The 120,761-nt window shown below is 42.6% G+C and overlaps 1 protein-coding gene across 1 annotated transcript; it reads left to right on the forward strand.

The window, feature by feature from the left end:
- Positions 1-47,813: 47,813 nt before the first annotated feature.
- ABHD17C (abhydrolase domain containing 17C, depalmitoylase) lies at positions 47,814-107,983 on the forward strand. The gene is made up of 3 exons (XM_009250098.4): positions 47,814-48,638; positions 101,864-102,043; positions 106,507-107,983. The coding sequence occupies exons 1-3, from the start codon at positions 48,049-48,051 to the stop codon at positions 106,724-106,726; spliced, it is 990 nt and encodes a 329-aa protein (XP_009248373.2). The 5' UTR covers positions 47,814-48,048; the 3' UTR covers positions 106,727-107,983.
- The last annotated feature ends 12,778 nt before the right edge of the window (positions 107,984-120,761 follow it).

Consider the following 120,761-nt stretch of genomic DNA (forward strand, 5'->3'; position numbering starts at 1 on the left):
TTCACTGTGACATCAACTGGCACATCTCCTAAAGTAGCCTTTTGTCTACTGACTGCCCTTCAGGGGGATATATTTATATTTATGTCCCATTTATTCTCCTCCTCTGTGGATTGTGGTTTTCCGGGAGAGAAGTAAACTCCACTTTAGGGGAACATGGAAAATCCAATTGTTTAATAGACGATACATCACATTTCCTGTCTCTTTTTTCAAAAGATGAGCTGTTAAGAATCACATGTTAGGAATGGTTGTCATGCTAGAAATACATGGCTCCCAATGTTTACACCTTGTGAGTTTCTGGGGTATTGGCTGCCATTTTTACCCATTTTTTATTTTATTTATGTTAATACTCTGTGCCATTTGGTCCACTACACCTGAACATGAATTTATGTCCATCTGCATTCATTGATCACTCAGCTCTTTACAAACAGGCCCCTGTTCATGCAGTCACTTTCCACCCTCATGCATTCTGCTTCAGAGGTACTGGATCACTTACCACTGTCCAGGTGCTCTGGGCTCTCTCCCCTACTATGTCTTTGCCATGCCATCACCATTGCAAAAAAGAAGAAGAAAAAAGCCTTCCCACTTATTATCTGCCTTGATCATGCCTATAAATCTATTTGGCACCAGTTCAGCCCTGCCCCTTTCTCCTGGAGACCTTCACAAGCCTCTCGTCTGGTTATAGCACCCTCCATTCCCCTCACGATCATGCTATCATGATCGTGCTTGTGTGGGATCCCCTTGAAGGCAAAGACCTGACTTTGTGTCTTATTCATTCTTATATCCAGGGCCATTGCATTGCATAGTGTGTGGCATGACATAATTTCTCAATAAATCCATATTAAGTAAAAACAAAACAAATATCTCTGTAGGAAAGGATTCAATTCACTATGCTACCTTCTCCATGAAGACTTCTTTGATCCTTCCAACCTGGAAGACATTTCTACCTGTGGGCTCCTGTTCACTCCACCTGTGCCTCCCTTTGAACCTGATACCTTTCTGATTTTCCATTCTACCAGCAAACTGCCTGGCACGCAGGAAGCGCTAAGTGGTCGCCAAATGAAAGTTAGTTGAAAACGGAACTGAATTTGCTCACAGTCATACCGAAATAATCATTCTGGAATACTCTTGCATCCATGCAGTTTTTCCCTCACATTGTGAAAACAACATTCCTAGGAATCCAGAGAAGAACTTCAATCCTGAAACAGAATATTCTGTGTGGGTAGTATCTCCATCTTTCCCTGATTGTAGAGGTACATGGAATTTATTGTTGTTGTTGTTGTCTTGAGGTTCTCAGAATTTTAAAGGTCTACAGTTGGGCTTTAAGGAACTTGAAAGGTCACCTAGCCCTTTAAAGCCACTTTATCTTCAGGGTTTAAAAACCGTTGTCTAGAAAGACAGATCATTCATCAAGGTAAGTCAATGGCTAATAGAGTGGGTCCCCTCTATACTAACTCTCTCTGTGTAGACATAGTGAGGGCTGATCAAGCTGTGATACAGAGTAGGGCTTGATTGCTGAGCCTGATATGCAGGAAACAAGTAACTTAATAAACCCTCCTGACTGAGTCTAGAAGGGGAGCATTATTCTCCCTCTTATTGATGAGCTGCAAAGCTTACAACCCTCAGAGAGTCTAAAGCAGCCCAGGATACTGGGTCAGTGCTCTGAAGAGAGGAATCAGAAGCCCCGAAAGATACTTGGCCTGACTGTGGCCTTGGTCTCTTTCTGATATTCTCCCTCATCATGTCTAGGGCTGACTTAGGGAAGAATCCTCAAGTGCTGAGGGAATAGTGAGAATTTAGGAAAGACCATTCAGAACATATGTACTGAGTTCAGCAAGCCACTATCATAGTCACCAGGTCAGGGGTCCATGAGAGTAGTGAACTTACACTACTTGCCCACAATACTTGGCACAAGGCCTGGCACCTAGCAAAGACTGCCCAATCCACATTTGTTGGGTTGAAATCGAGTGTTTGTCAAAACTGGAGTGATGCAGAGAAGATGGCAAGGTTCCTGTGCTAGGATGCATGCAAATCCATAAAGGGATATAAACATACACAGGAATGCCGGGCACAGTGGCTCACAGTAATCCCAGCACTTTGGGAAGCCAAGGCAGACGGATCACTTGAGGTCAGGGGTTGGGGACCAGCCTGGCCAATATGGTGAAACCCCCTGATCTCTACTAAAAATACAAAAATTAGCTGGGCATGTTTGTGCACACCTGTAATTCCAGCTACTCAGGAGGCTGAGGAAGGAGAATCACTTGAACCCAGGAGGTAGAGGTTGCAGTGAGCCGAGATCATGCCACTGCACTCTAGCCTAGGCAAGAGAATGAGACTCTATCTCAAAAAAAAAAAAAAAAAAAAAAAAAAAACATACACAGGAAAATAGTATCAAAACCCCAAAAGGAAGAATATTGACCAATCCCAGAGGAGTGACTGCCACAGGGACCAGCACTGGGTGGGGTTCAAAGGAAACTTGATATGTGTCTATTATGTACTATGTTTTATTTCTTCTCTTTTCTTCTTTTCTTTCTTTTTTTTTTTTTTTTTTTGAGATAGGATATCACTCCGTCACCCAGGCTGGAGGGCAGTGGTGCCATCATGGCTCACTGCAGCCTTGACCTCCTGGGCTTAAGCAACTCTCCCACCTCAGCCTCCTGTCTAGCTGCTGGGATTACTGGCATGCACAACCACACCCCACTAATTTTTTTTTATTTTTTTGTAGAGATGAGGTCTCACTATGTTGCCTAGGCTGGTCTCAAACTCCTAGGCTCAAGTGATCCTCCCACCTCTGCCTCCCAATGTTTTATTTCTTAACCAAAAAAAGAAAATAAAGGAGGAACTGAAACAAATATGATAAAATGTATTTATTCATTGTAGGCAACAGATACATTGGTATTATATTAACTTCTGTAATTTTCTGAAGGTTTGAGTTTTTAAAAATAATATTGCAGCAGTATGCTACAAAAGTCATTATTTTTGTTTCCGTTTTGACTCCAGCGTGGAGGATTCCCAAGACTACTCTCAAGTTCAATGATTTGGTAGAAACTTGTAGAACTCAGAAAAGCTGTGATACTTACGGCCTCAGTTTATTAGAGTGAAAGAATACTGATGAAAATGGCAAAGGAGGCCAGGCTCGGTTGCTCATGCCTGTAATCCCAGCACTTTGGGAGGCCGAGACGGGCAGATCATGAGGTCAGGAGTTCAAGACCAGCCTGGCCAACATAGTGAAACTCCATCTCTACTAAAATACAGAAGAATTAGCCATGGTGGTGGGCACCTGTGATCCCAGCTACTCAGGAGGCTGAGGCAGGAGAATCGCTTGAACCTGGGAGGCAGAGGTTGTAGTGAGCCGAGATTGTGCCATTGCAGTCCAGCCTGGGTGACAGGGTGAGACTCTGTCTCAAAAAAAAAAAAAAAAAAAAGAAAGAAAGAAAGAGAGAGAAAGGAAGGAAGGAAGGAAAAGGCAAAGGAAAACAGTGCCTTAGGCAGAGTCCAGGACAGACCAGGTATGAGCTTCCCACTGTCCTCTCCTAGAGGAGTTGTACAGAGAGTACTTAATTCTCCCAGGAACAACGTGTGGTGGTACACACAAAGTATGGCTAACCACAGAAGCTCATCAGAGGTTTGGTGTCCAGGTTTTGTTATTCAGTCTCTGGCCTCCCCTGAGGTCAAACACAGTGCAGCCTAAGACCCGCATCATAAATCACATTACTAACATTAAGTCATCTGATGTCGTCCAAGACTTCAGGTATACAAAAGCTGGTCCTTTCTTTGGAACGTGCAGGGGTTGAACATCATAAGCCTGTGAGTTAACCCTTTATTACACAGTCCCCAAACAAGCCAAAGTGAGATGCAAGACCTCTGCCTGGATTTGCAAAAGATTTTGTGACCCTCAGCCAACCACCTACCTCAAGCCTACGGAACATTTGGAGAGATGGCGGTGGCTGGAGAGCCTCCAGTTTTTTTAAGCTCCTCACCTCAAGCCTAAGAAAATGGCCTCCAGTCAGACCACTGGAAATCACAGCATGTGTCTCCTGAGCTTTCAGAAACCAACAGACTGGTGACTGATTTGCACCTGAGATATCTAGTTTAGGAAAGAGTGTCTTGTTGCTCTGGGAACAGACTTTGGGGTTTGACTGCCCTCCCAGGTTTTGATGAGACTAAGAATAGGTGTGTATTTCTAGTGGAGGGAGGAAGAACAAATCAGTTCAGGACCTTCTTGGAAGCTGTGGGGCTGGACCACAAGATTCTTAGGGGCTAAGGAAGGCGCCGTAAGCAGCCAGCCAGAGGAAAAGGTATCAGCCCCAAAACAGGAAGTGGAGGAGTTTTCGAAGAACCTTTTAAAGTCCCATGGGAGAGAAAGAGTTAACGTTCAACACTGCCAAGTCCAGGGAACACAAGCCAACTCACTATAGTAGTCAACTTTAAAAGTTCCTGGCCCCGCACAATGATGCACACCTGTAGTCCCAGCTACTCGGGAGGCTGAAGTGGGAGGATGTCTTGAAGTCAGGAGATTGAGACTGTAGTGAGCTACAATTGTACCACTGCACTCCAGCCTGGGCACAGAGCAAGACCCTGCCTAAAAAAGAAAGAAAGAAATTTCTGTCCACTTTCTCCTCTACATTCTGCCCTGTTCTAACTTCGGAGAGTCAGAAACTGGTTAGTAGGGTGCACGAGAAGAACTAGGTGAAGAAAAAGAAAGAATTTTCTTTTGACTACAGGCCTACATAGTTCAAAGCTAGGGAAGTAAAAACATTCAACTTTGAATGAAGTGCAAAATTCTAATTATTAATGAGACTGGAGATTTTAATTAATAAACTGGTACTATTTGGGAAACAGAGTGACAAGAGAAACTTTTTCACTATTTTCCCCTCTCTGTGCTTCAGTTCTAGTAATTTCCTTGACTTGTCTCCAAGTATACTAATCTTATTTCCTGCTATGTCCCATCTGCTGATAAGTCATTCTAATAAATTTCTAATTTCAGATATTGCTTTCTATTTCTAAAGTGTCTACTTGGTTTTTGAAGAATATATTTTAGTTTTCTATTGAAATGTTTATTCTTTTTACCTATTTCATTCTTTTTTCCTCTATTTTCTAAAAAATATTAATCAAAAGAAGTTCTTGTGTGCTAACTCCAATACCAGGGTCATCTCTGAGTTTGCTTCTATTGACTGTTTAATTCCTTGGTAATTGGTCTCTTTTTTCCCGCCTCTTTGTGTATCTAATAATTTTATCATATGCCAAATGTTGTGGATGGTACTTTGCAGAGGCTCTGGATTATGTAATACTCCTTAAGAGAGTGTTAAATTTTGTTCTTGCACAAAGTAAAATTACCAAATGATCACTTTGATCATGTTGAGACTTGAGGATTTGTTTTAGGCTTATTTAGGGCAAGTCTTTTATAGTTTTGCCCTAGTTTCTAAAGGGTAGCCCTTACTTCTAATAAATGGTTCTTATTCCTATGGTACAATCTTTCTAGAGTCTCAACTGAAAGCTCACATGTTAACCAAGTACGTCTACTCTGGGCACTCCTGAACTTCAAAATCTCCCCAGCACCGTCCAATACTGAAATCTTTGCTTTGCTCTCTAGCCTTCTGGTCACCCGGAATCTCAGCCTACCCATGCATCTTTTACGATTCAGTCAAAGATATGATGGAATTTGTGTGTGTGTGTGCAGATTTTTTTCACTCCTCTTCTGAGGCTTTCTTCTTACAAGTACACTGACTCCAGCAGCCTACGCAGCCATGAACTCTAATCTCTATTTCTTCCACCCAGCATGATTCCTGCTGTCTGCTTGGGTTCTGTTTCCCTGCACCATGGCTTGGAGATAATTTCAGAGTTTCAGTCCAATCCTCAAATGTTCCCTCTGTCTAACTCCATATAAAGGCTGCAGAAAGGAGAGAAATTGGGGAGGGGAACTGCATAGTTATCCCAGAAAGGCAATAACCCAGATAGAAAGAGGAAGACCACTGGGAATTAAATATAATGAGAGCAGTTTTCATGTGTTGTGGTATATCCAGATACTGAAAGATTTTAGCTCTAGTGTAGAGAACATAACACCAAGGTAAGAAAAGAACAAAGAAAAACCTGGAAAGATATTCCAATTGAATTTGTGTTAGACTTCTCAAATTGACTTAGGAATTGTGCATTTAAATGTTACTTTCAGGTTTAAATCTGAGAGGGTAAAGTTTCTGGCACCCAATAAGGACAGAGAAGGTATAAGTATCCACCCACCTCCTCCATCCTCTGAAACAGAAGATAACAAAGAGTTTGAAAAGAATAGGAAGACATTTTGGCTTAGTCCAAGATTTGGCAACCAACTCGGGAATGTAAGGACAAAAATGACCAAAACAGCAAGTCATGGGAAACAGCAAAAGAAGAGACTGCAGTTGTTTATTAAAGCCATTACAGTAATTTTTTATGTTTAAGATTATGCAAATGAATTTTGATCTTTTCTAATAGGAATATGAACAGAAGGAATAAATAGGATATTTAATTTAAAAAAATACAAATGGCAAAAATCATAAGAAGAAAAGTTTAAATAAAAGCCGAATAAAACAACTAGTTACCATTTTTTAAAACTATAAGCATAGCATAGAAATTAAGCATGGAATAATTTAAATAACCAGCAATTCAAACAAATGTCCCCAAATGGGTAGATTGCTTAAATAAGTTATGATGAATTAAAGAGCTGTATGGATATGATCTTAATCTTGGCAGAAATAGAATTATTTGAACATATATGCGTATATATATATATATATATACACGTGTGTGATCTAAATAATATATGTTAATGTGTTAGTGAGAGTTAACATTACAAAGTGGGATTATGAGTTTTCTTTTTGTTCTTTTGCTTGTCTGTATTTACATATTATAATGAAGATATAATGTTTTTGTAACAAGAACTCCTCTCCCATCAACACCAAAAAGTCTGGTATTTTTTGTGCATGAAAAGTTTTTTCTTAAAATTATCAATTTATTTTACACTAATTATACCTGCTTTGCTTATTTGGCTTTGTTTCCACTTTGTGGACAGGGGTAAAGAGATGTCACTGTTTTAACATCTGTAAGATGGGGATAATACATATCTCAGAGGGTTACTGCCTATGTCTAGCAATAAACTCTTTGCTGTTTAAATCAAACCCCACTGTTGAATTTAGATTGTTTTGGCTGATGAGGGCCAGGAGAAGAGATCAAGATACCTTCTTTGATCTCCATTGTCCCCTCCAAGCCACTCCAGCTTTCCTCTTTCCCTCACAACACTCAGATGCTTCCAACTCATTCCTTCCAGCTATCTGACCTGGCACCTACCCCCTGCAGTCACCAGCTGATTTCCTGGTCACTCCTGTATTCATGAAGGAATTGAATTGGCCTCCTGGCTTGCTGTCTTTCTCTCTAACCTCACGTGGGCTTTAATTCTTGATGATTTCAGTCTCTAACTCTTAACTCCCTTAGCCCTTCAATTCCTTAACCTCCTTCCCTCTACCCTAGCACAATCCCCTCTTCCCATTGCCATACTCTAGACCAAGTACCCCTGGTAAATTCACCTTTTCTGAAATCTTCCTTTCAAACATCTTTCTCTCTTCTGAGCTTACTTTCTCTAATGCCCCACTTCAACAATTATTAGACTAAATCCATTGATTTCCCCTCCTTCTTTTCCATATTAAATTTTCAATATCCCATTACCTCCCTCGTGTCTTCATTTCTCATCATTACAATCAGTTCCTTAAAATGCCTTCATCTCCCCTGTGCCTTTTTCCCCTTATCATATTTGCCTGGTAGAACTCCAACCCTGGTTCAATGCAACTTTTAGATTTCTTTGTACTTGCTTCCAATTATCTGACTGTCACCAGAGAAAAGGTACAGAACCTGGGTGACTGGTTCAGCTTAGACTTCATAACCACAAATGAAACAGGTAGCCAACACCACGTGGCAAGCCCGTTCCGTTTCCTTAGTATATTTTCTTTTCTTTTCTCTCCGTATCAAGTTGATGACCAGGTGCACCTTCAGAAGCTCTGTCCACTGAAAGGCTATCTATTCCCTTATGGCTGTTTTCAGGGCCACTCCTGAGTGGGACAATAGTGGCAGCAGTCCATCTTTGGCTTGAACCAACATATTGAGCTGACTGATTCATGATCCAGTTTTGGATTTTTCCCTCCTCTATCAGTGGTTGTGGGGAACCTTCCCCAGGAGGTCATGGTGTGAGCAATTACCTTGGTGCAACAGAAGTAAATACCTTAGTTAAAGCCATTATAGTAATTTTTGATTTTTAAGATTATGCAGATTAGTTTTGATCTTTTCTAATAGAAATATGAACAGAAGGAATAAACAGGATATTTAATTAAAAAATACAATTGGCAAAAATCATAAGAAAAGTTTAAATAAAGGCAGAATAAAACAACTAGTTACCATTTTTTAAACCTATAAGCATACAATAGAAATTAAGCATGGAATAATTTAAATAACCAGCAATTCAAACAAGACAAATGTCCCCAAATGGGCAGATTGCTTAAATAAATTATGATGAATTAAAGAGCTGTATGGATATATATATACATATATCTGTACAGGTTCTCACTCTGTTACTCAGGCTGGAGTACAGTGGCACGATCACAGCCCACTGCAGCTTTGAACTCCTGGGCTCAAGTGATCCTCTCACCTCAGTTTCCCAAGTAGCTGGGATTACAGGTGCACACCACCACACCTGGCTAATTTTTTTATTTTTATTTTTTGTAGAGATGAAATCTCACTATGTTGCCCAGGCTGGCTCTGAACTCCTGGCCTCAAGCAATCCTCTTGCCTCAGCCTCCTAAAGTGCTAGGATTACAAGTGTGAGCCACCACGCTTGGCCTAGTAGATGTTCTGTTTATAGAACTTACTTGTGCCCTCCAGACCCGTCCAGGCCAGATCGCAAATGAACTATTTTCATTGTGCACTGCTGTTGTGCCCGTCCTACCTAATGACTTGGAGGGTGTGCCAGTGTCCAAACCCTGACACATGGTCTCAAATGGGACCCTGTAGCACACAGCATCTGCTTCTCAAATGGTGACGAATTCTCTGCTGCAAATGGCATGGCCTTGCTCCAGAACCCTGGGGCACTGTGCTGGACCCCCCTACCTCATAAAATGTCCTTACCTACTATGAAATCCTCTGGTACCATGGATTAATTACAGCAGTGATATGGTTTGGCTGTGTCCCCACCCAAATCTCATCTTGAATTGTAGCTCCCATAATTCCCACGTGTTGTAGGAGGCACCCAGTGGGAGATCACTGAATCATGGGGGCAGTGCTCTTACGCTCTTGTGGTAGTGAATAAGTCTCATGAGATCTGATGGTTTTATAAGGGGAAACCCTTTTCACTTGGCTCTCATTCTCTTCTCTTGTCTGCCACGATGTGAGACGTGCTTTCACCTTCTACCATGATTGTGAGGCCTCCCCAGCCATGTGGAACTGTGAGTCCATTAAACCTCTTTCTTTTGTAAAATTGCCCTAGTCTTGGGTATGTCTTTATCAGCAGCATGAAAATGCACTAACACAAGCAGTCACATGCTGCAAGTGGCAAGGCTGGTTGTGTCACATCCTGAATCTAGATCAGAATTCTCTACTGCTCTGGGCTCTGGCCAAGAAGTCCCAGCCATTGGAATTCAATCTCTCTTATGGGACTGTGATAAGGCCCAGGAGGCACATGGGCAAGAAAATGAGAGGTGGAGACATTAGTTCCTGATTGCTCTTTTTTTGCCATTTCCCCCCCAAAACTAATATGGTTTTTTTTTCCGTACAATATCTGTTTCAGTGATGGCCCATCTCTTTTCTCCTTTGTAAACAGAGTGTACCTTTCCTTTGAGCTCTACCTCCAGGTATGTAATATTATGTGTATCCCACCTTGATACTAAGAATGTTTCCGTTTAATGACTGACAGCACGTTGAAATAGCTCATTCATCTAGGATATTCTTTTCAACATTTATTTGTATTGGATTTAGGAGGAACTTAGAATTCCTGTGTTAGCAGTTGGGAATGCAAAGTTAATTTTTTTGCCATCTGCCATTTATTTAAAAAGTCTAGGCCAGCACTGTTGAATAGAAACACAAGGTGAGCCACATATATAAGTTTACATTTGCTAATAGCCACATTGCAAAAAGAAAGAAACAAAGAAAGAAACAAACAAACAGGTGGAAGCCAGGGAGCCAGGTGTTGGGGCATGTGTCTGTAGTCCCAGCTACTCATAAGGCTAGGGTAGGAGTATCACTTAAGCCCAGGAAATTGAGGCTGCAGTGAGCCAATATCACACCACTGCACTCCAGCCTGGGTGACAGAGCAAGGCCCTGTCTCTTAAACAAACAAACAAACAAACAAACAAAAACTTATGGAAGGAGCAGGATTGAAAAAAACTAAGTAAATAGGGAGAGGGAGAGAGGTAAAGTCAATTTTAATTTTTTTTTTTTTTTTTTTTTTTCTGAGAAGGAGTCTCACTCTGTCACCCAGGCTGGAGTGCAGTAGTGCAGTCTTGGTTCACTGCAGCCTCCACCTCCCAGGTTCAAGGGATTCCCCAGCCTCAGCCTCCCTAGTAGCTGAGACTACAGGTGTGCACCACCGCATCCTACTAATTTTTGTATTTTTAGTAAAGACGGAGTTTTACCATGTTGGCCAGGCTGGTCTCGAACTCCTGACCTCGGGTGATCTACCCACCTTGGCCTCCCAAAGTGCTGGGATTACAGGTGTGAGCCACCGTGCCCGGCCAATTTTAATATATTTAATCCAAGATATCTAAAATGTTTTCTTTTTTCCCCTTTATTTTTAAATTTGTTTAGAAACAGGAGTCTTGCTCTGCCTCCCAGGCTGGCGTGCTGTGGGGCAGTCATTGCTCACTGCAGCCTTGAACTCCTGGATTCAAGAGAACCTCCCATCTTAGCCTGAGTAGCTGGGACTACAGACATAAGCCACCACGCCTGGCTTAAATATTTTCCACATTTAATCCTAGCCACCTTTCAAGAGCTTAATAGTTGAATGTGGCTAGCGGCTATCATATTGGAGAGTTCTGATCCAGACTCATTCCCAGTAATTCTTCATATCAATGCAGAACTTTAGAGGCTACAAAAATCTCCCTACACCTTCTCTAGTTTGTTTCTTGAAAATGTGATCAACGGATTTATGACCTCCCTGTTGGAGATCAGAAACTGAAGATCAGAGATATGAACTGATTTTCCCAAGATAACCCAGCCAGTCTGAAAGTAGCAGAGGTGGAGCCTGGATCTGGCCATTCGGAGTCTAATTCTGTAATGAACAGAGCAGTAATTTCCAAACTTGTCCGTATATTCAAATCACTTGGAGATCTCTAAAAATTTCCAAAGTCTAGCCACACCCTAGATGAATTAAATCACAAGATCTGGGGTGGGACACAGGTGTCATTAGTTTCTGAAACTCCCTGATGGCTTCACTGGGCAGCCACTTTTGGGAATCACTGGTATACATTCTTGTTCCTCAAAGTGTGGCCCATGGACTCATAGCATCAGCGTCACTGGGGAGCTCGCCTTGTCAGAAAGCCATCTTCTCAAACCCACCTCAGACCTACTGAATCAGAACCTACCTTTTAACAGGGTCTTCCAGATGATACCAGTGCATGATAAAGTTTGAGAACTCTAAAGCATAGCATAGTTCTTTTAGATGAAATAAAATATAGTTCAGTACATTTTCATTATGGAGTTTATTGAAAAAGGCAGTAAGCATGGTTTCATATTGGTAGCCATTATGTTTTCATTAAATTAATATTATATAATTAGGGTGCTGCTTTCTTGGTTTTATTATGACTGTATTTCTGAATGATTATTATACACTCCCTTTCTATTGCACAGAATTGATGTAAGAAGACTAGAGAAACTGCCCTGAGTCTCTTTACATGCATTTCTCTCAACCTTTAAATGCACCTTTATTTAACCACAAAAGTTCAACTTTTTTCCCCTCATTCAATCAGCAGACTTTTACCAAGAACTTATACTGTATATGATGTTGAGAGGTGAGATGAGAAATAAAAAAAAAACTGCTTTAAGTCTTTTTGTATATTTTCAAGAGGCTTACAGTTTGTAGCAAAAAGCTAGCACATGCACCCAAATGGCTCTAAAATAAGAGAATATGAGGCATACCATGAGGGTGTGTAGACAAGGTGCCCTGTGATTCAGGAATAGGAGAGGCCACTTCCTGCTACTAGGATTAGGGAAATTGCCATGAAGGAGGTGGCCTTTGTGTTAAAGGATTTGGACATTCAGTGGGGAGGGAAGCTGTTTTTACAAAAGAGAACAACCTCCCAGGATGGCTTCAATCATTAGGTGAATACTGATATGTATTAGTCAGAATGCCTGCTAGTAAGGGACTGATATCCTACTCAATCTGGTTAAAGCTGGAAGGAAGATTTTGGGCTCAGAGAATCTACAGATGGAACAATCAAACTGTGGAGAGGACTCTGGAATACTGGGAACCACAGACTCAAAAGCTTCCAGGAGTCTTTCTTCCTATTTTTTTCTTTATGTCAGTTTCATCTTTTCTTCCTTTAGAATGGCTTGTTCAACATGAGAGAAGCATGGCTACCAACCACTCCTGTCTATTTACATCCTACACCTTCCAATACCAGAGAGTGAAATCCCAGATATTTGGTATCTGCTTCAAAATAATATGACGAGGGAAGAAAAAGATGGACGTATGGCCAAACCAAGATAGGCCAATGAATCATTTTTGAAGCTGGGTATTACACAGATGGGAGTTTGTTATGCTATTCTGCTTGTTTTTGTTTGTTTTTTTAAGACCCAGGACAACACACTGAATGTCATGCTATTCTGTAGACTTTTGTACATGTTGGATGTTTAAATTTTAAAAACATCCCCATGAAGGAATCATACTTAGCTTCTCTTGAGTCAGACACCTGCCTCTGGATCAGGCAACAGTGCCCAGGGGATGTGGTGATGGAGGAACTTGGCAGCTCCAAAGAGAGCCTCATGGTGGGGACTGTGGGGTAGGATAGAGGAGCTGTTCCTGGAATAAAGGAGGCTCTATTTCCAGAGGAAAGGAGGGGAGGCATCCAGGGCAGAGATGATTGATTTACAATGACTCCAACTTATTATTACCAGCCTCCATTTCTCTCTCCTGGGCTCTAGGCCCATATTTCTGAGAATCATCAGATTGTCCCAACTGGATGTCCCTAGGCACCTCTAAATTGACACGTTTAAAATCAGACTGTTCATCATCTCGTGTTCCTGCAATGTTTTCATCTTCCACTCAGTACTCTAATCAGAAATTTCTGAGTCATGTTCAACTGATCCTGCTTCCTCACAATCCCCATATTTCAGTTTTGTCATATCTACTTCTGAATTATTGACTCCATCCCTTCCTCCGTATTTCCAGCTTCGCTACAACAGGTCAGAAGTCTCCTAACCTCAAGGGCTCCGAGGTTAGGAGCCACACCACCTCATACAAGACATACAAGACATCACAACTTTCTACAACACCTGTTTAATCTTTTCATCCCTGGGCTTCAAGTCTTCAAGAATTTCTTGTGGTCTCATAACAAACATAAGGCATCATGACCTTAAGCTCTTATAAGGTTGTTAAAAATCGGGTCTTAGACTACTTTTAAAGTTTTAAAGCTTCTCACCTCCCAATATCATATACAGTATAAGTGCTCAGTAAAAGTCTGCTGATTGAATCAGGGGAAATGAAAGTTTAACTTTTGTTGGAAAGCAAAGGTGCAGTGCCATTTAAAGCCATTTATATACATTGGGCTACACACAACATGCACATCTAATTCTCCTGTACTTTTGCTTATGACTCTTCTTTCTATTAATTTATTAGTTATAATTAACAAATAATTGTGTATTTTTGTGGAGTACAATGTAATGTTTTGATCTCCAATGTATGCATTGTAGAGATTAATCTAGCTCATTAACATATCTATCACTTTACCAACTTATCACTTTTTTGTGATGAGAATATTAAACATCTATACTTTTAGCAGTTTTGAAATATACATTATTATTTCTTTTTTAATAATTTTTTTATTTTATTTGACTTTTTTTTTCTTTTTTGACATGAGGTCTCACTCTGACACCCAGACTGGAGTGCAGTGGTACGATCTCAGCTCACTGCAGCCTTGGTCTCCCAGGCTTAAGCGATCCTCTCACCTCAGCCTCCCAAGTAGCTGGGACCAAAGGCATGTGCCACCATACCTGGCTAATTTGTAGTATATTTGGTAGAGATGGAGTTTCACCATGTTGTCCAGGCTGGTCTTGAACTCCTGAGCTCAAGCGATCCACCCACGTTGGCCTCTCAAAGTGCTGGGATTACAGGTATGAGCCACTGTGCCTGGTCCTGAAATATATGTTGTTATTAACTGTAGTCACCATGCAGTTCAGTAGATCACTATGTTATTTCTTATCTCTAGTCTAAATGAAAGTTTGTACCCTTTGACTAACATCTCCCTTTTCTCTATCCCTCCTTCTCTGTGAAGCCTCTGGTACCCACCCTTCTTTCTACTCTCCATTTGCATGTGATTGAACTTTTTTAGATTCCACATATAAGTGAGATGATACATTATTTGTTTTTCTGTGCCAGGCTCATTTCACTTAACATGATGTCCTCTGATTCCATTTGTGTTTTCTCAAATGACAGACATTCCTTGTTTTTTAAAGGTTGTATATAGTATTCCATTGCGTGTGTATATACCACATTTTCTTTATTCATTCATCCTCTGCTAAACAGTTAGGTTGCTTCCTATCTTGGCTGTTGTGAATAATGCTGAAATAAACGGAGGTGTGCAGATCTCTTAGATGTTCCAATTCCAATTCCTTTGGATATATACCCAGAAAGAGAGTTGCTGAGTCATATGGTAATTCTATTTTTGGTTTTTTGAGGAACCTCCACATTATTTTCCAAAATGACTGTACTTGTTCCTTCTTGATTATGAACACATTGGCTGAATTCTACAAGATTGGGCTTAAAACTCACCTCCTTCGTGAAAAGCCTCTGACTTCTTCAGTAGTCACTTCCTCTTTTGTGCTCTTAGACGCCCTTTTAGTATGGCACTTCTAATGCCATGCAGTAATTATCCTTTTTTTTTTTTTTTTTTTTTTTTTTTTGCCTTCTTATCCTCCTCCCTGGCAAAAGCCCAGTTTTAATCATCATGATGTATCTCTTATACATAATGCAACGAGAAAACATTTAAAAATAAATTTGAAAGCTACAACACAGAATAATAGGCCCTCTTGGTTACAAGGGATCCCAGCATTCTAGTTCAGCCACCTGTGACAGATTAGACTTTGACATAATCAGCTCTAGTGAAGGGAACTCTCTCCTGAGGGAGCCCATTCTATTTTTGGAGAACTCTTATAAGGTTCCTCCTTGTACTGACCCTTGAATCCTTCTCTCTGCAGTTCTTGCCAATTAGTCCAAGTTCCATTTCTTGGAACCTCCTGAATGACTGTTGGACTTCAGAAATCAGCTCTCCTGTTCTTCAAACTAAACATCGAACATTCTTTCAAGAACTGCTCACAAGGCACAGGTTGAATTTCTAAGCTTCTGCACACGCTTCAGCTTGTCTCAATCTCTCTGGATATGTGGCTCCAGAATTGTGTATGATACCAGGTGTGGTCTGATTGGGAACAGGACATCAACAAGGAAGACTCATGAGTAAGAAGACTCGTGAGCAATATTGAAGGTACGGCTGATGTTGTGCAATGAGATACCAATTTCCATAGCCAAGCACAGCAGCCCATCATGAAGAACAAAGGAGACAGGTGTTTGTGTTTTTATTTATTTTGAGACAGGGTATTGCTCTGTTACCCAGGCTGAAGTGCAGTGGTATAATCACGGCTCACTGCAACGTCAACCTCCTAGGCTCAGGTGATCCTCCTCCCATCTCAGCCTTCCAAGTAGCTGGGACCACAGGTGTACGCCACCACGCCCAGCTAATTTTTTTGATTAATATTTTTTGTAGAGACAGGGGTTTTACATGTTGTTCACACTGGTCTGGAACTCCTGGGCTCAAGTGATCCTCCCACTTCCTCATTCCTAAGTGTTGGGAGGGATTACAGGCGTGAGCCACTGCATCTGGCCTGTTTGTGTTTATTCAGGGCTACAGATTGGCAAGGTAAGAATAGTGAAGGATCACAGAAAAGGAACCTCTCTGGAATTCCATTTCATCCATTTATATCATCTTCTTCACACTGTCATCTTGAGAGCAGTCCCCTCATTCTTCAAAGACTTTGTCATCTAAAGTGAATTTGTTCAGACTTTCCTCTAAGTTTTCAGAAGGTATTGATTTTTTAAAAATATATCCCTTCTTCTTATTTGATGTGGCAAAGAGAAAGACACTTTTTGCATTATTTTCCTAATAATATGTTGCTTAAAATTTGATAAATTAGTAATTCCTTTGAAATTACACAAGGAAACAAAATAAACCTTATCTCATTAGGTTTAAAAAAAAATAAAATAGTGCTCGCTTCAGCAGCACATATACAAAAATTGGAATGATACAGAGAAGATTTGAGTATGACACACAAATTTGTGAAAAATAAAAACAAAAACATGAAATGGAGTGTCCAAGTCACTGATGATTGGTGCTGTTCTGTAAACATGGGAGAATCAGACTCCAGGGCCGGGTGCCATGAAAGAAGGAATGGGCTTCATGGATCTCTACTCTTCGCTGTAAGATTATGGGGGGTGGGAGGTGGGGATCAGGGAGATGTGTGGAACTCTCCCTTCCTAGAGTGCCCATTTCAAAATTAAAGCAAGAGCAATTTGTTAGACATAAAGAAGAAATTTCTGACTATTGGAGTCTCCAAATATTGCAACACTTCAACAACGCGAAACATCAACATTCTGTGAAACAGCAAACTGACACATGACTAGGGAAGGAATGTCCCTCAAGAGGGTCGAGATTAATATTCGTGTCCTGGAGATGTGGCGTCCAGATCAGAAGGGCTTTAGATTGAAATTAGAAGAGGAGACAAACACCTAGATAGACTTGCGAAACCAGTTGCTATGGAAGACAGGTGTGACTTCTACAGGAAGAGCCTTATTTTGTAAATGATACATGCAACCTCCACTGCCTTCATAATGACGCGTATTTCACTGGTAATAATGTGGACGTGAGATATAATATAGTATAGTACAAACAATCTTAGGAGGATAAGTTTACTTGGTCTGATAGGAATTCAAGACAGGAGTATGGGAATTAAAATACATCTTTAGGTCAGGCAAGGTGGCTCATGCCTGTAATCCCAGCACTTTGGGAGGCTGAGGCAGGCATGGTGGTGGGCACCTGTAGCCCCACCTACTCAGGAGGCTGAGGTGGGAGTATCACTTGAGCCCGGGAAGTTGAGGCTGCAGTGAACCAAGATTTCCACCACTGTACTCCAGTCTGGGTGACAGAGTGAGACCCTGTGGCCAAAAAAAAAAGCTTACAAATACATCTTTAAGCCAGGAGAGGTGGCTCATGCCTGTAATCCCAGTGCTTTGGGAGGCCATGGCGGGAGGATATCATGAAGAGGCCAGGAGTTCGAGATTAGCCTGGGCAACATAGCAAGACCCCATCTCTACACACACACACACACACACACACACGCACGCACGCACACACATACACACACACACACACACACATATAGCAGGGCATAGTGACAAGCTCCTGTAGTCCCAGCTACTTGAGAGGCTGACGCAGGAGGATCGCTTGAGCCCAGGAGTCTGAGGCTGCAGTGAGCTATGATCATGCCACTGCACTTTAGCCTGGGCAACAAAGCAAGATGCTATTTTATTTTATTCTATTTTTATAAAATAAAAGTACATTTTTTATAATGACCAGTTAGAAGGGAAACTGCAATGCACCAAAGACCCACAGACCATGGCCATATGTCAAGGGCCAGATGCTGCATTGGGCCCTAGGAATGTGATGATAATCGAGGCAACTATCCTTCCTGTCCTTGTGGAGTCTAATGGGGGTAAGGGAAGAGAGTATGGCCTGTTTAAGGGATTGAGAGAAGGTTCTGACTAGGTGGGAAATGGCTAGAGATAAAGTTAGAGAGACAAGAAAGGACTCAGAGGCCATATAATGGAATTTAGAACTTATCTTAATGTCAAGGGCATGTCATTAAAGGATCTGAAGCAGGAACAGGACATGAACACATTTTATGGGAAACGAGAATTGAGGCAGAGCCTAGAAGCTAAGGCAGCAATCTATGCAAGAAAGAATTGTGGCTTGAGACTGGGCAGGTGGCTCTCGCCTGTAATCCCAGCACTATGGGAGGGTGAGGCAGGCAGATTGCTTGAGTCCAGGAGTTCAAGACCAGCCTGGACAACATGGAAACCCCATCTCTACTAAAAATACAAAAAATTAGCCAGCCGTGGTGGTGCTTGCTTGTAGTCCCAGCTACTCAGGAGGCTGGGGTGGGAGGATCACCTGAGCCCAGGATGTTCAAGCTTCAGTGAGCCACAATCACACCACTGCTCTCCAGCCTGGGCAACAGAGTGAAACCCTATCTCAAATAAATAAATAAATAAATAAATAAAATAAAAAAGAATTGTAGCTTGGATTAAGGTAGAGATGGATTCAATTATAGTCAGGATTAAAATTAACAAGACCCAGACCAACTGGAAATAGAGGGTGAAAAAGAAGAAGGAATCAAAGATAACACCAACATATCTAGCTCTGGCTTTCTGGGGAGTGCCATTCGCTGAGCTGGGAGCATGGGAGGAGGGCTCCGGTAGATGGGGTGGGGGTTTGAGCTGAGCTCCATTTCAGCCATAATGAGTAGAAGGGGCCTGCCGTTCACTGGAGTAGAGATGCCTAGGAGGCAGGTGGAATTGTAGACTGAAGACGTGGGAAAAGAGGTGGGTAGGTTCAAGATTTAGAAGTTGAGATTATGCAAGGAGAGGCCCAAGAATGAAATCATTCATCTATACATAAATCTGTGAAAGGCCAGGTGTGGTGGCTCACACCTGTAATCCCAGCACTTTGGGAGGGTGAGGCATGCTGATTGCTTGAGCCCAAGAGTTTGAGACCAGCCTGGGCAACATAGCAAGGCCCTGTCTCTACAAAAATAGAAAAAATTAGCTGGGTGTGGTGTATGTGCCTGTAGTCCCAGCTACTCAGGAGGCTGAGGTGGGGGGATCACTTGAGTCCGAGAGGTTGAGACTGCAGTGAGCCAAGATTGCGCCACTATGCTCCAGCCTGGGTGATGGAGTGAGACCCTGTCTCAAAAAGCAAACAAAACAAAACAAACAAATAAAAAACCACAACAAATCTGTGAAAAGGTACAGAAGGAAACTTCAGAGTACACACATATTTTTACATCAATCTCTTCTGTACTCATTCCACAGCAACATTTTAAAAATAAATTTATAATCTGGAAGTTTTAAATAAATAAATCTGTAATCGCCGGGCGCGGTGGCTCAAGCCTGTAATCCTAGCACTTTGGAAGGCCGAGGCGGGCAGATCACAAGGTCAGGAGATCGATATCATCCTGGTTAACACTTAAAAATACAAAAAAATTAGTCTAGCATGGTGGCGTGCGCCAGTAGTCCCAGCTGCTGGGGAGGCTGAGGCAGGAGAATGGCGTGAACCCGGGAGGCGGAGCTTGCAGTGAGCCGAGATCACACCACTGCCCTCCAGCCAGGGCGACAGATTGAGACTCTGTCTCAAAAAAAATTAAAATAAAATAATAAATCTGTGATCTGGAGGTTTAATCTGTCAAATTAAAAACATAATAGTCTTATTATGGGGGATTATTTAGGAATGTGACTAACATCAAGATATGAAAGAAGAATGGAGATATCTACTTTTTTAAAATTTTAATTATTTTTTTAAAGGCAGGATACCACTATGTCATCCAGGCTGGTCACAAACTCCTGGGCTCAAACAATCCTCCTGCCTCTGCCTTTTACAAAGTGCTGAGATTACAGGCATGAGCCACTGCATCTGGCCTCTGTTAACATTTCAAGAAAAGGTAATGTCCCTGTAATCCCAGCAGGTAGATCTACCCAGCGGGTAGATCTCCTGAGGTCAGGAGTTCAAGACCAGCCTGACCAACTGGTGAAACCCCATCTCTGCTAAAAATACAAAAAAAAAAAAAAAAAAAAAAAAAAAATTAGGTATGGTGGCGGGTGCCTGTAATCCCAGCTATGTGGGAGGCTGAGGATTCCCAGAGGAGAATCGCTTGAACCTGGGAGGCAGAGGTTGCAGTAAATGGAGATCACGCCATCGCACTCCAGTCTGGGCAGCAAGAGAGAAACTCCGTCTTGAAAAAAAAAAAAAAAGAAAAGAAAAGAAAAAGAAAAAAGAAAAGGTAATGTCAGTATTGTAAACACTGGAGTCCTGGTTATTGACTTAGGAATTGTTGACCTTGAGAGTGTAATCCTCATCCCTGATTTTTCATATTTTTTTCTCATCTATTCAGGTCAGAGAAAAACTTTTCTAGTTATTTCACACTCAAATGGATTTGCCAAGAGCCTGAGGTACAATGGAGGACCCATTCTCTTTTAGAACTGCCAGCTGGTGACTGGGGTCACATGCCATAAAGACAAACAGTTGGTGCCTAAGTCAAGACATTCTCTTTACTTATCAAACTCTTAAGAATGCTTAGCATTATTTCCTAGGTTAAAGTTGTATCTTAGACATTAATGGGATTCAAAATTATTTGAATTGTCTCTTTGCATAAAAGACCTTTGCCATGCTTCAGGGCATACCAGACACAATCACCCCATAATTATAGGATAGTTCTTGGGACTGGCTTCAATTAACCAAGCTGCTTCTCAGTTACTACTATATTATCCATATTTATAGCATTTGACATTTTCACAGTGCTCCTTAATCAGATTGTATATAGGCTGACTTAATCTAAATCTCTCACATACTTGGGATACCAGATGTTCCTGTTTTCTGGACCTTCGAGATGGAGAAACAAGGCATGAATCAGTTGTCTGATGATGGCACCTGGGAGTTACAGTCCCAAGTCACTTGGGCAGGTCAGGGGTCATTGAGCATTCATACTAAAGCAAAGACCTGCTTGGTAAGGTTGGTTAGGTCAATGGAACACCAAGAAACTGTGCTAAAGGTAAAAAGACACTGTCTTGAGTTCAAAGGTCCAAGGACTGGACTAGCCCAGCTAGTTCAATGGAACCTCAGGAGCCTAAAGTCCTTGCAACCACCAGGCTAACAAGGCAATGAGATGGAGCAAGGATGCCTCTTAGGGGCCTGCCAGACAGCCTCTCACAAGCATGGAAGTCAAGGAAAATCTTGAGTTCTTTCTAGAGAAATTCCAGGCATCTAGCTCGCCCTGAGAAGTAAGTGAGCAACTTGATAAGCAAGAAAGTGGTAGTAGCTTAAAACTATAGCCAAGGAAGTTAGAATCACGAGATGTTTGGTTCCACATAGAAACTAAAGATAACATCTTACCATATCTCTCTGAGTTGTTTCAGAAACTTAAACCCCCAACAAATGGAACTGCTGGCACATACACCTCAGATAAAGAGGAACTGAGGAATGAACTCCAACAAGAGTTCTTTGTTCTAAATTTCTTCCTGAAGGGCCTGGAGGAGGTCATGCCCACAAGTCAGAATTTACATTCTTTTCTGCAGATCCCAACTTTTTATATAAAGCTCTGCCTCCTGAACCAACTGCAAATCAGAAAATCTTTGAATCCACCTATGACCCATGCCCTCCCTGACCCAGACGTCCTGCCTTTCTAGGTCAAACCAATATATAGTTGCCATGTGTTGATTTATGACTTTGGCTGTAACCTCTGCCTCCCTACCTTTAAAAACTCTTACCTGTAATCCATCAGGGACTTCAGGTCTTACGCATGAGCTGCCTGATTCTCCTTGCTGGGTGCCCTGCAATAAATGCCCCATTTTCTCTGGCTGCAATCCCAATGCCAGTGTTTGGTTTTGCTGCACCAGGTGAGCAGACCCCAGTTTGGTTTGGTAACAGCAAGAGCTGTGAGTGGACTTCTGCTATTACCTTTTATAGTCAGCTAACTTTGGCTTCCCTGTTCTTTATCCCCTGGGTCTAACAGTTTTCTGGGCTCTGCTGGGAGTTCTATCTCTTGTGACTGACCAGTGGTGATTAGGACCCAAAATGGAAAGTTGTTTGAATCTGAAATAGTGAAAATGGGATGCCATCAACTTATTCCTGCTCATCACCCACAAGGGTTGGGCATGGACCCTGATCACAAAGATTCTGACAAAGCTTTATATCTATTTATGAGTGGTTAATTTTACCATTCTGATTGATAGCAGCCCCAAAGAAATACTAATGCAAATCACAATAGCCAGCACTTTCAGTTACATCCCATGTGATTGAAAAGATAGCTATGCATATATGCTATCCCACAGGTGCATAGCTACATATGTAGATACATGACTTTTGTTGTCTTGCTATCCTGGAAATCTACAGCAGAATCCATATGGAAATGATAACCCTCTGTCATTCTATATCTGATTCACTGAGAACACATATGCCCCTCCTAGCCCTCCAGATTTTTTCTTTCATTATAAACCTTAAATCCTGTCCCCAAGTTTGTAGAGCTGGAAATCATTTGAATTTGCGGGCTGGATTTGTTAGCAATTTTTTTTTTTGCAGTAAATGTGAAATGAGATGAATGTGAAATTGTGCAGTGTTTTTTTCTTCTTCTGATTTAATGGTGACTATTATGCTTAGGTCTTGCTTTCTTTCATTAGATGAGTCATTTTAAAGAAGAATGACCTGTCCTGAGATTCTCTTCTAAAGTTCTCTATTTGACCAAGCACAGCTGGCTGGTTTTGTAAATGTCATTACTAAGCAAAGTTCTTTTTCAATGAGTGGCTTTCTGGTAACTCAGCTAGGTCCTCGGTGCTGCTCCACACATGGTCACACATTGTCACATACTCCAAGGCAATTCTTCAAACCTCAGTGTTCCTTGTTAACCCATCCAATGTTTTCTATTTTCACTTATTCTCAGTAAATAACTGCCCACACGGTTCAGTGACCAGGTGAAAACTTCCTTAACTTCCCTGCTTACAGCCTCATACTCTTTATGTCTTCACGACTGACCTTACAGGTGAAACATTGTTTTTGGTCAAGCCTGGTCCTCTATTTGTACTTTTGTTTCTCTACTGCCCTCCTTCTCTTCTGGGCATATCAGGCATTCCCTCCCGAATTTTCCATTTCTTCTCATTGTCTCCTTCCCCCTGCCTGCAAAACCACAAAGTCTCTTCTATCTTATCAAAGAAATACCCTTCCCTAAAAACAAAACATAGTCATGTTTCTCTTCCACCCTTCGCCACCAAGTTCCTCTAAAACATTCTACACCCATGTAGTGGGTCGAATAGTGTCCCAACAAAATTCATGTCCACCCAGCGATACAGAAGGAGACAGGGAAATACTGGGTAGAAGAAGGCGGTTCCCCGGCAAAGGCCCCACCCTGAAGCCTGAAGACTCATGGCCCTACATGAGGACAGGCGTTTCTGTTTTCACGCCCAAAAAGTTGCCTTTTGGCTCACCATGCTCCCTATTCTGCCCCCATATAAACCCCGAATCCCAAACTCCAGACGAGACCCACAGGTGAGGAGACAAGGAGGCAAGTAGACCAGCAGACCAGCGATAGCAGAATGACATGGCAGAGAAAGAGAGAAGAGGAGGGATGTCTGGACACCGAGGGGAGTTCGGCTGGGGGTGGTCGGAGAAGAGTCCGGACACTGGGTTGACTAACTCCTGAGGAAGATCACCTTCCTGCTCCATCACCCTTCTGGCTCCCCATCCATCTCTCTGAGAGCCATCTTCACCAGTCAATAAAACCTTGCACTCATCCTTCGAGCCTGTGTGTGATCTAATTCTTTCAGGATACTGGGTAAGAGCTTGGGATACAGAGGGCTGTCACACTGGCCCCCTCCCTGCCCTTGCAATAAGGCAGAGGGTCCATTGAGCTGATTAACACACAAGCCATCTGCAGATGGCAAAGCTAAAGGAGCACACTGTAACACATGCCCACTTGGGCTTTGGGAGTCACAGACACCCATCCCTAGATGCAACTACGGGGCCAAGAGCCCAAAGCACTCTCCCCAGCCTCTCTGTACCTACCTGTCTGCATGCTCCCCCTAGGGGTTTGAGCTCAAGGTGACCAAACAGGCAAGCCACACCCTTGTTTGGTTCCCACACCCAAGTCAGGGAACTCTCTCATTTCACTAGAGCCTCAGAATGTGAGCTTATTTGGAAATAGAGTCTTTGCAGAATTAATTGCTTAAGAATCATTAGATTTAAATAATCACAGATCTATGGTGGGCTCTAAATCCAATGACTGGTGTCTTTATAAAGAAAGGAGAGAGATATTTTGATATACTGAGAGACACAGAGAAGGCCATGTGAAGACAGAGGCAAAGATTAGAGCAATGCAGCCACAAGCCAAGGAATGTCTAGAGCTCCCAGAAGCTGGAACAATCAAGGAAAGAGCCTTCCTTGAGAAAGTATGGCCTAATACTGTTATTTCAGGCTGCCAGCAGTACAAGAGAATGAATCTCTGATACTTTAAGCCACCTAGGTTTTGGCAATTTGTTATGGCAGCCCTAGGAAATTAATAAAATCCTCCTTCCTCCTGCTTACCAGATATATGAGCAAGAATCATAACTGAAATTTTATTGAGCACCTAATATATTCCTATTTCCAAGTTTATTTTCTGTTTTCTTTTTTATTATTGTTTGATTTTAAATAGAGACAGAGTCTTACTCTGCTACCCAGGCTGGAGTATGATGGTGCAATGGTAGCTCACTGTAATCTCAAATTTCTGGACTCAAGTGATCTTCCCACCTCAGCCTCTCCAGTAGCTGGGACTGCAGGCACACATCACCATGCTCGGCTAACTTTTTAAATTTCTGTAGTGACATGATCTCACTTTGTTGCCCAGGCTGGTCTTGAATTCCTGAGCTCAAGCGATACTCCTGCCTCAGCCCCCCAAAGTCCTGGGACTGCAGGCATGAGCCATCATGCCCAGCCTATTCCAACTTCTTTATACATATATCTCATTTGATCTTTAGTCTCTTAGAGGTAGGGGCCATTATTATCCAAATTTATATAGATGAAGTAACTGAAGCTTAGAGTGCTTACAAGATCACACAGCTAAAGGGGAGAGTTAGGGTTCTGGCCAAGTCTAGCAGATTCCATAGTCCAAACTGTCAATCATCATCACAACTGTCCACTACATGACCCTCAATTTCTTGCAATTTGGGTTCCACTCAAAATATGACAATGGTTCCTTAATAACTAATGGTAGTGTTTTTCTGGTCCACTGTATAACATTTCATATTTAGTCCTGTTGACCTAAAAAGAAGAGACTGAGGCACAAAATATAATTTATTTATTTACACTTAGAGACAAGGTCTTGCTCTGTTACCCAGGTTGGAGTGCAGTGGTGGGATAATGGCTCGCTGCAGCTTTGAACGCCTCGGCTCAAGGGATCCTTCCACCTTAGCCTCCCAAGTAGTTGAGACAAGAGTGGGCCAGTGCTTCCAGCACAAAATATAATTTAAAGAATGTACTTCCGCCAAAGTGAGGACAGCTTCCAGGAAGACTCAGACTCAGTTAACCTTGGATGTGAGCTCTGTTTGGCCTTTGTTACAAGCAGGTTTTGTTTTTGTTTTGTTTTTGGATGGGGTCTCACATTGTTGCCCAGGGTGGAGTACAGTGGCACAATCATGGCTCACTTCAGCCTGAAACTCCTTGGCTCAAGTGACCCTCCCACCTCAGCCTTGTAAGTAGCTGGGACTACAGGTGTGCGTCACCATGCCTGGATAATTTTTTAATATTTTGTAGAGGTGGGAATCTTGCTATGTTTCCCACGCTGGTCTCGAACTCCTGGCCTTAAGGGATCCTCCTGCGTCTGCCTCCCAAAGCACTGGGATCACAAGCATGGCGTGAGTCACTGCACTGGGCCACAAGCAGATTTATTTATTTATTTATTTATTTATTTATTTATTTTTGAGATGGAGTCTCGCTCTGTCACCCAGGCTGGAGTCCAGTGGTGTGATCTCAGCTTGCTGCAACTTCTGCCTCCCAAGTTCAAGCGATCCTCTGCCTCAGCCTCCCAAGTAGCTGGGATTACAGGTGTGCACCACCGTGCCCAACTAATTTTTGTATTTTCAGTAGAGACGGAGTTTCGCCATGTTGGCCAGGCTAGTCTCAAACTCCTGGCCTCAAGCGAATGGCCCACCATGGCCTCCCAAACACAAGCAGACTTTTAAAGACAAAAATGAGGTACATTGACTACAGAGTGTGGGCTACAGTGTCCAATGAGGCATTGTTACATTAATTTACAGCTACCTGTGGCAATGGCAAGCAGTTTTAAGAGACGAATACATAGCTCAAGAGGGTACAGTTGCTGTCTCATGCTAATGCCTCTCTGGGCCTGATGATTTAAAAGGACTCACATTCCTCAGATAAAAATTATTTTTCCCTTAATCCCTTCTTGTAACTCCTCCATCCACATGGAAAAGTACTCATTTTCTTACCCTGATTCTTCACAGATGTCTTTTCCACAGTGGCATCTGCTTAACTTTCTTCTACCTCTGCACTCTCTTCCCCAGAGACGTGGTCTACCTCCACAGCTTCAATCATCACTTCTACCTCAAAAATGCTGCCCTCCTTTGGGGAACCGGCTTCAAACCAGCATTGCCGTCTTCTTCCTCCAGCCCTCCTCCCGGAGGTCCTGCAGCAACCTTACTCATGTGATCACCCTTGCAAAGGTGCCTCTCACTCTAGATTAGCTCTGATTATAGAACCATCTCTGCCCTGTATGACTCATGGCCATATGTGATACCCACCCCCTATCTGTGCTATTATGACAGATATACATTTGGTTTTCATCAAGGATTCCTGGTTCTCAGACCCAGTAGCCCTTGTTATTTCCTAAGTGGCTAGTACAGTAAGAATATTTTTTGCTAAAGTATTTGGATTTTTGGTTTTGGTTCCTAAAGTAGCTCCTGAAGGATAAAGGTGAAAGACAATCTTTTACTATTTACAAGTCCTTTCAAATACATCTGAGCTTATGTGAATGAGGCAATGTTTGGAAAGTCCCTGAAACCACTGGATGGGGGTTGGTTGCCAGAGCAAGCAGCTTTGTGCTTAAAGGGTTGGGACTTTCAGCCTCACCCACCAACCTCCAGGGAAGGGACAGGGCCAGTGGCTTCCTCAATCATGCCTACATAATGAAGCCTCCAGAAAAACCCAAAAGGACAGGGTTTGGAGAATTTCCAGATGGTTGAACATGTGGAGGTTCCTGGAGGGTGGTGCTCCAGGGAAGACCTAGAAGCTCTGCTCCCTTCCACACACCTGACCCTGTATGTCACTTCATCCACATTCTTTGTAATATCCTTTAAAATGTGAAAGGAAAATAAATCTTGAAACCCAAAAATGACTAAGCTAAAAGGGAAAGTCAAGCTCGGAATGGCTTAGGGTATACCTGCCTCCCATTCTATTCCAAAAAAAGATAGCTACTAATGTCAGAGGCGTGTGAACCAGAGCAACTACGTCTTAAATAAGAACTAGGTAAAATGAGGCTGAGACCTACTGGGCTGCATTCCCAGATGGTTCAGGCATTCTAAAGTCACAGGATGAGATAGGAGCTTAGCACAAGATACAGGTCATAAAGACCTTGCTGATAAAATAGTTTGCAGTAAAAAGCAAGCCAAAACCCACCAAAACCAAGATGGCCACAAGAGTGACTTCTGGCTGTCCTCACTGCTACATTCCCACCGGTGCCATGACAGTTTACAAATGCCATGACAACGTCAGGAAGTTACCCTATATGGTCTAAAAAGGGGAGGCATGAATAATCCACCCCTTGTTTAGCATAGCATCAAGAAATGCCCATAAAAATGGGCAACCAGCAGCCCTCAGAGCTGCTCTGCCTATGGAGTAGCCATCCTTTCATTCCTTTACTTTCTTAACAAACTTGATTTCACTTTACTGTATGGACTCACCCTGAATTCTTTCTTAGGCAAGATCCAAGAACCCTCTCTTGGGGTCTGGATCCGGATCCCTTTCCTGTAACACTAAGACTAAAAAAAAAAAGTTACATACCTCTGTCACAATTTGTGGGCAAAAGACAGACAGAGCTCAAGGTCACCCCTCTGCTCACTGAGATAAATGCGTATCGGACTGCTTCCTTTGGAGAGGCTAATCAGAAACTCAAAAGAATACAACCATTTGTCTCTTATCTACCTATGACCTGGAAGCCCCCACCCCGCTTCAGTTGTCCTGCCTTTCTGGATTGAACCAATGTACATCTTGCATATATTGATGGATATCTCATGTCTCCCTAAAACGTATAAAACCAAGCTCGTCCCAACCAAGCTTGGGCACATGTCATCAGGACCTCCTGAGGCTGTGTCGTGGGTGTGTTCTTAACCTTGGCAACGTAAAGTACTTCCTAAACTGATTGAGACTTGTCACAGATACTTTTTGGTTTACAATAATAAACTGGTTATAGAGTTCATAAGCCACTCTAGCAAATTATTCAAAACCAAGGAGGGGGTCATGGGAATCCCAATTTATAGCCAGTCAGTCAGAAGCACGGGTAAAATAACCTGGGGCTTGCAACTGGCATTTGATATGGGGCCAGTCTTGTGGGACTGAGCCCTCACCCTGTGGGATCTGATGCTATCTCCAGGTAGACGATGTCAGAATTGAAGTAGAGAACACCCAGGTGGTGTCTGCCACAGCACTGCTTGCTTGCTTGGTGTGGGTGGGAAATGCCCTGCAACATTTGTGAGCCCCCTGTCCCCTGCTCTTGACATTTGGTCACAGAAGTCTTCTGTATGGATTGTCGTGGGATGAGAAAATAGAAAAAACACATTGGGTTTGTTCTTTCCACACTCTACCCCCACGGAATTAGCATATGAATCTTATTGTTGATTCTTCTTTCTTAATCTCTTGCAAAGCTCTCCTCTTCTCTCCATCCTTTTGTCAATGTTTGAGTCAGGCTCTATCTCTCATTTGGTTTGTTACAATGGCCTCCTATCTTCATTGTCCTCATCTCTAATCCATGCTTCACACTACTGCTCCTGCCATATATCCAAAACACATGCTATTTCCTTGTTGAAAATCCCAAATGTGTCCTCATTGTCTAGAGAGCAGGTCCAGGCACTGCCCCTGCATTTTCTTACCCCTCCATAATTTTGTCTCAATGTGGAATACCTATGTAAACCAAAAATAAAATTCCAAGCCCCCCGAACATGTGAATGGATCCCTCCTCTTGGCAAGGGCATTTCAAAGCTAACTTGAAAAACTAGCTCAGGTCATGATGGGCAGGGGCTGTCTGACATGCCTCATTATACTCTCCTCTCTTTTGGAATTACTGATAAAACAGACTCTTTACGTCTGACAGGTAACATTTACAATGTATTCCCTCTGAAGCCTGCTACCCCGAGGCTTCACCTGCATGATAAAACTGTGGATTCCACATCCCCTAATCTTGACCCAGACATTCCTAAGTTTTAGACAATAACAACTATTTCAACCAATTGCCAATCAGAAAAATTTTAAATCTGCCCTTAACCTGGTAGTCCCTCCCTCATCCCAATGCCCCATTTTGAGTTGTCCCACCTTTCTGGACTGAACCAATGTACATCTCACATGTATTTGATTGATGTCCTATGTCTCCCTAAAATGCAAGTGAAACTCAGCTGTACCCCAACCACCTTGGGCACATGTTCTCACGATCTCCTGAGGGCTGTGTCATGGTTCATTGGGCACTCATATTTGGCTAGAATAAATCTCTTCAAATATTTTAGAGTTTGACTCTTTTCATAGACACCTAGTTTTACCTTATACCTCTTAGCCCCACCTTCAGTATACTCTAGAGCAATTTGTCAAGCTATTTGTCATTATTGACTTTCTACCACATCCACCTCCTGTTAAGCCAAGTTTAGCCTAAAGCTGCCTCTTTATATATTTTAAGTTTGACCCAAAGGTTTTTCTGTACATTGTGAACTATAACAAGTGGAGGTGTAAACAGACCACGCCTACACTTGCGCCAGTCACCTTGTTTTGGCCAATCAAATGTAGCCGACTGTTCGAACCGTGTTCAAATAAGGCAATGCCACCATGTAACCAACCCAGCTGTTTCTGTACCTCACTTTCTTTTTCTGCACATCACTTCGTTTTTCTATCCATAAATCTTCCACCATGTGGCTGCACGGGAGTCTCAGAGCCTACTCTGGCTTGGGAGGCTGCCTGTGAATCACTCATTGCTCAATTAAACTCCTTTAAATTTAATTAGGCTGAAGTTTTTCTTTTATCACTTCTTTTTTTTTGAGACAGAATTTCGCTCTTGTTGCTCAGGCTGGAGTGCAACAAGATCTCAGCTCACTGCAACCTCCGTTTCTTGGGTTCAGCGATTCTCCTGCCTCAGTCTCCCGAGTAGCTGGGATTACAGGCATGTGCCACTACACCCAGCTAACTTTGTATTTTTAGTAGAGACGGGGTTTCTCCATGTTGGTCAGGCTGGTCTCGAACTCCCAGTCTCAGGTGATCCACCCGCCTCGGCCTCCCAAAGTGCTGGGATTACAGGCGTGAGCCACCGCGTCTGGCTTTTTATCACTTCTTTGATATTTTTTCCCTAATCGTTCCTCCTCATGAAATTGTAATGTAACAGCACAGATATACTGTCTATGTGTTTATGTTCTGTGACCCTTTGAAGGTCACAAACCCTGTAATATCTAAGATCATTTTGTCCCCACCAAAAAACAGTTTTCTGCCAGGCGTGGCGGCTCATGCCTGTAATCCCAACATTTTGGGAGGCCAAGGCGAGAGGATCGCTTGAGGCCAGGAGTTCCAGACCAACCCAGGCAACATACCGAGACCTCCATCTCTGTAAGAAATTTTTTAAAACTTAGTGGGGTGTGGTGGCACATGCCCATAGTCTCAGCTACTTGGGAGGCTGAGGTGGGAGGATTGCCTGAATGCAGGAAAGTCGAGGCTGCAGTGAGCTGAGATTGCACCACTGCACTCAAGCCTGGGTGACAAAGTGAGATCCTGTCTCAAAGAAAAAGAAGAACCAGTTTTATACCCTTGAAGACAATATTACTCCCTGCCCCTATATCTGCCATTGAGAATGCACATCCTAGAGAGAATACGAACTTTGGAATCACAACCAGACTCAAATTTCTGCTCTGAGATGTGTAAGCTGTGTGATATGTGATATGAAAAAGTTGTTCAGTGTTCTCTCTGATCTTCAATGTTCCCTGTGCTGGCAGCTGAGATATTCAGTGAGACCGCATTGCAGCCCAACTTTCCTTCTGCCTAATCCTGCTTTCCTTCTTTCCCTTTCCCATCAACAGATGTTGATGCCAAGGTCACTCCCTGATAAACTTCCTGCATGTTGATCTCCAGCTCAGAGAGTCTGCTTTCTGGGGCACAGCCTTTCACAGTGCCCTGTTTGTCACAGGGCGAACCCCAAAACTGCGGTTCAGCCTGGGAGCCCATGTGGGTTCTTGGTTTTGCGTAGGAAAGAATTCAAGAGTGAGCTGACAGAGTAAAGTGAAAGCAAGTTTATTAAGAAAGCAAAGGAGGCCGGACACGGTGGCTCGCGCCTGTAATCCCAGCACTTTGGGAGGCCAAGGCGGGCAGATCGCCTGAGGTCGGGAGTTCAAGACCAGCCTGATCAACATGGAGAAACCCCGTCTCTGCTAAAAAAAAAAATTAGCCGGTCATGGTGGCACATGCCTGTAATCTCAGCTACTTGGAAGGCTGAGGCAGGATGATCACTTGAACCCAGGAGGCGGAGGTCACAGGTGAGCCAGATTGTGCCATTGCACTCCAGCCTGGGCAACAAGAGCGAAACTCCATCTCAAAAAAAAAAAAAAAAAAAGAAAGAAAGAAAAGGAATAAAAGAGTGGCTATCCCATAGGCAGAATGGCAGCATGGGCTGCTTGACGGAGCATACTTATGGTTTTTTATGGATTATATGCTGTGTGAGGGGTGGATTATTCATTCGGGAAAGAGGTGGGGAGTTCCCAGAACTGAGGGTTTCTCCCCCTTTTAGACTCTATAGGGTAACTTCCAGACATTGCCATGGCATTTGTAAACTGTCATGAGCTGGTGGGAGTGTCTTTTAGCATGCTAATGCATTATAATTAGCATTTAATGAGCAGTGAGGACGACCAGAGTCACTTTCACTGCCATCTTGGTTTTGGAGGGTTTTGGCCCGCTTCTTCACCATATCCTGTTTTATCAGCCAGGTCTTTGTGACCTGAAGCTTGTGATACCAGTCCTGCCGAACTCCTATCCCATCCTGTGACAAAGGATGCTTAACCTCCTAGGAATGCAGCCCAGCAAGTCTCAGCCTCATTTTACTCAGTCCCTGTTCAAGATGGAGCTGCTCCCATTCAAACACCTCTCACGTTTACTACTGCCTGGCACAGAGGTAGGGCTCCATAAATGTGAATTCTCTCCTTCCTGATTCTGACCAAGCTTCCTGGGTTGCCACTTACACTACTTGTTGGTACACATTCTGGACGCTTTCCTCTGCTCAAAAGTCACCTTCTTGAAGCCTTTTCTGACTGACTACTTTCCCAGGGATGGAGACTAACTACATCCTTGATGCCCCATAGCATTTCCTATTTGCCTCAGTTAACACGTCACTGTACTGGCTCAGCACAGACATGGATTGCTGAGTGAACAGGAAGTTCCGCCTGTCTAGCAGGATAATTTTCTGTTGTCAGAAGCTGGGTCCACCACCTGCCTGGTGCCTATCCCCGGGCAAAGAATATGTATCATTTCTGGATTCCTGGCCCTACCCCACTTTGTTTATAATGTCCCAAAACACCTACTTATGTAACCAGTGCAAGGTTCCAATTTTATTAGAAGCAATTCCATGGAAGGCTTTGAATGCTAAGAGTGTATACCTAGTTGGTGGCCAACTATTTCCAATGCTTTGGGAAAACGGAGCATGATAAAAAAATAAGAACATAATGGGGTGCAGTGGCTCATGCCTGTAATCCCCAAATTTTGAGAGGCCAAGGCAGAAGGATCTATTGAGCCCAGAAGTTTGAGACCAGCCTGGGCAACATGGTGAGACCTCCACCTCTACAAGACAATTTTTAAAAATTAGCCGTGTTTAGTGGTGCATACCTGTAGTTCCAGCTAGTGGGGAGGCTGAGATGGGAAGATGACTTGCACCCAGGAGAGATTGAGGCTGCAGTGAGCTATGATTGTGCCACTGTACTGCAGCCTGGGCAACAGAGCAAGACCTTGTGTCAAAAAAAAAGATAACATTAAACTTTGCTTTTAGTGATCTTCAAGGGAGCAACCTGCAAGGGTTATGGCAGTCCTTTTCAAACTGGTCCACACAATGGAATTACTTAGTCCTTCTACCAGAGACTGGGATTTCTGATCTAAAGTATGACCAAGTGTATTAGTCTGTTCTCACACTGCTATAAACAACTACTGGAGACTTGGAAATTTATAAAGAAAAGAGGCTTAATTGACTTACAGTTCCACAGGCTGTATAGAAGGCATGGCTGGGATGGCCTCAGGAAACTTACAATCATAGCAGAAGGGCAAAGGGGAAGCAAGTATGTCTTCACATGGTGGTAGGAGAGAGAGAGAGAAGTGGGAAGTGCTACACTGTTTTAAACAACTAGATCTTGTGAAAATTCACTAGAACTATCACAAGAACACTAAGGGGGAAATCGCCCTCATGATCCAATCACCTCCCACCAGGTCCCTCCCCCAACACTGGGAATTATTATACAATTTGATATGAGATTTGGGTGGAGACACAGAGCCAAACCATATCACCAGGGTTTGGAAGTTTTAAAAATACTCAGATAGTTTTGATTTACAGACAAGCTTGGGAACCACTGGGTTGTGGGATTATTGGATATTGACAAAAGGGAGATAGTGAGTATAGACCACCCTTCTCAAAAGAGCTTGGCAGTGAAGAGATAAAGTGCACAGAAGGTAGGAGATAAGAGGATACCAGGAAGGTGAGGGTTTATTTGTTTACAATATGAATAACTTGAGAATCCTTATCAGCTGAAGGGAAAAATCCAGAAAGCAGTGGAGACTGAAACTTCTAGAATAATCCCTGGAGGTGACGGGTCTATGGCACTAATGAAGAGATTTATTTTATTTTCTATTTTTGAGTCAGGGTCTCTCTCTGTCACCCAGGCTAGAGTTCAGTGGCACGCTCATGGCTCACTGCAGCCTTGGACTCCTGGGCTCAAGCAATCCTCCCACCTCCGCTTCCCAAAGTTCTGGGATTACGGGTGTGAGCTACCACCCCCAGCAACAAGCAGATGCCTTAAAAAGACACCTCTCCAAGGCACTGGGGGCATCCTTCCAAAACCAGATAGGATTACTACCTTCCTAAATGCCCCAATGTCTCTCTGTTACCTACAAAATGAAATAAAAACTTTTTAGTGTATTATAGAAGGCATTAACAAATAAAACATATTTTTATTCTCCAACATGCCAAATGTAATTATGTTCATCATAGGAAGACTGGAAACCACAAGGGAATAAAAATAAGTAGATAGACATTACCCATAGTCTTATAGCTAACGACAACTGCTCCCAATATTTGTAGATACTCCCAATATTTCTCCCCACTGAACATCTTTTGTTGGTTGTAGGACACAGCTGGGATCACACTATAAGCATATCCAAGAAACCAGTGCAATTTCTGGCAGCATTAATAGAAACTGTGGAATAAAGAACGGAATGGTACCCCTTTGCTCTGCTCTTGTCAGTGTGGACACTGACTTTGCGCTGCTCTGTGGAGTGTGAAGTTTGAGTCTGAGTACCCTTTTAAGAGGAGGACCAATGAAGTGGATCACATGGAGGAAGGGAAGAAGCAATATGAGGCCTCTGTTAATTTAGTTTCAACTTCGGATTTTCTTTTCATCTCCTGCCATCCTGCCATATCTGGCTCTAAACCCATGCAAGCCATATCACCTGTTGGTTTCCCAGGGATCCAAACATTTACACTCATCTGTGTCCTCTGCACACTTCCCTTTGCTTTGAATTGCCCCTTCTTCCTCCAAAGTCCAGCTCTGAGAAGGCATCTACCAGAGGCCCCACAATGGAATAAATCATTCTGTGTTCTCAGAGCACTTTCAGTATTTCTTATATTACTGCTACCATACAAGTTACAGAATAAGCATGAGAGTTATTTTTGTATGGGTGTCTCTCCCTGAGAACAACATCGTGGCTGATTCAACTTTATGACTCTTTCATAAACCCTGCACAGTTCCTGGAAAATAGTCTATTTATTTATATTTATTACATTCTACCTTGTTATAGGAATAAGTTAAGAAACTTACAAGGATACCTGAAATGTAAGCTCACATAAATTATATGTGGTTTTTTTTTTTTAAGGTAAAAAACAGAAAGACCACAAAGTAAAATTTTAAAAAAAGCTATGATTGCAAATGATTACAATTGCACCAGTTTCAAGAGGGGCAGCACTTGGCTCTGGGCTTTCTAGCAGCTAAAGTGAAAGGGTCAACTTCCGGGCCATGCAGGTCACAATGTCCATGGTTGGATGTGTATAGGTGAGAGCAGGACAATTAATTATTCAATGCTTTTTGGCACCAAGATAAAATAGAAATTTCTCCTAAGGAATCCTAATGAAGAGGACTTCATTTGGCATGATAAAAAACATTTTTGTTTCAGTTTTCTAATACTACATAAGAAACTGCTCCGAAGATTGGTGGCAAAGATGACAATTTATTCTCATTATTCATGGTTCTGAGGGTTGATAGGCTTAACTAGGTGGTTCTCACTTGGGATCTTTCATAAGGTTGTGGTCAGATGGCAGCTGAAGCTGATCATTCACTTGAATGTCTGATACCTGAGCTGGAACAACCGGAGAATCTGGGAGGTTGATCAGACACTCTCAATGCAGACCCTCCATTTGGATAATTTGAACTTCTTCACAGCATACCAGCTGGTTTTCCCCAGAGGAAGCATATCAAGAGAGTCAGACAGAAGCTGGGAAGCTTTGTAGGATATAGGCTTGGAAGTCTCACAGAACCACTTCAACTACATTCTGTTAATGAAAGCAGTCACAGGCAAACCCAATCTCAAGCAAGTAGAGGAATAGAATACATCTCTCAATGGGGAAATTGCTTGTAAAGGGAGTGAAGGAATTAGCAGAAGCCATCTTGGAGACAAGCTACCATAATTCTAAACATGTTCAAAATATATGTAATTCTTCATAGACTATTTCTTTTTTTTTTTTTTTTTTTTGAGTCGGAGTCTCGCTCTGTCACCCAGGCTGGAGTGCAGTGGCGCGTACTCGGCTCACTGCAAGCTCTGCCTCCCAGGTTCACGCCATTCTCTCGCCTCAGCCTTTCCGAGTAGCTGGGACTACAGGCACCCGCCACGGCGCCTGGCTAATTTTTTGTGTTTTTAGTAGAGAAGGGGTTTCACTGTGTTAGCCAGGATGGTCTCGATCTCCTGACCTCGTGATCTGCCCACCTTGGCCTCCCAAAGTGCTGGGATTACAGGTGTGAGCCACTGTGCCCGGCCCATAGACTATTTCTTATACCATCTTTTCAGCATAGTCTGTGACACTGATTTATTCATAAGTCTATGCTTTCATTCAACAAATAGTTATGAAGTATTTTCAGTGAGAGGTAGTATACAGTAGTGATTAAAAGCAAGGGTGAATCTAGGCTTTTCCACTTATTAGTGGTGTGACCTTAGAAGTTACTTTACTTCACTGTATCAGTGATATAATTTGGCTGTGTCCCCACCCAAATTTCATCTTGAATTGTAGCTCCCATAATTCCCTGGTGTTGTGGGAGGGACCCAGTGGGAGATAACTGAATCGTGGGGGTGGTTTCCCCCATACTGTTCTCATGGTAGTGAATAAGTCTCACGACATCTGATGGTTTTATAAGGGGAAACCCCTTTGCTTGGCTCTCATTCTCTTGTCTGCCACCATGTGAGACGTGCCTTTTGTCTTCCACCATGATTATGAGGCCTCCCCAGCCACACGGAACCATGAGTCCATTAAAACTCTTTGTGTTGTAAATTGCCCAGTCTCAGGTATGCCTTTATCGGCAGTGTGAAAACGGACTAATACAGTCAGTTTCTTCATCTACAGATGGAAAGGAACAGTAGTGTATACATCAGAAAGATTGTTCTGAGGGTAAACTGAGCTAACAACTGTAAAGTACATGTACTAATCTATGAGCACAGTAAGTTCTCAACAAGTGTTAGCTTCTATAATTACCATCAGCACCATTATCACCATTGCACACCAGGTACTATGTTTTCCAGAGCACAAAGCAAATTCAGTAAGAAGGAATTTTCTGGAAACAGGCAAAAATGCTGTGGTCTGTTTCTCTCTGCTGCATACTCAGAACTGCCAATAGAGAAAGCAGCATACATTTGGTGAGCAATTTCTATGTGCCAAGTGCTGAATACTACACACACATATTTCCTTCAATCTTCACAAAGCCCTAAGAAACAAAGGAACAGACAGATTAGGTCATGGGCCCAAGTTTACCTAGGTGGTAACTGAAAGAGCTGGAATTTGAACCCAGGTTCTTAGTCATTACTTAGCCTGCCGAAAGGGTAAAAGGTAGTCTTCACAAAACTTTTATTAGGGGCCAGAATTGAGTCATGTGCTGCTGAAGTGCTTGTATTCATAACCCTGGACTTCTTATCAGTTTACAATGTATTTTCTCTCAAAAGGTGTTGTCATTCTTTTTACAGATAGGGAAGCTGAAGTTCACAGAAGTGGTTTGCCCAAGGTGGCAGAACCAGGATTCAAATCCAGACCTATTCTAGTCTAAATTCTAAGCTCCTCCACTGAACCAAGCTGCCTCTTATTCTATTAAACTTAGTAATAGAAAAGTAGTTTTTAAAAATGATGTGATCTGGATATCCAGCTCTTTACTGATCTACATGGCAGAGAGTAGATGCTCAATAATATTTTGTTACATATTTGTTCTGTCCAGAGAAGGGGATTAGCAAAGTGGGCACAGCAGAAGCCAAAGAAGTATGGGGATGGAGGCGGGTTGCAGTTTAAAGTGGCAACAGAGTATTCCAGATACGATTTACTAAAAAGCCAAGGTCAGGAAGAACATTCTGAACTGTCAGGTCAAGGAGGGACTAATTAATAAGAATCTAGAAGGGGGTCAGTAGAATAAAAGAAGAGTGGAGGAGTAGGATGCTGTGGTCAGGGAAGGGGACGGCATCATCCTAGGAATGACACAGTGCCACGCGATAACAAGGACAAGGGAGTGGCAATGTTAGGGGTTGTTCAGTAGAGAATAAATAAAAGGGTCAGGAGAGATGAAGCAATACAGAACTGTGAGGTCAGATTCTTTATCTGGGCATCTTCACTATGACTACTAAGGTAGAGAAGAGAGAAGACAGTAAGCCTGCTGCAAAAACCATCACAGAAGACAAAAGCACATCCTTGGGCTAAGCAAGTGTATTAGTCAGAGTTCTTCAGAGAAACTGAATCAATAGGAGAGACAGGGTGAGAGAGAGGAGGTTTATTATGGGAACTGGTTCACACAATCATGGAGGCTGTGAAGTACCATGATCTGCTGTCTGCAAGATGGCAGAACCAGGAAAGCCCGTGGTGTAATTTAGTCCAACGGCCTGAACTAGTGGAGCCGATGGTGTCACTCTCAGTCTCAGGCCAAAGGCCTAGGAACTGGACAACAGTAGGTGGGGTGGAGGGATTGTTGGTGGGAGAGAATCACTCTTTCTGTACCTTTTTGTTCTATCTGTGCCCTCAAGGGATTGGATGATGCCCTCCCACATTAATGAGGGTGAATCTTCTGCAGTCGGTCTACTGATTCCAATGCTAGTCTCTTCCAGAAACACCCTCCCAGATACAGCCAAAAATAATGTTTTACCAACTACATGGGCATCCCCTAGCTCAGTCAAGTTGACATATGATATTAACTGTCACAGCAGGTACCAACATTGAGAAAGTTTATATAACCAGATCATTTGGATTGTAAAAGAGAGAGGGATGTGAGAGGGAGAGAACGTCCTTGAGGGTGTGCATGGGCTGTCTTGTTCATCTTTGTATTTTCTTCAGAAATTACCATATTTCTGGCTCATAGTAGGTCTTGGTAAAACTTTGCTGAACTCAATTGTAATAACATTGTTTTGTTCTTATGTTAATAGAAAATTACTTTATCTCTGAGATATTAATTTTAAAGTATCTTAAATAGGTCCAGCACGGTGGCTCATGCCTGTAATCCTAGCACTTTGGGAGGCTGAGGCAGGTGGATCACTGAAGGTCAGGAGTTCGAGACCAGCTGTCTAACATGGCGAAACCCTGTCTCGACTAAAAATACAAAAATTAGCTGGTTGTGGTGGCATATGTCTGTAATTCCAGCTACTTGGGAGGCTGAGGCATGCGAATCACTTGAACCTGGGAGGCAGAAGTTGCAGTGAGCTGAGCTCACGCCACTGCATTCCAGCCTGGGTGACAGAGTGAGTCTGTCTCAAAAAAAAAAATAAAAAATAAAAAATACAGTTAACAAAATGTAAGAACAATTAAATTTTTAAAAGAAATACTTTTAAAAAAGAAAAAGTATCTTAGAATAGCTAGAACATTTTCATTATTCGTGAGTACTTTCCTCCTTTTTTGTGTTTTGCATAAAAATGGCCTTTATTATTTTAGTGTTAATTACAAAAATAACACATGCTTAGAACTTACAGAATATATGCATTCACAAGACACAACCATCAAACCAAAACAAATCTCCCATAATCTCACTAGCCAGTGATGTGGTTTGGATTTGTGTCTCTGCCAAATCTCATGTTGGAAGAGTAATGTAGTCCCCAGTGTTGGAAGTGGGGCCTGGTGGGAGGTGTTTGGGTCACGGGGGCGGATCCCTCATGGCTTGGTGCTGTCTTTGCCATAGCAAGTGAGTGCCTGCAAGATCTGGTTCTTTAAAAGTGTGGCACCTTTCCCCATCTTTCTTGCTCCTGCTTCTGCCACATGAGACAGCTATTCCCCCTTCACCTTCCACCACGATTGTGAGCTTCCTGAGGCCTCCTCAGAAGCAGACGACAGCACTACGCTTCCTGTACAGCCTGCAGAACCATGAGCCAATTATACCTTTCTCCTTATAAATTACACAGTGTCAGGTATTTCTTTATAGCAATGCAAGAATGACCTAATAAAGCCAGTGATAGTGTTTTTCAGGGCTTGAACTTTTAAAGTAAATTTACATATTGCTGTATACACTTTGTGCTCTGTTTTCACTCAACATATTGTGGATATTTTCATACCATAGTAAATATGGTTCTTCAATTTCCATTTTAATGGCACATATTACTCTATTGTCTGTACTATTATTTACTTTAGTTTTTGGTGTTCTCAATTTTTTTTTTTGGCTATGATAAACAATGCTGTCATAAACATCCTAGTATTTAAAATCTATGTGAGAAATGAGTTATTTCCTTAGAATAACTTCCAATCTGAATTATTGGATTACCAGAAGGCATGTTGTTAAGCCTTTAGATATATATTGTCAAATTTTCTTCCAGAAAGTTATACCAATTAACACTCTTGCCAGAAAGTTGTATATGAGAGTGCCTGCACTCCAGCACCATGTCCGACAGAGTGCTAGTGGTCTTTATTCCTTTTCAAAAAAAGATCTTTTAGTTTGGGTCAATCGAAGGGGGTAAAAAATATAGTTTTTCAAATTTGCTTTTTTAAAACTAATGACTCTAAACACTTTTTCATATGCTCATTGGTCATCTGCACTACTTTTTATAAAATGCTTGGTCATTTATTCTGCCAACTTTTCTCCAGTGGGGTGTTTGACTTTTTTTAAAAAATGAATTTGTAGCAAATATTTTGGCCCAGTTTGTCAAAATCCCGAAGATTAAAAAATATGTAAATTTTATTATGAAAATTTTCAAACATATACACAAGTAGAGAACAGTATATCAACTCCCCATATAGCCATCAACCCCATGATTCAACGATTATCAACTCATGGCCAATCAATCTTGTTTCTTGTCTATCTTCCTTCCTAACCCTCTCCTCACATTATTTGATTTGATTTGATTATTCTTTTTAAGACAGAGTCTTGCTCTGTCATCAAGGCTGGAGTGCAGTGGTGTGACCTCTGTTCCCTGCAATCCTCCCATCTCAGCCTCCCAAGTAGCCAGGACTACAGCAAGCGCCACCATGCCTGGCTAACTTTAGTAATTTTGGTAGAGTCGAAGTTTTGCCATGTTGCCCAGGCTGGTCTGAAACTCCTGGGCTCAAGCAATCCACCTGCCTTGGCTCCCCAAAGTGCTGGGATTACAGGCATGCGCCACAGCGCCGGGCAGATGATTTTTTTTTAAAGCAAATCCTCAACACCATGTCATCTCATCTGTAAATATTTTAGTATAGAGAAGACTGAAAATTTATGTTATCAAATTTTTTTTTTTTTTTTTTTTTTTTTAAGACAAGGTCTCACTCTGTCACCCAGGCTGTAGTGCAATGGTGCAAGCATGGCTCACTGCAGCCTCCTGGGTTCAAGCAATTTTTCCGCTTCAGCCTCCTGAGTAGCTCAGACCATAGGTGTGCACCACCACACCCGGCTACTTTTTAAAATTTATTTTTGTAAAGATGGAGTCTCACTATATTTGAACTTCTGGTCTCAAGTGATCCTCCCACCTTGGCCTCCCAAAGTGCTAGGATTATAGGCATGAGCCACCACACTCAGCCTATGAATTTTTATCTAAATTTGTTTTTTGGTTATCTCTTGGTTTCATTAAAAATAAATCTTTGATTTTTTAATCCATCAGAACTGATTTTTTCCAAATATGTAGCTAATTGAATATGTTAATATACCCTCACTGATTTGAAATATCAACTTCATCATATGCGAAATACTTATACACTGCTAGGTCATGTTGGTTTCTCTCTCTGGTCTCATGCTGGTATTACTATTTTTTGGAACATGCATTTAACATTTGTTATTAAAAATTTCCAGGAATAACACTATAATCATTCATGTATATTGCAATAATGTGCAACTATCCAAAATTCTTTTAAAAAACCCTTAAAATTGATGCCTTGATATTGTTCATCATCATCTTAAAATTAGATCTGCAAACTCAGCATATAAGAGGCTGTTCCTTTCCACTTTCAATTTAAAAAATTACTAAGTTTAAATTTACTTATTACTTAAATCCAGCCTATTAGTTCTTTGCATATTTTTAAGTGTCTGGAAATCACCAGAAATTTAATTCCAATCAAGTGACAAAGGTGTTTTATGTTCCCATTATGTAGTAGGATATGATGCTTGGTGCTGATTACACAGGGAAAAACAGGTGGACACCGATCCTATGAAGTACTTTACCAACTCGAAATTCTGTCATCGAGTTCAGGGACTCTGGACCCCCTGTTAAGAATCTATGAATAGGCGATTGGATGAGACTAGTCAGAAATGCAGGTTTGAGGGCATTATCATCCACGGAATGACCGTGGTTATAGGAACTGTGAAAACACATTTCTGTGGGTGGTTCGTGTTTTATTTCTTTCAATCTTTATCTCTGCAGTGCTTTCTCAGCGGTTTGTGGATCTCAGAGCTCTCCCCGGCTGGGTTCCAGTCATCTCATTTACAACACTTTGGATAAGGGCCTTCAGACTGAAAAAGATTCTGGGAAAAGATATTTTGCCTCCAAAAGTGTTTAGTTGAATGGCAGGCCTCTTATCCTAACTAATGTCAGCATAGAACTTCTGGAATAGCCTCAAAGTATCATTTATCTTATTTTAAAAATTATAAGCTTTTCATGTTTTCACATTGCAGATTTGTTACTTTACTGGTTATCTCCTTAAAACATTTTCCCATCTTTAGTCAGTCATACTTAAATATTTTTCTACGGAGGGGCAAGCAGGATTTAGGCACACTGTTCCACTACCGATCAACAAAGTACTCATTGTCCTTATTGAGAAAGCAGTTAAGAACAATGTAAGATCTTTGCTTCTGATTCCTGAATCAGTTAATGCTGCATTAGGTTACAGGTAACAAATAAACCAACTACAATGACATAAAAAGACTTAGTTTTTTCACATAAGAAGCCTCGACAAATACAGGCGAGATCTGGGCAGCTATTAAACCATGAAGGAAATAGACTATCTTTCTGCACCACCATCTTCAGCTGTGAAATTTATCCTCATGCTTGCAAGATGGCTGCTGTTGCTCAAAAAACAATGCCTGCAACCCAGGCAGGAACAACAACAAAAAAAAGTGAAGGGAAACATTACAGCTGAGCCTGGCTCTGTTAAAAGTCTCTCCAGAAGATCCCCCAATATTCTCCAGTTAGGGCCTGTTGGACAGAATCATTTCATGTGGCCATCCTGACGGCAGGGGAGGTTCAGTGACTATCTTAACTGGGTACATTGTTACCATAACAAAATTTGAGCTCTATTGGCAATAAATATGGAGAGAATGTCACAATTCCTTAGCCAGAAGACGCAGTGTGATGCTGGCATTGGCTCTGGACCACTTTGTATCTTTTTCAAAGCCCATAACTTCAATAACACTCCCCAAACCAGAAGGAACAGGCTTGGTGTTTTGGAAGCATTCACTAAATCACTCATTCATTCTTTTATTTTATTATTATTTTTGAGACAGGGTCTTGATCTATCACCAAGGCTGAAGTACAGTGGCATGATAACACCTCTTTACAGCCTCGACCTCCTGGGCTCAAGTGATCCTCCCATCTCAGCCTCTGGAGTAGCTAAGACTACAGGAGTGCACCACCACACCTGGCTAATTTCTTTTTGTATTTTTTATAGAGACGGGGTTTTGCCATGTTGCCCAGGCTGGTCTCAAACTCCTGAACTTGAGCAATCTGTTTGTCTCGGCCTCCCGAAGTGCTGGGATTACAGGTGGGAACCCCTGCACCTGGCCTCTCATTCTTTAATTTAGCAATTTAATTAACATTTACTGAGCATCTTCTCTATGCCAGTCATAGGGGAAACAATGATGAACAAAATAGACATGATCCCTGATTTCACTGAGTACCCAGTCCCAAATTTTTAAAAAAATGTACAATGGGGCAACATTACCTTAGATTCCATCAAGACAACCAGATTCTGTTTTTAAGCATGAGTATCCTCTTATAGTCAAAAGTTAGTTCTACTTTTACAAATAAAAGTGGTCTTGAGCAACTCCACATCCAGCTGACTAGTGTGGAAGCCAAAATTCAGTGTGTAAAGGGCCAATATTAAGTAATAGAGATCAGGGTATTTAGTTATGTGGAATATTGTTTAGTTCATCAATACTGGCTGGCTTGGCAGGATATAGAGTTACCCAAGAGACAGATCATACCATGCACTTGTTGAAGGCAGGAGGAGCTGTGCATTAGCCACCTTTACATTCCCAAGTCAACTCAGCGACTGACTCGTGGTAAGTACCTAGCAGAGTAAATATGTTTGCTGACCTGAACTCAAAGTTAGATCTTTCTCTACTAGGATGATCAGAATGACATAGAAATTTAAGGCAGAGGTCCCCAAACCCCGGGCCGTGGACCTGTACTGGTCAGTGGCCCGTTAGGAACTGGGCCGCATAGCGGGACGTGGGTAGCTGGTGGGTGAGCATTACTGCCTGAGTTCCGCCTCCTGTCAAATCAGCGGCAGCATTCGCTTCTCATAGGAGTGCAAACCCTATTGTGAACAGTGCATACGAGGGATCTAGATTGCGCACTCCTTATGAGAATCTAACTAGGATTTTCACGGAAAAAAAATTGCCTTCCATGAAACCAGTCCCTGGTGCCACAATGGTTGGGGACTGCTGCTTTAAGGTCAAAGTGGACAGCTGGTAATCCCCAATTTTCACATTTTATAGGGCAAGTGCATTCTTTCTGTGCTGTATGTTAAAGTTGCCAAACCAATATGACAAGGCACACTAACACATTTGTTGTTAAAGATGTTAGATGTTAGAGACGTGCTGATATCTTTAACCTCTTATCCCCTGGGCAGCACATCTCATGTCAGTGGGCTACAGAAACTCTACCACTGGCTATATGTGGCATGAGATAAGAAAGACTTGGTAGCTCCACTCTATGGCATATAATTTTAGGGTCTCAACTGAATATTCACACAAACCTGAACCAACATATTTTCCTGGGGAATAAATGCTCTTTCAGCCCACCTATGTGTAGCCTTGTAACAGAATGAAAACAAAAGCCAGGCTTTTATTTATTTGCTTATGTATTTATATTATACTGAATCACACTCCACAAATCCTTTGTGGAATGAGACCAGGTATAAATAAACAAGTATCTAGCTTTCAGATTTTTCTAACAATACTAACACTGCTGCCAGGCCATCTGAAATATAAAGACTGTCTTTTCCATCAGCAGCACAGAAGACGAGTACTTGAGACTCTCATCATTCCCCACTTTCATGAACGAAGGGCTATTCAATTCTTATCAAAGGACAGGTGAGAGAAGTGGTATCTGAGAAAGACTGACTGAGGGGGCTGTTAGATACCCTTTCATCTCAGTTCCCAGTTTGATTCTTGTTCTGAATTAGATTAGGGACTAATGCACTCGACTATAACCTTAGCTCCCCATAGAAATATCACCACTGAATCAGGACGCAAGACCATCTTCTTAGCTTTTACGAGGACTTGATTTTTTTTAAAGGCACATAAAAACTGTTTTGAATCTTCTGCTGATGTCCTAATTAGATTGCAAGGTATCTGAGAGCAGGGACTATCTTACTCACCTTGGTAGCTGTAGCACCTAACACAGTGGATGCTGTGAGCACAAAAAACATTACATACATAAATGCTGAATACAATAAAGTGACCAAAGTATACCAATGTGTAGCAAGTTAGAAAGCCTTTTTATTTTTTTGAGACATAGTCTCACTCTGTCACCCAGGCTGGAGTGCAGTGGCGTGATCTCGGCTCATGGTAACCTCTGCCTCCTGGCTTCAAGCGATTCTCGTGCCTCAGCCTCCTGAGTAGCTGGGATTATAGGTGCACGCCACCATGGCCAGCTAATTTTTGTATTTTTAGTAGAGACGGAGTTTCACCATGTTGGCCAGGCTGGTCTTGAACTTCTGACCTCAAGTGATCCACCTACCTCAGCCTCCCAAAGTGGTGGGATTACAGGCGTGAGTCACTGTGCCCAGCTGTATAAAGCTTTTTTTAAAATTTTTAAAGGATTTTCGCAGAAAAATTGTCTTTTTTTTTTTTTTAAAAAGGAAATGCAAACCTGCAAAGCTAAAATTTGGCTTTATGTGAATAGTTTCACCAAGTGTGAAAACCTTCAAAACAGACTTCAAATAGGCAATCTGGACAGGCTTTGTTACCAGGTTTTTAAAAATCGAGTTTGAATAGTTCAAAAACAACTCAAATTGTTTTAGTAAAGAAATGGCCTTTTAAAACCCAGGTCCTAGCTGGGCAAGGTGGCACGTGCCGGTAGTCCTAGCTACTTGGGAGGCAGGCCGGAGGGTCATTTGAGCCCAGGAGTTGGGAGTCCAGCCTGGACAATACAGTAAGACCCTGTCTCTTAAAAAAGAAAAAATTAAAAGCGAGGTCCTGAAGATTAATGAAATCAGTATGGGCAATTCATTTAGATGACGGTGCTCAAAATATTCGTCCTGTAGAAAGCCACAATAAAAGGTAAAATTCTCAGGACATCTGTGAATTAAAACAACAGATCCAGCGTAGGGATTGTGCCAACCTTCCAGTCTCTAGCTGCCCTGCTGGCAGTCCAGGAAGGGTATCTCCTGTCAGTTCCTGAAAGGGAATTCTTCAGCTGCCAAATCAGGCGGGAAAAAGGAAGTATAGAAGGCTCTGTGGAAATTGGCACCAGAGCAGTTTCAAGGTACGGAGAGTTATATTTGAAAAATCATGTAAAGGTGGCTGCCAAGATTACAGTGGATTTAAAGCAGTACAAGAATCGTTCATGAGTAAGACCACTTAAAAATCCTGGACCCAAAACAACTCTAGAGACACAAACACTGTAAAGGATACCTAGTATATACTTACTACCGGAAAATCTGCCACACGTGGGATTAGAAATGACAACCTCAACATGGTTTGTTGCTAAATACAGTACCCTCCTGTTCTAACAGCTGACTTTTATAGATACAGAAATGTACTAAGGGTAAAACCATGCCCTTAGAAAGGAAATGCTGTTGCTACCTATACAGAAACAGCCTCTCCTAATAAGAAACACACTGATGACCACCCTATCCCACAACCCCGGTACCCCTTACGGTGCTGAGAACTTCTGGTACTGAGCCAGTTCAGAAAGCAGCACACACGAGAGCCAAATATTTCGGGTACATTCCAACTCTTGTCCACCCCTTAGTTTCCTTTTCAGTAGATTTCCAAGAATCTCCATCCACGGGAGAAACCTGGATTTGGGGGAGGGAATCCCAGGGGGAGGGGAGGGGAGCGGTTCACCCCAGGACACATGCACCCCCTCCAGGGTCCCCTCTGCAGATCGTCCCAGCTCTCCGGGTGCAGAGCCCCCAACCCCGGTAGCCAGCTCCTCCGGGCCCCGGAGCCGCCTGGAAGCCCCCGTCGGCCGCAGGTCGAGAACGTGCTTCCCAGGCCGGGGAAGGTGCCCGCGCCCTTGCCCGCAGCGCCCCGCCCCGATGCCCGGCCCTGCGCCGCGTCCCGGCGGGGGCGCCGCCGCGCAGTAACCCGGAAGTGGCGGCGGCGGCGGCGGCGGCGGCGGCGGGCGTGCGGAGCGGGAACGGGAGCGGGGGGCGGCGCGCACGAGCCGGCCATGGCCGCCGCCGCCGCCGGCTTTGTGTGCCGCGCGCGGGCCCGGGCCGCCCGCGCCTCGCCTGGGCTCCGGGGCCGCCGCTGACCCGCCCGGGCTCCGAGCGCCGCGCCAGCCGGGCCGGCCCCGCCTCCTCCCCTCCTCCGCCTCCGCCTCCTCCTGCTGCCGGGCGGGCGGGCTGCAGCCGCCCTCCGCGCTCGCCTGCCCGTTCCCTCGCCGCGCGTCCGCCCTCCGTCCTCCCGGGCCAGCCAGCCAGCCAGCCAGCCGGGCCGGCGGCGGGCACCAGGCCGTCCCGATGCCCGAGCCAGGCCCCAGGATGAACGGCTTCTCGCTGGGCGAGCTGTGCTGGCTCTTCTGCTGCCCGCCCTGCCCGAGCCGCATCGCAGCTAAGCTGGCCTTCCTGCCGCCCGAGCCCACATACACGGTGCTGGCGCCGGAGCAGCGCGGCGCCGGCGCGTCCGCCCCGGCCCCGGCCCAGGCTACCGCCGCCGCCGCCGCGGCCCAGCCGGCACCGCAGCAGCCCGAGGAGGGCGCGGGCGCGGGGCCCGGTGCGTGCAGCCTGCACCTTAGCGAGCGCGCAGACTGGCAGTACTCGCAGCGCGAGCTGGACGCCGTCGAGGTCTTCTTCTCGCGCACGGCCCGGGACAACCGGCTCGGCTGCATGTTCGTGCGCTGCGCGCCCTCCAGCCGCTACACGCTGCTCTTCTCGCACGGCAACGCCGTGGACCTGGGCCAGATGTGCAGCTTCTACATCGGCCTCGGCTCCCGCATCAACTGCAACATCTTCTCCTACGACTACTCGGGCTACGGCGTCAGCTCGGGCAAGCCCTCCGAGAAGAACCTCTACGCCGACATCGACGCCGCGTGGCAGGCGCTGCGCACCCGGTGAGCCCGCCGGGGTCGCCAGGCCTGACTTCCAGTGTGGGGAGGCGGGGTGGGGGTCTCTTGGGGCCCCTGGGGCGGCCTGCCAGGAGAGGGGACCCTCCTCCGGGGCTGAGGGCCAGCGGAGAGCCCCCTGGCCGCCGTAAATTCGCTTTTCTTGTCCCTCCCTGGCTTGCTCCCACCCTCTCCAAAAACCGCGCCAGCCTTCAGGTTCCTGGAGAACTCGGACTCAGAGGATTTTGCCTGCTTTGGCTCGCCTGTGTGTCGCCGGCCCACCGGCTGGGTCTTTTGTGGCTCCGGTCACTGCGAGTGGCAGCGTGTGGGTGCTTAAGTACCGGGCAGAAAGAAACAACTTGGTTCGTGTTTCGTTTGTACGAGCTTTGAAGTGACCTTGGGCAAGGCACATGGGTTTCTAGACTCAGTTTCCTTCCCTGTAAAGTCAGTGGGTGAGACTGGATGGCCTCTAAAAGACTTTCTGGTTGTAAAGTGCGGGCAGGACAATGTCTGGGCAACCTTGGAAGCAGCTGGAGGGTCGGGTGGAGCGGGGAGTTTGCCTCCTGGTGGGGCAGAGTAGTGGCACTGTGGGGCAGGAAGTTAGCTGGTAGCTGTGGGCCTGGCACCTTCCACACGGCCTCCATAACAGCCCAGGATAAGTTCGAAACTTGCAGGGGCTGGGAAATCTCTGACCTTGAATTAGCATTCACAGAAGGACTGAAAAGTGTTTATGGTGGGCCATCTGTGAGCCAGGCACAAACTGGGGCCATGGTTTAGGGGTTAGACCTGGTTGTTTTATAACAAGCAAACCAAAAACCTGACTTTTATTCACTATTAGACAAAAGTCTGATACATGGGCAGGTCAGGTTACCTGTTTGTGCTCCAGTTTGGGTATCTGTGACCTTTCCGACCTGCCTCATAGTAGTGATGGTGAAAATAACCTGAGGCCATGTCTATGATGAGATTTGATTTCTTCAGATGAAAGAGTCCCCAGAAGAAGTACACCGGGCATTGTTGTCGCCATGGACCCTTCTATAGTTTTTATCTAAAACCTGTTTGCTTGGCTTTTATGCACATCACCAACGTTAATGATTTTTTTTTTTTCATTCGTACTCACGCATATGTTCCTAAGTGACTCCTTGCCTGTCTGGGAAAATGGCTTGTCCAACAGGGAAGTACTTAGTATTTGCTCTACGTTGCAAGTTTATGCCCTCCTGAAATCCTGAAGGGGACGCCCTCGTTGGGATTATAGCTTTTCGAAAGTGGCTTAGGCAGATGAGAATGTATCATATGCAGATGCATTGGGTCAGAGTCTGTAAGTAGTTAAAAGCCACCTGTTCCAGTAAAGGGTTTCAAAAGTATGTGTCACACACAGTCGATAGCTTGCTAGAATTTGCTGTTGGCAAAGGTATTAAAAATAAGGTTGGCATTAGATCTTTAAAATTTGAAACATGAAAATCCTACCTTGAGTAGATTTTTTAATTGAAGAGTTTCCATAGAACATTGCTCCTGTGTGTGTGCATGTCTACATTACAATGAAAACCTTTCACATGGCTGACCCTTTGCCCCAAATATACAGGTGTGTCTGTGTTACAGCATACGTGGAGCGTTGTTATTTCCTGGAAACTTTTTTTTTTTTTTTGGTCATATTTAGTTGAATTAAGGGGCGTTGTTTTGGATTATGTTGAATTATCTGATAGTGTATCAGTTGAATTAAGGGTAATTGTTTTGGATAATTTTGAATTATCTGATGGTATGTCTAAAGATTGCCCATGATTTATTTAATGTTATACCAGAACTCATATCTAAGTTAATTTATTCACCTGTAAAATAGGTTAGAATTTAAAGGCTGCATGCGAAGCTTAGAATTTGAAGGAACCTTACAGATCCTCATGTCTCGTGCTTTTCAAACTGTTTTGACTGTAACCTCACAGTAAGAAACACATTTTACATTTTGATCAAGCACACATACATGTCTGTATCTACATACCTGAAGCCAATGCTTCACAAAACAGTGATTTTTCTATGGGCAGCACACATAGCAGAATATGTTGTTTTATTTCCCCTTTTTTTTTTTTTTTTTTTGAGACGGAGTCTTGCTCTGTCGCCCAGGCTGGAGTGCAGTGGCGCCATCTTGGCTCACTGTAAGCTCCGCCTCCCGGGTTCTCGCCATTCTCCTGCCTCAGCCTCCCGAGTAGCTGGGACTACAGGCGCCCACCACCGCGTCCGGCTAATTTTTTGTATTTTTAGTAGAGATGGGGTTTCACCGTGTTAGCCAGGATGGTCTCGATCTCCTGACCTCATGATCCGCCCACCTGGGACTCCCAAAGTGCTGGGATTACAGGCGTGAGCCACCACGCCCGGCCTATTTCACTTTTATAAAAAAGAAAAAAAAAAAGATGGTTGTGAATTGCTAAATTTATTTCCAACTCATGTATGGACACTGCTCACGTTCACCCAGCTCATCTGACAGGAGGATAGACTGGCGGCAAATCAGCAGTAGGTCTCTTGACTACCAGTTTAGTACTCTTGCTACGGCACCATTGCCACGGTAATCATATTTATCAGATTCTTCAAGAGGTGCATTTGTGTGTCTTGGTTATTCTGCTGACATAAGAGTTACCTAATTCTGAAGCCAATCAGCCCCTCAACCACTTTCCTCTTGCTGTTCAGTATGGTTCTTCTGCTCTTACTTGCCTGGAACATACCCTATTCTCTGTTCTTTTACAGCTTAATTCAGGTCAGTGCCATGGCAGGAATGCCTTCCATCCCATGTACCCATTCTTCTGTTACTGGGTCAGACTCTGTTTTCCACCGGCCATCCCCCATGTCTTCTTTGGGTATCTTTATCTTTCCTGCCCTCCTAGTTAACCACACTCCCCAGGACACTGATTGGAGAGCTTGCCTTGTTCTGAGTCATCTTCATCTCTGTACTTAGATTATTCCCCCAGGAGGACTGTAAAGTGCAGTGCCCTGCAGGCCCCAAAGCCCCACACTCAGGACTTTGCCCCACTCTTCTGCTCACACCTAGTCTTTTGTATCTGCCCTTCTGTGCTAGGAACAATGGATCCTGACTGGATCTTAATTGGATTAGGAGACCCTTTGTGTTCTCTGTGCACCTGGTACTCAGCCCCTTTGTTTGAGTTATCACAGTGTTGCTATATCTGTTATTTAACTGTATCTCCACTAAATTGGAAGATCTCTGAGGGCAGGGACACTATGTCTTCTCTATTCCTGACAGTTGGCAAAATGTCTTAAAATAATAGGCACTCATTGGTATTTGTTGAACGAATTGCACATAATGGGTGCCTCATAAATAAGTGGGGTAAATTTAATTTTTCCTAAGTTGGACTCTTACAAGTACTTGGATCTTATTTTATCTTCAGGGTTTAATTCCATGGGTACAACCATAGACAGAAAAAAAAAGGGCCAGATGTATTGGCTTGAGGCGTGATCCACTTTGTATTCATTGTATTGGTGTTCTTTTGACACTGAAATGTCTGTATTGAAGAGAAGAACAATACTAACCCATCCTTTGTATGTCTCTACATCTTTTATCCATTACCTATTTGTGCCAGCTCCTGCGCATGCTAGAGTGAGCTGTCCAGCCCTTGAAACAGATGTAAATACTACCAGTGTGCAGACCCCTCATGCATGGATAAAGACAGTGAATCCCCCCAGATGATGAGTATTAAGGTGGGCACATAATCCAGAGCAAGGGTTTCAGGAGGAAGTAGATTTGGTAAGAAAGGTGGTTGTTGCTGTTTGGCCAATAGATGATTATTTTAAACTCTTGAAAAGTTACTGAAAAGAGTGTAGCGGAGAGGCAGGGTTTGAAGGAGCCAGGAAGAGTGGCATGAACAATGAGGAGAGCTCATTGAGCATGATGGAAAGCCCCAAGATCAAAACTTGTTTTACGTTTGCATTACTGGTAAGAAATATAAGTATGTTGTGAGTACAAACAAGTGAGGGAATGAATTGAAATCACTTAGACATATCTGCGGAAAAGACACTGAAAATCAGGGTCACCTTATTGGAGTGTATTGTTGTCGCTTGAGTTGGGGAAGTAAAGTGATTGATCTGTGCAGGAACGGTTGCCTATTGGTTAAGGTGGGAGTAGGCAGACTCAGCCTCCTCAACACACATCATTCCAGGGGATCCTCTTAGGGCTGAACAGTTTTAGACTGTGTGTGCACAAGTGGCACCATGACTCAAGAGACAGTGAATCAGACTGATTTGAAACTATAAACCCAAACAAGCAAATAGCCCGAAGAATGAGGTGTAAAGGAGGCAGAGTATTTTAGCTGAAATATTTTAATCTGGAGAAACAGGAGAGTGGGACTCTCCTGTTTGGACATTTGTAACTCAGGTGTCTGCTGATGCCATCCACAGAAGTCATCTTTGATCCTTCTTTTTGATGCTGGTGACAAAAGCTGTGGAGGAGAGAGGCGTTTGGTAATGTAGGCAGAGAAACGTTGATACAATCAGAGAAAGCAGATGCAGAGAGAAGAAGATATATGACTCTTCAGTGCCTTTGGTACAAAAGGCAAATTACAAAAGACTTAATATTTCATTTATTCCTTCATTTGAACAGTAAACCATTAAACATAGGCTGGGTGTGGTGGCTTATGCCTGTAAACCCAGCAATTTGGGAGGCCTAGGCAGGAGGATCACTTGAGCCCAGGAGTTCAAGACCAGCCTGGGCAACATAGTTGGGACCCCCATCTCTACAAAAAATTTTTGGAAGTAGCCAGGTGCGGTGGTGTGTGCCTGTAGTTCCAGCTACCCAGGAGGCTGAGGTGGGAGGATCGTCTGAGCCCCAGAGTTTGAGGCTGCAGTGAGCCGTGATCGCGCCACTGCTCTCTAGCCTGGACAACAGAGTGAGATCCTGTCTCAAAAAACAAAACAAACAAAAAACTTCAAACTGTTAAACACACATTTATTTATGCTCTGCTTGTGCCAGACCGTGTACTACATACTCTTGAAGTATCGTTAATCCCAAGCTGTTTCTTTATGTTGTAAAAGGATGGATAGATTTCAGAGGCATTTTGAATACGTAACTATGATTTGCTGTTTTATAACTTTTGTGTTGGTGATTCACAGGATCCATAATTGGAAAATCCATGTCACAGCAAAGCTGTAGTGGCATCCTCTCAGGTTGTGGGACCCTTGAAAAACACCTTCCGTTGGTTGTGAATGGTGTTCACAGCCAGCAGTCTCAGGGTGGAATTCTCGAGTAGCAAGTTACTTTCCTGGGCATGTTGAAGTTAATAACCTAACTTCTTTGTTCTCAGTGTTCTCAGAGGGAATACTCTGATGCCACTAAGGGAAGAAAGCTTAGAATTTCTGCTTGAGTTTGACTGATTAGGGAACAGAAAAACAGAAATGTGTCGGGCGTGGTGGCTCACAGCTGTAATCCCAGCACTTTGGGAGGCTGAGGCGGGCGGATCACTTGAGGTCAGGAGTTTGAGACTAGCCTGGCCAACATGGTGAAACCCCATCTCTACTAAAAATACAAAAATTATCTGGGCGTGGTGGCAGGCACCTATAATCTCAGCTACTCAAGAGGCCGAGGCATGAGAATGGCTTGAACCGGGGAGGCAGAGGTTGCAGTGAGCTGAGATTATGCCACTGCACTCCAGCCTGGGCGACAGAGCAAGACTCCATCTCAAAAAAAACCAGAAATGTTATGAATACTGTTTGACATAAGGGGAAAGCACAATGATATTTCTACAAAGGAAATAGAATGTTGGCTTGCAATTCAAGGCAGCCGGTATGTGAACAGGAAGAATGTAACTCTTAAGAACAGACCTGTTGAAATTGAAGTAGGCATAGTCTGTTTTGGGGATCCACTCAGAGCCCTTCTCTTTGGTCCACGTTCAGCCTGTTTCCAAGTGCTCTTTTGTCATACCTGGCTCTTCCGGCTTGCCTCACCATGTGGTTCGGCAGGTTTTCTCTCTTTATCAGTACAAGAATCTGAGCTCGCACTCTACTCTCACCACAATTTACTTACCCATGGTTCTGTTTTGAGGGGCCTTGCTTTTCTCCAGTAATCCAGTTGCAAAGGATCTGACAGATGACTTCATTTTCTGTGTTAATGGGCAATAACTCCTTAATGTGTTCTCTTCCGAGCACAGTTGTTTTCATTTAGGGCACCCTTAGAGGCTCAGTCTTCTCTAAAATTCAGTCTTAGGTCAGGCACGGTGACACAGCCTCACTGAGACCTCCCTGTAGTCTCAGCTACGGGAGGCTGAGGTGGGAGGATTGCGTGAGCCCAGGAGTCTCAGACCAGCCTGGGCAACATAGTGAGACCTTATCTCTACAAAAAATAAATTAGCTGGGCATGGTGGCTCATGCCTGTAGTCTCTGAGCCCAGGAGTCTGAGACCAACCCGGGCAACATAACAAGAACCTGTCTCCAAAAACCAAAATCAAGTCTTAAAATTCTAATAATGCCATGGCATATTGGTGTAAAAAGCATTTTTTTCCCCTGCAGAAGTCACTTAAATCATACGGTCCTGAGATTACTTAGAGCTTCCCTTTAAGGTCATTCCCTACCTTATATTACTGCTTCTATTCCTCACTCTGTCTCCAAATTTAGTAACAACTCTCTTCAGTGTTGATAATCCCATATAAGACTCCAAAATCTGGCTTTAGGAATTGCAGTGTTCATTTTGATAGCAGCTTTACCCTGTGTACTGGATTTTGCTTAGGCTTGTGTTGAAACTATAAATCTGCTCTACTTTAAGAAGCCTGTGTACAGGAATCCAGAGTCTCAACATATACAGTTAGGAGATTATTATTTGGATAACAGAGTGCTTTTTTTTGTTAGGGCTGCTTTAAATAATAGGCTTTCTAATTTCATCTAAAAGATGTGATTCAAAAAAGACAAACAAAACCTTTTAGACTAGAAAAATTAGTTCTGACTCTAGCACTCCCACTAATTCACTATGTCAGTTTTGTGCAGCTGTAACAGAAGATCTGCGACTGGGTAGTTTATAAAGAAAGAGGTTTCTTCCCCAATTTCTGGAGGCTGGGAAATGCAAGATCGAGGCAATTGCATGTTTGGTGTCTGATGATGACTGCTCTGCTTCCTGGCTGGCTTCTTGAACCAAAGGCGGGAGGAAGGCTCTTGCTCAAAGCTTTCGTCCAGAAAAGCCAAAGGGCAAGCGAAGGAGGGGAGAGAGGTGCAGACTCCCTCTTTGATAAAGAAGCTTCTCTGAGATAAGGCATTATCTGTTCATAAGAATGGAACCCACATGGCCTGATCACCCGTTAAGGGTCCCACTTCTTAATCCAGTTACCATGGCAATTACATTTCAACATCAGTTTGGGAGGGCACAGGCATTCAAACCATAGCAGCCCCCTTAAACAAGACACTTCATACTTCTGGGCTTCACATTCCACTGTTTGAAACCTGGAACAGTGAATTGTGATCCAATTGCATGGCTTCTGAGGTGTTTTCTGGTAAGTCTGTGTTTTGTGACTTTTAGGGAAACCACCTAATGTTTTTGAATTTGTTTTTTCTTAACTTCACTGGGGAATACAGTAGATTCATTCTGGTACAGTGGATCTCCACCTTAGCTGTACTTTAGAATCTCCTAGGTAGATTTTTTTTAAGTGTGCAGTCTATGTATATGAGTGTGCGTGTGTGCACACACACAGCCAGAGTTGAGACACACTAGCCTAGAAATGTCCAAGAGCCAGTGAGTATATTAAGATCAGCCCCGATTATAATTTGTTAAGAGTTGAAAAAAATGGAATGTCAGAAAAGATTTTTTACACATTTATATACAGCTATCCCCCCTTACCTGTGGGGGATACATTCCAAGACCCCCAGTGGATGCCTGAGCCTTGGACAGTACCAAATCTGGTTTACATTATGTTTTTTCCTATACATACATATCTACAATAAAGTTTAATTTACAAAGTAGGCACAGTAAGAGATTATCAGTAATAGGTAATAATAAAATAGAACAATTGTGCCAATATACTATAATGAAAGTTAAGTAAATGTGATCTCTCACAGAGTATCTTGTTCTATACCGTGGATAGCTGAAACTGCAGAAAGCAAAGCAGTGGATGAGGGGAGAGTGCTGTAGATGGTTTCAGATAAAGATCTTTGGTGGCCAGGAACCCACTAGAGTAAACCATATGAAGGGGCAGTGGTTAAAAAGAAACCACATTCGTATTTGTGAGATTCCAGGGAGCCTGAAGCTCCTGCCCCGTTCCTCTCTCTCCAGCTGCCTCTCTCTGGGGTTGGCTCCTCTCATCTCCTGTCCACATGCCTGTCCCATTGCTCTTTCTACACTCAAGCCTTTTCCCTCATTCACACTCGCTGCACATCACTGTGGCCCACCCCACCTAGCCTTGTTCTGACCTGGCTGCCTGGAGCTGGGCTCTTTCATGCTCAGTTCCCGTCCTTGCTTCACCTGGTTGTACCTCCGGGTTAGTGAGGGCTGGTGTTAAAGCAATGTAAGAAATGCAGCCACCTCCTTGGAGCCTGCAGGAGGGCGCAGTCCTGAGAGAAGGGGGCTGTGGCTGTGTGAGCAAGTGGACACCTCAGGATGCTGTCACTTCTGTGCCTCCTGAGTCAGGCTCCTGCTCCTCCTCTAGTTGTGGATGGAGGGTTGCATGGAATCGTCACTGCTCTCCACTGAGCTCCCTGTGTGACACAGAGCTCAGTCTGACAAGAGAGCATCGACCTTGAAGAATAGACTACAATTAATTCCTTAAACCAGGTCAGTAGAGCGGTGACGTCATTGCCTTTTTGAGACCACGTGTGTGTGGGTGCCCATTGCAAGCCTGGAAGTGAAAGGCTATGGAAAAATAGGTCTGTTCCCTTTTGTTGACTCTGCTGTCTCCTGTCCTGCAGCTGACACACCATCCACCGTCGGGCTATGGGACTGCTGATGAGAAGTGATCTGTGGTGTGGATATAATTCTGAACAGCCTGTGGGGCAGTGGAGGTCAGCCCAGGCATCAGGTGAAGAAGGCAGGAGAAAAGAGGCAAGGGAGGGAAGATGGCCAAAACTTGATGGTGCCAGCGGACTTCTGTGTGGCTTGGGTTGGAGGTTCCTGGCGTGAAATGGTTTAATGATTTAATTCTTCATTTAGAGGGTTTACAACCGGAACTGATTCTGGCTCTTATGTCAGAGTCACATGGGCAAGGTTGTCTCAAGGGTAACCTGGGGAGAAATGTTCCCTGCAATTCTGAGCTTCCTATGATTTGTGTGTGTGTGTGTGTGTGTGTGTGTGTGTGTGTGCGCGTGTGTGATTAGGAGCATATATTTTAGAGTTAAACAGACCTGATTTTAGGTCCTGCCTGTGATGAGCTGCTTGACCTCAGGCAAGTTTTCTACCATTTCGAACCTCAGTTGAAATAATGATGACGGTTACAATAGCTGCAAACCACCTTGTCAAGTGCTTAACACAGTGCTTTCCACATAGTAAGAGGGTGGTATTGTTTAGGATTATTGATAAAATTTTTAGAGCTATAATAACCAAATGCTCAGATCGTGCTGAAAACTAGGTGCTTAGATCAGAAGGAGTGTTAAAAAAATTGCTTCTTTTCCCACTTTGTGTAGATACAAATACCCAGGTCAAGCCTTGCTTGGTGGATGTGGAAGTGGAGGAACAGTAAAGATGTTTTAGTTTTATTTGTAGCTAAGGGGAAAGTCTTTGGAATTGTTGCTTATGGCCTCAAGAGCTTTGGAGAGTGGTATGCATTAGTATTTTAAATCTGATAGCATTTCATCTACCTAGGTGTTTATATCCCCAAGGGAGATCTTTAAAGGAGAGGAAACCCTACCTGTAATCCAACACCTGCAGTTACTTTGCAAACCATTCCTGGTTTGCCCCCTCCACTTTGTACTTTTTGGAGCTGGGCAGGAATCAGAGACTTCTCTGAGCAGAGTTAGGGATGGCAAGGACCAGAAGGCAAAAGCCTGTATTGTGTGCACCATTCAAGATGTTCTGGTTGCTCTTTACTTATGGGACGATCCTTAATAGAGTTAACCTTCCCTTTTCCTAGTTGGCCAGGGGACCTGAACAGCAAGCTTCCTTTTAAAATATGAATGCTCCCATAATGCCTTGCACCTCAGATTCATGTGGCGTTTTCATAGCTCTGTGTAATGGAGCTCATTGATAACTCCCACATTATTGATTCACTTTAGAGTGTTAAAGGACCATGGCTCCCTGGTGAAATTGGAAACCTCTGTTTTCCAGGAAGTCGAGGTCATTCAGATTCAATACTCAGACGAATAGTTAACCATTGTACGTCAATTACTTGCTGAATCGCTGAGAGGAGCCTAACCTCAAGCTTACTTGTTAACAGAGCACTGTTTAAATTTCCAAAGGAAAAACGAGCATAGAGAACTGACAGTACTGATGATTAGTTTGCTCCTTCACTTTACACTTTTTAATGATTATGATGAAATCTGGGCAGTTACTTTGGGGGGAAAATGTAAAGAAGCCTGTGTTCAGAATATATCCACAAAAAGTGAGTTTCCAGAAGTTAAGTATAAATCTACTAGCTAAAATCTCTGTGATTATGATTGATAATCAGATGAGAATTCTTACCTAATCTCAGACTGTTTTTGGAGACTGTCATGGACATAACTAAACCCTGTGCAGTGATGATTATATGGATTGCAAAGGTTTATGATACTAGAACAAGAATTTTGCGTGCTGATCTCACTTTAAATAATATGATTTATCCCTATTGTCATAAATAACTCAAGGGTATTTCAATTTCTCCAGTTTTGATTGTTGTCGTGATGTTTAACTGTCACTGTTGTCCTTATAACGTGTAAACTTTATACTATTTTAATTTTAATATAACTATTAGGAAAGGACAATTCGCATGCTAATCACTTTGAAGCATGTTTTGTAGTATACAAGAAGACTGGATAAAATAAGTACGTTAAAAAATGAACATGCCATTGTAAAGGCCAAGGGAAAACTTCTTTGTGCGCAGAAGGTCTGCTGAAAAATCACTTGATAAAAAGCAGATAAAAAGGAGAACTGGCATATAAATTTATCTGTGTGCACAGGAGAAAAATTACAGAATACCCAGTATCCCAACGGGGTGCATATTCTTATATACCCTACTTCTTAGGGGAAAGGAAAATGGGAAAGTATGGATGATTTTAGAGGGATGGAAATGATTTTTAGGGGAATTTAATGGGCTTGAAGAACATACAGTGGCATGAGATAAAGTCTGTTGGATCTGCAGGACAGACAGTGTTTTGTGACAAAAGTCTGTCTAGGTGTGTTGACAAACTGCAGTCTTTCTTCCTGCAATAGGAGTTCAGTTAATGAAAACTTACAGAAGGCACCAGAAGTAATTGTTTTCTTCTTTGGTGGATCTAGATCAGAGCTGTCCAATCTTTTGGCTTCCCTGGGCCACATTGGAAGAAGAATTGTCTTGGGCCACACATGAAATATACTAATACTAGCAATAGCTGATGAGCCCTCCTGCCTCAAAAAAAAAAAAATGCAAAAAATCTCACAATGTTTTAAGAAAGTTTACGAATTTGTGTTGGGCTACATCATCCAAAGCCATCCTGGGCTGAGGGTTGGGCAAGCTTAATCTGGACTTAAGGCAGATAAGGGAACTTTAGAGAACAACTTCATGCTGTGGTTTGGGAGGGTCAGAGTTTTGGTGGGGAGGGGCAGAGAGGCTTCCTGAGGCTTCTACAGCTCGACGTGTCAAAGTACTGTGTTTGGGGATATCCATTTTTGAGCCCCAATACCATCATATATTTAATTGGAATAAATTAGTTTTTCCTACTAAAAATTCCAAGAAAACCCTAAAAAGGCTAAGAAGGTATTAAACTAAAAATATAAATGGTTTCCAATTCCTGTTTCCATCCCTGAAGCTCAGTGGGAGCTTGCAGTGCAAGGGTTCCAGCTGCCTCTGGCTGCGGCCACGGGACAGTCCTTCCACACCTGGGCCCCGGGCACTGTCAGCACAGCTCTTCATGCTCCTGTCACTCTCTTCCGTTTATCCAGGCTCCAAGTCACAGAGTCCTCTGTGGTCCCTTTCTCTTCTTCATCTGAATATCTGGTCAGCCACATGTTTCTCTGTTTTCCTTATTTTCCTTCTTCTTTCTTTATTCTGGGCTCTTGATAGCTTGTCCCGGAATTAGTACACCAGCCCGTTCTCCTCACCTCACATTCTTCTTTATTTTTTTGTTTTGTTTTGTTTGTTTTTCCAGACAGAGTCTTGCTCTGTTGCCCAGGCTGGAGTACAGTGGCATGATCTCAGCTCACTGCAGCCTCTGCCTCCTGGGTTCAAGTGATTCTTGTGCCTAAGCCTCCCAAATAGCTGGGATCACAGGCATGTGCCACCACGCCCAGCTAATTTTTGTATTTTTAGTAGAGACAGCGTTTCGCCATGTTGGCCAGACTGGTCTCGAACTCCTAAGCTCAAGCAATCCTCCTGCCTCAACCTCCAAAAGTGCTGGGATTACAGGCGTGAATCGTACATATGTTTTGTGAGTTAAGCCTGAATTCTCCAGTACAGGGGGCAGGCTTAACTCTGAGTGGTCAGCTTCACTCACTCCTTCCTCTCAGGCACCTGGACCAGTGCAGCCTGGCGGGTAATGGGTACTCATTGGATATTGGTTGAGTAAATAAACAAGTAAGTTGGTAATAACAGAGTTCACAAACTTTAGTGTAAGAATTACTGGGAGGCCTTGTTAAAATAGATGCCAGACCCCATCCTCAAAGACTCTGAGAGAATAGTTATGGAGCAGGCCCAGATGCAATCATTTTAAACCCGCAGGTCTGCTAGGGAGGGTGGGTTGTCTGTATTTTAGGAACCTGGGGACATGAAGTTCCTGAGGGAGGCAGTTGGAGACCCCACATAGTGACCATGCTTGTACAATATTACCTGCTCCTTGGAAGTTTCTGTGAATCTCCTTTGCTGAATCTCCTTTGCCGGAGCAGTAATAGTCACTGGGCAACTTGCAGTTTATATTATACCAGGGGTTTCAACATTTTTTTAGCAGTAAATATATACTTTTATAAATATATGTATATATCGTAAATATAAATATATAGTTTTAAAAAAAAAAGTTATTGGGGCCTGGCGTGGTGGCTCACGCCTATAATCCCAGCACTTTGGGAGGCCGAGGTGGACAGACCACTTGAGGTCAGGAGTTTGAGACCAGCTGGGCCAACATGGTGAAACCCCATCTCTACCCAAAGTACAAAAATTAGCCAGGTGTCATAGCGCACGCCTGTAGTCCCAGCTACTTGGGAGGCTGAGGCATGAGAATCACTTGAACCCAGGAGGCAGAGATTGCAGTAAACTGGGATTACACCACTGTACTTCAGCCTGGGCGACAAAGCGAGACTCTGACTCAGAAAAAAAACACACACACACATAAAAAAGCTATTGGTAGCTGTTGTTGGCCTCCAGGATATAGTTGCATACTCCTCGAAGACTCACACATCTGGATCACCATTTTCTTTACCCCTGGATCTCCTGCTTTCATCCCGTGTAGTGTGAATATCCTGGGCTGTTGAGAGCCTGTTCAGCAGCCCCGCCTCACACTTCCCGGCCTCTCCCTCATTGTTCTCCTCCTCCACCCTGCACCACTCTGCAGCAGCCCACACCTGTGGCCACACCTTGTACCTCGTGATCACCTGGAATGCTCTGCTTCCAGGATTTTGAATTCTGAAATACTCCTTTCTGACACATTCATATCCTGTTGGATCTGCATGTTTAACAAACATATTAAGTGTCCACTGTGGGCCAGGCTTTCTTCCAGAATAAAACAAGCAAAACCCCTGCTCTTGTGAAGCTTTGTTTCATAAGTGCCCATGAAAAACAGTAATCATAATGATTATGTGAATGATAGTTTATTATTCAAATATGATAAGTGCTAGAGGAAAACATAGAACAGGGCAAGGGCATTAGAGTACTAGAGAATGGTTGGGTTGGCTGCAACTTTTAAAGGATGATTAGGGTATGCTTCATTCAGAGAATGACACGTGGCCCCAAGCAGTGAGGGGTTAGCTATGTGCAGAAATGGGCTGAGGGACCGGGGTCCTAAGATGGGGCATGGTTGGCAGATGTAGAGATCATCAAGGAAGCCAGCGGGGGGCTAGAGCAGGGCAAGTAAGGGGTGCAGGGGTAAGAGGAGTAGTAGGAGATGAGGACTGGGAGTAACTGGGGAGGGGTGAGGGCGTTGGTCACACAGGGCCTTGCAGACCATTGCAGGGACTTTGGCTTTGACAGCAGGAAATGGAGGCCATTGGAGGGCTTTGGGTAGAGATGCGACATGATTTCACTTAGGTTTTGGAAGGATCACTCTGTGTTAATGACAAATTGGAGGAGCTGATATGTCAAGGGAGGAAGGTGAGAGACCAATTAGGATTCAAATGCAGTATTTTAGATGAGAGATGCTGGTGGCTTGGGCCAGAGTGTTAGCAACAGCACTGGTGAGATTTTGGATGTATTTTAAAGGCGGAACCAACAACAGTATTTGCTGATGCAGAGTGGGGAAGGGGAGTGTCAAGGATAACGCCAAGGATTTTGGCTTGAGAAACAGGAAAACTAGAAACTGAGACTGATTTTTTTTCTTTCTTTTCTTTCAGTTTCATTAACTTTTTTCTTTTTGTGGAGATGGGGTCTCACTGTGTTGTCCAGGCTGGAACTCCTGGGTTCAAGCAATCTTCCTGCCCCTGCCTCTGCCTCCCTAAGTGCTGGGATTACAGGCATGAGCCACCGTGCCTGGCAGAATTGCTGTTGATTGAGATGGGGAGGGCTGTGAGTGGCTCAGGATTGTGGGGCAGGGCATAGATCAGGAGTATTGTTGAGCTGTAGGTGCTCATCAGACCTTTAAGTGGAGATGTAGAGTAAGCAATAGAATATAAGTCTAGAGTTCAGGAGTGAGGTCTGGGCTAGAAATAAATTTGGGAATTCTCCCTTCAGAGAAAGAAAGGCAATTAAGCCAAAAACAAACCTGAAAGAATTGGCAGTTTTTCCTGGGGTAGACCTACCTCTGCTTCTGTGCCAAAATCACCCTGTAGGCGCTCTGCTCATCTGGCTCCGTAGCATCTTTGATCAGTGTTGCCACCAGGCCTTTAAAAGAACCCAGTGTTGAGGATCAGATGCTCGCATGAATCACTGAATGACAGGTCTCTGTAGGAGAGAGCATCCTGACATCAGAGTGTGACATCAGGTTGTGGGTTGTGGCTCTTTGGTCACTTCCTGTGGCTGGAGAGTGATCGCTCATTTCCCCCGAGATTTCTTTCCAGCACCCAGAAGAGCAGCAGGACAGTTCCATGCTTGCTGTAGCAGCCCCAGGCAGCCCGCAGGTGATTTCCCATAGGAGGCTCTATGCACTGCAGTTTTGCCAGAGGTCTTGTCATTACTGCATGCTTCCTGGCTTCCACTAGATTATTTCCAAAAAAATCCCTCCTACTGACTCGGTGTGGACTAGTGTTTCTTGATTTGTAAAATGTGAGAGAACCATAATTACTTTGGCAGGATTAAGTGTGGTGAAGATTACAGTTTTAATTTGCATAATGCCTCCTGCCTGTCTGTTTTCCTGTATTTCCTCTCTGAACTGAAAATGGGACCAGTTTCTTGGGGACTTTTGCAGGCATTGGATCTTCTGAAACCCATTCTTGTATTATTTTTGAGTTTTCCTCTTATTTACATTTGCTAAAGAACTGCAAAGCTAACTAACTAACACACCAAACAAATGGAGTCTGTATTTCTCAGGACTTGTCCCTTCATTTGCAACTCTTTTTTGAAAAGTTCTAGGTAGAATGAAAGACTGCTGCCTGTATATTTATGAAGGAAGAAAAATGCCATGGCCTTTCTTTGCTCTTAACCTGCTTTTCTGCAGTCGTCAGATGCTGGTATCCATTAGCCCTCCTGCACCATTCATATCTCTTCCTTGCCAGCAAGACAGACTTCCCATTCTCTGTCCCCATAGTTCTAAGATTATGCCTTTGTTCCAGCCCTTATCCCCTGGTCCTTTGGTTACTGATGACTGTACCTGGACTCCTCTGTTGGAATGTGATCTCCTTGAGGACACAGGTAGTATCTAACTCTTTAGACTCACCCGGAGCCCAGTACAATAGTTCTTGTGTCGAAGGACTGGGTAGAATCACTGTGAGAGGTAGGATTTGTAGTGAGAGCTCTTTCTTTTCAGGTTCAGGATGTAGGGCCTTCATTTCCTTTGATTCTTGGAATGGAGGCATCAGTCAGGTGGCTGGTGCAGCCCCAGCTTCCTGCTGAGGTTCCTCTCTAGGCATGGATGTGAATGTGTAGCCCAGCCAAGGAAGGGCAGAAGGAGCCATCTGGGCCCAGGAAACAGCCTGCCATCTATCCTTCAACTGCCTGGGCTTCTATATAGAAGACAAAGCTTATTTTCTTAAGAGCAGCCTTACCTGTCTGTGGGTGAGGTCCAAGAAGAGTAATAGAAGTGCTCAGAGGAGAGGGGGAATGTTTGTTCTTGTGGTGTGTTGGGGAGGAGTGTGTCCATCTGTTGGTGTAGTACAGCCCTCCATATGTGGATTGACAGCCATCTCATTCTAATATGTTTTTATAATACTTGGGAAAAGTGACTGTGGTTGTTATGGTTGAAGGATATGCCTGTACTTCAAGTGTCACTTGATAATGAAAATGCAGAATTCAACAATTTTTTTCTAAATCTATAGTTTTACTGACTGCCTATCTATCAGCTTCATCTCCTCGGATCCATGAGACCTGTGCATTTGCTGTCTTTTTGTTACTTTGCCATGTTGTTTATTAAAAACAAAACAAAACTTTATAATGGAAAAATCTCAAATTATATACAATGTACAGAAAATATTAAGATAAATTCCATGGTGGTCTCATCACCTGCCGCAACTATTAACATTCCACCATTCTTACAGCATCTACAGTTCCACTCACACTCCACCCCCAGCCTATTATTACTACTTTGTAAGTCTGTGTTTTTTTTTTTTTTTTAAGGAAAAATGTGCATGCATTGAAATGTACAAATCGTAGCTCTCTTAACTTCCTAGCAGTGTTTTCTTTCCACCCACAGCAGCTCTCAGGCGCAGTGATGAGCCAGCCGCAGAGCCAAGCTCTCCTTGGTGTGCCGTGGTAACGGTGTCCTGCCGTTTTTGGGATGTGGATTGCACTGTGAGAGTATGGTTAAGGGAGGTTGTGGATAAATTTAATACGAAGTAGTTACCAAAGGAAAGCCATTGAGGTCTTCTTCATTTTTTTTTTTTTTTTTTCAAAATCAGTCTTAGAAAGGAAAACAGAAAGAAAGATAGGGAACTCCAGGAGTGTGTCCCATTTATCCAGAATTAGTGGTACGCCATAAAGAGAGCCCGGTCTGGAGCTGGGAGAACAGTGGTGTTCATTAATATTGAGGTACAGGCCGGGTGCAGTGGCTCACGCCTGTAATCCCAGCACTTTGGGAGGCCAAGGTGGGCGGATCACGAGGTCAGGAGTTCGAGACCAGCCTGGCCAACATAGTGAAATTCCGTCTCTACTAAAAATACAAAAAATTAGCCAAGCGTGGTGGCAGGCGCCTGTAATCGCAACTACTCGGGAGGCTGAGGCACGAGAATGGCTTGAACCTGGGAGGTGGAGGTTGCAGTGAGCAGAGATCGTGCCATTGCACTCCAGCCTGAGTGACAGAGCGAGACTCCGTCTCAAAAAAAAACAAAAACAAAAAACATTGAGGTACACAGCTGTATGGCCTGGGTAGTCTTATAATATCTTTGGGTCTCATTGTCTCCATACACAGACAGACAGACAGACAGACAGACAGACACACACACACACACACACACACACACACACACACACACACACACACATATATTTATTTATTATTTTTCTTTTCTGAGACATGGTCTTGCTCTGTCACCCAGGCTGGAGTGCAGTGGCGCAATCATGGCTCATCACACCCCTGACCTCCTGGGCTTGAGTAGTCCTCCCACCTCAGCCTCCTGAGTAGCTGGGACTACAGGTGCAGGGCACCACACCCGGCTAATTTTTGTATTTTTTGTAGAGAAGAGATTTTTGCCATTTTGTCCAGGCTGGTCTTGAATTTCTGGGCTCAAGCAATCTGCTTACCTTGGCCTCCCAAAGTGCTAGGATTATAGGCGTGAGCCATCACGCCCAGCCTGTCTCCGTTTATAAAGTAGGCAGTTTGCATTAGATTGTAGTTCTGGTGTAACCAGCATTCCTTGAACGTCTGTTTTATGCTAAACACATTTCACACATTACATAATTTTAATCACCACCCATCTGTGAGGCACAAACTGTTGTTGTCTCCATTTCACAAATGTAGAAACTTAGGACCAGGATAGATGAATGATTTGTCCCAGGTCACACCATGTTAAAAGGTGAGCCAGGATTTGAACCCAGGCAGCCTGACCCTGGAGCCCATGCTCTAAAATTAGAAAATATTCACTACATGCATAGTCTTCCAAGGTGGCGGGGGGTGGACATTTAGAAAATGCTCAAGACATACACTAGGGGTACAGAAAGACAACACCAGAACTTATATTTTGGCTTAATATTTATTATTTTTCATTGTTTTTTGTGTGTTTTCAATTTCCGTGGATTTTGTAGTGTTTTAAAACACACACACACAGACACGCACAAATCGGGAGCACATGCTCTCATTTTTATGAAAAAGGATGCATGATTAAAAGTTGAGACACCAGTGTTCTCAATTCATAGTGTTACTTAATATATTTTTGGATTTCTTTTCTCAGAAATACAGTATCTGAGCATGACAGTAAATTAAAATGCTTAGAAATTGCAGTCTTTCAACAAATCGAGTCCTTGATATATGTCAGGTGTTGGGCTAAGTGCTAGGTATAATCTTCTGCAGTAAAAAAAAATACACAGTGTTAGCCAGGATGGTCTCGATCTCCTGACCTCGTGATCCGCCCGCCTCGGCCTCCCAAAGTGCTGGGATTACAGGCGTGAGCCACTGCGCCCGGCCTACACAGTTTGCATTTTAAAAGATTACTTTGTATACCCCTAGAGAGGTTTTCCCTCCATGGAATTCTATATTGTCTGTTTTCTGATGATATAAAATTTCTCCTGCGTCTTTGGAAATCAATTGAAAGGAAGGAGAGAATTGCAATGGCCATTCAGATTCCTCTCACTATTTGGATTGGGTGGTTCCGACCACTTTACCATTTTTTATGTTGATTCTGATCAGAGGAAGATGGCTGAGGATTAGTAAACAGAAACCTGGATAACTGTAGATGGGCCTAGGTTAAGAGCAAGGACAGTAGAGCCAGACCACCTGAGTTTGAATCCTGCCTACACTGTTTAATCTCTGTGCCTCAGTTTCCTCTTCTGTAAAGCGGGGAAATGATAATTGTGAATATAGTAGGAGTGTTATTCATAGTAAATGAGTGAGTGTTTGCAAAGTGCTTACATGTAAGTTGGATAGAATACATTTTTAAAAAACTGAAAGGAATGAGGGAAAGATATGAATGAATGAATTTATAGTAGTAGACAGCTTTCAAAGATTTGAGGAATAGCAACCCACCTATTTCTAAATGGATTTGTGATCTTCAAAGCGCTTTCACGTACACTCTCTTGGTTCCTAAGAACGGTTCTGTGCAGCCCACATGGCTGTTAACTAGTGAGTGCAAGGTTTCCACGTATTTCTTTTGACTTTTACGTGTTTTCAGTGTTTCAGTTGCCCAGATTAACTTGTTGCCATTAGTAGTCATTTTTGTCATTTGCTTTGTAATGCTTTTGTCAGTCTAAATAAAGCAGTGTGTCCAAATGGTCTAGCAACATAGTCTTTCCCTGTTTGACCTGAAAAAAAAAATTTAGAGCAATTGAATTTTAATTCTTACAGTCTGCTTATGGACATTACTGTAATTGTTTTCTTGAGCCATGATAACCTATATTAAATAATCTGGAGCAACATTTTATTCCTGATTATTTAAACAAGGACCAGTTTTTCCTACTGACTTGCATCTTTTTAGACAGGGAGTCAAAATCTTTAAAAGTCAATCTGATGTGTTTATGGTGTCTGCAACATGCCTAACTCTAAGAGGTAACTAAAGAAGGGGATTCTTTTATCTTCCAAGAGCGTGGCTTATCATTGCAGGTGGCTTCCTGGAGATGTGCATACTCCAGGGAGAAAGGATGTTGATTATAACTAGCTGCTCAGGAGCCTGGTCCTTGGCAGTTCTCAGTAAAGGCTCTTTGACCTAATTCCACAGACTAAGCTCCGACGTGCTTCTGTCTCAAGACCACAGGGACAGCCATGTAAGACAAGCCCTGTGACCTTGTTGGAAACGTCTCTGCTTCATGGGTTCTTGCCAGTCTGTAGGTCCCCCACAATTTCTACAAAGTAAGAAGTTCCCTTTAACCCTAACATGAGAGGGCCTTGGCAATAGAAGAGCTACGATCATGTCCAGAGCCTCTCTAGGTTTCTTGGTAGATTGGATCTGTAGTGTAAGATGCCATTAATAAAGGAAATCATCTTAAATCCCTAATTCTCTGTTGTCATTCCACTTTACATCCTGTCAGATATTTGGAAACTGCTGGTTTGTAAGCTCCATGAAGGCAGAAGTGGCGTCTTGTTCGTATTTGAATTCCCTACAGAACCTAACATGAAGTGGAGCCTCAATAAATCCTGGGTGAAGTAGATTAAATTATTCTCTTACTTAATCGTCTCTTTTGCAGCCTGAATGTTCCCAGTTCTCTTGACCATTCTTTGTATAAGGTATTTCCAAATTCTTCACCATCCATGTCTTTCTCTCCGAACACATCCCTGTTGAGCAGAATTTCTGAGACAGGCGCGTAGTGCAGGTATGGTCTGACAAGGGGCAGTGCAGTGGGTCTGTTCCCCCATGACCTCATCTCGCCAGTTAATGAGGCTTAAAGATGAACAAATAGCCTGCTGTTATCTGAAAAGCATTTCTGAAAATATTGCTTTGAGCAGGATGATAGACTTGTTATAGGGAAGATTCCATCCGTTGAAAGCTTACTTTAAAATATTTCCCTAGTTATATTTTTATTTTTATTAATAGTTTTTTAAATGACATTTATTTCTAGGTTTCTACACATGTGCTTTACATGTTCTTGTTTTCCTTTACAATTGAACATACACTCAATCAGCCAGAGGCCAGTGAGCATTTGATGGGGGCCAAAAAAAAAAAAAAAAAACAGAGTTTTGGCATAGCTAATACTTTTCATCTTTGCTTCATCCATATTGTTTGAGTCTTGTGCTTATTATTAATTTGAGCACTTTCATTTTTTTCTATTTTCCACTCATTTTATAAAATTATAGCAAAATTTTTTGTTTGTTTGTTTTTTTGTTTTTTGAGATAGACTCAATTTGTTGCACAGGCTGGAGGGTGGTGGCATGATCTTGGCTCACTGCAACCTCTGCTTCCCAGGTTCAAGCAATTCTCATGCCTCAGCCACCTGAGTAGCTGGGATTACAGATGTGTACCACCACGCCCGCTAATTTTTGTATCTTTAGTATTTTCATCATGTTAGCCAGGCTGGTCTTAAACTCCTGACCTCAAGTGATCCACCCACCTCGGCCTCCCAAAGTGCTGGGATTACAGGCGTGAGCCGTTGTGCCCAGCTGCAAAATGCATTTTAACAGTGGTTTTAAAATCTTTATTTGGCAATCTTTATTTTTAAAAATTGGAACCATTTTTCTTCAAAAGTCGAATTAGGATTGAACCAGAGTAGGAAGCCCAACCTTCTCCCCTGGACTAGGTTCCTAAGGAGCTTAAGATGCTCTGAAACAGAATTTGAAAATGGTTGCAATAAAATATTCACCTGATTTCACAAGTACTGCTGAGTAAGGATGCTGCTGCTCACCTAACTGAACTACTAGCTGGTAGCCCCATCATCATGGAATACAGAGGTCTGCCTGGGTAGTCTCTCTGAACCTGTTCCAGTTCAGACAGACTGCCTGATTATTGAAAAATAAATAAATAGTTAAATAAAAACAAAACAAAACAGAAGCCCACTTGAGTTGTCAGGAAGGTGGTTTAGATTAGGACCATAGGATTGTTTGAGATTTGAACATTGCCCGTGTAAGCTTTTCTAACAGTCCCATGCTTTCGATCAATTATAAGATCCTCCCTCAAAAAATTTCCCCCCATAAACTATTGCCAAATCCGGTCTCTAGCTTGTAGTTTATTTTTTTTAAACTGGCTTTGAAGACTTTAAAATATTTATCTATATTAAATGTCTTCTTGTAATTTTATTTTATTTTTAAATTTTATTTATTTATTTTTTTGAGATAGAGTCTTACTCTGTTGCCCAGGCTGGAGCACAGGAGCACAGTCTCGGCTCACTGCAGCCTTTGCTTCCCGAGTTCAAGTGATTCTCCTGCCTCTGCCTCTGGAGTAGCTGGGATTACAAGCATGTGCCACCATGCCTGGCTAATTTTTGTATTTTTTAGTAGAGACGAGGTTTCACCATGTTGGCCAGGTTAGTCTTGAACTCCTGACCTCAAGTGATCCTCCCACCTCAGCCTCCCAAAGTGCTGGGATTACAGGCGTGAGCCACCCACGCTCAGCTGCTTCTTGTGATTGTAAACCCCACACTTTGCCCATCAATATCTCCTTGCCACTGACCTTATTAATATTCAATCTTGGTTTTTAGATCAGATTCTTAAATGTAATTACTGCAAATTAGCATCTGGTGACTTGGAGGACTGCAGCATCATTCCAATAGAGTGGCGTCATTTTGCTACAGCTGAAGAGACACGGTTGATTTGTGAAGGGTAGAGTAAGGTAGAGGAGAGATATAGTAACTTTGTGTAACTTTGTCAATCAGTCTGAATAATGCCAGCATTTCATGTCCTCATACAGTGATGACGGCGACATACAGGGTAGTAACTCCCTCTTCTATTTTTTTAAAGAAGGAATGCCTTTGGGGTATTAATGGAGAATATGCCTTGATAAGTACAGTAAGATGTGTTATTAGGTACTAAGATATAGCAGCCTTCCAGTGAGAAGACTTAGTAATAAATGGCATGAGTAGCATTTTAATGATAACATTTAATGTTTCTACTTAAATAATATATGCAGACAATGTAACAAGTCAAACAGAAAAGATCATGAAGAAAAGCAAGAGCCATCCCTCTTCCTCTTGACTCCTAATAACCAGGAACAACTTTAGACAGTTACTTGTTGACTTTCTGCTAAGAAGTGAGAATTTTTCTTAGTTAACCAATCTTGCTGACTTCCTTTTACTATTTCCAGTGTTTTATAGTTATTTTTGGTTCTTCATTGTGAGTGTTTGTGATTTTTAGGTAATGTACATAAGCTTTATTTCTTCTCCTGTCCCCTTGCTTGAGCATCCAAACTCTCCTGCCTTTCCTTACCCCCAGTTCCTACTTGCTGTCAGCCTAACTTTTACTACTGCAGGATTAAGATTGCAAACATCTCCATTCTTTCTGGTAGTCACAAGTGGCTTTCCATTGATTTCCATCATTTGAATTTGTAAGTTTAAAAAATCAGCAAATATCATTACTATTGGGATATGTGTTATGCTAGAGTAACATTTTCATCTCTACACATGGTTTCAAGGCTTCCAGCCCACTCAAAGATCATGTTTTGTAGATCTTTCTGATTTAAGGCAAATGTGTACTCCAGTCATGGCTTAAAAACTACTATATATTTAATTTCATCTTTGAATCATGATTTCTTTATATTGCATTTTACATTTCCTGAATTTTGTGATCACCTTTTCTTTTTGGAAACAGAGTCTTGTTCTATCGCTCAGGATGGAGTGCAGTAGTGTGATCTCAGCTCACTGCGGCCTCCGCCTCCCAGGCTCCAACAATCCTCCCACCTCAGCCTTCTAAGTAGCTGGGACTACAAGTGCACACCACCACGTCCAACCAATTTTTTTTGTATTCTTTGTTGAGGTGGGGTTTTGCCGTGTTGGCCTGGCTAGTCTTGAACTCCTGGGCCCAAGAAGCCCTCCCACCTTAGCCTCCCAAAGTGCTGAGATTACAGGCGTGAGCTATTGCAACCAGCCTCCTTTTCTTTTTCTTGTTTAGAAAAGGATCATGGGGTTTCATCATTTGCTCAGATGTTTCTGTCTTCTTTGTTACACCATCTTTTGCATCACGCTCTCCCTTGTCTTCTGGAACCTTTCACTTTCTTCCATTTTAATTTTCTGCTTCACTGCCCAGGACTCAGGGATCACCTGAGGCCTTTCCCCTTTCTTGGTGGGTCCCCTGTTTTCCAGATTCTACTTGTTCTTTCTTGGTTCTCTTTCTAGTTTTGCTAGAGGAAGTTTGTAATATCTTCAAAGGAATGGGAATGTAGGAGATAAACTTTCTAGAAACCACCTGATGGATCCATGTCTGAAGATCAGTTGACCTGAGAACGTAGACGGCATTGTCCTGTAGGCACCTTGAATGCAGAGCCTGGTGCTGGACTGGTTCTGGTTTCTTGAAGCTGGCCTGTTTTTTCTTCTAAGGAAGCTTTTAGGATTTTTTTTTTTTTATATTCTTTGTGTTCTGAAGTTTTACAAAAGTATTCCAAGGGAGCATCTTTTAAAAATGATTATTAATGGCTGGGCACAGTGGCTCATGCCTGTAATCCCAGCACTTTGGGAGGCCTAGGCAGGCGGATCACCTGAGGTCAGGAGTTTGTGACCAACCTGGCCAACATGGTGAAACTCCGTCTCTACTAAAAATACAAAAATTAGCCAGGCGTGGTGATGGGTGCCTGTAATCCCAGCTACTCGGGAGGCTGAGGCAGGAGAATGGCTTGAACCTGGGAGGTGGAGGTTGCAGTGAGCCGAGATCATGCCACTGCACTCCAGCCTGGCGACAGAGTGAGACTCTGTGTCAAAAAAAAAAAAAAAAAAAAAAAAAGATTATTAATTTATGTTGAACACTTAGTGGGGGCCCTTACCAACTGAAGACTTGGATCCTTTGGTCTCAGAGATTTTCTTTAATATTTCTTACAAAATTTCTTTTCCTCCATTTTCATAGGTCTCTTTTATTACAACTTCTATTATACTGACCTCTGGATTTTCCTTGTCTCCCATATTCTCCATCTTTTTGTCTACTTTGTTTGATATTCTGAGAGGCCTCTTCAACTTTATTTTTCGGACTGTGAGTTAGATTTTGTGTTTACCCATCATTTTTTATCTTTTTTTTTTTTTTTAACTCTTTGACTTCCCTTTTTCATAACATCCTGCTCTTGTTTTAAGGATATATTTTCATAAATCCAAGAGTATACTTATTTTTTTTAAGCCCTGTATGCTGGTCCCATACCTGTCTGTGTTCTCTGTGAAAGATACTTGGGTCTTTCATGCTGCTAGCTTTCCTTGTATGTTGGTAAGTTAGCTTGGTGATAAAGAACCTGGTCACTGGCTCAGATTTGGGCTGAATCTTGGCTTTTTCATTTCCTAATTGCAAAGTACTTTAATAATAATGATATCCAACTGCTAGAGGTATTGAACATTAAATCATTTAGTACATGTACTTTTAGAATTGTCCCAGGCAAATAGCAAATGTGCCGTAAATGCTATCGTCATTGTCATCGTCATCATAGGCAAAATAGCAGATGTGCCATAAATGCTATCATCATTGTCATTGTCATCACAGGCAAAATAGCAGATGTGCCATAAATGCTGTTGTCATTGTCGTCACTTTTGTTCTTCAGTTTACACTAAGGAAGGAAAGATTGGGTAACCAGGTTGGGTTTCCTCTGTGCGGTGTAAGCTGGTATTCCTTGCCAGGCCTCTCCCGGAAGAGGAAATTTGGCTGGGGGCTTTCAGACACAGGCAACCAGTAGGGCACTGGGGGCCTCCTTCCTTGTTGTGGTAGACTTTGTTTCCGGAGGGAAGGAGGCCCCCCAGTGCCAGAATAAAGATGACTTTCCTTGAGAGCACCAACTAAAAGTCTTAGCTCACCCTGGAGGGCTTTATACTTTGTGTTGGGAAGGGAGTTGGATTTGTATAACTTTCTGTTCAGACTTCCTATAATTTACCTATTTTTAGTTGCATGCTAATTTTGAGTCGGAATCCTCTCTGGGATTCAGGTGGTTTCCATCTTCCCCGCAGCCCTGTTATAGCATGTCCTGGACAGAGTTCTCCACTCGGTTTTATCCGTCAGTTTGTTTCCATACACCTTCTGTTACCGAGAAGTGCACTGAAATTCCTTCTGATTTTTGCCTGTCTTCCTATTCTCTCTGCTGTTGTAAGTTTATTTCTTTCTAATTTTTATGCTGCTTTTCCACTGATGTTTGGATTGGTTGAGAAGTGAGCAGATGGGCTCAGGTCATCATTTTGAACTAGAAGCCAAAGGAATCTTTTTTTTTTTTTAATGTTTCCCCTTTGTCTTCACTATGAGAAAGGAATCTTTTTTAAAAGAACTGCTTTGTTGCGCTATGATTGACATACAAAAAGCTGTAGATATTTAATATATACAACTTGATGTATTTGAAGTTTACACCTATGAAACCATCAAACTGTCATCACTGTTGTTGCCATAAACTTATCCATCACTCCAGAAGTTTTCTCTTGCTCACCCTTTTTTTTCCTTTTGTGGTAAGAGCACTTTACGTGAGATCTTCCCTGTTGGTAAATTTTTAAGTATACAACGCAGTATTGTTAATCATAGGCTCTATACTGTACAGTAAACCTCCAGATATTTATTTCATATAACTCAAACTTGGTACCCTTTAACCAACACCTCCCCATTACCGTCTCCCCTAACCCCTGGCAACCACCATTCTACTCTCTGCTTCAATGTGTTTGCCTATTTAGATTCCACATGTAAGTGAGATCACGTAGCATGTGTCTTTCTGTGTCTGGCTTATTTCATGTAGCATAAAGTTCCGCAGGACCATCCATGTTGTTGTAAATGGCAGGATTTCCATCTTTCTAAGGGCTGAGTAGTACAGTTAGCTTTTGCATCTACAGATTCAACCAACCTTGGATGGAAAATAACAGTATTTAAGTGATGCACAACTTGTGGATACGGAGGACCAACTGTTCACATCGTTAGGTTCTGCGGGGCTGACTGTGGGACTTGAGCATCTGAGGATTGTCGTCCTGGAACCAGTCCCCCAAGGATACTGAGGGATGGCTGTATTCCATTGTTTGTGTGTGTGTATATATATATATATATATATATATATCACATTTGTCTGAATGACACAAAGGAATCTTTTGTCATTATAATTCCAATATTATAAACCTGTGTTTTTCATTGTGAGCTGCCAAAGCTGTTACATGTGCTGGTGATCAGGGCACCCCATCCCATGACCCAGGGATCACCGCTGACTTCTCAGCCTGTGTGAACAGAAGTTGCTGTGAATGAGGCCTGCACAGTTGCAGGTGAACTTCTCCATGGGTGAGACTGTCCTGTAATTTTAATAATGCTGACAGCCAGATTAGTTTCATTTGGTGTCCCATGAGGAAGGAACCGACTAGATCATGTTGTCAGGGCCTATGCTCATTATCTCTTGTTGAATTACCATAGTCTAAGGGGGAATTTACCATGGATAGTATTAGGGATTCCAAAACTCCATCTTATCAGTGTTCCACAGTTTATCAGACTCAGCTAGTACACGCTAAATGACTCTTAATAGATAGTTTATTAACTTACAATGAGAAATACTAGGTCAAGCAAATGTTTGCGTTGTTATAAACACATTGTCTCTGTTCAGGCACAACTTGAAGAAAGTCACATTGCCACAGGTTTCCTGGGGCACACAGAATCAGTGCAGGAAGAGAGGCTGCTGCTTTGCGTGGCCGATGGCATGAGTCCTTTCTAATCCGACCACCCCCTGTGGCATCATCCTGCTGCAGCTGAGGTGAACGGGGTGCTTGCATTTGCCTGTCAGTATGGTCTGTCCTCCTGATGGCCTTTGAGCAGAATGAATTTAAAATCATTTTCAGGCCGGGCGCAATAGCTCACACCTGTAATTCCAGCACTTTGGGAGGCTGAGGTGGGTGGATCACTTGATGTCAGGAGTTCGAGACCAGCCTGGCCAACATGGTGAAACTCTGTCTCTACTGAAAATACAAAAATTAGCTGGGTGTGGTGGTGGACACCTGTAATCCTTGATATTTGGGAGGCTGAGGTGAGAGGGTTGCTTGAGTCCAAAAATTCAAGACCAGCCTGGGCAACATGGCAAAACTCCACCTCTACAAAAAAAATTAAAAAAAATTAGTTAGGTGTGGTGGGGCATGCCTTTAATCCCAGCAGGTGGGAGGATTACTTGAGCCCAGGAGGTTGAGGCTGCAGTGAGCTGTGATTATGACACTGCACTCCAGCCTGGGCAACAGAGCAAGACCCTGTCTCCTCCTGCCCCGTCCCCTCCAAAAAAACCCCTTATAATTTGTGATGAAATAGGCCTAAAATATCTTGTGTACTTCTTTTCCATCAAAGCAGAAAATCGGCAGTGTAATAATTTATTAATGACTCAGGGTCATCACTGTGGAAGTTGGGTATTATACAGTGCAGTGATTTTTGATTGATGATTGAGTTATGTCTTGTCTAGAATGATGTATAAAATATTAAAAGGGATAAATTCTCATAAGGAAAAAACATAAATAAGGCTGAAAAAATATAAAATGGAGCTACAAATAAGGTTTAGAAATACCTCCTGTAGTCAGCTGCTGCCTGGTCTCTGGTGTCTGTACTGGGTAGAGTTGCCCCCAAGCTCTATGGGTCTGTGAGGGTGATGGATGCTTCTGCGCAAAAGTAACCTACAGTGCTGTTTTCTCCCCCTCCTCCTCTTTCTCCTTCTCCAGTTCCCTCCTCCTGTTGTTCCTTCTATTCCTAGTTTTATTAAGGATGGAGTTTTCTGCTCCTGGCCCTTTCTTGGAATCTTTTTATTTGTGTTGGGTTTAAGTGGAGGAGAACAGAGTGACATGCTTTTACTTTGACAATTTTTATTACAAATCCCATCAAAGGTCTTTTAAATCCTGCACCAAGTAGTACTTCCATGTTATCTTCATTATATAACCACTGTTGTTATGTTTTTATACCCTAGTGTCTTACAGAGTGACCAGAGTCAAACAAAGAATTGCAGGGAAGAGGCACGAAGACACTAGGGCAGTGTACCTAATGAACACAGTGTCGTCTATGGGATAGTTTCATCTATGGATGTGACTGCCTATTGGGTATCAGGGTCTACTCTTACAGAGGTTATAAAAATGAATACAACCTCATGAACCAAAATTTGCCCCAAGCACTTAACCCATAAATACAGAAAAATTTCTCCGCCATTTCTGAGTTAGCAGACCCTTGGAATGGAGATGATCTAAAGTGTCTTCTTCCTCAGACGTTCTCAGAGTGATGGGCTATTGCAGACATGGGATGGTTGAGAATTCCTGCTCCATGTGATTATCTGCAGGTTCTTTAAGCTCGAATTTTACATTCCAGTTTAGTATTATTATAGCTTTGCTTATTTTGATGGTCAAGATGCCTCTCATTATATCACCTCTCAATACCTGGTATCATTATTTTTATAATTTTTATGTATTTTATTTATTCATTTATTTAGAGACAGGGTCTCACTCTGTTGCCCATGATGGAGTTCAGTAGCATGATCCTAACTCATTGCAGCCTTGAACTTCTGGGCTCAAGTGATCCTCTGGCTTCAGCTTCCTGAGTAGCTAGGACTGCAGGTGTGCGCCACCATGACTAGCTAATTTTTATTTATTTATTTTTATAGAGATGTCTTGCTATGTAGCCCAGGCTGGGTTTGAACTTCTGTGATCCTCCCACATTGGCCTCCCAAAGCTCTGGGATTACAGGTGTGAACCGCTGCACCAGCAGTTTTTTGTTTGTTTGTTTATATAGGCTATTGTTGCTGTGCCGAGACCAGCTTGGTCAGGGAGACCCTAACCCAGCGGCGCTAGAGGAATTAAAGATACACACACAGAAATATAGAGGTGTGAAGTGGGAAATCAGGAGTCTCACAGCCTTCAGAGCCAAGAGCCCCGAACAGAGATTTACCCACATATTTATTAACAGCAAACCAGTCATTAACATTGTTTCTATAAATATTAAATTAACTAAAAGTATCCTTTATGGGAAACGAAGGGATGGGCCGAATTAAAGGAATAGGCTGGGCTAGTTAACTGCAGCAGGAACATGTCCTTAAGGCACAGATCGCTCATGCTATTGTTTGCAGCTTAAGAATGCCTTTTAGCGGTTTTCCGCCCTGGGCGGGCCAGGTGTTCCTTGCCCTCATTCCAGTAAACCCACAACCTTCCAGCTTGGGCGTTAGGGCCATCATGAACATGTCACAGTGCTGCAGAGATTTTGTTTATGGCCAGTTTTGGGGCCAGTTTATGGCTAGATTTTGAGGGGCCTGCTCCCAACATTGCTGTTTTGATTTCTCCTTGACTCAGGAGTAGTTTAGAAAAGATTTTTCTGCATCGGTTTTTTTCCCTCCAGTTTCAAGGATTTTCCCTTCTCCCGTTGGTTAATCACTTCTTTTTCTGTTTTTTTTTTTTTTTTTTTGAGACGGAGTCTCACTCTGTCGCCCAGGCTGGAGGGCGGTGGCGAGATCTTGGCTCACTGCAAGCTCCGTCCCCCGCATTCACGCCATTCTCCTGCCTCAGCCTCCCGAGTAGCTGGGACTACAGGCACCCACCACCACGCCCAGCGAATTTTTTGTATTTTTAGTAGAGACGGGGTTTCACCGTGTTAGTCAGCATGGTCTCGATCTCCTGGCCTCGTGATCCACCCGCCTCAGCCTGCCAAAGTGCTGGGATTACAGGCGTGAGCCACCGCACCCAACCCTTTTTCTTTTCTTAACCTTTGCATTGTAGTTAAGGAATGTGCCATAGCTTTCATTTACTTTGATTCTTAAGTTGATCCCTTTTTAAACTTTATAAAATCTTTTTACATGTCTGTAGTTTTCCTCTGATTGTTCCTTCTGTGTGTCTGTAGTTGCCTGGTGCTGGGAGTTGAAATAAGTTCTGTCAGAGGTCATATATAGCTGTATTCAAATCTTGTAGTTTAAGACAGGGAGAAAGAAAGGTTTAACTTAAAGTACAAAAAGAAAATACAGTTAACTCGTCTGAAAGTGTTGTAGGGGGTGTGATGAATTCTTAAGGAGACCTGACTTTGATGTCTTTTCTATGCCCCTGAACAGCTGAACTTTCAATCTTTCCTTCTCCCACATGGTGAGAGATCTGAATCGTCTAGGGTCACTCAGTAGTTTAGTGCATTTAAGCAGAGATTGAGGGCAATTCAGCCAGTGGAGAGGGCGTGTTAGAGTATCTAGTTGCTTGAGAAATTTAAGATGAGAAATTCAAACTATCTGGTTGTTTGGCAGGTGGAACCGCATAGCCCCATTGTGCTTCTGTTAAGGAATGTTGTGTGTGCCCTTGCTAGCCTTGCTATCCTAGAAGGTTTGAATAGTCCAGATTCCTTTGAGCCACTCTTGATCCTTTGGCTAACAGTCAGTGTCATAGCATAGCATTCTTTTCAAATTAGAATATAATCAGTCTCCAGAAATAAAGATAATTTCCCAGAGGTAACTCAGCAAGTATTAGGTGAGCAAAAGGTGGGGAAGAAAGGGAACAGTATGGGTGAGGACTGTGGACCAATGCTCGTTATTTGAGGAGCTGCATGCAGTGGGGTCTGTGAGCGTTCCCAAGGTTGAGGGGGCCAATGACCAGTCGGGTGACATGTGTGCTGTTCTTTGGCCTGATTGCTGCTGCACCATGAATTCTGAGGTTTTCGAGTAAGGTTCTGGTTCTTCATCATTTAAAAATGTGAGTGTGGCATTAGGAGAAGGGCTGGGGTGACGTCCATAGGGATTGCCAGGCCTCTGCACTCCAGACTTCACTTTGCCACTCAAGACACAGCATTGTTGCTGCCACTCCTCCCTGGGTGCAGCCGTCATTGGTGGCTCCATGGAGACTTATGGCTCTGCGCAGAGGGGCTTAGCTCTGGAGGCAGGCATCTGACCTGGGTTCACAACCAGGCTCTGCTGCCTAAGAGCGTTGTGGTCTTGGGCGATTCACCTACCTGGCAGGAACCTTAGTTTCCTGGTCTGTGTCATGGAGCTGATGACACCACCTTGCAACCTGTTGTCAGGATTAGAGATAGGGTATGTAGAGTGCCATCATCACTTTATTATACTTTATTCTGTTGTGTGCCACGTGCCTTCTAATAATGAACAACAGCGAGCACCTGCTGTTAAGGAGAGTGACTGTATGAACACGTGCATGCACACTCACCCACCTACAAACTCACCAAAATGGTCCCCGGTGTCTTCCTGGTGTACAGGGGCCTTCTAAGAGCCAGGACTGCTGTTAACACGCAGATGAGACCTCAGTCCTCCCTGGGAAAAACACCTTTGGTCTGACCTGATCAAGCATGCTTTATGACCTGGTGGGGCTGAGCTTTTAGGAGAAGTGACAGTGACTAGCTGAGAAGGACCAGAGGAGGCGGATCCAGGCCTCATCCGTTCCCCTCACTTGATAGATAGGAGATCTAAAGGCAGGTAAATCACCTCAATGCCTATGGGCATTTTTATTGGGCATTAGAGTCAAGACTAGTGATTTGTGGGCTCAGAGTCCTTGATCTCACTTTCTTTAATACATCTAAGTTGATGAAACCAGGTAAATCACTAAACTTAGGGCCTTCCGACGTGTGAATCACATTGAGACTTTTTGAAGATAAAAGGGCATCTCCTCCCAAGTAGTCAAATTAGTTATCAAAAAACACAGATTGGATTGATTGATTGATTGTAGAGATGTGGTTTCACTATGTTGTCCAGGCTGGTCTTGAACTCCTTCGTTCAAGGGATCCTCCTGCCTCAGCCTCCCAAAGTGCTGGGATTACAGGAATGAGCCACCATGCCCGGCCTAAAGCACAGATTTTCTAAAGTCTGTATCTTTTTCAAGAGTTGATGAGACATGTGAGTGCCAGCCATATGAAACAAATTGGCAAGACTTTAAAAACAGCCATTCTTATTTTAGAGTAGAAATAGCATTTATCATCAGATTGTTAGACTATAAGACCCATGAGGGTAAAACTCAGGTCTTCCTTGTTTATTATCGTATCTTCAGCTTGTGGGCACCAAAGGTGCATTGTGGGTGCCTGGTAACCATTGGAGGAATAAATTCTTCCTTTCTGTGTTTCTGGTTCCTGGGAGGCCTCACAGAGAGAACCTAGCCAGCATAGCATGTATGCGTGTAACCAGCAGGGCAGAAAATAAGCTCAACTGAGGTATTTATTATGTAATACTCAAATATTCATTTTATTTACATAAATTTTGCTTTGTGCCAAAGAACTAGTGAATATGAAATCTTAATAAAATATTAATATTTTCATAAATATTTTGTTCATATTGTTTCACATTTTTCAATCTGAGGAATTCTAATATGTTGTAGAAAAGGGTGAAAAACATGCTTTTTATGATAAAAATGCATACAAATGGAGTTATGGAAAGCATTTGTTAATACTGTATAGAAGATTATATATCATTCTGATTGCTTTCAAGTTTTGGGTGAAAAAAAACAGTTGTTGACTACCTTTAAAATTATATAGTTAAAACTCTCCTTTTCCACATTGCTTTTCTTTGATGGGAACTAAAAAATCATGGTTAATTGTCAACAGGGAGTCAGATGTGTTAGAAATAATAATGCAGGAGCATACTAGGGCCGAGGAAAGGAACTTGCACGTTTGATATGTTCAAGAATCTAATGGCATCTTGGGTGGAATTTTAGAGAGACAGGGCTGTTTGAGGTCCAGTGGGTTTTGAAAGAGGAGAGAACTCAGGCCAGGTGCAGTGGCTTACGCCTGTAATCCCAGCACTTTGGAAGGCTGAAGCGGGAGGATCATTTGAGGTCAGGAGTTCAAGGTCAGCCTGGGGGCCAACATGGTGAAACTCCGTCTCTACTAAAAAAAATACACAAAAATTATCCAGGCTTGGTGGTGCGTGCCAATAATCCCAGCCACTCAGGAGGCTGAGGCAGGAGAACCGCGTGAACCCAGTTGCAGTGAGCCAAGATCGTGCCATTTCCCTCCAGCCTGGGCAACAGAGCAAGACTCCATCTCAGAAAAAAAAGCTGGGACAAGAAGGGCTCAAAGTGAGCACCTAGGCGTAGACATATGGTGGTTATAGATAAGCCTCGCCAGAGAAATGGAATAAATTTCATATGCTCAGAACAACTCCACCTTGATCCCTTTCCTTTGAACATCTTAACCCCAGTATCCGGTTGGGGTCCTGAAGTTCCCCGTCCTGCATAGCCCATGGAATCCACTTCTGGTGGCCAAGCCTCCTCTGCCCTCCCTGATTTCCTGCTGGACGGACGGGGATGGAGATCCTCTCCACCAGGCTCCTTAGTGTGTATGATAAATACATCTAGATGTTGTCATAGTCTGAATTTTTTGCAATGACAAAACAGTTTTATTTCAAGATGAAAACGCAGTTCTACTTCTGTAGCTGTTTGAGACATTGTTGGCATGCAACTTGTATGAGGCCTCTCCATTTCTGAAATGATTTAAACTAGGAGACACAGTATTGTATGTTCTGCCAAAGAAAAGTCATTAGCATGACAGGATAAATGTAAGACACCAAGGTTGAGAATGTGGATTGAAACGTGGACTTGCAGGACAAAAAGCGTGTGAAGTGCTTACTTCAGAGCACACGATTTTACAGGCTTGTGTTGCTTGCAAAAGAAATGGAATCTGCTATTTATGCTGCTTTGTCTCTGGTTATTGCATTTTACTCCAAAAACTGGGTTATAAGGATATTGTAATTGTTTATGGTGAAATGAATAGGATGGCACGTGGCTAGCTGGGTATTTTGAATTATTAATGTCATGGTGCTCGATGTTTTTAGTGGCCAATAAAGGCTTCCTGTTTATGGTAAATCAGGGTGTAGGATTTGTTTCATTATGTTTGTACACTACATAGTATTTTAATTAAAATATAATGTTGAAGTTACTTCAAGGCCTTATTTTAGACTGACTTTAAAAGGAAATGGAAGAGTCCATGTGGTAAGGCTTGTGAGTCATACAGTCCCCGTCGTCTGTGTGGAGGCTGTGGGGACCAGATCTGGCATGCAGAACCCCAAATCCCATGTCCTTGACAGACGGGTGGGGGTGATATTTTAGAATGCAGCCAACCTCTTTAACAACTGCCCTTGAGTGTTCAAATATAGAAATTGGAGTTCTGTTACCATTTTGTTCAAATGAAAGGTACTGCTAAAAGAAATACTTCTGTCTGTGTTTCCGCTTACTGCACTGGCATCCTGTTAGAAGTGGTGTTCCTCAGGGAATCCTTTCATCTCCAAAAAGGATGGCAGACTTATGTTTTTCCAAGGAGTCATTTTCCTTTGTTGTACTTTTTAAAAATCCAGGCAAGGAGGAGAGGTAATGGAAGGTCTTCGTGACAGGGAGGTCATCATCATGTTTAAATAAGAGTTCTTAGAAGACCCCAGGTTTGTCATTGCCACCAAGCTTCCCCGAACCTTCTACCTCACCAGCAAGATAGATCACGAGTAGAATGTTCTACCAGATTTGTAAAAGAACACAGTATTAGTGACATGCATATTTTTATAATCTTTTTTTTTTTTTTTTGCAAATTGTTAATGCCCTTGGATTTTAGAGATTTTACGATAAAAGACAAATTTTACTGTTTACTGTGTTTACTTTTATAATAAAATCTCATTTAGAATTCAGGAGAGCTGGAATTTTCCTTGGTACTTATATAATAAGAAAATGATGAGCATGAGCCAGATTTAAGAGGAATGCTGACTCTTTTTTTTTTAAATTGTGGTAAAATAGACATAACATAAAGGTTACCATTTTAACTGTTTTTAAATGTACAGTGCTGTGGCATTGAGGACATTCGCCTTATGCAGCCATCACCACCATTCATCTCTAGAACTTTATCTTCTCAAACTGAGACTCATTGTATGGAATGTTCACATTTAAAGTGCCATTTACATCTGAGATGCTCAGGCTGGTGCTCTGGACAGACTCCTTCCAAATTGCTTTTCCCTGTGAGCTAAGGGAGGGGGTGGTGATAACTAATGTGACTGGGCAGCTGCACACCAGCTTTGTTAGTTCAGAGCCCCATTTTACACACGAGAGAACAGACACCCAGAGCAGGGTTGGACCACTTGCCCCAGACTTGTTAGCTGCAGTGGTGGAATTCAGACAGTTGTGCCTGATGCAGAAGCTGTGCTAACTACCTCAATTCAGCGATGCTTCTGCCAGCTTCTGTAATTCACTGAGCTCACCGTGCTTCTCCACGTTTAGTCCATATCCCAGACTCTGATAGGCTTATCACAAGTAGCTCTCTTGCCAGTTTCCATTCTGAGTTAAGTCATTAACCTCTCTCAAAGCTTTAGTTTCCTTCTCTATGAAATAAAGTGGACCATCTGTGTGATTCTCTAAGGGCCTTTTCATTTCTATCCTGTGTTTGGTATATTTTCACAATTGATGCTATGAACTTTTTAAGCTTTTAAAAAGGACGAGGTAGGGGGATAGAAGGTTTCTGGTTGCAGAATGGAAAGTAGGAAATACAAGGAAAACAGAAGGTAAGACAGGCACAAAGAGAGGATTAGGCCCAGGAGAACAGAACTGAACATGCCATCATGGAGGGGGCCAAAGGGCTGCTTCGGCTACTTCATGGGGTCTGCCCAGCGGAAAGTGTCTGTTTAACACATTTCCATTTTGAATGTTTGCAAAACACGTTTAAGGGAGTAAACAGCAAGAGTGGGCAGTGCTGAGCCAGAGCTGATGGAATAAGTGGGCCAGCATTCAGGTTTCAGTTCACATGTGGCCTTGTGGTGTCCTGGGGCTGCATTTGACTTCACCTAGGCCTCGCTGTTTATGGAAACAGGAAAGTGGCCTGGATGGGTGAAGGACTACAAGTGCAGGAGAGAGGATTAAGGCTGGCCCGCCCCAGCCTGTCAGTTTCACTCATTGCCTGTTTAATTCTTGCAGCAGTCCCAGAGGCAAGCCTTACTCCACCTTTCTATGGCCGTGGAGAGGGTGCTACAGGTGCAAGGCAGAGCTGGGTTCAGACCTTGTGATGTCTGATTGCAGAGCGTACTCTTCTTTCTACGTCCTCCACGAATCTCCACCTTCCCTCCCTTGTCCCCGACCTCCTCATGGTCATGACCACATACTCCAGGTTACTTACAGAATCCCTGTTTTAGCCCAGCATTAAGAGAGAGGACTCCAAGCTCTCATGTCTGGGTACAGGGCCTCAGACTATGGCATCAAGCAGGCTCACTCGCTCTCAGCTTTACTTTCTTCCTTGTGTAATTCTCAAGGAGGCCTCAGGCTCAGCAGAAGAGGGTGCTGACATCCTAGGGAGGGCTGGGATTGACCAGGCTTGGGTCCTAGGCTTAACCCCTAAGAAGTCACTCTGGCCAGGAGGATTCAATACTCTCATTGCCCAGACCTGGACGTGTGTTCACACCTAGAGTTCAAGGACTGGGAGGCAGAGGGATGCTCCAAAAAGACAGAGCAGGTCGTACACATTCTCTATCCCCAGTAAGTCACTATCCAAGAACTTCCTGGCAAACATCTCAGCAGTTTTAGTGCAGGAACTAAATGTAGCGTTGCTGTCTCAGATTCACAGTCATTTGCAAGTCAGTGTCAAGCAGGCAAACTCACCAACCATCTGTGTCTCCTCCGCTGTAGCACTTGTATGAACTCATCCTACAAAGAGATAAAACAATTAGAAATTAGACACTTGAGTTTCTAGTTCTAAGAAATATTTTTCAGCCTTGGCAATCAAATTGATAATTAAATTCAATATTTAAAGTTTTTTTTGGCCAACATAGAGAATTCATGAAATCTGTACCTTAACTTTTGGCTGGGTTTCTTGGAAGTGGAATAGTAAATTTTATTTATTTACTTATTTATTTATTTATTTATTTTTAAAACAGGGTCTGGCTCTGTCACCCAGGTTGGAGTGCAGTGGTGTGACCTTGGCTCATTGCAACTTCTACCTCCTGGACTCAAACCATCCTCCTACCTCAGCCTCCCGAGTAGCTGGGGCTACAGATGTGCACCACCATGCCGGACTAATTTTTGTATTTTTGGTAGAGATAGGGATTCACCATGTTTCCCAGACTGGTCTTGAACTCCTGGACTCAAGTGATCCTCCTGCCTCGGCCTCCCAGAGTGCTGGGATTACATGATGAGCCACCATGCCTGGCCTAGATGTTTTATATAAGCCAGCTCGTGCAATCTGCTCAAATGCCCTGTGGAGGAGGTAGCTTTCTAACCATTCGACAGATATTTGTGCAGTTGTAGAGAGAAGGCAGCATTTTCTGGCTTTTCCAACATGTTAAATAATTAGAGAATGCCAAAAGAATCTCCATTATTATTAGAACAGTTTCATGCGCAATTATACTCAGATAAGTTCAAGCAAATTATTCTATTTTACTTGTAGCAGATCCAAAGAGATTTAATTTTACATTTTTTAGGACTATAACTTTTCCTCTGAAAAATGGAAGATAAAATTTTTAAAATTTTTAAAAATTAAAATGAAGTCATCATGTCAGGTCTTGTTTATTTTTGCTTTGGCATAGAGAAAGGGTATATGGTAGGAGAGAATAGTCTTGAATGTCATAAAGTATTATGTTCTTTGGAAGGTAGATTTCAACATGACACAGAGGGCCCTTCCTTGAACCACTATTTGAAAAGAATTTCAAACATCTAGGATAGAATGAAGCATCATACATTAAGGGTAGATGCTGCTTTACCAAAATTAGATAAAGCTTGTCTTGATATGTATTGAAATGAGTGAATAGGTTTAGGAAAGGCTACATTGATTAGCAGGTATTTCACCACACCAAGCCCTTTTGTAAGTTATGTTTTCCTAAAATGCCCTTGTTACTCTGTGCATTATGTTATCATCATCTCGCAAGGGACCTGGGCCTTCCAGAGCCTCTGCTGTTAGCTCTGCTCCTGTCTCCTTGCTTGAACAGATTATCCCCCAGGCTGCTACTTCCAGCCACTTGTCTTCCTCTGCACTGTGGCAGGACAAAGAATGAGGAGAGCTCAGGGACTGGTCTTTCTTGACATAGATATCCAGTTTCAGGAAGATTTTTCTTTGTAATTAACCCTGAGAGGTTGACCTTTTATGCCCTGCTTATTAGCATGTTCCAGAGTTCCCTGAAACTCAGTATATTCCCAAACTAAACTTACTTCTTACTGAAACAAACAAAAATCCAACTCTACCTATTATCTCCTTCCCAACCTCCCAGTTTGTGCCAATTTTCTCAACACTTACCTATAGAATTGTCTTTGAATCTCTTCCTGTGCCCCTCTACCTGCTACATACATGTGGGATGAGAGCAACACTCTTCTGCAAAGCACTTCTTCCCACCCGTCACCCTCCTTCCCATTGCCACACTCACCACCCACCTCCATCTTGTCGGATCTTGTGTACATTCCCAAGTCTTTCTACACCTGTTTCCTCCTTGTTTTTACCCCGCTGCTGCTTCCTAACATCAAACCCTCGCTCCAGCCAGGGAAGGCTCCAGTGCCTTGTTCACGAGAGACTCTCCCTCCCCTGCTGCTATTGCCTTTCTTCATGTTTTTAAATCTCCTCTCCTTTGACATTGGCTTTGAGCTTCACCTTCTACCTGAAGCTTTTTCTGACTCTCAGGTCGCCATTTCAATCATTCTCTTTGCTGTACTTCAATGAACTTGACCATAATATTAATTTTGCCTACATTTATACTTGGTTTGAGTGTTATTTCTTGGTTTGAATCTCATTTCCTTCATTATTTCCCTAAAGACCTGTAACTCAAGAGCACATGATTTACTCTCCTTACATCCAGTGTTACTTGAAGGGACTGAGCCTACTTTTAATGCTGTATTTGGTATGTTTTCTTTTATAACCACTGTTGAGAGAATACCTGGACTGTGCCCAGGTTTTAGAAACTTCCAGGGGTTATAATGAGCTGCTTATAAATGTCCCTTTTAATCAAATTAGTTAAAAATTGGAAAAAGGAAAAAATATACAGCAGACATTACTAACCTTTAAATTTTTATTCAAATAGCACCAAAACAGCGGATACTTTAAAATGTGTTTTCTTTGTTTTCACCATTGGAATGAACAACCAATAGAAGTCTGTTTGTGAAATTTTACTTAGTATAATGCTAAAAAATTTTCTAAATCTACAAACATGTTTTGTTTTTTTTGACAGTTCCTCAAAACAAAGGTGTATTTTAAGGAACAATAAGTACATTTTAGGTGATTGATGCTTTTTTCCTCCTCTTCCTCATAATTAAAATATAAAGCATGTTTGTTAAGTTTTGGCTAAAATGTTTGCCTGAGGGCAAAAGTATTCCACGTGGCCGACTGTGTTTTCTGGCTGGTCCTGTTTACGCACCTGCTTCCCTTGCATAGTCAGTCTTTTTATTCTGAGGCTTTTCTCTAAAGTTTACTTTTTATTTTTTTAATGTTTATCTAAAGTTTATAAAGTTATTAGGATTTCTCAGTATCCTCAGACCTCATCCTTCAGTTAACATTCACGTTACCTTGTGTATTTATCTTCGTTCTATGTCTTAAGATATTTCCACTAGGAATTCTAACTCTGAAATATTTAAAATGTTGACTTCAAAGTCAGTGGAACTGTGCCAAGCATGCTTCTCTGAAGATAAATGGGAGAGCTCCTGACAAAGGACAAAGTCAAGGCCCATTAACTTAAACAGGATGCAGTGTGTCTCAGGGAGGCCAGGCTTGTTCATGGTTATAGAAGGAAAAGCAAGCCTTACATTAAAACAAAAACAAACAGATTTTAACTTTATAAGTGATCGTTCCCATGAGACACCATCTCCTTGGCGCTTTCAGCCTCCATCGCAGGAACTTCCTGCCTCAGTGCTTTCTCTTGCTCCTGAGATGGCTGCCAAGCCCTCAGTTTCAGGGTGCTCTTGGGGGCACATCCCATTCCCATATGCTGAGTGGGAATGGAAACCCAAATTTGTGCTGATCAACCTGTACTCAGCATAGCCTGTGACTGCAAAAGGATGGTAGACATTGGGAGAGGCTGAGAGCAAAAACTTGCAAAGGGGATTACTGCACACATTGCACTGCCCGTGACAAAGAGTAATGATTCAGGGCTGTGGCTTCCCCCTGGTAAAAATTGGGAGACTTTAATTTCTTGTGCTCTGTTTTAAGAAAATCTTACATCATGCTTAAAAACGTTAATGCTTACATGCTTACTAAATATTATTAAGGTCTTTGTTTTTGCTACAAGAGGTTCTGTTCCTGTCTAGATCCCCAAGATGATGGTAAACTTCGAATGGATTATATATCCACTGGAATGATGACTGTGTCTGAAATTTAATTTTAATTTGTTCAAAAACAGCTTTTGGCTAGAATCACATTCTGTTCAAAGCAAAAGGTGCCCCCCAACTCACTGATCCCTGAGCCTGGAAATTGTTAACTTGCCCAAAGAGAGATACAATTTTATCTACCCTTGTGGAGCTTACATCGTCATTGTAAGTGTAGGGCATGCCACGGTGCGGTTAAACACATCCACCTTCCTGTCATTAAGCATCTGACTGGATGGCTCAGGAAAGAAAATTCTGTCTGTAGACTGGAGGAGTCAAAAAACGTGAAAGGACGAGGTAGGACCGGAATGGACCTGAAGGACCCCAGAGTTGTCCAGGTGATGACAAGGAGGGAGAACATTCCGGGCAGGGGGTGTTTATGAGCCAGTGAGGGAAGAGCCTGAGCCACAGGAGCAGAAGGGCTGCCTGGAGAGAAAAGAAAACGTTGGAATAGTCGGATGGGGCTAGATTGTGGACATGGCCTTTTATCCTAAGCATAGTGATTGCCTAAAGAGTTTGGTGAACAAAGCAGCATAAAAAAAGGTTTTTTTTTTCTTTTTTCAAGGAAGATATATCTGTTGGGAAGGATGGATTGGAGTAGGGAGTGACATGAGTGGGGCAGTTTATATAGATAGAATTGGAAGGAAAACAAGTCTGGGAGAGAAGAGAAGAAGTCAGCTGTGGGCATTGATTATGCCTGAGAGATTCTCAGGTTCTGCCTTGGGAAAAAGGGAGAAGCTGGGATGGAAGCTGGTAGGCTGTCAGAGTGTATGGTGTTAGCATCAGTCAGGGTACAGCGATGGATTGACACCAGGTCAGTAGTCAAGAACCATAACACCTGCTTCCTTCTCAACCATAAGCCAATACACAGAAACCAACAGGATAGGACAGAACAGGTGGGAAGTTTGAGCAGCCAAGGTCCCTGTGGGGCAGTCTGAGCACCATGGAGAGGGATGTACAGGCAGCAAGAGTAAAGTTTCCAGAAAGACTCTGGGTAACAGACTCTGGGTACCTGGATGGAGATGTTCATCATTGGGCAAATTGTGCGGGTTCACAAACCAAACAGAAGGCAGACCCTGATTAATTGTCCAAAAGATGCTGCCATTTGTAGCCCACCACAAAGCAACAGAAGTGGTGTCAGAGAAACAATGGGTCTGTAAAACATCTCAAAGATAGAAATGGTGAGACTTACTGACTACAAGTGTGTGAGAGACAAAGGGGAGAGAAAGGTGAAAAATTCATCCTAGTTCCCAAGCCCATGAGATATAGGGCATGGTGATTCATAGAAAGATTGGGGAACGAATATGAAGTGTCAAGTTTGGGAGATGTTACATGTGAAGTGATGGGGTGCTCAGGAAGAAGCATCAAAAGAAAGGAAGGGTGGGGAGGCTAGAATTCAGATGAAATACTGGTGGCAAATTAACAAACTTTTTAGAGAGTCTAGCCACCCATTTATTCATTTAACAAATATTTATCATATAACTACTATATGTCAGATGCTGGCATTGGACAAGTTCTATTAATACAAGGAAATCAATTTGAAGATAAAAGATGCCAGAAAGGGGTGAGGATTGAGCTTTGAGGGATGTCAACCTGTTGTGTGGGAGAAGAAAGAGGAGTGACCAAAGGAAACAGAAGAAGAATGCCCAGAAAGAGCAGGGTAGATCTAGCTAATGTGGTATTGAGGGAACCAGAGGAGAACATTTTCAGAATGACATGGTGTAGTCAACAGCAAACATTTATTAAGCACCTTTCGTTGATGCAGAAAATACTTTGTTCTTCACCTCATCCCTTCAAAGGTAGAGAAGCCTCCCCTGGCCCCTGAACTCACAGCCTACCTGTGAGCTCTCTTTCATCCTGACTGCCAGGTTCCACAGGCAACAACTCCATTAAGCATGCCTTAGCTACTGCCCCTACATGTTGAATTTTCTGTTTTATATGTATTTTAAATCAGAATCCTTCCTGATTTTGCCCTTGATATGGTTTAGATATTTGTCCCTTCCAAATCTCACGTTGAAATGTGACCCCCAGTGTTGGAAATGGGGTCTGTTGGGAGCTGTTTGGATCGTGGGGGTGGATCCCTCATGAATGGCTTGGTGCCCTCCCCATGGTAATGAGTTCTCTCTCTATTATATTAGTTCATATGAGAGCTGGTTGCTTAAAAAGAACCTGACATCTCTCTTGCTCTCTCCCCCACCATGTGACACGCTGCTTCCCCCTTCACCATCTATGAGAAAGGCTTCCTGAAGCCTCACCAGAAGTGGAGCAAGTACTGGTCCCATGCTTGTACAGCCTGCAGAACCATGAGCCAAGTAAACCTCTGTTCTTTATAAATTACTCAGTCTCAGGTATTCCTTTATAGCAACACAAAGTGGACCAATACAGCCCCCATTGTTCTGTGTCATTTGGGTATTTCCTTGAATTTGCAGGTGGGCTGCTGTCTTGAGTTCTCCCTAACTCAAGTCTTTTCCCTTTTGGCCTGTTCGTCTTTCTTTTTAAACCTCCAGTGTCACACATCTATTCTGCGGATGCTTGGTGTGTTCTGAGCTTGGGGCTGCACTAGCTCCCCGTCTGACCTCCTAATCCCTGCTGCCCGGTCAGTACCTAGGTTTGTTTTCATTTGTTTTGTTTTCTTGCCCTACCCTTTCCACACAGCCGACTTCCTGATTCTATTGCTTAACTAAGCCCTTGATACTATGTCCAACAGCTTTAATCTTGCCACCTGCTCAGACCTGTGGTAGACTTGACCTCATTACTGACTTTTCTGTGACTTCTCCCTGCTGGTCTTCCACTTGCAACAGGACACTGCCTGTTGCTACCATGTTAGTATCCTTTCTTCTGAGCTTTATCTTGAGTTCCTTAGAGGGAAGAAACACATGTCCCAAGAGTTTTGAGCCCTTACGATAGACTCTGATCAGAAACATCATGGATTCCATTTTCTAGGCTGTACTCGCTGCATTGGTCATTTGGATGGGCCTGTGGTTTCAGTAGTAGGAGAATACATCAACTGTCTGCCTTCCTGCCTTCTCCCTCTGGCAAATCCCCTTACCTAAGCCAACTCCCAGGACTGGGAGTTGGCCAAAGTAGGATGATCAAGAGGTCAAAGGATTCTGGGGTTTATAATGCCAAGGGCTGAAGATGATGGACTGTGCTCAGGTACAGAGACATACGGATCAGAATTCTGGCCTGGAAGAAATGTGAGGGAATACAGGTCATGATGATGGTTCTTCTACCGCCTCAGCATTCTCATTAATATCAAGACGTTTTGTCCCAGTTCCAGTCCTAAGTCTGAGCTCTTCAGTCAGATTTCAGTGTCAGAACCTGCTGTGGGACCCAAGGGCCAGCTGTACAGTCTTAGACTCATCTTGGCAAAATATGATGACACTCTACCTTGAGACTCTGTTGTAAAGTGAATATGTTTAGTCTTACTGGTGAGAATGACTTTTCCCTGGAGAAGAGTGTGCAGAAAATATCTACTTACACATTTAAGTCAGGACCACAGATTTCATGAAGTCCAGGGAGAATCTGACGAAAACACTTGTTTAGTGGACATGGAAACAGATCAGTAGTTGACCAAGAGCAGACATTGCCGTTGCCCACATAGCTTGTACCCTGCCTGGTCTTGATCCCCTTCCTTCATCTGCCATGACATCTATGTCCGAATTACTTACCTTACATATAGCCTTGCTTCTGCTTGTGCTCCCCTTTTATATGTGTGTCTTGGCTCCACAGTTAGACTCTCAGCTCCTGGAGGCCACCAAACATATTGCATTCATCTTTCTGTCCTCTGGTTTCATGTCTGGTTCAAGGGAGATGCCCAGCAGCTGTTTATTTAATGCATTAAAAAAAGATGAAGACCCCCAGTAGATACCTGAAACTGAGGATAGTCCTGAGCCCTGTACATGCAGCAAAACTAGCACAATTTTTTTTCTTCGTAATTTCACAAGTAGAAGATTTGTTCTTACTGTAGATCTTACCAACTTTGGCAGCAGTTGTCTTTTTTCTTATTAAGTTGAGAACATCCTATTCACTTAAAGGAAGCCCTGTACATGCAGCAAAATTAGCACAATTTTTTTTTCTTCGTAATTTCACAAGTAGAAGATTTGTTCTTACTGTAGATCTTACCAACTTCAGCAGCAGTTGTCTTTTTTCTCATTAAGTTGGGAACTTCCTTTTCACTTAAAGGAAGCATGTTGCAACTTTTCTTTGGCATATTCGAATTGCCAGCATCGCCTCTCTTGTGCTTTGGAGCCCTCATGAAGTAAAATAAGGGTTACTTGAACACAAGTCTGCAATACTATGACAATTGATCTGATAATCCAGCCAGCTACTAAGTGACTAATGGGCAGGTAGTGTAGACTCTGTATGCTGGACAAAGGGAGGGTTCACATCCAAGGTGGGACGGAGTGAGACAATGTGAGATTTCATCATACTGCTCAGAATTAGGAATTGTTTATTTCTGGAATTTTCTATGTAATATTTTCAGACTGCAGTTGAACTGCAGGTAATTGAAACCGTGAAAAGCAAAACCATGAATCTGGTGGGGGGACTCTGCTGTATATAGATATATAAGAGGAGTTTTTTTATGGGAGTTGCCTCACATGATTATGGAGGCCAAGTCCATGATCTCCCATCTGCAAGCTGGAGACCCAGGAAAGCCAGTGATGTGTAATTCATCCCAGTCCAAAGGCCTGAGGACCAGGAGGAGCTGATGGTGCAGCATTTCCACTTGGAGACCAAAGGCCTGAGAATCTTGCTGGGGGGTGAGAGTGGGCTGGGGAAGGATACAAGTGTATGTCCTGAGGTCTGAAGGTCTTAGAACCAGGAGTTCCAGTGTCCAAGGGCAGGAGATTGATGTCCCAGCTCAAGAAGAGAGAGAGAATTTTCCTGTTGTCCACCTTTTTGTTCTATCTGGGCCCTCAATGGATTAGATGATGCTTTCTTTACCCAGTCTACTGATTTAACACTAGTCTCTTCCAGAAGCACCCTCACAGACACACCCAGAAATAATGTTTTACCAGATGTCTGGGCATCCCTTATCCCAATCTAGTTTATACATAAAATTAGCTATCAGGCCAGCATAGAGCTGCTAGTTGAAGTCCTGGGGTTAAATGAGATTGTAGGAGAGAAAATGTAAGAGTGTGATAGTAAGACTAGAGCTTGGGGAAGATGAGCCAGTGAGGTAGGCCAGGCCCATTTGTGGCAGGGGCAGGAGGAGGAACCAAGAGTGACTCCGGGTCTCAGAGGCCTAGGAATGGATTTTAAGAAGGAAGGCATCGTTCTTAATCTGAACTGCCAAGGAGAAGTTGAACTGGATGAGAAGTGAGAAAAAGCGGTTGAGTTTGGTACTTCTGATAGCTGTTTGCAAGACTTCATAGGAGCAGAAGGCAGGTTTCAGAGGGCTTAGGGTTGAGTGGGTGGGAGGGTGGGGTGTTGGGGAAATGTAGGTAAGAGATGGGGCTGTGGCCTCAAGCACAGAGTGCTGATGAAAACAGGTCCTTTCTTAGATTCAGAGACTTGGATATATCTGTGGCATTGAGAGAATAAAGATTGAAATTTTACAGGGGTGGGAGGAGATTCTTCAAGTTCTGGGAGGGGTAAGAATCTGGCACTCAAGTGGAAGGTTAACCCTTATTAAGAACCAACATGTCTTCAACAATGCCAGGGAGCAGGGGCAAATGGGCAGGGGAAGGAGAATGGTCTGGCCTGGTGTAGTCTGTGGAGGAGTGCCCCCAAGGCCTCTAGATCTGCACTCACCCACTACCGGCTGTGTATTTGTATTTGGGGAGCAGGAATGTTTACTTTTAAAAAGCTGCCTTAGGGATAGAAAGCGCTGTGTGTAGGCCCTGCTGCTGTTCCTGTCCTCCCTGCGTCTTTCCCACAAAGGTCATGCTTACTAGCAGGAATCATTTTTAACCTTTTCCCATTGTGATACTCCCCAAAATAGCAAATCATAATTAAAAATGCTAAAAATCCTGCATGAATACATCTTTTTGTTTTATTTTGTTTTGTTTTTTTGGAGACAAGGTCTCACTCCCATCGCCCAGACTGGAGTGCAATGGTGCGATCTCAGCTCACTGCAGCCTCAACTTCATGAGCTCAGGTGATCCTCCCACCTCAGCCTCCCTAGTAGCAGGGATGCTACTAGGCGCACAGCACCATGCCCAACTAATTTTTGTATTTTTAGTAGAGATAAGGTTTCACTTTGTTGCCCAGGCTGGCCTCAAGGAGTTCGCACTCCTCGGCCTCCGAAAGTGCTAGGATTACAGGCGTGAGCCACCGTGCCCGGCCATGAATACGTCTTCTGTGTCGCCTATATTGTTTCTGGCTGCTCCAAAAATACTGCCTTGTTCCAGGCTGGTAGGGTTTAACTTCTGTTTTATTCTAAAATAAAGGCTTTAGACTTTGGACCTGTTAATGTTTTTGAGAAAATACTTTTCACTTGATCCTGTTATCTTTTTTCTAAAGCTATGATGTTAAACTGACCCTATGTTTCACACAAACTGAATTCATTGTCCCTTTTTTCCCCCTCTGTCTTTTATGTAATTTAATCTGAGAACTAAAGGGGCCCTAGGCTCTAGTCCAACTCTTTTTGCCCAATGTCAGTCAGTGTTTAGTTTGAAGAATCCACACACCCACTGAATTAGAATTAATAAGTGTAGAGCCAGGGAGTTTACATGAAAAATAAATAAATAATAATAATAATAATTTCCCAAGTAATTCAGATACTTCTCATTTTGGAACCATTGGCATAGAGGTCACTAGTCTAATACTTTGATAGAAAAAAAAATCCTAGTATTACAGTAAAAAGAGTTGTCGTCACCTGCTAAAACCGGGTGTTAGAACAGAGGCCTCTTACTGTTCTACTAAAAATCCTGATACTTTCACAGAATTATCTACCTCCTTGGTTCCTCATTTGTCGTCCAACAGTATAGTAAAGACAGGAAAAAGCAATGACAAAGTCCTTAACACAGTACTAACAAATCTGAGCATTTGACTTAGCACGCTCTTGTTTTCCGAGCCCTTTGAAAAATGCTGGCAGTTAGCAGCATGCCTACTGACTCCACACAGAAAGGACTAGTGATACTGCTTCCCTTTTTTCCCAACAAGTCACTGCCTAATAACTAAAGGAAATTAGGAATGAAAATTTGAAAGAAGAAAAACTACTCAGTCTCACCACCTGAAGACAACAGTTATTACCATTTTCATGTATTGCTTTCAAGTACCTTTTCCATGTAAAGGTTTCTTTTTAGAAATGTAATTGTGGCCCTGTTTTTGTAAGCTCCTTTTTGTTGCTTTTTGTTAAAATTAACATGAGTGTTTCCCCATGTTAATTCTTTATGAGACATCATTTTTAATGGTCTGATGTTGCCTCATGAGGTTTATTTTTAGCACAAAATCTACCATGAGTTGTCACAGTTTTGTGAGGGCTGTCTCCATATCTGAAGTATCTGGTGAACTTTTAAAGAATTTTTTTGTCATGAAATATAACTGCCATACATAAAAGTTCATAAAACACAGATGTCCAGCTTAATGACTTATAAAAGGAACACTTGTGGTGTGACATAGACTATCACCAGCATTTACAACGCCCAGGAAGGACGTCCTTCTCTCCAGTGGTGACCCTTTCCCTTTTTGCCTGTAATCACTATCCTAACTTTAGTGATTCACTTCCTTGCTTTTCTTTATAGGCTTACCACCCAATTAAATATCCCTAAACAATGATGTTTAATTTTGGTAGGTTTAAGTTTTTGTAAATGGTGGCACATAGTGTGTGTTCTGCTGTATCTGCCTCTTTTCCCTAACAGCATTTTTTTTTAAGAGGGTCACCCAGGCTAGAGTACAGTGGCACGAACACTGCTCACTGCAGCCTCGACCTCCTGGGCCCAAGTGATCCTCCCACCTCAGCCTCCCAAGTAGTTTGGACTACAGGTGACGCCACTTTGCCCAGCTAATTTTTTTTATTTTGTGGAGATGGGGTCTTGCTTTTTTGCTCAGGCTGGTCTCAAACTACTGGTCTCAAGTGATCTTCCCACCTTGGCCTTCCAAAGCGCTGGGATTACAGGCGTGAGCCATCTTGCCCAGCCTTAACAGCATGACTTTAAGATTCACTGGTGGTGACGGGTGCACCAAGATCTCAGAAACTACCACTAAAGAACTTATCCACGTAACCAAAAACCACCTGTACCCCCAGAACTATTGAAATAAAAATATGAATCTTTTAGTGTCCATGTACATATGCTACAGCACAACCATACCACAGTTTCATTATCCACTCTGCTGTTGATATACCTTAGGGCTGTCTCTAACTGTGTAGACATGCACTTAGTCTAGTAGATATTTCTGGTATATGTAAGCACTGATTTGTGTGTTGAATTTATCTCGGAGTAGAATTGCTGGGTTCCTGGGTATGTGCTAATAAATCATGTCACTTAATATTGCCAAACTTTTTCTAAACTGATTCTATCAACATAAGTCCCCATCAACAGTGAATGAGCATTCTTGTATACATCCTTGCCAACACTTAATATTGTTAGGCTTTTGAATTTTTGTCAATCTGATAAATGTGTAGAGTTATCACATGATTATTTTAATTTGCATTTTCCTTTTTACTAATGAAGTTGAATAACTCTTCTCTTTTTTTCTCTTTCTGTCTTTCCCTCCCCTCTTTTTTTTTCTCATTTTGTAAAATTCTATTTTTCTTGTTTAGTCAGTTGTCTTATTGATTTGTATAGTAGTTATTTGTATATGCTAGATCTAGGCTCTGTGGCAAATATATTTTCCCGCTTGGTGGCTTGTCCTTTCACTTCCTTATGGGCATCTTCTGATGACCGGAAGTTCTTGATTTTAATGTAATACTTTCTGTCTTTTTTTTTTTCTTTATGACTAGTGCTTTTTGTGTTTTACCTGGTGACATTTTTCAGTGAAACTTTGAGTTGGTTGTCACGAAGGATGTGAGTCCATTGGAATCAAAGGTGGGCTTTGTAGAGACTGGTACTGGGTGTGTCCTAGTGCTGAGAACCGAAGGCTAGGAACTGAGAATCCCCAAGCACAATAGCTCTAGGTTCTCCAGAAGGCATTTAAAGAAGGTCATGATCTCTGAGGATGGCTGGTCCAGGACATTGGCAGGAGAAAGAGCTGCCTGCCTGATGGCCAGGGTGCTTCCCTCTGCCTCGTCTCCTGGGCTGTGCCTCTTGGGTCGGTGCCTGTTCCATCCTTTATGCAGTGCAACCTCTGAGCTTGTAAAGTCCCATGGCGTGTTATATAGAAGACAGGATTTCGAAAACATATGTTGGACTCGTCATAAGAAGTAAAATGAACACTTCCTCATAACTATGATAATGTTATCCTATATAATCCTCTCAGACCAGATTTTATCAAAGAAGGTGAGGGCTAGTCTGGTTGCCATTTTTACCTGGAAGTCTTTTACTTTATTTTTGATATTCACTATTAATCATCTCTTAATCTGTGAGTCATTCATTAACTGCCTTCAGTTTTCACTTCTCTCCTCCTCTTATATTTCCTTTGATTTATGATTTTTAAAAATAATTGATAGCAAAATGAATTGCCTGTCCGCAAGAGTGGTCATTGTGGAAAGAACTCATCCCCAAATGTGGAAATTGGAGGCTCTCTCTCCAGGTGCCTGCAGACTCCCTGTAATGCCGTATCTCATGGTCCATATGCTTTTTGGGGTCGTAGACTACTTTGAAAATCTGATGAAAATTGTGGAGGGAGGAGGAGACCCCTGATGTTATTTATGCTCTCCCCAAAGACTCCCTGGACCTTAGGTTAAAAACTCCTGCTGAAACGGCCCTCCCAGTCCATGAAAGAAGGATCTTGGTGGCAGTTGCTGCTGGGGAGATCCCTGGGACAGCTTACCTTCAGCATTGAGACATGAGAACAGTGTTCCTTTCTAACCCCTCTCCCCATTTTGTCCTCGTGGAGGGTGCTTTGTGTTTGAAAATCCGTGGTCTCTGATGTGGATTTGGGCACAGGATGCTGCTGTATCAGTTGTTTCCTCAAACCTCCCCAACAAAACTGCCCGTGCTGACCATTTTTTAATAACCTGTTATGCCAATGGGAATGAAGCCCCAGGCGGGAACGCCAGGCAAAACCTGCATCTGGGGACCTCTTCCATAGGCACAGTTTTATTGGATGGTGTCAAGTTGCAGGGCCACACAGACACTTCACTTTAGAAATGGAGGACAGATGCTGTTTTTGTTACAATCTTTTATTTCCTCTCTTCTGCATGATTCTTAATAGTCCCCTGCCGGATCTCCCAGCTTCCTTTTCATGCTGTCATCTCCTGCCTGCCATTGTCACCTCGCCCTTGGACACTCCAGTGGCCCTCATCTCCAGGACAGCCTGTAACCCTTTAGCTTCCAATTCACGCTATCCTAGCACATCCTCCGCCGGCTGGCCTGGTGCTTTCCTGCTGCTGCATTGGGTATGCGTTGCACGTCTCCCATAGAAAGTCTTTCTCACCTCCATGTGTTTAATTCATGTCTCCATGGCACAGCCCAGGTGTGGTGCTCTCCATAACGCACGTTCCAATGCCCTGAATTCTTTCTTTAGGGCCTCCATTTTTCCATGGAGTTTCATGGAGCTTGGAGTGGAGGAAGTTGGGCTGAAATCCTGCCATTTCCATCAGCTGTGGATTGATAGTTTTTTTCGCTGAAGGCTGTTATCAGAAAGCATTTCATATTGTCCTGTAAGCTACAATACGTATTTATTCCGAAAAGGAGAATTGTGGGCTCACTGGCTTCAACTTTTCCAGATAATGTTGAATTGTTTCCCCAAGTGCTTGTACTAATTTACAAAGTAACAGCGTTCCACTTTTCCATGTCCTTGCCATCTTTCAACATTGTCTGGCTTCTTCATTTTTGCCTGTCGTTTGGGTATAAAATAGTAACTCATGGATTTAATTTGCATCTTCATGTTCTAGTGAAATTATCACATCTTTCTATGTGTGTGTTAGACATTCGCCTTCATTTCTTTCGCGTATTTGTCTTTTTCTTTTTCATTTCTAAGCACTCTTTAGATATTCTGGACATCCTTTGTAGGATAATAAGAGAGCATGTATTTTCCCGGGTTCCTTCTGTTTTGTTCCGCCATCATATCTAGGGTGCCACAACCTTCTGCATGGGCTGAGGTGGCTCCCTGTGATCTACTTGCTCTCAGGAAGGTGGAAGGGATGGGGAAAGCACACCATTCACTTTAAAGCAGGACCTGGAGGTTGCTCATGTCACTTCTGCTGACATGCAGTTGGCTGGAACTTAGGTCTCTGCACACACCAGGCTGCAAGGGAGGCTGGGAAATGAAGCCTGTATTCCACACAGCCCTTTACTTAGCTAACAATTTGAAGAGAATGGATCGGAATCTACTGATGGATTGAAAGACTTGGAAGGGTTTAACCCTGAGAGAGACTAAAGAAAATATAATTGTCTTCAAATTAATTGTCTCCCAGTAAATCATTTTCTGATAAATGTTAATATATTTTGTATCATGAAAACTTTGCTTCGAGTTTTTAATATTGCAATTTGCCAAACCTGCTTTTGTTTTTACTTCAGAAGTGTGTTTATGATTAGCAAAGAAAATATAAAGGGGGAATAATAGGAAATGAGATGACCATCTCTGTAGCTACTGAAATGAAATTTATAAAGCATATATGTAATTAGCCAGAAAAATAATATCATGTTTATTGTTTTTTGCAAATGTTGTGGAAGACAGAATCGTAGTCACTTAGTACCAGAACAGGCGCCTAACGTTTGTTTTTGTCAAGCTCACATTCATCTTAAACTAAAGTGTACAAGTTAGATGATGTGGTTTTAAGCTGGTAGATGTGGAAACTTTATGTGTTTAAGATACGGGTTTCTCTGTCCCTTTCTCTCTTTCTTCATACCTTAGCTAATGGCATACAACCTCTGATTTCTCCAGGTATGGTGTGAGTCCCGAGAACATTATCCTCTATGGTCAGAGCATTGGGACTGTCCCCACGGTGGACTTGGCCTCGAGGTATGAATGCGCAGCAGTAATTCTCCATTCTCCTCTGATGTCTGGTTTGCGTGTGGCTTTTCCGGATACCAGGAAAACATACTGCTTTGATGCTTTCCCCAGGTAAGTTCATGCTTGTCCAACAAGTGGTAAGTCAGCCAATGACCGTGTTTATATCTGATGCTCCCATTAGCTGTGTAAATATTTATTGAATGCAGCCATACGTCAGACCCTGTGCTGGGTGCCACAGGGCATGTGGGAACAAATATGACACACACTATCCAGAGATTTTATCCTCCCAGGCCTGACTCGCTTGTGAAAATCTCCCAGATGATGTGTAAGGACCTTGAGTATAATGACGCCTAGGGTTAATTGATTCAGCTCTAATATACAGGATTTTTAACAGCACCCATACATCGTAAAGGAACTTACAGTTCAGCACTCGCTCATTCATTCAGAGACACTTCTTGTTGAATCTGGAGCTGTATACAATATGTGTGATGGGGCAGCTAGTGGTGTAGACACTCAAAAACTCCAAGCAAGCACAGTTTGGAAATTTCTCTTACTTTTTCAGTTGGACAGTATGGCCAAGGGAAAAGGTACCGTGCTCAGTTAATCTTTGTAAATAGAAGAGTAAAGGCAAAGTGAGTTACTTGACAAGCCAGGTTTTGATCTTCGGTAAATAGCCGCAGGAATGGTATAAATGAACAAACTCACCTGCCACCCCCTGGTCTCCTCTACCACTTTGACCAGAAGATCCCACCCCTGCAGAGCTGCCTGCATGAGGAAAGTATTTTTAATACAAAATATTTTGCCCCTTACGCTTTTCCCACAGTCCTTGCTAAAGTGGCCTAGGATTGTTACCCCAGGACTGGCCCAGCTCATGTTGCCATTTTATAGAAAAACCTCAGCAGAAAGAAGACACAGTTTTAGGGTTTTTGATTGACCCATTAATTGCTTTCATCCTGCTATTGCTGGAAAAAAAATAAAAGATCATCATTTGGTTACATAAACATCTATTATACAGACTGTCTCCTTTCACAGAAAGGAACCTTCTGTTCACACCTTGGGTGAACTTCAGTTTTGTGCAGTTTTTACCAGGATTCAGTGAGATTCAGCTTCATGGGAAAGTTGCACTGCAAATTTCTAGTGGCGTGGCTGGGAATGCTAAGTAGGGCTAATGTGCCTCTCAAATGTGGCCTTATTTGTGCTGAATTGGTAATGAGAGGCCAGTTTGCTGAAAGACGGATACTTAGCATGTTTGTGGGAAGCAATGCGGGGAGTTACCCTGGCAACAAAACTAATAGGTTTTTTTTTTTTTCCTGGCTCTTAAATTAGCATATACCTTAAAATACAGCCATCCCAACAAACTGCAAATGATTAACAACAAATTAGCAACTAATCTTATCTGAGTTTATCTGGTATGTCAGGTATCGGGCTATGCATTTCATGTTCATGGTCCCCCTTCATCTTTACAAGAGTCTTATGAAGTTTGTCAGCCGGGCACGATTGCTCATGCCTGTAATCCCAGTACTTTGGGAGGCCGAGGAGGGTGGATTGCCAGAATTCAGGAGTTCGAAACCAGCCTGGGTAACATGGTGAAACCCCATCTCTACTAAAAATAAAAAAGATAAAAAAAAATGAGACGAGCGTGGTGGTGCACGCCTGTAATCCCAGCTACTGGGGAGGCTGAGGCATGAGAATTGCTTGAACCCAGGAGGCAGAGGTTGCAGTGAGCTGAGATCGCACCACTTCACTCCAGCCTAGGTGACAGAGCAAGACTTTGTCTCCAAAGAAAAAAAAAGATGTTTGTCCAATTACTGTGCTCATTTTACAGGTGAGGAAATGAGAGGTTAAGTAATTTATTGAATTAAGGTCGGTAATTGGAGGACAGGCACAGTGGCTTACACCTGTAATGCCGGCACTTCTTGAGACCAAGGCCGGAGTATCACTTGAGGCCAGGAGTACAAGACCAACCTGGGCAACACCACAGCAAGATCCTGTCACTACAGAAAAAAATTAACAAGTTAGCCAGCCATAGTGGTACACATCTATAGTCCCAGCTCCTCAGGAGGCTGAGGTGGGAAGATTCCTTGAGCCCAGGACTTTGAGGTGGCAGTGAGCTAGGATTACACTATTGCACTCCAGCTTGGGCAACAGAGCAAGACCCTGTCTCTTGAAAAAAATTTTTAAAAGGCTGGTGATTGGAGACAACAAAGGAGACGAATCCTCATATGTAATGTCATAAATTATTAATATGATAGATTTCAAACCATTAATGGTTGCATTGACTTTCATCATGAATTGAATTTGAATTTGGTAAACATCTTCTTAATATGTCCATTGTTGCCAAATGGCAGAATCATCTGTGTCCCTCTCCTTAAAGGAGGATACTTTCACATTTCCTTTTAATATTAAAACAATTTTAAAAAAAGGAAAAGGAATCCAGATTATTATTTCATTTATAGTTTATTTTCTTTTACCTCTTTTACACTTGGGATCAGATGATGGCAGTCAACTTTAAATACACCCTCCAGGCAGTAGAGATTCTCCTAAACTGTGCAGCGTGGAGCATAGTCCCAGGCCCATTGTAACTGTTGAGTAAATATCTTTTTAATTGAGTATAGTTGAACTCTCTTAAAGGAAGTCACTTTAAAATTAAATATAGGGGGAAAGCAGGTTTCCAAATAAGATTTCTAATGTGCATAATTGAATACTGCCACAGTGGCTCTGATCTTTGCAAATTACATGGCTGATGAGGTTTTGCAATCTTTCTGGGATGTCTTGAAGTGGTCCGCGGCTTCCTGAGTTTTTAATAAAGGCTAGATGACAGTTGTTTGTAGATCTTTGGAATGTGTAATTGATGTTAGAGCTCTTTATTATCTCCACGACCTCATTCCTGTTATTTAATAATCTCTCTGAGCTTCAGTTTCCTCCTTGATAAAACAGAGGTGGTCATTCCTCTCTCACTGTGTTTCATTAAATATTAAAAGAGATTTTGTGTGTTAAGTGCAAAGCACCCGGCTATGGTAAATGTTTAAAAAATGTTAGCTGTTACTTTTAACAAAAAGATTCCCACAAATAGTACTAATGGGTATCCTTTTGTAACTTCGACTAGGATCAAATATGGAAAGAGAAGTAAACTACAAGAGGCTCTTTGGCAGGACAGAATGGAGAGAGAGCCATTTCTCTTGATTTATTTGTGGATGAAATGACTGTTATCCTGATCAGAGAAGTCGCCTACACACCCATCTCAACCAATGCTTAAAGTCTTTTGGATTCCTCTTTTGGATATGCTTTCAGAGCCTGAAGCATATTGTTTTAAAGATCCTCAAATATTCATCCTTTGAGAGTGATTTGATTTTTGTAGAGAAGTCTTTTGGAATAAAATCTAGGCATTACATTAAGTTTTCAAGCTAAATAGTACAGTTTTTATTTTTTAAAACAAGGCACTTGCTTTTATGAAATGGGGTGTGTATGTATCTTTGAGTCAATTCTGATGGTAGCTTTCAGAATTCTGAAGACTTGAGTGGCAGCAGATTAAGTGTCCAGCTTTCCAAATAAACATTCATTTGATATGTTAAGTTCTGGCCCTTTTTTAAATTCTCTTGAAAAATAATGTATAAAATAATATATAAATATAAAAAAATCTAAAAATAATATAAAAATAATATATAAAAAATAGTAGTTGCTAGTTTGCCAGTCTGATGCTCTGAAGAGGTCTGTCTTTAATAAAATACTTTAACAAACACAACAGCCAAATGCAGTGCGGTATTCTTGTTTGGATCCTGGAACAGAAGAAGGACATTAGTGGAAAAACTAGTGAAATCCAAATAAAGTCTGGAGTTTAGTTCATAGTAATGCACCAACATTGGTGTTTTAGTTTTGACAGATGTATCACGGTAATGTACAATGTTAACCTTACAGGAAATGGATTAGGAGTATGTCGGGGCACTGTATTATCTTTTTCTTTTCTTTTCTTTTCTTTTTTTTTGGAGACAGTCTCACTCTGTTGCCCAGGCTGGAGTGCAGTGGCACGATCTTAGCTCACTGCAACCTCCCGCTCCCAGTTCAAGCAGTTCTCCTGCCTCAGTCTTCTGAGTAGCTGAGATTACAGGCATGTGCCACCATGCCCGGCTGATTTTTGTATACACTGTATTATCTTTACACTTTTCCTGCAAATTCAAAATTATTCTAAAATGCAAAGTTGATTTAAGAAAAAAAACTAAATTACCAGAAAAAAATAAAGCAAGAAAAAGCCAAACTGTTATGATATGTTAATGTAGGTTCATCAAATGTACTGCTGTGGTAGGGGATATTGATAATCGGGGAGACTATGCATGTGTGGGTACAAGGAGGTATCTGGGAAATCTCTGTACCTTCCTCTCAATTATGCTGTGAACCTAAAACTGCTTTAAAAGATAAAGTCCTCAATTAAAAAAAACAAAAAAAAGAAACAAAAAAACCCCACAGTGTTATTTCCTTGCCTGTGGAGATTTATTAACTTATCATTAAATGTGATGTGTATTATCTGTGAGCATAACTAATGGAGTCCTCTTTCTGCCTCCCCCCTTTCTGTTTTGCAGCATTGACAAGATATCTAAAGTCACCTCTCCTGTGTTGGTCATTCACGGTACAGAGGATGAGGTCATCGACTTCTCCCATGGCCTAGCGATGTACGAGCGCTGTCCCCGAGCCGTGGAGCCCCTCTGGGTTGAAGGGGCTGGGCATAATGACATAGAGCTTTATGCACAATACCTAGAAAGACTAAAACAGTTCATATCTCACGAACTTCCTAATTCCTGAAGACAACAACTTGATCTTACCTCATTTACTGTGAACAGAAGAGTCCTCTGTTTTGCACATGCTTTAACTGGGTAGCTGTAAAGGCTTGATAACCATGAAGAAGTGCCCAACCTTTAGGGTGTTCTAATCAAAGAGCTGATGAAATCTCAGTCTTTTGTATCTAGAGGTGGTTCTGCTAATTCACACAACATGTTAAACTGAACAGTCGTGATTCCCAGCTTCATTACCTTGCAGGAATGGGAATGAGAGCTGAATGTAGGGACAATTTTCTAGTGCTGTATAAAGTAGCCTCGCATCTGTTTCTCAACCTTACCCATCATTTCTGACATTCATGCAGGACTTGCCCCTGTCTCCACCAATGTTCTCAGTATTTGACAAGCAGCTCTCTTTCTGCCACTGGATCCATGGGTTCAATCCATTTGTGAAGCTGTGATAGTGTAACTGGAGAGCTAGTGTGGTGAAAATTCCTTTATTATTTTTTGTTAACATGCTGATCTTTCCCCGGACAAATGAACTGAAGGGTGATTTACTGGAACTATCATGTACAGCTTCATCAACTGTAACCATATAAATATAACTGGAATATTCTTAAACAAAAAGAAACTAGGGGTTTTTTTAAGTGTAAATTTATTACTAGCCAACAGAGTTTTAATATTTTGATTGTCTGGTTGGTTTAACAAAGAGCCTAGCCGACTTTCCTTCTGTAAAGTCCTCCTCATAGGCTTTTTTAAAGTACTGTACATATTTGCAATCACATTGTGCATAGATTCTTAATGGTAGATATGATTTCTTTTGTCAGGCTACAACAATGAACTGCAAATTCCTTGTTTGTAATGTAAATGATTGAATACATTTTGTTAATATGTTTTTATTCCTATGTTTTGCTATTAAAAATTTTATAACATTTCCAAGACAAAAATTCCAAGTTTATGCTTTGAAGAATTTATGTAATTAAAATTTCACTAAACTAATCTTTTTAGTTTAGGAATTATTTGGGTTTTGACACTGGAAGTTGCGCCAAATAAGCATCAGAAATAGGAGATGCTTAACATTGCTATACTACTTGTATTGGTTAGGGGTTTGGATTTGGGGGTTCTTTGGTTTTAATTTTTTTTTTTTTCCAAATTTAAAAGCCTTAAATGTACTGTAAACCTCAGATCGTTGTACAACTGGACTGCGGTTGATTGCCAGTTTGTGTACTGTTGCTTGGATGCAGCACAGTGGTTGGTAATGGAATAAAGGATGCATGGATCAGAATGTGTGGGCTTGTGCAGTTTTTTTCTTCATCTCTCCATCAAAGAAAATAGTGAATAAGAAAACAACTTTTTGTCTTAATGCAAGAAGAAACCTTGAGGCTTTCAAACTGCACCATCTTTCTCAAGGTATATGGTTTTGTTCTATAAAAGGCCTTGGATTACTTTTGGAAGAAGCCAAGATATAAAGCATATAGCAGTAAAGTGCAGATGATATCTAAATAGAGGATGCAGTGGATTCTGGCTATGAAACAAAACTGATGAAGGTGACCTCATTGTGACCTGGCTCAGAGGAAGGACAGTGCCTCTTTTGTTGGGAAGCCTGAAACAGGTGTGTTCCATAGTTTTCAGCCCTTTGACCACCTGAGCGGAAAAGAGCAACTGAGGGATGCTAGTTTTCAACTCTTGGAATGCACTCTCCTGAGGGTGCATTAGGAGGAAGTGGTGGGTCAGGAGGGTGTGAAGACGTAAGAGTATGCACATGTGAATGTGTGCACACATGCATATGCCGGCTACTTCCTGCTCTTGAATCAGGTGGGTGGGGCTGGCTTACCCAAGGGGGCATCAGCAAAGCTCCAGTGGTGATGCCTGTCCCAGAAGTCTGGGAGACCTAGGCGGGAGAAAAGCACAAGCAATGACCTGCCTTTGGGGCCAGAGAGCAGCGGGCCAGGGTTGCCAGAGACCTGATTTCTGATTCTATTTGTGTGCTGCTTGCATCTTCTGTAATCATTACCCCCCTTTTTTCTCCTAAACTATTTAGTAAATTTCCTTTCATCAGCCAGATATCGGGAAATGATAAGATTGACAATAATAGAAACTAAGGTGGCAAAGCCTTTTGCTTCATTGGTTTTGTCACTTGATGTGGATGGTTTGTATCCACTGGAAGCAGCTCGTGCTTTCCCAAAACTGAGGGGGAGTTTCTCCACCTTTTGCCAGGGTTTGGCATGGGAACAGCATTCCTCTGAGAATTGCATGTGTGGTAACAGTGGGAATCCCAGGGAGAAATCCTCTGTCAGTTTCTGAGAGACACCCGTCCTGAGCTGCAGGCTTTTTCTAGAGCTGTTCTCCATTCAGACCTGGGGCCAGATTCTAGGTGTTTGGTTTCCACTAAGTGAGGAAGCGTCTCCTTTCTGAGTGCCTTACTATTTCTTTCTCCCTAGTCAAGAAGGAAAAATTAAGTGGCTACCTGAAGTCCTTGCAAAGTATAGAGAAGGTATATGTATTATTTCTAATATATGAATTCGTGTCTTACACTTGTGGAAATCCTTGTAACTATTAAAGGCCTAGAAGTAACATTCAGAGCAAGATATTGTGACCGTATTATTATTCATTGTGTTGATTATTATTATGCTTTATGATCCCTAAAATTAAGCAGAGTAATACAGATTTGGATCACTCATTATAGTTGCATGAAAATCTCAAATCCTAATTTAAATCATTGTTGCGTCCTTTGAAAACAAGAATGGAATGATTGCTACTGTCTCAAAATAGAATGAGTCTATGGTTTAAAAAACAAAAAAACCTGTTAGCAGTCTTGTTCAAGACTGAATTTTGAATGTGAAAATCAAAGGTTTGAAAGGGCAAATGAATTGTCAAAATACTCTTTTGGGGAACATTTCTGTGACTCTTGGTGTGTGGAGGAGAAATATAGAATCTATAGACTTCGGGGCCTTGATCAGTTCAGGAAGTGATCACAAGTGTATTAGCCTGCACAGAACAGGGCAGGGTGTGTCTTCTTGATGTGAGGGATCATCTTGGGTTCAAGTTGAAAATTGAATGCCCCGTCTCTCAATGCTCCCCTTTCTATAGATACCTGCTACTGCCCTTTCTTAGAACGAGGACTTGAAAGTGCAAACACATGAAGAGGGTCTGTCTGTTCTAGTCTTTTTCAGATGAGCCTTTTCAGAGAGAGGATTAGGACCATATCTAATCTGCCTTTGTATCCAAGCTGGGTGATTTTGACCTCATTCCCTAATTTCTCTGAGCCTCTGATGCTTTTTTTCCCCCTTGTTGACCACACTTAGGGCACATAGTCATTAAATGAAATCATGGCTATGCAAATACTGTCCATTCTTTTGCTTTATTTTTGACACAGGGTCTCACTCTGTTGCCCAGGCTGGAATGCAGTGATGTGATCTTGGCTCACTGCAGCCTCAAGCTCCCAATCCTCCCATCTCAGCCTCCCAAATTAGCCACTGTACCTAGCTAATTTTTATGTTTTTTGTAGAGACGGGGTTTCGCCATATTGCCCAGGCTGGTCTCAAACTCCTGGCCTCAAGTGATCCTCCTACCTCGGCCTCACAAACTGCTGGGATTACAGGTGTGAACCTCCACGTCCGGCATTTTGTGCTTTGTAAAGCACTGTAAATTGTACTACTGACAGCAGAGCTACTTAAGATGAAGCTCTCAAAAGAGAATAGAACAATAACATCTGAAGAACTAGGGGAAAGCAAGCACCAAATTATCTTCAAAAAAGTATACTAGGCCCAGACAGTTATAAGAATAAATTCCTTCAAACTATTAAGAAATAATTCCACAGTATATTAACAGTTCCAAAGGTGCGTGCATGCGCACATCCATTCATACTCAGAGACTAAAGTGGAGCTCACATACAGAGGCAAAAGTGCTAAACAAAATACTGCAAAATCAATCCTCTATCAAAAGAACAAATAGCATGATCAAATTCTAGTTATACAAACACAACATTAGGAGATAATGTTACTTTCTGTTTACTAGTAGTAACTAGTTAGGAAATATCATGGCCAAAAGACCTCACTTACAATAGTACCTCACTTAGAATAGTAACACAGAAAACATACTCAGTGCAATAATGAACCTAGAAGATCTCATGTTTCTGTTTTCTGCTTTGTGATGGTCCTGGGATGTGAACCACCCCTTCCACTGAAAACAGTTACTGAATGAAATGGTAAAAATCTAAACAAATGCATGAACTGTCAAGAAAATAAGACCTGTATGCAGGCCAAATGCAAAGTAAAGATAAGAACTGACAGGAAAGAGGAGCACTGAAACTAGTTTTCTCTTTGAAGGAATTTGCTGGACTGGTTTAATCGGAACACTGGTTTTCCAGTCTGGTGAATCTCAGAGCAGTGAACAAAACCTAGAGCACTCTCCAAGGCAGGAGAGCTACTTGGAAACTACTACTTTGAAACCTCAAAGGAATAAATTTTTAGATTTGGTTTATTTAAAATGTAAACTTTCATATTAAAAATAGCATACTCTAATGACAAATTTGGGGTAAAACATTACAAAGCATATGATAGATAATGTAAAAATATACTTAGTTATCCAATGATTGAGACATCCATGTGTAAAAGAGCATAGGACATAAAGAGATTGTTCATAAGAGATTGTTGTCTGTAATAATCATATAGATTTAATTAAATAATCAAATACAGCAAACAACTACAGATTTAAATAGTAAAATTCCATTTTAAATTATGAATTTGGTATAAATATTTAAAATATAATACCCATTGGTGATGAGGGTGTAGATAAATGGGTTCTCTAAAATGACGTTGCTAACTTTATATATCACATAGGTAAAAACTTTCTAAAGTACACCTTGACTCAAAATCCTAACAATGTTCATTTAATCCAGCTAATTGTTTCTAGGAATTTAGCCTTAGGAAATAATCAAGATGAGATAGAATTATATGGGATAATTACTCCTCTACTCTTAGTAACAGTGAAAGCTCCCAATCTGTTTTCAGCCATAGGAATTTCATTATTATGTTTATACAACGAATTACTCTGCAACCATAAAAGACAATGCCACAGAATAGTATTTAGTGACATGGAAATATTTTCAAGAGCTAGGCGTGGTGGCTCGCACCTGTAATCCCAGCTACTCAGGAGGCTGAGGCCAGAGGATCACTTGAGCCCAGGAGTTCGAGGCTGCAGTGAGCTATGATCACGCCACTGCACTCCAGCCTGGGCGACAGAGTGAGACTCTACCTCTCAAAAGAAAAAAAAAAAAAGAGAGGCAGTTGAATCTCATCAACAGAAATGTGCCTCTGTTAACATTTTGGTGCATAGCCAGCTGTTTGTCCAAGTTTGGGGGTGTGGAGGAGGTGCAGGAAGCAGTGGGGGAAGTCATACACATGAACTATTTGGTATTCACTTTTATCACATAACAATGTATCTTGAAAATCTTAAAAATTTTTTTTTTTTTTTTAGAAATAGTGTCTTGCTCTGTCACCCAGGCTGAAGCACAGCGGTGTGATCATAGTTCACTGCAGCCTCAAACTCTTGGGCTCAAGCAATCCTCCTGCCCCAGGCTCACGTGTAGCTGGGACCACAGGTGTGTACCATCACACCCAGCTAATTTTTTTATTTTTCGTAGAGGTGGGGATCTCACTATGTTGCCCAGACTGGTCTCAAACTCCTGGCCTCAAGTGATCCTCCCACCTCAGCCTCCCAAGGTGCTGTGATTACAGGCATGAGCCACCACACCTGGCCTTCTAAGTGTCTCCTTAATATGCCTTTACAAAGAGGAACGTCCAAACCCATTTTTCAGGATTCATGTGAAGTAGTTGTTACATAAAATGGTATCAGTAAGAGCCTTTGTTATCATAATTTGTTCTGGAACACCACTGGATGGCACTATCTAACTCCCCCAGAAAATGCTGCTTTTACTAAAGAGAACAAGTATTTGGGGTAAATCGCCTCCCGCTGTGTGTGAGGGTTATGCAGCCAATAAATGAAGTGCATATAAATACCGCATTCCATTCTGTCCAGCTCTAATACTTCTACCTGAGGCTTTGCCCATTGGGATTTCAACAGAAGACACAGGCATTTCCCATTGGAACTTGCCCAGAGCTTGCCCTGCTGGATGGGTTCCAGGCAGAGGGCCAGGAAGCAGCCCTGATGCAGGAGGCCCGCCTGCTCCTGACCCTGTTCCTTTTCAGCCAGAGACCCTGGCCACTGCCTGGGCCTCAGAATCCTCATGTGTGAAGTAAGGGGTCCATTCCATCTGCAGTTCTTTTATGTGTGTTTGGTAAGACATGCATAACATACAATTTACCTTTTAAACCTTTTTTAGGTGTGCCAGTTCAGGGGCATTAAGTACATTCACATTGTTGTGCAACCATCACCACTATCCATCTCTAAAACTTTTTCATCATCCCAAACTGAAACTCTGTACCCACTAAGCACTAACTCCTCATTCCCCTGTCACCGAAGCCCCAGCATCCACCATTCTACTTTCTGTCTCTATAAATTTGACCACTCTAGGTATCTCATGTATGTGGAGTCATTAAGTGTATTTGTCCTTTTGTGTCTGGCCTATTTCACTTAGCATAATGTCCTCAAGGTTCATTCATGTGATAGATTTTGTTCCTTTTTAAGGCTGAATAAGTTTCCATTGTATGTATATACCACTGTATTAGTCCATTTTCATGCTGCTGATAAATACATAACAGAGACTGGGCAATTTACAAAAGAAAGAGGTTTATTGGACTTAGAGTTCCACATGGCTGGGGAGGCCTCACAATCATGGCGAAAGGCAAGAAGAGCAAGTCACATCATACATCGTTGGCAGCAGGCAAAGAGAGAGCTTGGGCAGAGTAACTCCTGTTTTTAAAACCATCGGATTTTGTGAGACCCATTCCCTATACGAGAACAGCATGGGAAAGACCTGACCCCATGAGTCAATCATCTCCCACTGGGTCCCTCCCACAACATGTGGGAATTATGGGAGCTACAAGATGAGATTTGGATGGGGACACAGAGCCAAACCAAATCAACCATATTTTCTTTATCCTTTCATCCATTGATGAACATTCAGGTTATTTACACATTTTGGCTATTATGAATAGTGCTGCTATGAACATGGGTGTGCAAATATGTCTGAGATTCTGCTTTCAATTCTTTGGGGTATATACCCAGAAATAGAATTGCTGGATCATATGGTAATTCTATGTTTAATTTTTGAGGAACCACCATATTCTGTAATTCTTAAAAAAATTTTTTTTCATTTTTTTAAGTTCTGGGGTACATGCGCAGAATGTGCAGGTTTGTTACATGGGTAAACGTGTGTCATGGTGGTTTGGTGCACCTATCAGCCCATCACCTAGGTATTAAGCCCAGCATGCATTAGCTCTTTTTTCTAGTGCTCCCCCTTCCCCACCACCCTCCCCTGGTAGGCCCCAGTGTGTGTTGTTCCCCTCTTTGTGTCTATGTGTTCTCATTGTGCAGCTACCACTTACAAGCAAGAATGTGCAGTGTCTGGTTTTCTGTTCCTGCATTAGTTTGCTGAGGATAATGTCTTCCAGCTTCATCCATGTCCCTGCAAAGAATATGATCTTGTTCCTTTTTATGGCTGCATAGTATTCCATGGTGTACATGTATCATGTTTTCTTTATCCAGTCTGTCATTGACTAGCTAATCTGCAATTCTTTTTTTTTTTTTTTTTTTTTTTTGAGATGGAGTCTCACTCTATCACCCAGGCTGGAGTGCAGTGGCGCGATCTTGGCTCACTGTAACCTCTGCCCTCCAAGTTCAAGCGATTCTCCTGCGTCAGCCTCCCAAGTAGCTGGGATTACAGGTGCCTGCCACCGCGCCTGGCTAATTTTTTTTTTTTTTTTTGTATTTTAGTAGAGTCGGGGTTTCAGCATCTTGGCCAGGCTGGTGTTGAACTCTTGACCTCGTGATCCACCCGCCTCGGCCTCCCAAAGTGCTGGGATTACAGGCGTGAGCCACTGCGCCTGGCCTAATCTGCAATTCTTAACAGGAGTCTTGGGATCTATGACCCCCTTTGAAACTGCATGCCATACTTTGGATGCCTGTACCTATGGGCATTTTTCTGGGGAGAAAATCCACAGTTCCAGCAGAAGGTATCAATGATTCTGAAAGATTAAGAACACAGAACTAGATGGTATTTACAAGTTCTTTAAAAATCAATATTTTTGGCCTCTGAGAACTGTGAGAGAAGATTACGGAGAGGTTAAGGAGCTTGGATTTATCCCACAGTCAATCCTGGAGAGAGGCATGAGTTTGTTAGAGCTCTTTGAGTAAGGAGGGAGTCTCTGGATGTACCAGAGTGGAGTGTAGAAGTGTTTATAAGCCCAAAAGAAGACAAGACAGTGACGGAGTGCTGGATGCAGAGACAGCAGGTCTAGCTGGGAGTTTTTGTGCCATGGGAACCGTGTGACCTTGGGCAAATCACTTAACAGCTCTGGGCCTGTCCCTTATCTCTGAAATGGTAGTAATTCCTTGACTACACAGTCAAGTAAGGATCAGGTGAAATTCTGTAGGTAGAAATAAATGCCTTGCAAGAGGTAATGGAGGCTTGGACCCTCTCATTAAATGGATGGGCGAGGTCTGGGTTTAGAACAAAACAGAAAACCTTTGAAAACTCTTGGGTAAGACAGTTTACCCTGTCTGTGCCCTCACTAGGTTGTTACTTAAAATCATTACTCTGCTGCTAAATGATTTACCATTTGGCTGGCCCCAGCTTGTTCACACCTGGCCCTGTCTGGTTCTGTCTGGGTGTGGGTGGAGATGGGCCCAGGGCCTCCAGACCTACACAGATACTGTCTTCTGTCTGAATCCCCACTCCCCCAGACCTCCCTTCTTCAGGCTCCCACGTGCCCTGCAGATAGGTCTGTGAGACACACGTGGCTTCTGAGCCCCTCCAGCACATTCCAGGATGGGACCTGGAGAGGGCCAGGGTCCCTAAAATAAAAAGCCAGTTTGGGAAAGAAGTGGACCCTCTCTATGCTGGTATCAAAGCAAGGGCCGAGGGAGCCAGCTCAGAAGAGAGCAGAGAAGGATGTTTGATAAAGCCTGAGTTACATTTAAGAAGGGGGCTCAGAAGAACTTACAGGAAAGATGCCCTTTAAATAACTTTTTTTTTAAATTTAAAATTTTAACATTTTTTCTAAAGAAGCGGATAACAGATATTTTTACAGTTTAAGGGGTGGGAGGGAACCCATATTCCTACTATTGAACCTGAAATAGAATATTACCAGGACCTTAGAAACTCACTTTCTACCGTTCTCCCCCAATCACATTCTCTTTCCTCCTGTATTCCAGAATAACCTCTATCTTGAATTTCCTCTCACTCATTTTCTTTTCTATATAGTAAAAATGTATGTGATTTATGTATATGTATATGTGCATATGCATATATCACGTATGTATGTGTATGTATGTATGTTATATAATCTGCTCTTTAAGATTTTGTACAAGTATAATCCTACTGCTGTACTCTTCATTTGCTTTCTTCTTTTTTTTTTTCTGAGACACAGTCTCACTCAGTCCACCAAGCTGGAGTGCAGTGGCATGATCTCCACTCACTGCAACCTCCGCCTCCCGGGTTCAAGCGATCCTCCTGCCTCAGCGTCCTGAGTAGCGGGGACTAAATCATGTGCCACCATGCCTGGCTAATTTTTGTGTTTTTAGTGAGACAGGGTTTCACCATCTTGGCCAGGCTGCTCTTGAACTTCTGACCTCGTGATCCAGCCACCTCGGCCTCCCAAAGTGCTGGGATTACAGGTGTGAGCCACCGCGCCTGGCCTTTTTGCTTTCTTCTTTTACTCCACATGATGCCTTTTAGATTTGTCAATGTTAATCCATACAGCTGTAGTTTAGTTTATTTATATTCATAGCTGTGTAGCATTATATAAATATACTCTATGCAATCTGTTTTTTTTTTTTTCTTTTTGAGACACCATCTCATTCTATTGTCCAGGCTGGAGTGCAGTGGTGCCATCTCAGCTCACTATAGCCTTGATCTCCCAGGCTCAATCAATCCTCCCACCTCAGCCTCCCAAGTAGCTAGGACTACAGGCCCATGCCACCATGTCCGGCTAATTTTTTTGTATTATTTGTAGAGACGGGGTTTCGCCATGTTGCCCAGGCTGATTGCAAACTCCTGGGCTCAAGCAATCTGACCCCCTGGCCTCCCAAAGTGCTGGGATTATAGGTGTGAGCCACTCCCCTCCAGTCTGTGTAATCTCTTGTTGGTGGACATTTAGGTTGTCTTCCAGGCTTTCACTATTAAAGAGTTTTGTACATCTTACAATGTGAGCAACTTCTGGTTGAAGGTTCTTAATCTTGGCAACATACTGAAATTACCTGAGAGGCATTTGCAAGTGCTGATGCCTGGGGTGCCACCCTCAGAGATTCCAATTTAATCAGTCTGGAGGGGGTTCCAATGGGCACTTAGAGATTGAAAGCCACTGCTCCAGAAAGGGCTTCTCAATCTCCAGTGCGTACAGAAATCACCCGGGGATGCAGGTTTTGACTCAGTAGGTTCATGGTAAGACCTGAGATTCTGCATTTGTGAGAAGCTCCCAGCTGCTGCTGGTCCATGGCCCCATCTGAGTATTGCTGAGTCATTGGGGATCTGCCTGTTCAGCTTCACCAGGTAATGCCAAGTCATTTTCCAAAGGAAGGGCACCGATTTACCCTCCCACCAACAGAGGATGGCGTTCTAGTTATCCACACGTGGCATCCTCTAACCTTGTAAATTTTTGCCTAAATAGTGGATGTGAAATGTTATGTTCTTGATTACACATGAGAATAAGCAACTTTTCAGAAACATATGGTCATTTGTAAGTTCTATATTGCGAAATGTCTGTACATGACTCTTGACTACTTGTCTGATAGAGTTCTATATTTTTCTTTTTCGAAGAAATTATATATTCTGGACACAAATCCTTTATGTACGATTAATATATTCTCTCCATTTATCCTTTGAAGAGAATTTTATTTACTGGTTCTTCCTCCCAGTGATATCCCAGTTGACATATTAGTTTCTAATTAGGAAGCTTCTAATTAGTTTCTAATTTCTTGCCACTCCCATATGAGCCATTTCAGTACCATCAACTTCTCAGAATCATTTAAGAAAAGATATATGTAAAGAGCAGACTGAGGCCAGGCACGGTGCCTCATGCCTGTAATCCCAGCACTTTGGAAGGCCGAAGTGCGTGGATACCTGAGGTCAGGAGTTTGAGACCAGCCTGGCCAACATGGCAAAACCCTGTCTCTACTGAAAAACCACAAAAATTAGCCGGGCGTGGTGGTGGGTGCCTGTAGTCCCAGCTACTCCGGAGGCTGAGCCAGGAGAATCACTTGAACCCGGGAGGCAGAAGTTGCAGTGAGCTGAGATCACGCTACTGCACTCCAGCCTGGGCAACAGAGCGAGACTCTGTCTCAAGAAAAAAATAAAATAAAATAAATAAATAAATAAATAAAACAATTAAAAAAGAGAAGACTGCGGTCACTGGGCAATCGCCTGAGGCCAGGAGTTCAAGACCAGCCAGCACAACATAGTGAGACCCTGTCTTTCAGGGGGAAAAAAAAAAAAGGACCATTTGGTGCATAATGAACAATAAAAAATATAACATAATACATATTTTTTTTTTTTTTTTTTCTTGAGACAGAGTCTTGCGCTGTCACCCAGGCTGGAGTGCAGTGGCACGATCTCAGCTCACTGCAACCTCCACCTCCCAGGTTCAAGCGATTCTTCTGGCTCAGGTCCCCAAGTAGCTGGGATTACAGGCACCTACCACCATGCCCAGGTAATTTTTGTGTTCTTAGTAGAAATGGGGTTTCACCATGTTGGCCAGGCTGGTCTCAAACTCCTGACCTCAGGTGATCCACCTGCCTCGGCCTCCCAAAATGCTGGGGTTACAGGCGTGAGTCACAGTGCCTGGCCCACATTCTTTTAATCAGACCTTATTTGCCAAGCTGACTGATGGATAGAATTTATTCATGCATTCATTAGTTCAATAAATGTTTCTGGTTCTAAACACTCAATTTGGTTCTGGGGATGCAGCAGTGAACAGACAAAGCTCCTGTCCTCTTGGAGCTTATATTCTAGTAGAGGAAACAGACAATAAACAAGTGAGCAAGTAAAAAAATCAAATTGTAGTACACACTTTATAGTGTGTATTACACACATTTTGTTTTTCTCAACAAAAAAACATGCTGAGAAAGTGATTAAGGGCATCAAATCTTTAGGCTTTTGGGAGGATGAGGGTGTAGTGGTTCAAAATGTATCTGTGGCATTTGTTTACCTGAGCTTGAATTTTAGCTCCACCTGCTACTAGTTGTGTCACAGGGACATTATTTAACCTCTCTGTGCTTCCTCACCTGTAAAGTAAGGATGATTTATTACTTACCTCATAATATTAATGTGAGGATTATATGAGCCTAGAACATACTGAGATCTCAATAAATACTAGCTATTATCATCTGGAGAAACAGAACATTTTATTCTTTACTGAAGGGATTTTCCACATGAGCACATTAATAAAAAGTCTCTTGGAAATGTATGGGAAATGGCATCATTCATTCAATGTGTACTGCAACTTGATTCATTCCAGGCCCTGAATCATAGGTAAGAATGGCTTTTGTGTATAACAGTATGCCTTGGCTTTTAATTTTTTTTTTTTAGTAAGTATTTTCTTTGTAAAAATTGTTATCTTTAGAAACACAGGAAGTGTTTTCATTTCTCTTCCACATATTTAGAACCAGTGGCCTCCCCTCAGAATGTTGCAATGCAAACACAGGTGTGCACAGCTTTTCTTCTGAAGACAGCATATATTTTTCCAGCAAAATGGTTTATTTTAAAAGAACCAGAATGGCCTGACAGTATCCAACACTTCAACTGATGTAAAGGGGAATAGTTTTAGGGTAATTTCACAAGTCAGTCTTTCTCTCTCACACACACAGAGACATACAGAAACACAAATACCACTCACCAATTGTTTTGTAAACTTGCTTGCTTCCTGTATTTGCAAATTACATCAGCTTATTGACGTGGCTTATACTTTGACTAGAAGAGTTCATGTGCCCAGGCAGAACCTGCAACAAATACAGAATCACAAAACTAGAAGATTCCTTGACAAATATCTGGTATGAGATTACCCAAGATGGAGTGGGCCACAAATTTCTGGGAAGTAGGCAAGTGGTAGGGAAAAGGAGAGGAGGAGAAGAGAGGAAGAATTACTGCAACATATCCTGGAATTTACACTTTCTAACCATTATCTGTAAATGAAATAAATATATTTCACCTACATATTGATGGTTCTTTTCTAATGTATATGATTAATAAGCCATTCTACAAATTCATTTTACAGCATTTTTGGACTCATTAGGATCCTATTTTTGTAAGTATTTTCTTAACCAATAATTAAGTACCAATCCTATCATGCTGGATTCTAGTGGTTCTCAGAGTGTGGTCATTAGACCAGCAGCATCACCTGGAAACTCGTTAGAAATGCAGATTCTAAGGCTGGGTGCAGTGGCTCATGCTTGTAATCCCAGCACTTTTGTTACTGGAAAAGGGTCCTGATCCAGAACCCAAGAAGAGACAGTTACTGAATCTTGTGCAATTAAGAATTAGGAGTGAATCCATAGAGTAAAGTGAAAGCAAGTTTATTAGAGAAGTAAGGTAACAAAAGAATGACTACTCCATAGGCAGAGCAGCGACATGGGCTGCTCGACTGAATATACTTATGGTTATTTCATCATTGCATGCTAAACAATGGGTGGATTATTCACAAGTTTTCTGGGAAAGGGTAGGCAACTCCTAGAACTGAGGGTTTCTCCCCCTTTTAGACTATGTAGGATGACTTTCCAATGTTGCCATGGCATTTGTAAACTGTATTGGTGCTGGTGGGAGTGGCTTTCAGCATGCTAATGCATTATAATTAGCATATAATGAGGAGTGAGCAGTGAGGACGACTAGAGGTCACTTTCACCGCCATCTCGGCTTTGGAGGGTTTTGGTCGGCTTCTTTTTTTTTTTTT

Source organism: Pongo abelii, chromosome 16 (assembly GCF_028885655.2).
Source record: "Pongo abelii isolate AG06213 chromosome 16, NHGRI_mPonAbe1-v2.0_pri, whole genome shotgun sequence".
Taxonomy (NCBI): Eukaryota; Metazoa; Chordata; class Mammalia; order Primates; family Hominidae; genus Pongo; species Pongo abelii.

Coding starts and splice junctions, on each gene's coding strand:
- ABHD17C (XM_009250098.4), top strand. CDS start 48,049: ATGCCCGAGCCAGGCCCCAGGATGAACGGCTTCTCGCTGGGCGAGCTG. Junction 48,639..101,863: donor TGGCAGGCGCTGCGCACCCG/GTGAGCCCGCCG, acceptor TGATTTCTCCAG/GTATGGTGTGAGTCCCGAGA. Junction 102,044..106,506: donor TGCTTTGATGCTTTCCCCAG/GTAAGTTCATGC, acceptor TCTGTTTTGCAG/CATTGACAAGATATCTAAAG.